Source organism: Pithys albifrons, chromosome 2, assembly GCF_047495875.1.
Source record: "Pithys albifrons albifrons isolate INPA30051 chromosome 2, PitAlb_v1, whole genome shotgun sequence".
Lineage (NCBI taxonomy): Eukaryota > Metazoa > Chordata > Aves > Passeriformes > Thamnophilidae > Pithys > Pithys albifrons.
The window spans coordinates 102,558,488-102,702,666 of NC_092459.1; the positions used below are offsets into that span (position 1 = coordinate 102,558,488).

Below are 144,179 nucleotides of genomic sequence, written 5' to 3' on the forward strand. Positions count from 1 at the left end.
CAGGGCACTGTATGTAACTGTGTCTTGTTATAGGAGTAGCCCACAGAGGGTAAACCTGCAGGGCATGATGCAAATGTGTGAGGCTGTATGGCATGAGGTGGTGAACCAGTGCACATAATAAGAAAGTAGCAGCAGGAAAATTATGAAATAAAATGTGCTGGGTATTATTGTAAAGGAAACCCAATGTATATAAGAAGCAAAGTCTTAAATGCATCAAATTTTGGTTCTAAACTATGAAAGTGCAACCTGGCTGCATTTTGAATGTTTCCCAAAGCAACGTTCAGTGAGTGCTGAACTATCTGCAAAAGAGGCAATCACACAGCTAGAAGCAGGCACCTTGAGCCTCAAGAAGGATATCATTGTAGACCCATCCCTTTCTGGCAAAAACTCAGGCACCAGGAATAACGTGGAGAGCAGGCTGTGACAGCAACCCTTCCTCTGACCGCTGGTGCATGCTGGCAGGCCTGCTTTGGCTGGGTGCTGTCTGTTGCAGCCACCACATGCCCCCTTCCAGTCTTTATGGTGAGAAACAGAGGCAAAAGCAACTTATGACACCCCTGTTGTCTTATTGGGAGTCTTATTCTGGTCCACCGGTGGCATGTCTTCCTTTCAAGAAATGGCACCATATGTCCAGGGGCCATCCAATTTCTCTCAGAGCTGCCCAGGCTGCATTTTGAGGTGCTTCCACTGTCAGGAAGGTTTTCCTGCCTGTCTTCTGGTTGTACAGAGCTGTGGTCAGCTTCATGTGGGTTTGGTAACTATTTTACCAAATTGTTAATATGTTACTATGTGCTATAGGAAAGGTGTAGAAACTGGACTTCATTGCAAAGGGAATTATTTTTTTTCTAAAGGATTGCCGTAATCAGTAGATTCTGGCCAAATATTTAGTCTACAGACTAAAACTGATTTTCTTCCAGAAGTAAGGAGAACACTGGATACTGAAAAATAAGTTTATAGGCACTGCAGTGATAATCTGATTTTAGAACTAGCAGTCATCATGTTCTTTACACTGAGAGTGATAGACAGGTAAGAAAATAGCCTGATTGTAGCTCTCTATTCCAGTTGGCAGAAAGAATTCACTTACCTTCTACAGGAATTTTCAATAAATCTATACTTAGTACCGTTCATAGTCTATCACTTGATGAAATTACTTTCCTTCGTGAATGTGCAATAAAGTCTGACAGTGAAATATGTAAGAACATTAAATTCTCAATGGCCATGTTATGAGCAAAGGTGATCTAACAAAAAATAATATTCTTTAAGGAGCAGACAGCAAGGTCCTGTCTCTGATCTCATTGACAAGGCTTAACAGAGGTAGACCTCTCTTTAAATTAGTAAAATCATTCATTTATATGGATGTATGGGAGAGAAGCTCTTTTTTCCACAGTTCTGCTTCTCCTCTCCAACACAACATTTCAAGTGGGTGATCTTACTAGTGCAAAGTGCAAGATATTTTGTTAGATCAGTTGTTCATGAGGTCCAGTTCAGTGTAGAGTCAAAGGTAGAAGTCCATTAAGGAAATAAGAGAACCAATGAATTGTGCAACATGGCCTGAAAAAACTATTACTATTTCACCCAGAAAAAAGTATTCCCCTCAATAGACTGTGATTTCCCCTACGCCATTTCCCATTTATGTTTGGAAACTTAAATTGTGCTGTTTGTCATACTAAGTCCTAATGTTTGTAGTCAAATTTCTATGGGTTCCTAGTGCTTATTGTCTACTTCCCTGACAGGGTTAAAGGTCTGGCTCTATTTTTAGAATTAAGAAAAAGACTAGCATTTGATTGAGGGTTATAGTTTAAAGTGATTGATGTGCTCCTATGTGTTTTTTTATAACTGAGTACTTTGCATATTCTCTTATTATCTCCACTTTACCTGAGAAAATTGTCCTTGCATGGCCCTTTGCTTTTCTCTCTCTCTTTTACTTGTGTGTGTTTATTGGATTGCATTTATGGAGGACCCCTTATGAAAGGTTTTTTAACCTAGTTAAAAGGTGCTACCCTTTTATCAATCAAATAAGGCTGAAATCCAGTTTGAGCCCCCCTGTGTGGTACCCTTTATTTATGGTATCATTACAGTTTTTTTCAGAAGAGCAATCCCTCTGCAAAACTTTGAGGATATTATCTAGCAAAGATTGTCACTTTGCTATGGCTGGACTCCCATCTGAGGCTTTAAATTCTAGCCTCACATAAAGATAATGCTTTTAATCAGAAAAGTGTCACAAGTTGTAGGAGCTTGTTCACAGTATCTGCCAGTAGGGAGCTGGAGTGAAATCAGGACAAAGCCTAGGTCTTTGTTTCCAAAGATGTTTGTTTCTTGAGCTCTGAAGGCTTATTAGCAGCATGGCCAGATAAATGCAAGGAGAGGAAGGAGAGCCTATACTGTTCAACCCTGTACTTAATAACTGCTGCACCTGAGCTCCCACCCTATAGAAAATACAAGGCTGGGGGTCCTCAGCAAAAGCATGGACAGGGGTGAATGCTGCAAAAATGCTGATGTGGTACAGATCTGCTCTTAGCAATGCTTGGATATCTGCATTGCAGGTTTGCCATAGAAGAGGTGGAAGTTGATGGGCCAACAAGTTGCTACGAAGTGTTTTGAGGTTCATCAGCTGTTGTGGGAATTATGGGCCAAACTGGTTTTCCTCTGCATGGAGGCCACCACTAAGATTTTGCAGAAAAGGTGTCATTTGAGGGAATTTGGAAATTGTTGATTAACCTGGCCTGCTGATTGCCTTCCAATATCATCTGACAATTATAATGTGATATTCCAGGTTCAATTTCAACATTTCCTCTTGTATAAATGATCAGACAAGAAAGACAGAATTACTCTGCATTAGTGCAGGAGCAGATTCATACATATGAGTGCAAATTCCCGACGGGTGCAGATCAGCCACTGTTGCATTGTGGTAATGTCTACAAACTCAGAGTGGATGCTGGTGATGTATGAAAAAAAAATTCTTAAAAATAAACAGCCCAATACCCAACTTAAATCTCTGAAGTAAACACAAAAGCATATTAACTTTCATAAGCTTGATGAAATTCTATTAGAATTAAATATTTCCTTACCATCTATCTATAAACAAGTGTATAGGGAAGCACCATCCTTACAGTTTAAAAGAAGAAACTTCCTGGGACAAGATAAGGATAATTTTACAAGTTATAATTTTAAATATAAAGAGTTCATTAATATTAAAATGTAGTTTTAGATTTCCATAAAAATATAAATATTGTCTTTGGATGAAATACCTCTCCTTGGAAGTTTGCATGAGGCTGAGCCTGAAAAAAAGCAATTACATGGCTCTAGGTCTATGTCTGTGTGAGAGGTAGAAATTGAACTGAAGGTGTGAAGACACAGGAAAATTCATAGCATTCCTGGATGCTCTCACTCAGACGTTTTAAGTGGCTGTAGATCTCTGCAGTTTATGCCTCGGAGAATTAAATTATCGTGAATTAAAGACTCTGCTGCACAAACTCCAGTGATTCATGTTGGGAAGATTTAACTGATTAGCAGTCTGTTCCCTCCTCTAGCTGGAGACTTCTTCCAGCAGGGTCATAACTTGGCCTGTCTTCAGCCTCTCTGCAGTGAGCACTGCAGTTATCACTCTGTCTTATTAATTGCTCACACAATCAATTGTAGTTTGGATTAACTCTCGAGGCAATGAATTGTGGCACCAGGAATTAGAACTTCCCCATTGCCCATACTTTTGCTTTGGTGATAGGAATAAGTGGAGAGGACAGGCAGGTGGAAAAGGCAGTTTCCTCTGACACGCCAGCTAAATCTTGCAGTTCCTATGTGTTAGGACCCTGAAGCCACCTTAACATTTTCCTGCAGACTGAATGTGTTCTGAATTATGTGCATCGCCTCCTGCCTGCAGTGGGTTTGCTTTGACCTTGCTGAGCATGTATGTGTAAACAGGACCGTAAAAAGGGGAAAGTTCTGTTCTACACAGGCATAGAGGAGAGGGAGGATGGCTGAGTGTTCCTGCCAGCTATGGGCACTCCTGTCCACACAGAACAGCTGTGTGGAAATTGAAAGGCACTTTTGTTGTTTGCCTCTTGATGTCTGTTTTTCTTGCTGAAGCTGTAAGCCTGAGCCTGTTGTTTCAGGCAGGGATGCTGAGTGACAAAACGACTGTGTTACTAACTTCAAGAAAAAGCATGGCAGCATCCAGTAGGTTTGGAAGGAGCTGAACCCCATAGAGATGTAAGTTCAGAAGTGTTTGAGCACCGTGTATTGAAGGAAATGAAATAAAAGGGAATGAGGGCATGAATAGACTTGAACATGATCCACAGTGGCGCCCCTGCCTGCAGCAGCAGGATAAGGGGATGCTGTGTCTGTAGTCCCTTTCTGTGCCTGCTGTGATTTCCCATACAGGGAAATCCTTCCCTGGCCGTGGAAGCAGGGCTGAGTGGCAAGAGGCGGGACAGTTCTCCTCGCCCTCTGCACCCCAGGAACAGAAACCAAGAGGCTGCAAAGCTTAAAACAACTGTTAGGGCCACAAGAATGCCCTGAGTTAATTCTTATCTGAATAATAAGTGAAATCAAACCAACTCCTCCCCTTTTAATGCCACATTTTTTCCTGTAATGGAGAATCCAATTTACTCTTGGGATATTGATTAAGTGTTTAAATACAACACTGTTCAAGAACTGCACTAGGTTTTGAGCCTCATTTTTCTATCTCCAGGTTCTAGCCATTTGATCTTTGATGCATTTGATTGCTAGGTAACAAACTGAGATTTGCTCAAATTCTTTTTCCCTAGATAGTAGGGCCTATTGAAGTAACCCCTCAGACCTGATGGGATAAATAACTTGATCCCTCGGAGTTGCTCATAAATGTACTTTCAAATTCCTCAGTCATTCTCAGGAAATTTCTTGGAATTTTGTTGAAGTTTTCAGAGGTTTTTTTGAGTGGCAGATGCAGCATTTCCATCACACATGGGTAAGTCTCATATGCAGAGAAAATCTAAGCTCCCTGCCTCTATTAATATTCTTTAATTAAGCACCTAAGGACTGCATTTGTCCAGGGCCACAGTGCTGTACTAAGAAATCACACTGAACTGATTATCTGCAAATCTGTTCTGCTGAAGATAATATTTGCTTACCGTAGAGAGTCAGGGTAAGATTTATCCTGCTGCTGCCTTAAAATGCAAATATTTTTTTCTAGGTGGCTTTGTTAAAACATGCAAGTCAGTGAGCCAGACTCTCAAGCTCAGTGCAGTGACTTGTTCATGTTTTACCATGTGAAGATGGGAGACTGGTTTTTGCAACTATTTTGTCCCACTCTTGGTCCATGGACACAAGGAAGAATTTAAATAGACTCATAAGCACCAAGGGAACAGAGGGAGACATGACACAGCAACTGGTACCATTCTCACTTATTTCCCATAATGACTTTGTTATCAGGACTAGATGCACTCGTGAAATTTCCTCTTTCTTGCAGAAAAAAAAAGATAAAACCTGACAACAATACACCCCTGAGGGCTGCACACCCAGAGCTAATCTCTGCAGCTCATACCAAGGCTATGAAGAACTGCCTGAGGAACACCAGTTTGTGAAAGCAAAATAGCCAGCATGCAATTTATTCATAGCAGTAGCAAGACCCAGAGAAACAGTGCTTGAGGGAGAGTAGAGTTCTCCATATGGGTTTGTATAAAAAAGAATGAATATTTAGTCTTTCAGGCCTCCATTGATGCTGCAATTTTGCATCATAAGGTGGTTTGCCCATAACCTGCTGATATGAGAGGAGCAGCAGGTCATATCCTGGTGGTCATAATGCCTAACATCCTAGGGAAATGATGTGATTAATGGGACTGAAGACACTTATGTGGTACAGCAGTAAATTGCACAAATAGTAGTCAGCAAAACCAGCACGGTTAATAATTTCTGTATAATAGGTATATGTCACCATGCTATATGAGCATCCAGGAAAGCTTTCTGCGGTGAATGTACTCAGGAGGAGGCGGGGGGACCTCTGGGCTTAAGCATCATAGAATGTAAATTGGAGACATGAATGTACAGGAGGAAGAATGTTTAAGAACAGGTTTGGGTATGATTTTCTAAACCATTACTTTTAACTGCTTTTTAAGTGAGAAAGGAAGACATTTATGCCTGTGTGTGTTGGCACTGCAGAGCGGTGTGTGACAGCACACTAGAGGGGTAACAGGGGTGTGCCCCAGGGAAAGGCTGGAAGATGTGTGGATTGCCTTGGGTCTAAGACAGCTGGCCATCCTCTGGGGAGGTGCTTGGCCAAAGTGACCCCAAAGATTTCAAAGCAGCATACAAATGAGAGTGAATTAAGAGACATATTGCACATTTGCTGTAGTCATATTACTTAGACTCAAGGTCATAGCAATGTAAAGGACCAAAGCACTGAGGCATTTAAAGAAAATTTTTCTGTAATGGCCTTTCTGCCAACATGAAAAGCTTGGGAAACAAATAAAAGGAATTATGTGTTCCCATTTGTGGAAAGAAATTGGGTACCATGAGGAGTAGTGAGAGCTGATTGGAAGACCAAGATAGCTGGGGAGCCCAAATACTGGCCATAACCCGTGTAGAAACATTAAATTCGGCAGCAGAGGTATGTGCATATTTTAGGTGCTTGTGGTGGGCCTAGAGGAACTCTCTGTATTGAAGATGTCATTTGAACCCCAGAGTGCTCTATTTCTAAAAGGCTAAGAGTTCTTACATGTTGATGGTCACAGGGATAGATACAGAAGGACTGAGAGACGGGGGATTGTAGGAATTTTATACGCAGTTAGGCCAAAAGGCCAAGATCTGTTTAATAGAAATCCTGGGTTTGCCTCTATGGCTTAATGCGGTGCAGCTTTGGGGGGTGCTGAAAGCTGCCCACTGCAGAGTTAGCAACAGGACGGCCTATCAGAGGAGCCTCATGAACACCTGGGGGTAACCAATAATAAAGAGCTTTTGTTCGCGTGGACGAGGCCATTAGCCAATCGTTAAGGGCTGAGCCACGAACCCTGTACATGAACCCTGTACCCAAAGATATATGTCTTGTATGGGCATTAATAAATGTCTGATACAGCTAATTCATATTGGATCGTCTGTTCAGTCCAGACCCTTCTCCCACAGGGGATGAATGGTGCAGAAAGAGCAAAGGCCAAAGACTTCCTATCCACAGGTAGGATTTAGGTAACATGCCCTAATAATCCAAGTGACTTAAGCAGAGGGGGTCAAATTTTGAAGCACATGTACATCCTTTAATCCACACCATAACCTTAGAGTTTCTAAACATGGTAAGTAAGGACAAAAAAACCCCAAGCATGTTTTCCATATCTTTAAGAAAACCCTCTGTTGATATTATTCTGTTGGATAAGGTGGCTTGGTTACTTCAGAAGAAAGTAAAAAGCATTGTTGAAATGTGAGTGATCAAACCAAATTGCATTTGCTGATCCTAACTGGAAGACAGATGTATCCAGCAATCTTTCTTCCTTGCTTCTTCTCTGCTCTAAAAAGAGATAGTTCTCAAAAGACAAAATCACAATGAGAAAACTTGAAACACGAGAGTACAAACAATAACACAAAACTCTTCAGGAAAGGTTCATTAAATTTTGAGCCCCTGAAATTCATCAGTGGGGGAAAACCAGGCCACAGCCTCCTAATTGAGAAGCAGGAGTTGTATGTGAAACCAAATACATGTTTACACATTCGTGCACATTCCCAGATAGGAAATTGTAATGTGAGGCTCTTTTATTTAACAGAAAGGTCAGAAAGTTGATAAGAGGCTAAAACCAGCGCAGAACAGCCTAGGCCTCTTTGTTTTAAGGGGATTCCTTAAATGTATGAGGAACAGAGGAAACCTTGTCATTGGTACATGGAGAGTCATAGAAAAGGAGGATAAAATTATCTTGATACTAAAAAACTGGAATGTTTATCATAACGGTGGTGTTGGAACCATGTTTAAAGATTTAGATAAAGCAGATTTTGCAGGAAGTGATAAAGTCTTTTATTAGACCTCCTATATCAGTATGATCAAAACTATTTGCTAGTCTAACAAAGATATTACCTCTCCCTGAAAGCTTTGCCTCAGGACTGTTCAATAATTGTTTGTTCTGTGCTCAGAAAGGAGAATGATGGTTTCAAGCCTCAGTGTAGTAACACTTTCTCTTCTGTAATTAATTAGGAAGGATGTTTAACAGCAACTATCGAATTTAAACATCTTAAAAATCTCAGGTCTACAGTGCTTGTATCCAGAAGCATTGAAATGGTTGCCTGAGGAGATTTATGAACTGCTTGTACTGATTTCTGCAAGTCTTGGAGCATGAAGGCTGAGGGATGCCAGGGATAGTATTATGCCACAATTTAAAAGGGTAAATTGAATGACCCAGCAAATTATAGACCAATTAATCTAGCAACTCCCTGAAGGAGACATTATGTAAAAAAAGAAGATCTGTAAGTAATGAATTAAAAATAATGGAAGAAGTGTTGCTTTAGGTTTATGAAACATCAGTTTGCTCAACTTAATGATGTTGAGGCAGTATATTTTGATTTCTGAAAAACAATTGAAAGTTGCCATCTTGATGAAAATGTTAATAGTCTGGAGATACCATGGTGACCCCTTTCTAGGTGGATCATACTAATCCTCTTGGTTGCAAAATGTAACTGGGAGTGGAAAATTATTCTTCAAAGGAGGGTTTGTCTGTTGGGTCTCCACAAGAATTATTCCAGTACTGGTTTAATATTTCAGCAATTACTGTTTAGCAATTTTATGAATGATTCAGAGTAACCATCACCTGTAGAGCTTGAAGTACTGATGAAACTGGTGGAATGATCAATAATGTTGGACGGAAGAGCAGCAGGCACACAAGACAACACGTTTAAGGAGGAAGCATGATGTGCCTCTCATCAACAGCATTGTACTTTACAATGCAATAGCACAGAGACCTGCTCAGGGCTTGCAGTGGACAGCATGTTGAACATGTGTGCCAGCTGGGCTGTTGAGGCTGAGCAGGTGAATGCATTGCTTGGGTGTACAAGGGAGAGGCCAGTAAGAGTGGATGGGGTTGAGACAGTAGCTCTGTGAAGCAGCAGTGATGTAGTTAACATTGCACTGCATCCCATCCTGATATCCTGACTGTGAAGCACCAAAGCACAGAGAAATTAGAGAGGGTTCAGAACAGAGTGAGCAGATTATATGCAGTCTGAAAACATGCCCTGAAGACAGTAAACCTGCAGTGCAAGTGAGCATCTAATAAGAAAGGCCCGATAACTTGCTGTGAAGACAGCTTTAACAGCCATTAAACTTCTTTTAAAAAGAGACGTTGAAGTTGTTTTTATTACTAGGGTGTATCTAGTTTATCCAAGGCAAAGAAGCAAGTTGTTCATTGTATATGCCTACCTAAAGGAAAAGATGTTGGTAAAAGCCAGCTCTGCAATGCAGCAGAATAGAGATGGAAAGAGATACTGTTTGCGATGGGCATAAATATATAAAGGCATGTTTTCTTTATTTTTTCTTCAAACAGTGATAGAATCACTCATGTAGGCATCTTGTGTTGAGACCACTATGCTGCTTAGACTTCTAATCATGCTTAGTTACCTTTCCAGGGGACTCAGCACAAGTGCAGCAAAGCAGTAAGTTTGCTGCAGGTGATGCTGGGTGATGTTGTCTGCCATGCAGATGTCACTCTCAGTGTTGCCTTCATGGCCTTAAAATCTTAGAAATGAGGAATGTCTCACTGATTTAAATGAGCAGAGACATCAGTTTAAAAAGATAAGTAAGCTCAGTTGTCAAAATAGTGGGAATCTGCTGTCAGGCTTGACTTAAAGAGCAGTTAAAGACAGTGAAGGATTGGGGTCTTCTGACAAAGCAATTCATTGGTACGGCTCTTTGGTATACAGGCAGAATTATATTGTTTGTTTTCTCCTGCAGAATTTTAACGATCCTATGCAGATGTAACTTTGTCATTATGGGAAAATGGTTCTTTTTTTATGAACACAAGTGCTCAACTTGGAGATCTCAAGCCACCTTTACAATCTTCTTCCCTTCAATGAAAGTCTCTGGATGGCAAAAACTGCAGAATACCCATCTAACTTTTATGAAATCAAACCCTTAGGCAAAACTCATTAAAAAAAAAAAGCAGTTGTAAAAGAATTATTTTAAGTACTTTGCATTTTGCTATATATTAAAATATATTTTGCTCTAATCTATTCCTATATTTGCAAGCAGAATCTAAAAGACATAATATCATGCAAAGAGTGCAGTGACCCGACACATTTAGCATTACCATATACTTGTAGAAGCCAAATGAAACAACAGTGTTTTCAATTCCATGTAAATAAATATGTATTTTAATAACAGTTAATGTTGGTTCATAAAGAGAAGCACACTAGGAGAGTTCTTTGAGAGAAGATTACACTCTTGATGCAAAATCCTTTCCTAGAAAGTGATTGAAAAGAAATATGGACTCACAAAATATCATTGCCAACCCAGGAAATCTCAGTTCCATTTTGTTCCTGCTCCCTTAGGAAAGTTAAAAGGCATTATTAAGGCATATCAATCAATTTTGTAGCACCTTTATTGCCTAATATTATCATTGTGTACATACTGATAATTTCTCCTTATATTGTTTACATACTACCTCTTACCCTTCTCTGCTTCCCCCTTGTAAAAGTTATTAAAAGAAAGTTCATGTATTGAATAATGCATGTGCACAAAGCCCTCAGTGGTACTTTGACATTATCCACCACTGGCAAAATCCACAAGAAATATAAAGAAAAGATAGTCCCTTTTGCTTTAGTAGCACAACCCCATAACATCAGCCATAGTCCATATTCCTCACTGGCTTCACCTTCAAATGGTACAAGTATCTTTCAGGAGAAATGTGTCACACAATGGTGCACAAAGAATAAACTATAGGTGTAAGTAAAAAGTAAAAAGCCTGCACTATATCACAAATCTGCTGTCAGAGCCAGGTTTTGGGTAGAGTTCAGTACTATTTGAATCTTGGGTTTCATCTCCACTCACTGCAGACACAGAGTCAAGGTCAAAAGTATGAGTAGTTGTTTCAGCATCTCCTTTGGTTCTTACATTTACTTATTACTTACTTAACCTGAAATAGCGTGTAGTGAGTCAATGCTACCCTACAGGAAAGTGGGGCTGCCAGAAAAGAGCTGTCTTCCCAAGCAGTCCCTCCCCATCTCTTGTTCATACCATCCCTCTCCTCATCAACTATAAAATAAACTGAAGAAATGTGGTAAAATACCAAAACCTCCAAATGCAGGGTGAGATTTTAACTGCAGAAAACTCGCAGATTACGATGAGGAAGGCCATACCAAGCAACAGAAAAAGAAAGAAAGCAAAGAAATTAAAAGCAGTCAGCAGTGAAACAATGATTGTTGCAAACTGATCTGGAGAAAAACAGGCTTGAGTCCAAACCAGATGATTAATTTAACCCTGAACAAATGAGGGAAACATGCCAGATGGGCACCTGGAGGGGTTTAATATCACTGAGAACACACTGTACTGTCTCCTGTGGACAAGCTCTTGTGCTTTAGAAGAAGGTGGAAAAAGCCCAGCCCTTCACAACTCATATTATGTATTTATAATGAGACATAAAAAAGCAAAAGAAGCTCTCACATCCCCTGTCCTAGTACTCTGTTTTGGTTAATCAGAACCAGTTTTCCAGCTTCAAGTCTGAATTTGTTCTTGAGTCATCTCATAACTATTTGATTTTGTATCAGTGTTATTTTTAAACATTTTTTATTTTCTTAGTATGTACTTTCAAATTCATTTATAGATAGTTATGATAATGGTGATGTCACTAAGAAAACTCTGAAAAATGGAATTGGGACAACCCACATCTTCTGGCAATGAGCAGTAACTGTTGACTGCCTGTGACTGCAACTACTTCTGGAATTACACTTTTTGGCTAGTACTGCTGAAACACTCAAACCATTTCACAATAGACCTCTTGCAATTTAGAAGTGAGAAAATGAAATGAGTCCATAATTAGCATTTCAGAGACCTTGGCTATCTTAGTACTTGCTATGCAGTATCTACATTAGCATCTTCAGGCAGAACCAGAGTGAATTTTGAAATTAACTTCCTTCTCACTCTACTTTTGCTTCCCACTGTGGAGAAGTCTTGGGCAACATGGCCTTTTCAGAGCAAACTAGAAACATGCACATAATGCACTCTGCCTGTCAATGTGGGTTCATCATTATGGGCCTTGACTAGAAAAAAATACAAAGCAAAGACTATTCATGTGGGTGCTGTGAACCAAACACAAGTATTGTGGAGCTCTTCAGATATTTCTCCTTACAGCTCCACTCTTCCTGGGCTATGCTACTTGATCAATTTTAGATGTGCTGCATGAAGACAGCAAGTAGTTTCAGGATCTATGTGCCATGTTTTCCATTTGTAAGACAGGACTAGTGGTTTTTCTTGAGACCATTAGAATTATTGGTGACTTGTTCTGGATGCTTACAACAGTGGTCTCAGCAACTTTTATGACCTCTTCCTCTTTGGCACCAGAAATTTCCCATTGCTGTTAGTTAGTAACCAACTGAAATAGGGAAACAGAAAAAGGTAGCTGACAAATTATTGAAAAAACACCCATAATTTTGAAGAATTGGTTTTAATTTATTATTTGCTTTTGAAGTGAAAGGTTTCATTTCAATGTTTTACATTACTTTTTAAAATTTCCAGAAAATGTGTTATTTTGCATTTAAATTTAACATAATTTTTACTTTAAAATATAGGACTTGATTACATACCAGAAAACTACATCCAGAGCACTTGATTTTCAAGTGAAATATGGCATTCTTTTACCTCATCCAGAATGTAAATTTTTTAGAGTTTTTCTGTATCATTTTTCAGGCACAAGTGTAAATAATTTGATATGACCTGAAACAAATTTCTTAAAAGTTTTCAGATCAATCATGAAATTGAGAAAAAAAAAGTTCATTATTTCCTAAGCTATACAACATCACACTGAAACCAAGAAAAATAAATGTAGAGTGAGATTACTTCTGCAAGAAAAATCCTTTGCTAACTTTAGTACTAAGCACAAGTCTCCTGTGGTTATGCTACATCACTAGAGTGCAGCTTTGAATCCTAGAACAACAGTCTTTGGTGCACTAATACATCATTAATGTGTCTGCCTTTGCCTCTGAGCTTGCAGAGCATCTCTGCAGAACATCTCTGCTTGTGACAAGAAGATGTGTGCCCTCTGGGAAGAGGAGTTTGCAGCTTCATGCAGCCTTAACTCCAGCGGGGCAGGCACCATAAACAACTGGGTCTCAAATGCAGACGTGCTGAATATATTCACACATTTAAAGCATTCCTGTTTACACTGACTCAGACTCTGTTAACAATGTTAACAAACCCTTTTAAGCACTGTTTGACAATAGTTCCAAATAAGGATTGTTTTCCTCTTTTACTCTTTTTTTTCCTCTCTCCCTGTGTTGTGAAGCAAACTAATATATCTGTAACTTTTTCCATTTTTTGATTGCAGCTTGAAATAATTAAACTCACTTTGGTAGCAGTGAGAAAGAATTTCCATCATATCCAAAAGCCATGTGACACTCAACTGGTTTCTGGTTCTACCTCTAGTAGGATTTTCTTTGAGATCCATTAGAGACTTCAAATCTTCAGCAGAAATTGCAAATAGAATAATTTAGCTGCATCCAGAGCAGCACAAATTTCTTATGTTGGAATCTCCATTGATTTGTTTCCTTATCATTAATAAAATCCACATGGCAAGTATTCTGTGCCTTCTGAGCTCACATGCAGGAGTTGATAGAATAGTCTTGATGTCAGTCCCTGTTAGATATTTGTTATGTTCCACATTATGTGTTTCCTAGTGAGCTGAATGGGGAAGGTTGCCCTGGTTCTCAAACCACAATTCCCCAACCTGCCTATAGGAATGGACACACTGACTAATTGGAGGGAGACAATTAATTAATACAAGATTTGATGCCATAGAGCATCTGTTCCAATAAAGACAGGCCAGTTACTTCAGATTCTAGAGGGAAAGCAAAAAATATATGTGTAGCAGTATTTAAATACCCCCCTGATTTTCCCCATGACCCGTGCTCCATCAAGCAGATGATGAAGGATTTTTTTTCAAAATTATCTGGGCTTGGTTTAGCCAGGGGGAACAGTGCTGGGTGGGTCTGGAGGGCTCTCACTGTAATTCTGCTTTGTGTATGCATTAGCTATTTTTGTTGTCATACCTGAGGCAGCAAAATAGCCGAGGAGCCTTGGGCTAGCCCTGAGAAGAATATAGTCTTTTAGCAACCTGACAAGCACTATGTGGAAGACTGGATGGTTCAGCCTAGATTTATACCATCATTTAGGCAATGAGTTACGTACTTCTGTTTCTTCATGGGTTTAAGACTAACCCCACACTCTGACCCTGTTGTTCGTGTGGTACTCTGTATGTTCATATGGTAAATCATATACATATATATGTCATGCAAGCTTCAGTGATGGAGCATGTGAGGTACGATTTCCTTTATCTTCAAGACTTCACTATTCTTACAAATCAGTGACGGGAAGGAAATATTAAGAAATAAAACCACATAAGTTAAGAACATATGGACAAAGCACACTTTATGTTGCAGATATTCCTTTACTTATTATTTCATGAAATTCAGACTCTCCCACGGGAGTGAGTCTTCAGAAATTCTATTTCATGTCCTGATTTTTCTGTCACACAAAACCATAAGTTCGTTCCTCATCAGACATGTATGCTCAACAAAAATGCTTCTAAGAAGAGAAGTATTTCCCAGGGAAGAGCCTCCGTCTACTGTCCTGGAGATGATAGCTACAGCTTTGATGGGAGCAATGGTCCAATGGAGAACCTCTTCTTCCTCAGAGATTGACCTCTGCCTTCTCTGGATGTTGCTGGCAACCTGACCATATGTTTCTCTTGGAGCCATGTGGTTTGTTGTGGATTTAGTGTTTGGTGTTTGGTGGAAAAACAAAGTTCCTCTGGCACCTTTCCCTTCTGGGTGTCGAAATGCACTGAAGGGTTGTGTAATTTGCTTTGCAGTGTTTCTCCCTTTTGAAACATATTATTACATTTAATCTAACAGTGTTGTGGGTGTTTGGGGCTCATGCTGAGCAGAATGCTTGCATACATTCCCTCCCTGGAATTTCACACAAATATGACAACCTTTCCAAGAATAGCTCCAGGAACATGGTGGTGTTTAAAGTTTCATTTTGTGTGGGTTTTGCTGCTGCTGTTTTAATTTTCAGACTTTTCTCAAATTTTTCAAAGAAAGCATCTCATATCATTATAATTCATAAATAAACTGTGAACATGTGAGGTCAACATATGAGACTCAAATTTTTGGTATTTTACTAAGTTATTGTGGTACAACTCACAATTCAGAAAAAAACAAAAGGAGTTTTCTTGTTAAAACACATTTCATACCAGTTTCTCAGTGTAATCACCAAATATTATCTGATATCATTAAATGGATTAAGGATAAATCTTCAGTGAGCACTACCACCACAGCCCATTTAAACCACCTGTATTCAAAATTTATAACCTTATAACCTGGGCATCAAAGTTTGTTAAATGATAGGTAGAAAATACTTATTTCCATGGTCTTCTGAAGGAAACTCAGAGGATCTTTTCCCTCCTGAGCATGTGGAGTATTTTGTAGGAATTACTGGGAACCTCAGAGAGCTGGCCCCATACAGAAGTTATAACCTCAGGTATAGCAGACCTAACTCCCAGAGTATACTGTCTTTTTATTGATATAATTAGCCTTCTGTCCCATAAATGGAAAAACCTGGAAATGTATTAAAAAACCTCTTGAAAGCATAGTGTAAGTCCCCAGTGTAGAGAGAGAAATCCTGAAGTGAATGTGCGTCTCTTACAGGGCTGGAAATAAACTAATCCATTTTTCTGAATTTCCTTCTAGGTGCAATGCTTATTTGAGAAGGAGGAGAGAGAACAACAAAATTACATATTTGCAGCAGTATGTGATAAAAGATATCTCAAGATGAATGCCTGCCTTTTTGCTGTGAGCAAAATCTTTTTTGTCAGACTCCTATAATGGTTCACTCATGTGTGTGACACTGTCTCCAACTTCTCACCTGGTATTAAATGTATCCTAACTCCTGTCAGCATGGACAGCAGAATTGAAATCTGGAGATCTTCTACATAGCACAGGAGAAGCTATAACCCCATCTATAGTCAGTGATCTGACTCAACCCTTTTCCTGTGTGCATTCAGATGCTGTTGACATGCAGAAGGCAGAGAAGTGCTGAGCACTTGCAGAGTGGTTGTAGATGGGATAAGTTCTTATCACCTGTGTGTACTGAGGTCTCTCTGGAAGCAGGTTAACACGGCTGGCCATGGGTCAGGACCAAAAACATGATCATCCCCTGAAGCCCCTTCCCACCTTTCCGTGTCAAACTTGAGTGTGCACTGCAGGGACCATCACAATTCTTTTCTCTCCTCAGACCCCCAGGAAATGCTGGGCACTTTGTTGCTTTTACATAGGTGGGACCACAAAGCTTCCCTTGCACACCCCATCCTGTCTCCAAACAGTTGTCTACCACAGGTGGGAAACAGAGGAACAATGTGGGCAAGGTCACAAGCACGAGGGTGGAAGAAGTTGGCTTCTCCCTTCCCTATTTGCCAGCTCCCTTGCATTTTAATCATGTTTTTTGAGATAAACTTTCTGCTGTTGTTCTTAAGGAAAGAGTGTTTCTCAGTATAAGCATGATGTAAGGCTCCTTTTTGACTTCAGAAAGAAAACAGGCGTTACAGTCTGTGCCTCAATAATATCTATGCTGTTAAATAACTCACTCTGCAGCTGTGTGTGGGAGCACATTGCAATGTCAGTCTCAGCATAACTCATTTTCCAGGCACAGCAGTGCTGAGAAGGAACTCCCTGGCATGGGCTGACCTTGGATGTGGGGGAGCAGCCAAGAGACAGTGCCATGCTGGAGGCTGTTTGCCTGCTGTTTGCCATCTGGGGAGTGCTGGTGGATCCAGGCAAAACTTCCCCCCAAGACATACTGTGAATGAGGCAGAGCAGAGTATTGTGGAATTGGATCCCTGCATTGGGCCTGTTAGACACAGCTAATTCCTCTCACCTCTGGTTCTATGGCTTTCTCCTAAGCCAGAAGCTGCAGAAGGAGGGATCTGCTGTACCCTGCAGTTTGTGCCCTCTGTGAGACATTTTCAGCATTTCCCAGGAATGAAGAGAGGCCTTCCCATAACCTTGCAAGCCTGAGGTGTGTGAGGCATGGACCAGAAATGTGTGTCTCTCTGGGCAAAGGGAAAAATTTTCCTTGATGTTCAGTGGCTTGAAACACTCTCACTGATATCAGTAGCACATTTTCCATAGACCAGGGCATGGGTGAGCTGTTCAAGCACCCTAAGCAGGTTGAACATGCCCTTAGGGATGCAGCTCACTCACCTTTTTGGGACTGTTAGCCTCTGCATCTTATGCTCAAGAGCCTGAGGTTGCCACGGGGCATCCCCATCACTTGTATGCCAGGTTTCCTGGCCACAAGCTCTGTTGTATTCCCATAGGCAAAATGTCTGATTCTGAGACTGTTCAAAAGTTTTCAGTTGCTGGGAAACTTCTTTCAGTTCCTGCTGCTCAGCCTTGGTTTTCATGTCCTTCTCTGAACCTGAGCCCTCAACATAAAAGCCTATTGTATTACCACAAAGCAAGACTGGAATTTATTAGTATTTTCACTGTTTTGCTAGCATGAAGTCACAGTTGTGAAAGCCCATCAGAATAAATTCTTGTGGGATGTGATGGCCTGAGCCTGTTCAAAGATGTTAGGGAAGCAGACTGGTGAGTGAGTGTTTCCAGCTGCTGCACGTGTGCCAGCACTCCCAAGGATCAACACAAAGGAGAATAAAGGGTGCCCAGCAGCGTCCTGATGACAATCACCACATGGGCATTACTATAAAAGAGGGATTGTGGTTTGATTTTTTAAGGGCCTCACTGAAAAGCTTGCGAGGTCAGAAGTTCTGTGCCATAATCAGCACATTTTCCTGAGGTGTGAAATTTGCTAATACACAGTATTTTTACTAACTGAACTGGTTCGTAAGCAAAAACCTCCCTGCAAATCTATGGAACCTTACTTTCCAAGAAGGAAAAATAAATCACGGGTCAAAATGGATCTCTGTCCTGAGCAGCTGTACAAGCCACTACATTTTACTTCACAACAATCTCTAATGTGTCAGGACCTTAAGCCTCTGCAGAAAAATTTATACCATTTGTCCAAAATGGCTCAGAGGTCAATAGAATCTTGACTGAAGTTATAGAGTATATGTTGCAGTGTGAAGACTATTGCTCCCTAAACTGAAAGCAACAAGTCAGTCCTGGTTTTTCTTTTGGTACCATATGCACATTTTCATTAAACTACACTAAACCATCACGTTCCTCTAGATAAGCCAGAGAAAACTGCAGGAGGTATAATTTTGGTCTAAGGGAAGAAGTTTGGAGAAAGAGGGTAACAGTTTTTACTCCCTCAGTCCTGGCAAGAGAAAGGATTAAACAAGCTGTGCAGAAAAACTTGATGAGGCTGTAGGTGTGAAAAAGGAGAAAGCAATACTCACTGCTCTTAGAAGAAAGCCCGAAGTCCATTACTGGCAGATGTGTGGGTCATCTAGGAAGCAGAGCAGTAGGGTTATAAATAACGTGGAAGGATTCAACAGCAGCAGCAGCAGCAGCGTAGCTAATGCTAGTCCATTCATATGCTAAATACTGAATATTGTAGAAATCCAGGGCAGTTGCTTTCTACTTGAAGAGGAAAGGGAAGCTTCTGAATTATTAATATGGATGGGTTGAGACTGGATATTCTATGGAACTGTGAGTTAATCCCATTAAAGGGAATGGCTAGGAAACCGTGATGAAACATCTCAAGTACAAAAACAGCAGGTGGTCACAAAACCCTGGTGCTGAGAGAGCTTGGGTACATTGGACAAGCTTGCCCTGTCCTCCAGCCCCACCAAAACCAGCTGGTGGGGACAGCTCATTGCCAAGTCCCCATCTGCAGAGGCTGTGCCCTTTCTCTCTGCCTGCGGGGCTTACCAGGCAGAAAGAAAATGTACTAAGTGCTAGGAATTTGAAGAGGAGAAAAAAAAATGCATGTGCACATCAATTGCCCAGCAATTGGCTTTCCTGCTTTTTCCAGTAGCTTCTCAATCCTAGGAGCTTGGCTGTGTCACCTGTGGAGTGTGAGGCTCACGCATCCAGTCAGCCTGATTTTGTGGCCAGAGGCTGCTTAGCAGTGTTTTTTTTATCTGGCAGGGCTTTTAAAACACAGCAGCTTTTTTTACTCTCCTATTGTTCCTATTAGCTGGAAAATGTCAGCCAATGTCCTGTAAGTAAGGTGACAATCAGTTTTCATAATTGCTAACATCTCTACCTCTCCATCATAATATATCTAAACCTGGGCTTTCTGAAGGGTTCCATCTTTGGTTTCCAAGGTTTACCCTAAATCGGGACATATCTTTGGGTTAGGCCAAGGTTTATCCTTCCACCTTTTCTTCTAGATCTCTCAACAAACAAACAAATAGTCCCACCCATTAGCATCTAGACCAAGCTCAGGCTTCCTGCCTTGAACCACTCATATCTCCCCTCTAAGCTGTTTGTGTTCATGAGAAGTGCAGAATATTCCCATCAGAAGTGAAATATCTAGATTCACTTAAGAAATGTAGCACAAAGGAAAAGGGCAGAAACAGAAAAACACTTGAGTAAAAAGAGGGAAAGGGAACATGTTTGCCTTTCCAGGTGGTAGAGGAAAACACAGGAGGTGATTACAGAAAACAAATGTTGTGCAACTTGGTGAATGACGAAGAACAAGAAAGAGCTTAATTATAGCAGAGCTGTAGGTACTGTAAATGCTGTCTAATCCTTATAACCAGACCAGCTGTATGCTTTCTCCTGTTCTGAACAAGTGGATGCTTCAGCTTTTAAAATGTTACACCTAGAGAATATGTAGACTTGAGGGACAAGCCCTCCCACTGTCCAAAAAGCCAGTGCTCCTGAGTAGTTGAGGTCAGCTTGGTCTCATGGTGCCTGTACATTGTGCCATTGAGTAGTTTATGGTGCTCAAGCATCATCTTATCTTTGTGTTCTGGCTCTTAGCAAGGAATAAGAACGGTACACTAGCAAAGCACAACAGGTTCATTTCCCCAGCTCCATTCTTGCTCCTTTGCTTACCATACACACTTGCATAAAAAAATTACACACTAGAACAAAGGACTATGTGAAACAGAGGGGAAGGCAGGGACAACCCTGCTCACTGTCTGCTCTCCTCCGTGCAGCCCCCACTATCTGTCTTGCTCTAATTCCCACAGAGTAGATGGGACAATATATGCTTAATTATTTCACATGGTTTTCTCTGCAAGTTACCCTGATGCAGCATGTGATCAAAAGCAATTCTGCAAAAGCACCAAGGTCTTGCTCTTGTTTTACAGCATCTAACTTGCAGCGTGGAGAGAGCACACCTTGCATATAGATTTGTAAGTTTGTCAGGCTGTGCAGCTCAGATGACCTCTAAGATATAAAGAAGAGGCTCAAGTCAGTCTGCAGATGCTGCCGTGACTGTTGATTTTCAACAATATTGCCCAGGAAGCAAAGAGGGAAGGGGTCCTGGCATACCTGTCACTGTGCAGAGATGGGTGGGAAGAGAATTTACTCTTCCACTAGTGGAGATATCAGTACCCTGTGCAGGCATGTGAGGATGGCAAGAGCGGCTCCTTGTAGACAGGCTTTCTGGTGGTAGAAAGGGCTTGGTTAGGAAAACGTTGTTTGCGTGAAAGCTGTAAGAAAAGATGGAATCAAGCATGGAGGTGATGAAGCAGTGAGAGTTGCATTTGGTAATGGTAAAAGTGGTGCTTGGAGAAGAAACTTTTTTTTTTTTTGAGTATGTGTGTAAATTTGGCTGTAATTCAACAGAGGAAGTAATTTGGTTTTGTTTCTAGGTAAGAATACATACAAATCCCTGTCAAAAGCATTGACCAGCCCAGTAAGTTGACAGGTCAGAAGACACAATATTTTGTGGTCTCTACCCTGCCCTCTGGTCATCTTCCAGATGTTCTACCACTCTCTTGCAGAGAGAAGGGGATTTGCTTGGAGAGGTAGAGAGCTGAGAAACCCAAATCCAATACACCTTCTCTTTGACTAGGCTTTCTTCCCTGTTTTGTTTGTTGTTTGTTTTTGTCTCTTTGCCTCTTTTTCTCTTTTCTGTGATTTTCAGCTCAAAAAAGACTGTCCTAATCCCAGGTAATAGGCAGGAGTGGCCTATCATTTGGGGAAGAATTTTACCATGCATTTTATTTTGAAATAGTATGTTGCTCTGGTGCTGTTAGTGATCCAGAGCTTTGGAGCCAAAAGTGCACATAAACAAATGTGTGTGAGGAGTGGCTGGCAGCAATGTGGCAGGAATGGGCAACTTTTCATGGGCAAAAGACAAGCATTCCCTCCTCAACATGCAATTTGCTGCAGTGCAGAGGGCCAGCACAAAACTTACATATTATGTCAGCCCCACTTTAAAGGTCATTTATTGTGGAAATAGTCCTTGTGCTGGCTCTCTGAACAGGGATGAATATTAGCCTCTATGCAGAGCATTGCTCTCTCTAGGAGACCCGGCTTAGAGAAATTAAATGTTGGATTTTTTTATGAGCCACCTCAGTGCAAATCTTTTCACTCCCTTCACAAGAATTATTTGTATAGTTTTATTTTAAGTAAGAGAAATTTCATTCTGTCATCCCCCTCCCTTCTCTCTCAACACTTTTTCCTCAGCGTTTGGCAACATTAAAAAGCCTCACTAGGACTTTCTCCTCGAAGAGCCATCATCTCTTTCTGGCTGAAGCACACAGGACATAGAAGATTTTACTCCAATACTATCTGGTTTCTGGGTGCAGGTTTAAGAAAATCATTCTACTTCAGAAATACGGCAAAACCTTCTGTTAAGGGCATCTTGTTTTCCTGTACACTATCTGTCCGTCCGTCCGTCCATCCATCCATCCATCCATCCATCCATTCATCCATCCATCCATCCATCTCCCTCCTTTCCTCACTCCCTCATTTGTAATTCTCCCCACTCTGCTTGCAGTAAGTGCTTCTTCAGGCTTACCCTTCAAAAGCCTTTTCATTCTTTTGGGGAGGGGGGAGAAAGCTAGGAGGGTAAGAGGGGCACTGTTGGGGACTAGCCTTTTTGTCAGCAAGTATTAATTAAAGTAGGGCAGATAATCATACTGTCTTATGTAAAACCATAACCTCTTCTCTCAAACAGTTTTCCAAGACTAAAGGGATGCTAAAATCTCATGCTTTCAAAGGAGTTCTCCCCATGAATGTCCATAAATCCTGGACATGTAATTCCCCATGTCCTTCTGAAGTTCTCTGACTACATTGTTCACTGTTGTCTACATAGAGCTGTTAACCTGAGATTTGCAGAATGTGGACATTGCATTATGCAAACAGCCTCAGCTCACCTGCAGCCTTAGGCATTGCCATCTATGTCTGATAGGCAAGAGGATGCCAGACACCACTGGCATTGTTTCTCAGCTGTTGAAAAGAGGGACACAGGGTCTTTAATAATGAAAGAAGTAACCAGAAGCCACTTGGGCTACAACTCACATGGGACCTTTTGCAGAAAGAAAACAAATGTATTTGCTGATGAATTATTCCAAGAAAGGAAAGAAACTAAAGGATTCTGGATGGTTATTTTCCAGAAATTAGGTCAGACCTAATTAGTCACATAATTAATTGCCTGATTACTTAACTAGTTAACTCTTAGTGACCTTTTTTGCCTCATGGTGACAAATGCACGCATACATGTTTTACAGGAGAGGCCCCATGCTTTACAAACTGCAACTCCAACATCCTGAGTTCTGGGACACAGCTTAACCCCCTAATACTGAGAGATATGTGGTGGTTACCTACATCAACAAGGAAAGATGCCATACTGCAATTGCAGATGTTGGGATTTGGCTGCCCTTCAAGTGCCCTTTGAGGTCTTTGAGCAATAACAAGGCTATTGTGAATGCAGGTTGCCTGTTTGCTCCCCACTTTCTCAAGACTTCACAGTCATCAGGACCCTGATGGATGAAAGCAGATCTCTTCTGCTGGCACTCATAATAATCATATGTGCTGGTTTGAAGGTGAACCAGCAGGGGGAAATGAACTCACCACGAGAGAGATTATAAGTCAGAGCTAAAATTTAATAATAATATTACAATAACAACACTGATACACAAGGGAAATTGCTTTCAACTCACAATACCCCAGCAGTATAACCCAGTGTCCTGGGGCACAAACCCAAGGGGGTTTGTTTGCCCTTGTGCTGAGACCCCTGTGGCTCCCCCAAGTCCAGAGCAAAAGGAAAAGAAAAACCTGTTGGTGCAGGCGAGGGCTGTGGTCTGGGCAAGAGCGGTGATCTCCTGCTGTCGAGGTCCTGCTGCTGCTCTGGATCCGACGAGAAGGTCCTGAGGTCTTCTTACCCACCACTTATGTACCCTCAGGGAGCACTCAGTCCCTCCCCCTGGGCGGGGACTCACACAATGGGTGATTAACTCTGGGAGCCAGGGGTTGTTGAGCTGTTGATGGCCCATTAGCAGCTCCGCCCCCCTCAGGCTGGGTGTGAAGGTGATAATGGCTCCCTGGGCAGCTGCTGCTAATGGCCCATTGTCCTTGGGGAATGAATAGAGGGGGTGGAATACACAGGTTTGATCACCACCACACAGGGTTAGCTGGTCCCTCCAGCTGAACTAGGACATTATAACAGGGCTAATATCTACAATCAGGGCAGTCAAACTGGGAGGCCTCTTTTGAGGATCTGAGAATTAAGGCACTTTTTTACACAGATGCACAAGGGACAGTGAAACCGAGACCAAAGGCACCATCAAGCTGGTGCCTTCATTAATAGGGTACTGTAGGACAGATGCTGAAGCTGAAAAATAGTAACAATTATGGTAAATGTGTGAAAAAAATATTCTAAGTGTTACCATGAGGTAAACAACACCTTTAAGTGAAAAAATAGAATACAGGCACCTTACAAGCTTTTTCAGTGACTAATGAGTGTTTCAATTGTGACTTCAGTGTAATTACACAAAAAGATGCCACCATCCATGGAAGGAAGGAAATCTCATACTAAAAGTGGTGGTTGTGGGCAGGTTGCTGAAGGAAGAACAAATAGTCCAGGAGAATGGTAATGCTGGGTAGCAGGAGAATCTGAAGTTGGCAGAAAAAAGCCCCAAACCATGGTTAATTTAACATGGTTGAAAGCACTCTGCCATGGATATACCACTTCTAGAAAGAAGTCTAGTTCAACTCAATTTTTTGCCTAGTCCAGGCAACTTACTTTGGCTGAGCAACAGTGTTTCAGCACAGGTACAGCATGGAGCAAAACCACTGTTTTGGTTCCCTTGATAAACTCGGTATTTGACACAGCCTCTTGTCATACCTTGCCATATAGACATATGCAGAGACCACCTGGCAAAGCAAATTCTGTCTTAGTGCAGACGTTGGTGCAAGAATGAAAGAAGAATTCCTTTGGGCTTTTCCTTGGCACAGGTTCTGACAGCCCTTGGAGCATGTGGGGATACTGCTCTAATTTGGCTATGTGTTTCTAGCATTTCATAGCTCCACTTTACTGTGACTGATTCTTCCCTCCTTCTTCCCCAGTTTCTCCCAGGGCACTTAGGGATGCCTTATGCCATTATGGCGTCTATTGGACAAGGCTAAAATGCAGCTGTCAGTGTGGGAAAGGAAAACTGTGAATCATCTATGTAAAAAGAAGATTTCCCACTCCTCCAACAAAGTCCAGAGAATGTGTGGAGTTAGGGAGAGGAATCTATTTTCATCATCCTGATTTATGGAAGTCATCTGGCTCAAACAGGGACTATTTCAAAGCAGAATGTCCTAAGCTTGGAAAGGGCCAGTTATCCTCACAACAGTCACTCAGACAAATAACCAAAAATGGGTGAGAGAAGCTGGAAAGCAGCACAAGAAGACATGTGCATGCCAGTACAGAAAGCTACGAGCAGGCTTCTGATCTTCCAACAGCTGATTTCTGAAGAAATATTTCTAAGGGGCGGGGATTCTGTTCCTACAGGACTGCAGGTAAAAGAAGGGCACTACTAAGCACAGACAGCACAAACCATTATTTTGGAAAGGACCAAGATGGGATGAGGTTGAGGCAATGAAGAGTCAAGAGTACAGATGTCCAAGGGCTACATGTCTGTCCATACAACATAGTCAAGAGAAGAAGAAACAGGGAACATTTAAAGCTAATCGGGCATTTGTAGCTCCCAAGCAATGCAAAGCATTGCAATGCAAAAGTGATTGGTGATGGTATAATATTGTGCCTGGATGGTCCCTAAGGGAACTGCTATCCCATTTCCCAGAGACAGGATATACATGCTTTTTAATAGATATTTTGCTTTTATTTTTAGCACAGTTCTTCAACAATGAACTAAGACACTCGGACTTGAACTTCCTTTTAAGTTTATTTTCTGCATGCGATTTCCCCATGCAGATTTTTATTAGTTCCTAGGAATTATACTTAGAATCATAGAATCATAGAATCAATTGGGTTGGAAAAGGCCTCCAAGATCATCAAGTCCAACCCTTGGTCCAACTCCAGTCCATTTACTAGATCATGGCACTCAGTGCCATGTCCAATCTCAGTTTAAAGATCTCCAGGGATGGTGAATCCACCACCTCTCTGGGCAGCCCATTCCAATGCCTGATTACTCTCTCTGGAAAGAATTTTTTTCTGATATCCAACTTAAATTTCCCCTGGCAGAGCTTAAGCCCGTGCCCCCTTGTCCTATTGCTGAGTGCCTGGGAGAAGAGATCAACTCCTACCTGGCTAGAACTTCCCTTTAGGTAGTTCTAGACAGTGCTGAGGTCACCTCTGAGCCTCCTCTTCTCCGGGCTAAACAAGCCCAGCTCCCTCAGCCTCTCCCCATAGGACCTATGCTCCAGTCCCTTCACCAGCCTTGTTGCTCTTCTCTGGACCCGCTCCAGCACCTCAATATCCTTTCTGAACTGAGGGGCCCAGAACTGAACACAGTACTCAAGGTGTGGCCTCACTAATGCAGAGTACAGGGGAAGGATCACTGCCCTGGTCCTGCTGGCCACGCTATTTTTGATACAGGCCAGGATCCCATTGGCCTTCTTGGCCACCTGGGCACACTATTGGCTCATGTTGAACTTCCCGTCAACTAGTACCCCAAGGTCCCTTTCTGCCTGACTGCTCTCCAGTCACTCTGTGCCCAGCCTGTAGCGCTGCAGGGGGTTGTTGTGGCCAAAGTGCAGGACCCGGCACTTGGCCTTGTTGAACTTCATCCCATTGGAATCAGCCCATCTCTCAAGTCTATCCAGATCCCTCTGCAGAGCCCTCCTGCCTTCCAGCAGGTCGACACTCCCTCCCAACTTGAAGTCATCAGCAAATTTGCTGATGATGGACTCAATCCCCTCATCTAAATCATCAATAAAGATGTTAAACAGGACTGGACCCAACACAGACCCCTGGGGAACACCACTGGTGACTGGCCGCCAGCTGGATGTAGCTCCATTCACCAACACTCTCTGGGCCCAACCCTCCAGCCAGCTCTTAATCCAGGAGAGGGTACACTTGTCCAGGTCATGGGCTACCAGCTTTTCCAGAAGTATATTATGGGAGACAGTGTCAAAGGCCTTGCTGAAGTCCAGATAGACCACATCCACAGCCTTCCCCTCATCCACCAGGTGGGTCACCTGATCATAAAAAGAGATCAGGTTGGTCACACTTCAGGCAAAATAGCCCCGTTAATGCAAAATTTTAGCACTGGATATTCAGATGACTCAACAGAAATGTCCATGCTGCTCAGTCTTGCACTGCAGTCTTCCACCCACTGATAAATATGGTATGTTCCCATCTGTGCACTGCTCTCATTGTGAATTTGCTAATTTTTCCTGTTCTTTTTTTTGTGGGCATACCAGTGGAGGCAGTTATCCAGGCTGGTGTAACAAGACCCGGGTAAACCGTCGAAAATCTGCATAGACAGAAAAAAAATACAATATTAGGGTTCCTCTGTAGCTTCTTAATGCTTGAAATCCATTCCTGAGTACTTTCATCCCTAATTAAAGGTCACCTACTAGTTTGAGTACAACTGTTAATGAAGAGTTTAATTATCCAGATGACAGCTATAAAATCCTACTCCTGTGCTTGAATATTTTAAAGCAACAAGGCCCAGATTTTCAAATAGGTGCTTGTAACCAAGTACTTAGACAAAAACTCTCACTGAAGAAGAGTGTATATTGCCATTCACATTTGCATACACAATGGGAGATTGCATATGCCCATATTAAAGATGCAAATCTGTAAGGAGGTTTGTATGTGCTTACTTGACCATTTGAACCAGACTCACCTTTCTTTTTTGTTCTTTTATTCAGGGATGGGGAGGGATGTTTAAATTATTCCTTGAGGGTAAATCATTTCACATTATTAACTCTTCTTAACAACAAAGCTGCATAAATTAAATGTAAGATTATCTGCTGTGTCCTCAGTGGAATGATTAGGAGGGAATCTACAGGAAGAAATGTGGTCAAATGATTTGAAGACTTGCTAAATGGGATGCAAATCTCACCTTGCATTCCTAACGAGCTCAAACATAGACCTGCCTTCTAATGAGCAAACTCTGCTTGGCATATCTGTACAAATCCCAGAGCAAAGTTATAAAGAAAATGGATCATGGTTCATTTTCTCTACTGAGTCAGGTTTTTGCTTTATTGATGCTTTTGACCAGCTGCTTCCATTACATTTACCCATGGTGGCAATTTCTGTGCTGCTGTCCTTAGTCTGCCAAGCTGAAGTGGTCCCATTTGTCATTTCCCACCACAACACCAGATGAATGTTTTTCAGGGAGGTCAGGTTTGGGTTCTCCACAAGGTACATGCCTGAAGGAATGATACTTCTATCAAACAGATAAAGAAGTTGCATATCACGTCCTCGTTGCCAGCACAGTCTCTTTGTATAACTGATGATGGCACCATAAGGACAAGGAGAGTCATAACTCTTTAAACTGGCATTTCTGAGGGCTTGGTGAAGACTAAAATGCAATGGAGGGTCATATAAGGGCAGGGAGGAAAACCAGAAGGTATAACAATATTGTCTGCTGGCAGCTGGTCTTTGCAGCAAGCTAGCAATGGGCTCCAAGACAGAATAACTTCGAGTTTCTTTCTGTGAGTTGAAGCTAGACTTTGACTCAGTTTTCCTGTTACCCGTGGCCTGTCTCTCCTACACATGTGGGCACAAGTGCGCACACAGACACTCACTTACTTGTCTGAGCAGAATATTCAACAAAATAGAATTTCAAGCCCTGGCTATAAAAATGAGGGAAAGATAATTAGAATGTGTCACTTAAGAGGAGGCATTTACATATACTGAATAGGAGAAAAATGCCTGTCTGAGCTCTATCAATGGATAATATCTTATTTCATAAGAAATATGAATTAATAGAAGAGATTTTTTAAAACAAATCAGGTCAGTCTTACTATGTTATTTGTTGAAGAGGTTTCAAACATACCTTTCTGTGCTTTGTTAACTCACCAGGAAGCTACAAGAGGGTTTTCTGTGCAGATTCTCTCATCAGCCGAGCTTCATCTGCAGGTCACAGTGACCTGACTGTGGAGGCTGTGCTGCATAAATGGAACTCTCCAGATAAGCAGTAACATTTATTGCATACTTTGTCAGCATGTCTCTGGCCATACACTTGTTCTCAAGGCACTTTCTTGTGATATTTGTTTTATTAAAATAGATTTCAAAAAGGGAAATGTAAAACAGTTTAAAGATTACAACATAAATATGTTGTTCAGTCTGAGAAAATTCACACCAGATACCAGCAGGCTTTTTGCACATTACAAGCATGCAAAAAAATTATCTTGGATTTTTTTCTTATACTGCTTTCTTCAATTAAAAAACACTGCTTAAGAAGTTGCTATAGACAGACCAATGTCCCACACAGGGAAAGACAAAGGTCACACAGTATCTCTCACAATCTGGAAGATTATTAAAATTAAAATCCAAAGAATAGTTACAGCCAAGGAGCTCTAAGGACTATAAGAAAAATGTTTTGGTCTTGACAACCTCATGGTCAATCACGCAGCTTTGGAGGTGCTGCCACAGCCTGAGTTGCCAGCAGAGCTCTTGAGCAGCATGTGTGGGCAGGATGACGTGTCCTCTTGCTAGGAAGAAGGCAAGGTGTCCAATTATGTGAGTTCTACTTGCTCTTCAATATGAACTATTGTCTCCTCTGGAGGAAGAACCATAGGCTATGATGGCTTTATCCCTTGGGCACTGGCCTGACTCTGTATACAAGACACAATCCTGCAAGTTTTCTTTTCCAGGATCTTAGTTTGTAAAGCATACTTAACTGCATCCTGATCCTGCAGACATCTGGACATGAAGTAGATCAGCTGTATCAAGCCTGTGTTCCTGACCTGTCTGTGTGAGGATTTACAAAACTGGCTTCTAGGCTATGATGCCTGTGCTTTCCTGAACTCTCAGGTCTCATCTTGGCAAATGGGCAGGACCCAGGCAAAAATGTATGATGCGATGTACTGCAAGATCTTTCCCTATTTATAAAAAAAAAAAAAAAGGGGAATTATTTGCCAAATAATACCCCTCAATTTTGGCCCAAGAGTAGACTCAAGAACCTTTTCAAAATGTAGCTAGAGCATTTGTCATTTTGGAACATCATCATTCAGTCAGTTCCATTGGGATGGGTTTTAATGGCTGAAAACCATTACACTGTATATGCCATAAGGTATTTTGAAAAAAAGTATTGCTCTGAATAGTCAGAAGATCTTCCCACAGACAAACTGTCTTTCCTGCTTTTCTCTTTCATTCTTCCTTCTGGATCTTGGAGGGAGTGTTGTGTTGAGTAATGAAATTTCACCCCCCCAAAACACACTGTTTTTGATCTTCCTTTTTATGCACTAGGGACCTGATAGCTCCTTCTCCGGCTAGGATTGAATGAGTAATCACCTCCTGTAGTTATTCACATCAGGTTCAGATGCTAAAAAGTGAAGCTTATGACAGGGAAAATTATGGATAGAAGCATCAAGATTTGCTACTGAGATTTTATGAGTTGTGGGTAGGAAATACTCAAAGCACATCCCATTTAACCATGAAGACTCTAAAGACTTATAATCTCTTGGGGCAGAACTGTGAATTGTTTGTGAGATGGGAATGAACCCCAGAGTCCTCTCTTGGTTTTTCTTTATGCCCATATATCCACAGATAGACACACAATCAGAATGAGAAAACCCTACCTATCCCTAAATCTTTGTAGCAATTTGGAATTATTTACCCTCAGCAAGTTTGATATTCAAATAATGTAAAAAGTCTCTACAGTCACTGAGTTTTTAGTAAAAAATCCCCTTTAAAATAAGGAAATCTTGATTTTTTTTTTTGTGATTTCAACATATGCAGTTTATGGTTTATTTCAGGTCTTCCAGTCTTGACCATCATCTGATAATGTGCACACGAAGGATTTTTTTTAGAAGGGAAGGGGAGATCCTAAAAGGATTTTACAAAAAATTAGGATTCCACATAAACTTTTGTTCAGGGTTTCAAAACTCATATCTAGGTCCATTGTCCTTTACACAGTTCAGGCAGTGTAATGCCCTAATACTCTTGTATGACAAACATGCCTTGTGTATCATCTTAGAGCAGCCCATTGGCCCATGTTGGCATATTCGAGGGGCCCAGACACACTAAAGTGAATTCAACCCAGCTTTATGAGAACAACTTGAGAGAACATCCTCCTTATTATGAAGGGTTTCTCCTGCCTTTGTTCTTGCTCTTTCTTACCTTGAAAACAAACCCCAAACCAAAACAACTCCTTGATGCAAACTCAGATGAAATGTTTCTCTGAGTCTGTCAATCTAAATCAACACAAATCCCACCCAAAATGACACTTCTGTGCAGATTAGAGCAGGTCCATGTGATGTGGAATAAAACACATCAGCATAGGTGGAGATGTCTTCTGCCCCTCTGTTGAGATTAACAGAAATGGAGACAACACAAGATATTTTCATTCTTAGTAAGTCTGTGCTGAAGGTGGGCTTAAGTTGGCCTACTGTTTCCTCAGACCCCAGGGAATTATCTGCCATTGTTATAACATGCTTCAAGGGAAAAGAAGTTAATTCTACATATTTGTTTTATTTTCAGCTGTATATATAACCTAATTAATTCTCAATAAGCATCTAACATCTTCCTAGGATGAAGGAAGTCTCTGCTTGCATGGTGGGAGATACTGGCTTTTGATCTCCTTTCTTTCTTAAGACAAGTCTATGAGAAGACTTTGGCACTTTGTTCTTCAAGAACTGATGAGGATCATGTGTTATCTTGATGGTTGTCCATTGAACAAAATTAGAAAAGTGGAAATAATATTTTCTTTCCTCATAAAATATACAGGCTATGGTAAAGTCATTATTCAAATTCACTGTTGAAAGTGATTATGACACTGCCTCAGACACAAATTCATGCAAGTGTTTCAGTTCAAGTGATTCAGAGGAACCAAGGAATAAATAGTGCCATCACTGTTTTTCGATGCAGGAGGGAAATGGCCATTTCTTGTGTGGAAATTAGGAGCAGATGAGGAGGTCTCTGTTCTGTAAATCTGGGCTTGCATTTCACAGCAACCAAACTTGCTTAACAGAATGAAGAAATCCCTGCGGAAAGTCTTGGTGAAGATGGCATAAAGAAAAGGGTTAGCACAGGAGTTGATGGGGTAAAACAAAACCAGAAGGATCTTGGATTTGGACACTGTGATGAGAGGAACCTTGAGTGAGGCCGATATTGCGAAAAAAGATATTGGTGCCATGCAGAGGAAGTCTGTGAAGATCAATATGGCCATGCGCTTGGCAATCTTGGTGTCACTGTTGGAAGAGATGACATCAGGGTTTCTCACAGTAGAGTAGATGCAGATGTAGCAGACACAGATAATTACAAATGCAAGTACATTCAACACTAAGAGAGATACAACATAAGCCTGAGAAAATGGTGTTTCTATATCCATGGGCAAACAGATGCTGACCTTCATGTAGCTGCTGACTCCAAATACTGGAAGAAGTGCTACTGTGAAAGCAAACATCCAGCCAAACCCCATTATAATCACCGCATGTCGCAATCGAACCTTGCGGTGCAGCTGCATGGCATAGGTGATGGTGTGCCACCTTTCCAGGGTGATCACAGTCAGTGTGTAGACTGAGAGTTCACTTGCAAACACTGTGAAAAATCCTGCAGTATTGCATCCTGCCCCTGTTTGCCAGTCTATGGCATAGTTGTAATACTGGCTTTTGGTCTGGATATCTACAGATGCAATAAATAACAGATAGATACCTATGCAGAGGTCTGCAAATGCGAGATTGCACATTAGAAAGCGGGGTACAGTGAGTTTGTATTGACTGCTTATTAAAATAATGAGGACAACAATGTTCCCAGTGATAGCTAAAATGTTGATAAACCATATCAGGACTCTCAGAATGTTGTATCCCATGATATCTTCACATGGATTGAAAGCATCAGGTTTTGGTGAGCAAGCTACATTAACTACTTCATTGCATAAACCATAGTCGAATCCATTCTCTGCTGGGTCAAATCCTATGCCGTGGCTGGAAATATAATCATCTTCAGCTGCAGATTGTCTCTGTAGCTTTTCTCCAGGCTGCTCCTGAAGGTCTTGCTTGGCCTGTGATATGCTACATATCGGATGTAATTCAGTGCTGAAATTGTAAAAAGAGTAGAGCTGGAAGCTAAGAGACACAGTACGAGGCATACAACACAAAATCATCCAGATTACATTAACTGCTCAGTTTTTTTCTGGTTAGTTAGTTATACAGACTACCCTGGAGTTTGAAATTAATAGTCTGACTGGTCTCCTATTTATAAAATATTGCAAGAACATGTAAAAGATTTGGAAACATCATAAAATGTAAGCCTAAGGTAAGCCTAATACTTGCCTAACAGTCATGATAGTTATCCACCTGGATAACATGCTACAAACCTTCCCTTATTTGAACCAGATTTCTCACATAGCCTGCCATTGATAAACTGATTTGTGCATGAGGAAAATACATGATGATGAATAGCAGTGCAAGACTGAGCTTTGAAGAATTGCTCAATTCAGCTGTGCTCATAAGGAGTCTGTTTAACCACAATAATGCTACTATCCCTTAGTATTATTCTCAGATTCCCCTTTTCCTAGAGGGTTTGACCATCCCTGTGGTGCAGTTTTGTAACTCTGTCAGGGCACAGAACAACTCCAGTTTGTGCTATTGATTTCTAAGTATCTCATATCATACTAGTGATTGGACAGTAACAAAAGGAAATAGCACACAAAAGTTCATGCAGGCTTCCAGATAATACCTAGATGCCAGGTGCCAACAAACCCACAAGAAATTGTAGACCATTTTGCTTAAAAATTGTTTTTTCAAAGAAAATGGATTGGAAACCAAGAGAAAGAAAACCAAGCCAAGCCACACTAAACCAAACAAACCCAACATTTTAATGGAAACATTAGGGGGTTTTTTTCCAGAAAGGGCTTTTTAAACAGTCTGAGAATTTCTGGTAGCACAAATAAATAAAGGAAAAGATTTTCAAGGTAAAAAAAAAGGCTTTGAAGGCAAAACTGTTTTTGATAGCTTTGTGTTTGGTTTTATTTCATAGAGTATTAGGTCTGTGCCCTTCTCCATCCCTAGACCAACAGAAGAAATAAATATTTTGGCTGAGATGATGAGGTCCATCAAGGTAAGAAATATCAAGGTGTATAAACAGGAAATGTAAGGTCAAACTTTACAACAACTTCTCCTGGGCCATCTTTGAAGTTTTCTGTCCCATAAACTTGCATCCATAATTTTGGATGCACACCTAATCTGAGTAAAGGAATAAAGCAGTTGAAGATGTGTTGCAAAACCAACACAGTTCACCTCTGCCTACATTCAGCTACAACTTGGAATGCAATTTATGTGTAAAAATCCTAGGATGGGATCTCTGCTTATCTTGCACCCTAACTTTCAGTACAGTTGAGAGAAGAACACTCCATGAAAGTTAGGTTGAAAATTTTGAACACCTGGTAGCAGCTTAAAAGGGAGAATTCTTTTTTGTAACCTACTTTTACCCTTTGTCTTTGTGCACTCACTGCCTCCTCCAAAAATTGAGTTTAAAAGGTCTGCAAAAAAGGAAAACTAATGAAGGCCCAGCACCAGAAGGTGAGGAACATTTCCTATGAGGTTCTGAACATCCTCTACCATTATCAATATTTTTTATCTTGCCTGTCAACTGAGGCAGAAAACCGATTTTCTGTGAGTTCAAATATGCACTATGAAGGTCACAATAGCAATAACAAGGCATTACATTTTGCTCCCCTGTGTTCTACTCGCATAAGGATGAGTGAGGGGTCCAGTGTATTGATCAATATATCAACAGTTCTCTAGCTGAAAGGGAATATAGGCTTCCAAGGAGCAATAACAGGAGAGAAAGTCCCTCATTTTTAGTGCAACAGTCACTCAGGGACACTGAAAGAGACTGCAATTGGTGGTTCTTTGCAAATTAACTGAGCAAAATGTTTGTATCCAATAATTTCTAAGCATTAGTTAAAAATAAACCTTTTCCCAAATTATGGAGGCACTGTCTGGACCTAAATCTATTCCCTGACAAGACTGCTATGTAAAGCCAATTAAATATTTCTGATTATTATAATTTATTAATTCTTGAATTATTTTACAGCCAGTGGTCCCAAACAGAACCAGGGAACCATGGATTTAGATGCTGAGAATAAATTTAGAGAATAAAATTGATAGAGTGCTCTGACAAAAATAAACAAAAGTTAGCCCAAACATGACTTCTTATGCTGCCATATTTTTTGAAAAAGTTGGATTTGAAGTGACAGCTTCTGCAAAGAATAATGATCAAGCGTAAGGACAGAGTCATATCAATGTCATTCTTTTAGGCAGAAGGTGATCTTTATGTCAAAGAAAGCTAAAAGCTTACTGAAGTCCATAATGGTCTATGTCAAGTTGAGGGTTTTAACATCCAGACTCTGCTCTATCCACACTTCAAGGATATTATTTTCCACACACAGAAGAACATGAGGGGAGTTTGACATACTCTACTGGACTTGTCTTGAGAATTCAGCTTACCTTCTCTTAGGCCAGCCTCACAATATTCCAGTGTGATCAATCTACAGGTCAGTATTTAGCATATAGTCATTCTTGGAATGGGAAAAACATCAACATTGTCTTATGTGTCTCAGACTGGCAGAGCTTGATTTGACATCCTCCAAAATTTAGAGAGCATTGTTGTAACAGGTTTAAGCTTCCCATTATCACAAGATCACCTGTTCCCTGGTACAGATGTATTTGGGAGGTGATTGAGCAGGATCCACTATGGTAACTTATTTTTTCTAAGGCTTTGAGTGCTGCAGAGCAGCAGGCAGTCAGAAAGGGGCCGCACATCCCTGTCTTAATTCCATCCCAGAGTTCCCATGTGACTAGCAGCTGCTGCTGTGATCCTTAGAAAGGCACTTCTGGGGGATGATGAGGTGTCCTTTTTACACTCCCTGGACTACCTGGAAGTGTTCTGAGAGCCAAACAGCCACAGAACAATGACTGTCTCCTGTGAAGGTGAGTGACAAGTTGGGACACATCATGGTTCCCACCACCACCAGTGATGTCTTCTGCACTGAACAGAGCTCTTGCCAAAGAAATATTACATGCTGTGTGATCAAGCACTTTACAAACTATTAATAACTTTTAAACAGCCTGAGCAGCCTTCAATGCTCTCACAACTTGTGCTGGCTGCCATGAAAACTGCTTTGAAATAAAAGCTGGTGTAGCTATTCTATGCGTGACTCATCTCTTCTGAAGGGTATTGTAATACCTCCAGTATTCAAACTGAACACATGTATCCATTTTCTCTCTTTAAGCTAAAGAAAGGATGTCAATTTCCCACCAATATTAGTACAAAACACATGACTGTAATGAAAACAATGACCATTTTTAATTGTGTTAAAAAGCAGCTAAGAGGAAGGATTGATCTAAGTAATTGGTGCTAATAATTTTGCATTTATGCTTAATATTTCGCAAAAAGTACATCTGATAACTATTAAAGACACAAACACATTTAAGATTCTTCTGTTGACCAGTGTGGTACAGTTCACATGCACATTCATTCAAGTAATCTTATATGATATATCATAAAGAAGAGCATCTCTAACTTATATACTCCTTCTCACCATTACATCCCACCTGATAATACAGGATACTGAAATTGTGACCAAACTTGCTCCAGAAGCAGTTCCACCACCACATGGTGCTCCAACCCAGGATGCTGGCCATCTGTATTTGGGTTATATGAGCTCGGCACAGGTTTGTGGGCATTTCTTTGCAAAATTACACTTATTCAGGCTGTGGAAAGTGCTGTTTTGTTTTCCTTGGCTACTTGCCTGCCAGAGTAAAGGCTTCCAAAAAAGGGTCTACACAAAGAGGGAAGTGAGTGCTGTGGGATTCAGTTCCCTGGGGTGAGTGTGTGACAAGGAAGTTATTTTAAAGCGCAAGTGAGGGGATTAGATACTAGGAGCTTATCACAAGGTCAGAACTATTTCCCCCTGTAGCCTTCCTTCAATAGGAACTCTATTTTGTTTTTGAAAAGTCCAGTTGCCTAACTTAAGGGGTGGATTCTATGATTTGAGTCCTGATTAGGCCCAAGCAGCCTAGAAGCCAAGTGCCTTTAAAAATATCAATCATAGTGACATCAATGTTCCTTTGCAGATTCAAGATTAAACATGCTTTCGTTGGACTCATTGGAATATACCACTTTACAACAAGAGCTGGAAGGACTGGACCCATCCCTACATGGAAGCTACCAAATACTGTGTCTACATAAGACTGTACAAGTATGTGAAAAAGTCTCCTACTGGTAAACTGTTCTAGTGAGAAGTTTAGTATCTTGGATCAAGAATGGGTAGTGGGGTATGAATTCTGTCAGATACTTCTCTTGTCTCTGCAGTCTCCACCATCACACTTGCACTCTTTAGACAGACAGTTTTACAGTCACACATAGGTGATATTTATTAGCCATCAGCACAAGAAAACTCAGTTATCTTGCACTGTGTGGTGACAATACAATGCTAAAAGTAAAATAAATGGTTAAGTGTTAAAATAGAAGCTACTAACAGTTTATGATTTTTCTGCGTGGTTTCTTTTCTTTGAAGTTTTATGCAACTTCTGAAAATGATGTCTTGATTTGTAACAATGGTTCATATTTTTTTTTCTGCCATGGCCAAGTCCAAATCTTTCAGGACATCCAGTAAAGGAAGAACTTCAAACAGTAACAGGGGTTTCTGTAGGTACCAGTTCCTCATGTTTTCCAGTGGCACAAATTCAGAAGGTTCATCAGCTACTTAAGGTGCACATTTCAAGACTGTTTGAGGAGACGAAAACACTAAGCAAGAATTATTGATACCCAAAGTCTCACTGCCACTTGCTACTGGAAAATTAAAACAGACATGGAAAATTACAACTGGAGTCTAAGAAGACATCCTACCCTCCCACCCCCTCTCTTTTGATTTGGGTAAAATGGATCTGCTCTATGTTAACCATTTCAGAATTCATGTCCAAAAACATTGTCTGTCAACTCAATAGATAAGATATCTCTGATTCTTGGTTTGACATTGTTCCAACATCAGTGAGGCTTTCTGAGAGGAGTTTTGCATCACTCAGTGGTCCTGTTACCCTCCTGAACTGACAGACAATTGTTGACTAGCTTCTCTGCAAACACAGCTTTCCCTCCAGCTACCTCCTGAAAAGTTATCAAGCTTTTTGTGTTTGATGTGTTCAGTGTGGCTCCAGGCTGATCCAGGACAGCAGGTCCCAGTGAAAGATGGACCTATGACAGGTAGGGACAGAGCTGTGGATAGGGAAAGTACTGATGCTAAGCTAGCACAGCTATCAAAATGTAGTATTTCCCTGTAACATAGAGGCAGTGCACTGTGTAGCATTCAAAAACCTGTATGTGTTGTGTATTTATTTATTTATATCCATTAACTTACCTGCACTAAAGAGACCTTTTCTATCCAGACTTTGAGGAATTTTATTTAATTCACTATCAAAAGCTGAAAAGCACCAAAAGTAAAACAAATCAGATCACTTACTTTTTTCTTTTCCAGTTTGTAAATGCACAGCAATGGCTAGGATAGGTGAAGTTTGCCTCAATCAAAGATCTAAATTTGCTTAAGTCAGGAAGCTTTTTTAAATTGTATGCAGACGTTGCTCTTAGCTTCTTAATGAGTTCTAATCCATGACTTGGCAGGAAACTGATTTTCGTGCTTGAAATGTCCCTTTAAGAAAACATATAAAAATCTTGGTAAAAAGCAAATTTACTTCTGCTCAACAATGGATATGTGTTTTAGACGGTTCTACTAATTTTCAGAGTAGTGATTGGAGGCACATCAGCTGGAAATCTACACTGAAAAGAGGATCTAGTGAAAAATTAGGTATTCTTCTAGCAAACTGAACTAATATGCATTGCAAACAACCATCAAGTGATGTTAGTCTGTGAGACAAAAAAAAAACCCAAACCCATAATGTTCTGGGTAAGAATTAGCAGGAACATAAGCCATTAGTGCCATATGATACTAGGTTTAGTAAATATGCAGTAAATGCAACAATCATCCCAGAATACTCTAATGGGATAAAAAAGGCTGATAAAATCACAGTAGAAGTTTGCTATATGAACTTCACATCATGGGAAGGCTGCTGTGGAAAACACAATAAACTGAATCAAAGAAGCTCACATGCAGGTACAGATGTGAGGACATGTTGGGGATATCAGGTTTTTGTACTCATTAGAAAGAAAAGATGATTAAAGACATACAGGGGTGACATTGTTCAGAGTGTTATGAAGAAAAAAATTGAAGCAACAAAACATTCCCAGAGGTTTTAAAAGCAAGTATAGCACAGACTGAAGCAAAGAACAGGGCAAGATTCCAGGAGGTTAGGAGAGATGTATTCATGTGGAAGACAATTATAGTGTGGAACAGGTCATCAGAGGCAGCGATGAAACCAGCAGCCACAAATGTATTAAAGAGAGCATTAGAAGGGCTTTTAAAAGGAAACACATTCTGCAACCACTAACTGTTGACTTGTGCCATGCAGGTGGGGAAAGGAAAGAAGGACCAAGGGTGCTTCATCTCCAGGCTGAGATATTTGGGAATTCATCTGATAGCTTCAAGGTGTAACAGCTGGAGCAAAACGTGTCTGCATTTCCCTCACTGGGACACAGACTGTGTCCCTTGAATCATGACAGTGTGAGAACACACTTCTTTCTCTTAAAAGAAAAGGTAAAAATGAACTGCATAATATCACATGATCTTCCCTCAGACCCTTACGCTCTTATGGCCTGAGACATGATACAGTGTTTGCTAAGTTTGTTCTGCATTTAATTCTACAAGAAAAGAAAGGATTCCTTCATCAAGCAATTGGACTGACAATATTTATACTTTTCTCGATGTCCCCTCGAAGACACAGTTTCCAATTCATCCATAGCGGTATGATGTCAGGACAACATGCACAATTTTTTTAATTATCATATTAATACAATAAAGTGGTGTGATGTGTGGGGGGATACCAGGTTTTACCAGCATGTAGTAAAGTTTAGACAGTTGCTATGTACCACAGACACATTTGCATCTCTGTTCTCTGGTCTAAGAAACAAAATTAATGCCAGGGAAGGGCTCTGTTTGAACTCCAGCCAAGCTAACAAATTCACAGGCAGCTGACATAGCAGTTTGTAAAACTGGTTTTGGGTAAAGATGATCTTTTTGTTTACATTGTGCCTACAGCTAAGGCTTTACATCCACAATCTGAAGAACTGGACCACCTTCAACAACTGGACCATGAACTGTGGCAGCAGAGGAGCAAACACTTGATTCCCATGATGGAAGGGAAGACAGGCTGGTGTGTTCAAAAATGCTGTGAATTTCTGCAGAGCAGACTGAGAGAAACCACACTTCTCACAGAAAAGGTCCTGAGGTCCTGGGCCTCTTTTGTACAGCAGCTAAAAACTGCAGATGATGAGAAATTTTAGGCTATCTATTTCTGACTTGGACACTTGGAGAGGTAATTAGGTTGCAATGAGCAACCTTGATTTTCACATGGGCTGTCACCCAGAGTGTGTACTCATGAGTCCACAACTAAACAGCAGTTTTCTGCCTAAATCTACAGACAGCATGACTCATGGCATCATTAAGATCATGTGCAATTTTATAATTCTGAATAAGAGCATGGAAAATATTTTCTTTGGCTTGTTAGTCAAAAATCATTACGAAGTCTAAACTGATACTACACTGTGTGGAAATAATAGGCAAATAGGAATTGGAATACTACTTGGACTTAAAAATAGCTGAAAGGTTACTGGGCATCTCATAATCTCAAAATAACTTAATAAATATTAAAAGTTTTTTCCACAAAATTATTTTCTTATTTTAAAAATCTTTCTTTTTATGCTCATTACTTACATAAACAGAAGTGAGTTAGGGAATGTGCTGTGCAAATTCCTACAGTGTTTGTTGATATGTCTGTGAGGGATAGTTATCCACAGAATACTGACAAACAGCAAACAGAGATATTGTGCAGGTGGTTTAGTAACTTACTCCATTGAGATATCACACACAGACCCCAGTGCAGAGGACTTTTTGGGATGTTGTTCTCTAGTTAGAGGCTTGACAAATAAAATAAACATGATGAACAAGATTACACAGTGGCAGTTAGAAATCAAACCACAAGGTACCAGCAATTTGAAGATGCGTTCTTGTGTTATTGTTGCTTGGCAGCTAGTGATCAGCCTTGACAGCAGCCAGTGCAGAAACAGCAAAATGAATCTGGCTGCTCTTCCAATCACTTCCCTTTCCCACAGGGAGTCTCTGTTGGATTAGCAAAACTACTGACCAACTGATGAGGTTTGAAAAACACATACAGAAATGGTGAGAAATAGCTGCCAGAGCAGAAAACAGCAGGGAGTATTGTGGTCGATGAGAAGAATTTTCTCCATGCTTATATCTAAACTGATCTCTGGCTGTGCTTCAGGGACTCAGCTGTTGAGCTGGGGATGTACTGGAGCTCTCCTGTAGCCCCCATATGTAGGTTTCCCACTGAAGACAAATTCCAAGGGTAGGTTGGACCACAGTCATATCTTGCCCTGCATCGAGTCAGGACAATCTGTATAGTAGAAGGAATACATATAGGTGTGGGATTTATTAGCTATTTGATTTACTTACCTACTGTTAGCACTGAAACACTTTAATTCAAAACTTGACATCTATCCAAAAGAGATATTCTAATTCAGCCAAGAGCAATAAATCTGAGAGAGGAATTGATTTGTGAAACTGTGCAGCCTGTACAAGGCCTAAGCTTGGTGCTTGCTGATTATTTGTGTTTCTTTCATAATATTTTAATATGCTGAATTGAAAAATAGAAGTTGGCACTAACTGACTGTAGAACGCTGGTTCAGGAAGGTCAAGAGTTAAAACCCCCTGATGTTCATTGTAATAAAACCTTACAGTCTGCAACATGGATTTGATTGCAGCAAAACTATTTGTTCCAGCAAAGATATGATTATGGGTCAATCATTTTCACAAGTGAAAGCACATCCCTGGTGTACACTACCCTGACGGATGAGTAAGAAGGCTCCTTCATGATCTCTTCCAGGATAAAAAGGTAATTCCCCATCCATGGAATAGTAGATGTATTGGTAATGGAACAGAAACTTTTTACACAAATAACTCAGGGTTAGAAATTGAACTATCATATGAATCGCAACTACAAGCAAATCAATTTGATAAACTTCCAGAATATGATTGAATCAGTTGTAGCTTGCAAAGAAAATGCATTTACTTTTTGCTACAGGAAACAATGATTTTCCCAAGAAGCACATACAATATTACTGATTAAAAGATGCTCCACTGGCAGTCTTTTCCAAAGAAGGAAGACACTTTTAGGAAGCGATGGAAGTGAAGCAGAATGCAGTAACTAACATCACAGCTCTTTATATCATAGGTGCACTGGCTGTCACAATGTGGAAACAAACACCTTCAGAAGAGCTCTGGACTGAAATCAAGGTTGATCAGACATTTTTCCCATTCTGTTTAGATTTCTAACCACGCTAACAGCTGTGTAAAGTCTTCCAACAGCTCCAATGACCCCTTTTTCTAGGTGACTTTTAGCCCTCTCTGGACAAGCAGGGTAGATGGGACGAGAGACATGTTCTGATGAATTGGTGACACCAAAAAAGACTGCCTCATCTCTGTTGTAGCTCTTACATGTTGTGGCTTGTGCTCAGAAACACAAGTAATTCTGCACACTCACAGGCTTTTCAAACCCCATGGCATACCATGGCTTGAGGTAATGTTGACTGAGACCCATGAGCATCCTACTGCTGAACTCTCTACTGCTGAGATCTTGATTTCCATTTCGACATCCACCAAAGACATCCTGTTGTAACTGGGTGGGATGTATTTCATACCTACCTTACAGGAGATGGGTCATCCCAATCCCTATGCCTGTAGAATAGGGATTTTTTCTTCAGAATTAAGCTTCACAGATGCAGGACCAGATGTTTAGTGGCAAGCAATTCAGATTTAAGTACTGAGAACTACTCACTTGTTCCTGATTCTTCTCAAACAAAAAACAAAAAGCATTTTTCTCTGGAAAAATAACCAAAGCAAAACTACTACTATCTTATAGACTTTAATTAACCATGTAGAGGAATCTGAATCTAAATCTCTCACTATAAATGCTTCAAAAACTTGAGGACAAAGTGAAAATAAGGATCTAGTCTGATTTTTTTTTTAGTATATTTAGAAATAAACCTCTGGTTTTGAAGTCAAAGGTTTGTGAGATGTTGAAATCCAGACTGACATTCATGTGTTCTTCTCTGATTTTTCTAGGTAGTCAATAATGAAAAACATATCCAAATATTACTTACAGAACAACAGGTCCATTGGCTCCCCAGAAGACTTCATTTGGTAATTTTTCTAGGTTGTGATTATCACTTAGATTTCTGAAAAACACAATATTTATGCTGAAAGAATTTGAGATGAAAAAAATAAATCCTGTAGCAGTTACAATCTTCTAATGATCACTTTTTAGAATAGTAAACAGAAATAGTTACAGCTCATCGAGATATGTTCCATTAAATGCATGATTCTCAATTTCCTGAATTCCATTTTTATTCAGCCATCTGCAACAGAGAAAAGAAAAAGAGTTTTGTTCGTATCCATGCTTCATGATTAAAATATATGTAATTTAAAGCAGTGAAAGGGATGTCAAACAAATAAAATTGTTAAATGTATATTGAAATGGTGAAATTTCTATGACTACTGGCTGGTAAGATCCCAACAGGTGGACGAAGGCTTTGGAAAGCGCAGACCTCGATAGGGCAGATGAGTGCTACCATCAGAGATGACAACTAGTAAGTTTCCGAAGTAGCAGAGCTGGTCAAGATTCTGGTGCTGCTCATGGCTTCACTGAGAAGGCTGAAGAGGAGCTAGCATGGCTGTTCCAGCTTAATCCCGAGAGGTGGTGAAACCAGGGCCTTTCCTGTTAGTGCTGTCAGTGCCACTTACTTTTACCCTTAGCAAGACTCTTTTGAAACTCTGGGCCATGGCTTAATTTTTGCCCGCTATTAGTGAAAAAAGCTGCCATCCATCGTGGCCTCACATGCTCAATCAGGCAGGTGGAGGAGACAAGGCTGACTTTCACTGAGCCAGGCAGATTGGCAGGAGGGAAATGACAGTGGTGTCAAACTGCCTGGGAAGTAGGTGATTCCTGGTGTTTCTGCTTCCTCGACAAATTATCCTCCCTGTCTTCTCTGCTGCCCCAGTCCCACTTCCCCAGGCTTCTTTCCCCAAGAGGAGACACAGGTAATGAACCTGGGAATTGAGGCTCCTGGGGCTTTCTGCCAAGTTTTTACTCTGGTGCATTACCTAATTAACGTTTAACATCCTTCCCTCTGTCCCTTCATGGTCCTAAAAATTTACATTTGGGTCAGTTACATTTATCATCTTTATGGAGCAATCTTTCATCTCACTTTAAATGTCACTTTGCAGCTCACACCCTCTCCAACAGGCAATGACAGGTCTGATTGATGGCAAAAAAGGTTTGATTTAATTAAACTATCAGCAAACCTGGACGTTTTTCCTAATTCACTTTGAAAGCTGAGCATGCAAGTGACCCGTTTATCTAAGGTCTGAGATGGTGAACTAAGGTCAGCATGAATATCAGTTATGGGTTTGGCCAAAAGGATTACTCTTTTGACCATAGCAGGCAGATGTACATAGCTCCGTGTCTGTAATGTCTGTCAGGCTGGATCAGGAGAACTGTCACTGCCCCCTTCACTTGCAAGCACTACTAGGCATGAGTGAGCAGGCACAGAGAAGAGACACATCCCTGCTTACAGCACTTAAAACATTTATTATATTAAATTAATCTTATCCATTTGTAGCTGCCAGACTGATATAGATGGTTTTAATCACAGTATTAGCACTTAGCTACATTCTGTTACTGAACATGATGCTAATGCAATGAGATACTAAGGTTGTAAAAAACAGTCACTGTTGCTATGCAGGGTGGACTAATACACTCCTATCACCTGTTGAATAGCACTCAAGTAGTAAAAAGGGAAAAAAATATTACCTAAATCCCAAGACCTCATTATAGTACATATAGACAAGTTTCTGTTGAGACAAATTCTCTTCTCACTTCAACCAGTGTCCTTACTGACCCTACTACCTCTTACATTAGCAACAGGTGACAATGGAGGCAAAGATCCAGAGCCTGAACATAGAGACTTTTACTTACCATTTCACAGCTCTATCAGATTTTTAAAATGTTTTAAAATTCACTTGATGCAAGAGGTCACTACTTGAGGTACCACTTACACCCTACTCCAGAGCAGGAAAGATCTATCTTAGAGTGTAAGTGGCCTGCAGACCTGGAAGAAAGGTGAATTTCTTCCATAAATTTCTCACACTTTATTACCAAATGAATCCTCAGTTCCCATCTGTGCTGATCGCATGCATAGCATAAGATGAGATGCAATCCAAATTACTGGCTTAAGTATGCTTGGAACCTGCTACAGCTAAACCTACGAAAAATTGTTTCTCCACAGAATGCGGGGCTTCAATGGGTCCTGGGTGATTGTACTCATCTTGACATGCCTGGTTTCACTGAATGATGTTGCCATAACTGTAACTTTCTATTGCATTGCTGTGACTTCAGTTTGTAAAGAAAACCAGCAAATTTGGATCTAAAATGAGCTAAGTTCATCCCAGCACAAGGAAGATCTAATCAAGGACTCTTAAAGGGCACACACAGGGCCTCTGATCCAGGGGAGAACTACAGCAAAGTCAGAACATTGCCTGACCAGGGTGGTGGTGGTCAGGCGTGCTTGCATAGCTCTTGTTGCTACTGCACACAGTGGTGGGTGCTGGCAGCCCATGGCAATGGGGCTGTTGCAGAAGACAGGGCAAAGCAGCTGTAAGTGGACATGATAGACCCCCAGGTCAATTTTGTTAGCAAACCAGCATCCTTAAGTCCTCAGAGTGGACTATCCTTCAATACCTAGGCAGTAATTCTACCATAGCATCATAGAATAGTTTGGATTGGAAGGGATCTTAAAGATCACCTGGTTCCAAACTCCCTGCTGTGGACAGGGACACCTTCCACTAGACCAGGTTGTTCAAAGCCCCATCCAACCTGGCCTTAAACACTTCTAGGCATGGGGCATCCACAACTTCTTTGGGGAACCAGTTCCAATGTCTCCTCATCCTCACAGTAAAGAATTTCTTCCTGATATATGCAACGAGACATCCTGAGGAGAGAAAGGAAGCCAATTTCATCTGCTCAAGTGGTAAAGAGAGGTCAAAGCATAGCAAAAATCTGGGATACATATCTCACCCCTCAGTGGTATTATGGAAACAAATATAGTACTTGTTGCACAGTGCTCTGAAAACACAAAGTCACACCTGAGCAGCAAATACTGTCATCACGGGAGAAAAGATGAACCAGTGTACTTGCAATATCATTACTTGAATATATATTTGGGAAAACTGTGTATGGGTCTGTGCGTGTATGTGTTTAAAACTTCAGAAATTGAAGTAGACAGAGGTTCTGCATAACTGATGATGGAAAAGGAGAGATAAAGCTAAAAGTGACTTGCTACTGGCCTTTCTTCAATTTTTGGTGGACTGTCCTAGCTCCCACCAAAATCAATGTGAGCCCAATCAGTCAATTGCTTGTCTCCTTCAGTATGTGAGGTAAACTGCACACACACGGTGGGAAATTTTTCCAGGCTGGCCACTGGGTAGGTGAAATGATGGCTGCTTGTTAGAAAGGAAACAGTATGTTTTGATATACAGACAAAAAGGATCAAAACCATCTAGTTCATTCAAAGCCAGCTAGTTCATTAAAATACATGACTGCTCAAATCAAATGAAGAGTCATTTAACCATGCAGCTTGAAACTGCATTGTGAACCTGCCTGCATCACTGCATTAACATTGCATACAAATATACCACATTTTCACAACATCTGCATATAGTTTACCCAAGTAATAAACATCTTTGAACAATGTATCTGTAATGACTGTAAATATTTAAGAGCCATGCCACCCTTTTGACCACAATTTGCATCACATGGAACTGTTGCTGTAGGTTTTTAACCTTAGCATCAGTAATTACTAAATTTGCTCCCTGCTGTACTTTTAAAATAAAGAGCGGGACTAGAACACAACAAAAACCCCAAAAGCATTTTTTTTCATGCCAGGAAAACAGAATACAGAGATTTATGGGGCAAAGGAGAAATCTAAAACATCAAATTGAATTTGGAAGCATATCATATATATTGGAAATAGTGCTCAACTCCTGGTATTGTTGATCCTGTTCTGGAAAAGAAATGAGTTAACAAGGAGAATAATGAATTTTCCATGTCTACTCACAGAATCACACTTTCAGAACTCAGGCCCATGAATGAATTTCTTTCAATTACACGTATATTGATATTGTCTTGAATATCTCTGAAAAATAAAATGCAACATAAAGTACACATTATTGTATTTCTGTGACCCTTTCAGTACAATATGCTGTTTCAAACAGTATTTTCCCTTCTGTTCAATCTGAGGGAGTACTATAGGCTGAGGGTAATGTTGTAAGTTTCCAAGACTTTTTTTTTGCAGAGCAGAAACCTTCCTGATAAAAAAGGCTGGAGCAAAACATTTCCAACACCCCCAAGATTTCCTCCCAGATAGGCGGAGGTCATTAAAATGCATAAAAGCTCAGGTCTATAACCCTGAGGTGGATGAAATAGTTCCTCCAGCAAACATGCTGCCTAGAAAATGCAATCTGAGGGGCTGTGAGGCCACCCCTTCTCACTGCCTCCCAAGCAGAAGAAGGAAAACCATTAGCCTTTTTGGCCTGATTCAGCAGGGTACCTACCAGCCCATGAATCATTCCCTTGCCGATGTCAACAGGGTTGCTTATAAGCTTTGCATGTGCTTAAGAACTTAAGATGCAGAAACCCATCAATGCAGCTGGTTGAATTGACAAGTAGGAATTTCCATCTTTCTTCAGTTGTGACTGATACAAAAAAAGGAATGTTCTAGTGCTGGCTCAAAATAGGCCGCAAAGAAGTTAAATAGTATTACTCATAATTTAGACTGGGGATATGGCTGCTTCCATGCTGTTTCTGCTGGAAAGCACAGAACAAAATTAATTATTTGCAAAGCTTGAAATTAAGCACAGTTCCAAAACTATCTCATGCTGACAGTTCAATACAGCTCCAATTCTTTATTAAGTGACACTTACAGAGAGGCTGCATTCTGCAAACTGAGGTCAGCAGAGGCAGGAATTCCACCAACAGAATTTTGGTTTTTCTGATCATGGGGTAAATTCTATGGTAACAAGCCTGCTACAGTCAACTATCTAGCAAGGGCAAAAGAATTCTAGCCCTTAATTTGGCAGGGCTGATCAGGGGGGCTTTAAACTAGGTTTGAAGAGGAAGGGGTCCAAACCAGGCTCTCCATTGATGAGTCTCAGCATGGAGAGCCACAGTTAGGAGTGAGACCAGCAACTCATCTGAAGTGCATGTACACTAATGTACACAGTATGGGTAACAAACAAGAGGAGCTGGAAGCCATTGTGCAGCAGGAAAGCTATGATGTAGTCGTTATCACAGAAAGGTGGTGGGATGACTCGCATGACTGGAGTGCTGCCAGGGATGGCTATATAGGCTCTTCAGAAGGGTCAGGCAAGGTAGGAGAGGTGGAGGGGTGGCTCTATATGTCAGAGAGTCTCTTGACTCTGTAGAACTTGAGGTCAGTAATGACAAAACTGAGTGCCTGTGGACCAAAATCAGAGGGAAGGCCAACAAGGCTGACATCCTAGTGGGATATTTTTTTCCCTGTTGGCACTGGAATTTTTCCATAGAAAAAATGTCATTCTCTGAAAAGTTTTTCTGCAAGGAAAAAAATCAAGGCATGGCAGGGATAATTCCCTGAGGTTTTTGTTTTGTTTTGTTTTGTTTTGTTTTGTTTTTTTATCCACCTGTCATGGAACACAGTTCTGAGATCAGCAAGTCTTCCCATGCAGGCCAGAAAACTATCACCAGGTGGCAACAAATTTCCACTGCCACCATCCTGGTTTGGATTTCAACTTGTGAAAGAGGAGTAAAAGGCTGTTATCTGTCCCCTGGGCCATCCAGACACATGCTCAAAGTGTAGTTAAAGGAAGAGCAGTCGGTCAAGTGCAAGTTACAATGTTTTGTAGAAGGGAGAGCTAGAGAGAACGGAGACCTTTGGAGCCACCAATGCCTGCAAGGTTACAATTCAAAATGCTACTGTGAAGCTAATAAGTGAATCATGTCTTGAAAGGCTTTGTTAGAGCAGAAATACTTTCAAAAGGAGCTTTTAAAAACTGAAAAGCAAATGTTCAAACTTACAGCAAAACTTTCTGGAAAGATTGAACCTTATGGACAGCAGGTAAAAACCGAAGGCCAGTATTTGATATTAACCTAAGGGGGAGAGAATAGAGGAAGATTATTCACTCTGCCACAGGGAAAAAACTGGTAACTACTAAAGAAGAAGGAATACTGGACTTTTAAAATGACAGCCACAAAAGAGAGAGGTTAGCTACAAATGTTGGGTTTGCCAACAGGAAACTTCACATTGTAATTTAAAAAGGTTTTTCTCCAAAGTACAAGCAGAATTCTGCCCCACTGAAGCTAAGGGAGAAACTCTACCTTGTATAATTACACAGTCCCCCCAATGATCTCAGGAAACTGTCTGCATTAAGTTCTCAGACGTATTCTGAGAAATCAACTGCACTGACACAGGATAATTATTTTCATAGTAGCTGTTTTAACACTAAAGTGTCAACTCAATTGCCACGATTTTAACCTTCTACTCTAATAGAGGATGCATTAATTCCACAGGAAATACCATCAATTCATGAAATTAGGAAAGAATTCAGATGTATTATTCCCCAGCACTTTGAATAGTGAGCAGCCAAACACATAGGAACATCTGTGCAAGTGGAAATGGACTGAGACTCATGAAATGGACTGAGCATCATGGCCTCTGCGTTGTGATTCCTGTCCATGAAACATCATTCCAGAAATTCTGACTCTGACGGACAACCCTGTGTCCACAACCAGTGAGGACACATGGTCACAGGTATTCACAGAACTATATCACGTTTAATTGAAGAAATTTTGTTAGCCAGAGCAGTAGCAAGGGCAGGACAAACATGATATTGCCATGCAGAACGAGATGACTGATGGCTGCTGATGGCTAGAAGGAGGGCTGATTGCAGGAGGAAGGAGCTGGATCAGGCTGGACTCTGACCAACTGGGAATTTTTCCCAGACATCAAAATGTCTCATGTTTACTCCACCTAGTGAAGAAAACATTTGGTTCTTGAAAGTTTAATTATGTCTTTGTGGTTTTAATATATGAGATGGTAGTCTTCCACTGAGAATATTGGTTCTTTAGGGAACATACAAATAGTATATGGAAGTTATTTTCTATCCTGATTTTCATTACTAGATGCCACTTCCCCCTCCCCCCCCCCTCCTCCCCCTTTTAAGAGAATACTTCCTGAATAGTTGAATTGTAATGAAAAGGACCGGTTGAGACTGTAAAAACATAACATCATTCATATGATGTTTTTTATGAGCCTAGATTATTTCAGGAGATTTGAAGTCTCTCAGCTTTCATAATCTGAACTGAAACTGAACACCTCCCTATGAAAACCAAATCCTACATTTGGGAACTCAGAACGACACATAGGTCCATAAAATAGTCATTCACTTGCATAAGTATGCTCCAAACTCCCTGAGATGGTATCTGGGTATCCTCAGATGCCAAAAAGCCAACTTTGATCTGTCTCATCTTGTAACAGAAAGCAATACTTTATATACAGGGAAAAATTAAAACAGTATACTGAATATTCAAGAAGCAAATTTGGGAAAGTTGCTAAAATGTCATGACTGCTTCGTCTCAGGAGTCAGAGTGGTCTGACACTGCATTAGCTTAAAAATAACAGCTGTCACATGTGACCAAGAAACCTCTATGAAAATGCCTTTGAAAAACTATCACATATAATTAAATAGAAAGCATGAGTAATGAAGCAGGTGGATTACATGAGGCCCTTATTACTTAAAATACTTCTACGCTTACACTTTGTAAAATGAGTTCACTGAAAAAAAATCAGAACCAATAGGAGAAAAATCTGTAACCGCTCCTTACAGTATTTTAAAATACACTTATTAAATTACTGGAGATATACAAGATTTTAGTTGAAAGCTGCCTTTAATTATAAATGAGTCATACACTAAAAATTAATGCAATTCTTTTTACAAGGCCCTTTTAAATACAAATTATGGCATGAATTTCCTTTAGTAGGTAAATGAAGAGGGAAACTGCTTTCAAGTAGTCTTTGGCTATTGAAGGACAGAGGAAAAGACACAAGAAGCTTTCCTGAGAAAATCTCAGTCCTCATGGTGTAGCAAAGAAAGGTGACAGTACTCTAACATATGCTATTCAAACACTGCTTCCAGTGGCAACTTACTCCCAACATAAAAAAATTCTACATTGGTTAGCAGGATTTTCACCATACATGTGTGAAAAAACACCCTCAATGCCTTGGGTTAGTTCTGATCTTTCCAGTAATTCCAAAGTGTTCACGGCTCAATTTTCACTGGTGTCAACTGAGCAGCATGAGATGAAGAGGAAAGCATCTTTGACAAATCATTACATATTGAAGGAAATCAACAGGTGGCACAAAGCACTGATTGCACAGAAGCCCAGAATGGTGATTAGGAGCAGGAGAGGATGTTCTCCTAATTAAATACAGAAAAAGAACTAAAAAAATATTTAGCTAGACTGCAGCCTAGATCTTCCCTCTCTTTTTATTCAGCCAGCAAACCTCTAGAGGCCCTTAAGCGGATAATCTTTTTAGAATGTAGATAATACAATTTACTGAGTATCTTTCCTGCAGGACAGCTTTGTCAATATATTTACCATATAATGTATACGTCCTTAGTAGCCTCACTTTAAACAAGTGTCCTCATTAATCTGTGTTATAACTGAGTCCCCCATTGCCATGCATAAATGGCTTTGTTAAGAACCTGTTTTGTTTTTTTTCAGAGGGCTGATGGCTGCTTTCCAAAGCATTAATTGCCTTTCTGAAAAGGCTTACTGGAGTCAGCATCTATGAAAACACAGCACCATGATCAGCAGAGAAAAAAAAAAGTCTTTCAGAAACTAATTCCTGGAAGATTCTGGTTGCTTACTCCAGATATAGCAACATGTCTGCTCTTTTTTATGCCAAATTGGAGGAGCTATTCTGACAAATCTGGGAACACGGTTTACCTCATCAATTTACTGTGGGTATTTGCTAAATTGAAAACTCAGGGTAGGCAGAGATAAATACATCATCATTCAGGAAGCATTATTTTTATATCCCTTAATCATACTGGTTACTTCATGCTGCCTATGAGCCTGATTTCAGCAAGACATTCCTCTGAGTCACGTAGCCCAGGCTCCTTAAATCTGCAACACTCACTTCTGGGGAAAGGTCTTAATGGTGAGGCTACCATGCAAGAGGAAGGAGTGGAGCACCGCTTCTGTTTATTGATGAGTCAACTCCATACAAAGGGTCAGTAATTCTGCAGAATTTGCTGCCTCTGCAGCAAATACAGATTTGGGTTAAGGAAACATACCAGACACATGTGTGTCAGATCCTCCATGAATTAAGACCAGGCAGCTACAAGCAGCTGCAAGACTTTGGGATTGGGCTCTGCTCCTTTTGCAGACAAAACACATGATTTGTGAACTACATTTCCCCTCCCCTCCAATAACTTAGCTGTATGCTTTCAAAATTGGCCTGAAAGGAGAGTTACATTTAAATTTTTCTGTTGTAAACTGGGATTGCTTAATATAGGACACCTCTCTAAAAAAAAGACAAAGGACACAGACTACATATGAAAACTAATTTTGGAAAAGAAACGGGTTTGAAAAGTCATCACTACATTATTAAACAGACAATGCCACAGGTCTCCTTAATAAGAGCCAGAAAAATAATTTTGTACCCATGAAAAGGTTAATAAGTTAGCATTTTGAAGCAGTCTGTCCCTCTGGTATATATCCTAGAAGATCAATTAGCAATTGTCTTCCCTCTTTCTAAAATACTGGTGAGAAAATTAGGGTTATGTGTTTTTAGAGGGTTTAGGCTATTCAGCATTGTATTTTTTCAACATTTTTCTCTCCTTAGTGTTTTTGTCGTACTAATAATGATGACAAAGGGAGTGGGGTGAGCAGGAAATGTATTTGTACTCAAGGTGACAGAGATAAAAGCATATAAATGTTCAACAGCTGGTGGTTGTAATGAACTCATGAAGCTGTTGAGAGGACTAACAATACTAGCCAGGCGTCTTGCCTGCCCATAAATAAGGCCATGTGGCTATACAACTATTTTTGAAGATGCAGAGAGAAAGCCTTGCAAGCAATGTGTTAACCACATGGGCTGTGGTACCTAGGGTCAGTCTTGTGAATTAAGATTGAATCATTTTATTTTCTGTGTTTTTAAATTAAAACTGTAAGTAAATATGTATTTTTCTGCAAGATTTTCTGAATTATGTTTTAACAGTTCCGTGACAGCCACAGCACTGGGTAAGGAATCAGACTATGTGTCTTGTACCCTGCCAGACCTCCATCATAGCTGGAAACTTCAGAAGAACCACAATGATCCAACAATGAGTACGCATGTCAGTCCCTGTGCTTTTGCATGCTGGTTGCAGGTGGGTCTCTCTATACCTCCTTACACAGTCAGACAGCATCTCCTCATCTGTTTTGTGACAAGATATTGAAACCATGTGCTATTCCTTCCTAACATCCAGCAATTAATGCTATAAAAAAAGGATATAATGTACAAAGATTTATAAGTTTTCTGTCATGGCCTTAAAATTTTTATCATTTCTGCAATGGCTATTGATAGCTTTTCTATCCACATAGATGCACAATGCTTTCCTGCATTATTTTAAACTACAGTTCCACATGTTTACAAACGCTCACTTCTGTATTGTATGGAAAATCCCAAATAACCACCACAAAAAAATCCCCAATCTCTACAAAATGAACAAAAAGAAAAATCAATTCATTAAGTCTCTCAGCATATTGCCTATATAAAAATTTAATATAAGTTTTTACTAAGTGACCCTTCTTTGTATATCATAGGAAGGCGACTATGAGGAGTGGCTTACCTCTACCAGGTGCTGTTTTACAGCCTCCATCAAGGTTTCTGCTTTCTCATTAAATCAATTACCAATTCTTTAAAATTGTAAAGATTTCTGCCTTCTCAGGGCAAGCACTAGTGAGTGAAAACAGGAGATGGAGAAAATGGCAGCCTTTCCTACAGGAATGTGCCAAGAGAGCACACAAAGCTGTGGCTGTATGTAAGAGGGAGTGATCTGAGCATGATGTAACTCAGCATCACACCTGGGCTCACTGCTATGTAGAAGGCTCCAGCAGGGACTTTGTATCCTGGTCCCTGTGGCGTGAAATGATGTAGCTGCACTGAAGCCAGCAGTGTTGCCCTGATTTAAACACCCAGCACACTTTCCTCAAACCTTGCCATTAGCACAAAACTCACATTCATCTGCTCATAAGCTCTGAGCCATGAAGCCTGTACCTTTTGTACTTTTATAGTCTTATAAGAGTGGGGGTGGGGTTGCCTCCTAAAGGGTAGGCACAGAGGGGATGCAGCATAAATCCATGAGTGGAGTAAACACCAAAAATGATTTTTCTGAACATAAATTAGAGAAAAGCTTCAGCACAAGAATGAATATGAATTAAGTGGCCATGAATAAAATTAGAGGAAATATTCTAGTCACCAAATCATTGAGTTTCTGGGAAAGCCTCTCCTGGAAAAAAGAGGAAAGCAGGGAAAAGTGAAGACCTCTTCCAGCCCTCTATACTTGTAAGAGAAAAAAAAACCTTAAAAAATACTCATGTAAAGCTAGATAAAAAGGAGAGGGAAATGTTGGGTACACCAGCAATCCTGTGTATTTTTAATCTGTTGCTTCTATAGGCCATAGTTTGGCAGCTACAGCTGTAGTTTTATACAGGTAGAATCTCTGAATATTTGAGTCAACATGTATGGGAGTCTGGAATGACAAATGTTCAGAAGAGGCAACATCCACTAAGGTTAAGAGAAAAACTTTCACTACTTCAGGTAGTTAAAGTGGCAATTTACCGTTTCCTCATGACCTATGATTTCTGTGTCCCACATTTAAACACTCACCGAAACTAGTGTCTTCACTAGTGTGTTCACATTTCTTCTTCAATTTTGTATGAGATAAATGTGCTCTTCTTCCTTCTACCATCTGTACATCCAACAACTGTACTACCATAGCAGCTTGTTCTGGGGATTTTACATGGGATAAACAAATGCTGTTGTTTTGTTCATAGGTAGGCAGAGCTACTCAAAGATAGCAATCACCACTGAATGACTCAGGCTTGAAATGAGAGGAAAAAGGCATATGATTTCTCCTCATGACAATGCAAACTTGAAGCTTTACTTCCCTACTGTCAAGAGAAAATCTGTGTTTCCGTTACACGCGTACAAAAGTTAACCAAAGGGCCTGATGAATTTGGCAAAGCAGAAATCAGTCAAAATACTGGGGAGAGTGACAATCCTACTGCAACTCTGACCACATATTCCAGTTCAATGACAGTTTAAACTATAACGGTTTGTGCAGTGCTAAATCCACCTTATCTCCTAAAATCCAAATCCTAAATCTCAAATCTTACAGTACAAATTTAAAGCAATGCCTCTTGGCAGTTTTGAGCCCAGAACATTTTTGAGTCAGGTACTAGTGATTTTCAGAGACTCTGTACACTCATTAACTTACTGGGTGCTATACTTATTAGACTACTGACCTGATTTCATACTTTCTTTAACAAATACTTAACAAGACAATTATACACTTAACTTTTATGTACTGGAATGTGGAAATCATGACCAGTCTTCTTGGATGAGTAGAGAAAACATGGCTTCTTGTATGCGTAAGGTAACTTGTGTGAGTCAGGAAAATACAATGGGGTATATGTGCTCAGGTGGACGTCCATACAAAAGTTAACTTGGTATCCTGCTGGGTGTATATGCCATGGCTTACCAAAGAGCACCATTTATGCTTCCTAAGCTATGACTATTAGAAACAATTAGTGTTAAATTGAGTTCATTGGACTTCATTGGAGTTTTAATGCAGAGAAGAGGTTATTAGTCATGTTAAAAATATGCACTAAAAGGTGTGAAAATACATTTGAGTAAGAGTTTATTTTAAGATTATATTCAATTACCATTGAATTTTGATGACAACCTCATGGAAGCAGATGTGGTGACCACAGTTATGCAAATGACATTTTCCATGAGTCTGGCTGATGAAATAAAGCTATGCCATACATCAATATGTTCTTATTTTAGGGATTTAATCATCTTACATCAAGCATTAAAGAAAACCATTGCTAAATCTCTGCCTTTGCTAAAGAAATAAGAATTTGAATGCTTAACACCATGTGTATGACGTATAACAGAGGGCAGCACCATGGCAAAATCAGATGAGAGATATTTTTTGTCCCAAACTCTCAGGAGCTTAAATCTCTTTCTACAGAAATAAAAAGGGTCCAGGTCCTCTTCTTATCACTCAGTTTCAACCTGTTGCTTAGAAAGGCTTGAGGAACTTGAGTGTGGGACTACTCTTTGGAAGCTATTATCTTCAGCTTTTCTGAGGACTTGCAGGCATGAAAATGTGGATAGACGGTGTACAACTAGTAGCAAGGAGAAGGCACTATCCTGTCTTATCACTGAAAGTGCTCAGCACAGAAACATGTGTGTCATTCACAGTAACTACAATACTTGGAAAGAGCAAAAGATCTTACAAATATCGGAGGCTTGGAAGGTGTTGGAAGGCATCCGCATCAATGTACACAAGGTTGTTGGCTTTCTCAATTCTTCTGCAGAGAGGAAATGAGACATAATAGAAAATATAACAATATATTGATCTTAAAATTGTGTTTGTCCCATGATGTAGTGGGATTATAGGCCAAGATTTTCTTTTTGACAGCAGAAGATATGCATGATTTCAAAGAACAGCCTATCACTGACTGGCAGAACCCACCACCTTTTGATATTGCCAGTGATCTGAGTCTAGTTTTAGACTGATGGGGTAAAGAAAGGGACTTAGACAAGAAGATGGAAAAGACAAAGGAAGATTTCAGATGTTCCTCTATCACTGCAAATTCTTCAGTACTTACCTGAACCAAACTGCAAACCCTTTGATATGCCTATAATGAATCTTTATAATTGTCTCCTTTGCATTTAGATTGCTCATTACTTACATTTCATGTAGTTTGGGAAGGTTGGAAAACACATTTGCTTCTATGACCTCCAAAGCATCATTCTGTGAGATCTCTCTGAAAAATAATTTAGAAGTCAAGATATTTCAAGTCATGGTGAAGCAGAGAATGAACAAGTGAAAAATTCATAAGGAACTTATTTTTTAAAACCAAGCTAAATATCAGATAAGAAAGCAGACCCCAGAAAGACCAATGAGTACTGCTGTAGCTAAAAACAACAGTCAAGAATGGATGTCTTCTGAGCCTGAAGTTTGCATCTGTAGAGGCAGCCCTGCACCTCATGCTGTCACTGTTCCCTGTGCATTAGCTATCAGAACCTATTCACTGTGGGCTACTGGATCTCTGAAATACTAACTGCTGATAGAAATTTAAGGAAACTTTTTAACTCAGAGAATAAACTAGGGCGTGAAGGTGATTAAAATAAAGACAATTAAAATGTTCCCAAGAAACGTGACACAACTTCAGCAACAGGACACTGCTGTCTTGATCCACTGCAAAGTATAGAGATTAAAATTAAGCAACCAGCAGATGTGCCCTTATTAACAGGAGCTGGAGACCACAGATGTGAAGGATTCTTCCACACCTTGATAAAAACATATTTGATCTCATCTGTACAGAGTTAATGCCCACTTACACTCACAGAACTGCAGAATATAAATGGCCAGTTTGCTGTTATCAACACACTAGAATGCATGATGATGCCAAACTGCAGATGATGCCAAACTGCTATTTTCCTAGGCTGAGGTCAGCTGTAGTAAGTTTAGTTTGCAATACAGATGTGATTCAGTGATGGTGTGATGGTCTACTGGATTTTAATGGCAAGGTAAGTGTGCACATCTTTGGAATGAAACCTTGGATAAATAGATAGCAAACTGGACAACACTTGTTCATGGATATCTTGTTCTTTGGAGATTATGATGGTTGCAAATAGATTCAAAGCCTGAGGTAAAAAAATAGATTGTAATGTCAGCTGCACAGTCAAAAAATAATCAAAAAAATGAATATGAGGAAAAAAAAAAAGAATTCCACTCCCTTCTAAGTAACAACTGACCCATACCGGAGAAATTACCTGCCAATTTAAGACAAACAAAAGCTTTGCAAAAGAAGATAAGTTTTCCATCTGACTTTTTGAACTGTAAAAAATGCTTTAATTCTTTAATACTTTTTCATTTAATAAGAAGCTTTCCCTTCTGTTTCCTCAATGTTTGTTTGAGGAAGAAATCCAGCTCTCCTCTCCTCCAGGAGCAATAAACTGACTGAAGAATAAGATAATAAAGGTACATGAGGACTGACCATAGGTGCTTGGCAGGGTTCAATAAGAACTGGATTTGTTTAGCAGTGCTGAACCACTGGCTCACATGTGAATGTTTCTCTTTATTATTTAATTTTCAGCAGCAATGAAATACTTTAACTGAGACAGGGATTTCTTCATATCACGTGAGGTACACAGCCATTGCAAGAGATATTTTCAAGACTTTTTCTTGTGTTCCTGTTGTCTTTAAAATAATGCTTAATAAGATATATGTAAAAATATCTAGAACTACAGAATAGAAGTATTGACCCCTATGATGTATATTATATGACAGTATGACAATTAGAATCATAGAATCATAGAATCCAACTCTAGTCCATTCACTAGATCCTGGCACTCAGAGCCACGTCCAATCATTGTTTAAAAATCTCCAGGGATGGTGAATCCACCACTTCTCTGGGCAGCTCATTCCAATGCCTGATTACTCTCTCTGGAAAGAATTTTTTTCTGATATCCAACTTAAATTTCCCCTGGTAGAGCTTAAGCCCATGCCCCCTTGTTCTATTGCTGAGTGCCTGGGAGAAGAGACCAGTCCCCACCTGGCTAGAACTTCCCTTCAGGTGGTTCTAGACAGTGCTGAGGTCACCTCCGAGCCTCCTCTTCTCCAGGCTAAACAACCCCAGCTCCCTCAGCCTCTCCCCTTAGGGCTTGTGCTCCAGTCCCTTCACCAGCCTTGTTGCTCTTCTCTGGACCCGCTCCAGCACCTCAATATCCTTTCTGAACTGAGGCGCCCAGAACTGAACACAGTACTCAAGGTGTGGCCTCACCAATGCAGAGTACAGGGGAAAGGATCACTTCCCTGGTCCTGCTGGCCACGCTATTTTTGATACAGGCCAGGATCCCATTGGCCTTCTTGGCCACCTGGGCACACTATTGGCTCATGTTGAGCTTCCTGTCAATTAGTACTCCAAGGTCCCTTTCTGCCAGGCTGCTCTTCAGCTACTCTGTGCCCAGCCTGTAGCACTGCAGGGGGTTGTTGTGGCCAAAGTGCAGGACCCGGCACTTGGCCTTATTGAACTTCATCCCACTGGAATCAGCCCATCTCTCAAGTCTATCCAGATCCCTCTGCAGAGCCCTCCTGCCTTCCAGCAGATCAACACTCCCTCCCAACTTGGAGTCCATCATCCAAAGATGATGGACTCAATCCCCTCATCTAAATCATCAATAAAGATGTTAAACAGGACTGGACCCAACACAGACCCCTGGGGAACACCACTAGTGACCAGCCACCAGCTGGATGCAGCTCCGTTCACCAGCACTCTCTGGGCCCAACCCTCCAGCCAGCTCTTAATCCAGGAGAGGGTACACTTGTCCAAGCCATGGGCTACCAGCTTTTCCAGGAGTATATTATGGGAGACAGTGTCAAAGGCCTTGCTGAAGTCCAGATAGACCACATCCACAGCCTTCCCCTCATCCACCAGGTGGGTCACCTGATTGTAAAAAGAGATCAGGTTGGTCAGATAGGACCTGCCTCTCCTAAACCCATGCTGGCTGGGTCTAATCCCTTGTCCACCCTGAAGGTGCTGTGTGATTGCACTCAGGATGAACTGCTCCATAACCCTGCCAGGCACAGAGGTCAGGCTGACAGACCTGTAATTGCCAAGGTCCTGCTTGCAGCCCTTTTTGTGGATTGGGGTGACATTGGCCAACCTCTAATCATCTGGGACCTCCCCCCAGAGCCAGGACTGTTGGAAGATGATGGAGAGCGATTTGGCAAGCTCTTCTGCCAGCTCCCTCATCACCCTGGGATGGATCCCGTCTGTTCCCATAGACTTGTTAGGATCCACCTGGCTCAGTAAGTCAGTAACTATATCCTCCTGGAATACAGGAGGGGTATTCAGCTCCCTCTCCTTGTCTACCAGCTCCAGAGGCCAGTTGTCTTGAGGGCCACCTGTCTTTCTGGTGAAAACTGAGGCAAAGTACGTGTTAAGTACCTCAGCCTTCTCCTCATCTTCCTTAACTATATTTCCCTCCAAGTCCAAACAGAGAATGGAGATTTTCCTTGCCCCTCCTTTTGTTATTAATGTATTTATAAAAGGACTTTTTGTTATCCCTAACTGAAATAGCCAAATTTACTTCAAATTCCACTTTTCTTTCCCTAATTTTTTTCCTGCATGACCTAGCTCTATCTGTAAATTCTTCGTAAGTAGCCAGCCCTTTTTTCCATAGTCTGTAAACTTTCTTTTTATCCCTGATTTCTTTCAGAATCTCCCTATTTAACCAAGCTGGCCGTCTTCCCCTCCAGCTGGCCTTTCGGCACACTGGTACAGCCTGTTGCTGTGCATTCAAAATTTCCTTCTTAAAACATGTCCATCCCTCCTGGACCCCCTTGCCTTTAAGGGTTGTTTCCCAGGGTATGCTCTGAATCAGTTTTTTGAATAGGCCAAAATCTGCTCTCTGGAAGTCCAGAGTAGAGGTTTTAATGGTGGCTCTCCTTACATCCCTGAGGACTGAAAATTCTATTATTTCATGGTCACTATGCCCCAGGCGGCCTCCAACCACTACATCATCTACCAGCCCCTCTCTGTTTGTAAACAGTAGGTCTAGTGGGGCCTTACCCCTGGTAGGTTCATTTACCAGTTGATGAAGGAAATTGTCCTCTATACACTCCAGGAACCTCCTTGACTGCCTCTCCTCTGCAGTATGAAGCTCCCAGCAGATATCTGGCAGGTTAAAGTCACCCACAAGAACAAGGGCTGGAGATTTTGAGACATCCGCCAGTTGCTTGTAGAATAATTCATCTCCTTCATCATCCTGGTTGGGTGGTCTGCAACAGACACCCACAAGGGTGTCAGCCTTGTTGGCCTTGCCCCTGATTCTGGCCCACAGGCACTCAACCTTGTCACTACTGACCTCAACTTCAACAGAGTCAAGAGACTCTCTAACATATTCACTTGCCTAACTACATCTGGAAGATTTAACAACATGGCAGGTGCCTCACACTTTTAAGAATTGATTTGGTTTTGCTTTTTCTCTTTTTGGGTGGTCAGCAGCATATTTGCCATTTCCCACAATCTAAAAAATCAGTTGCCTTGAAAAAAAAGAAAACCTTCAGAAATAACAGAATGTTTAATACTAACAATTCAATTTAGCCAGAAGACATTTCATGTCCCTAAGCAGTTCAGGGAAAAATGCTGCAGATTTGTTGGCCTTATACAGGAAAAAAAGGTTATTAAGAAACCATAATACAGTAGCGACCTCACTCAGCAGATAGTGCTGTTGAGGGTAATAATTTTTTATGATCCAATCTGCTATCTAACTTTGGAAAAACTTGGATGACATACCTCTTTTAATGGACTGCTAAAAAAAGGAATGTTTCTGCATCAGGAGAGTGCTTTGGCTTCCTAAGAGTGGGGTACATTATTGGCTTTGTTTTCATTCAAGAAATGGAAGATACCAATCTGAAGAAAGTAGGGCACAAGTAGGCCATGATGCTTTGGAAGGCTTGGATGCATGGTTAAGGAAAAGAATGAAGAGAGGTAGGAAGATAGGAATCTCTAAACTGTTTTAGCAAGATTAGGTTTTTAAAATACTAAATTTTTTTAAGATTAGGTTTTAAACAGAATTAAATAACACTTGCATGAGGGGGCTGTTTCAGGGATTTGGGAAATGACTTGGCTTTCATTTTAACATTCACAGGTACAAAGGCAACAGGTGGGTTTTTTTAACAGGTAATGAAAACACAACCATTTACAATGACTTTTTTTGTCTTCCACTTCAAACAAAACACTGCTGCACCTGTTGAAGTTATGAGTATCTCAAGATCAGTAAAAGGAACAAAATGGAAACTTGTCAATGGCAGAAAGCAGTAATCATTTTGGTGTTGGGCTTCATCCTTTGTGTTCAGGGGTTGCAGGCATGAGGGAACAGGTCAAGACCCTCTGTCCCCTGCAATGAACTGTGCATCCTCTGCTACACTCTCTTCAGGAAATGCTCTTGGTTACGATCTTACTCATCATTGTTCTTTGTAGATGAATTCCAGTTTACAGCACTAAAGATCTGTTTTCTTACAGAAGGCTGTTGCTATTCTTGTGTTTTGGGCTGCACATACCCCTGCCAAGGCTGTCATTCAGGTAAGAGGATAAATAAAATAAAATCATTCTTTTTAAGAGATTAGTCACACACTGCGGACAATAAGCAGCACTAATCTGGGTTTTGGTTGCATAATTTGCAGGAAGGGTTTATTCATACTTGGCAAAAAATGCACAACTGTTCATGAAAACCCAAAAGAACACCATCTTGGATACAGGTATCTATGGCATTAAAAGTACAAATCACTGCTGCTCACATCAAACAACCAACTCAGCAGATTCAGATCCTCTGCAGACGAGAGCAAATAATACCTGCAGCAGCAGCTACAAAGAGGAAAAAAGGGATTGCTGGCTAGTGTTTATGCAAGTGATTTGTCTTACAGTATAAATACACACAAATAGATGATTGCTCATAATACATATCTTATTATATGTCATCAAGAGAGAGATGGCACTGCTATTACATTGTTTGTTTGTAATGAATGATACTCTTAGCTCTACTGCCAGCTATTGCAGGAAATCCAGCTGGCAATTGGAGCATCAAAGGCTTTAAATAGATGGTATGCAAAACAAACAGGGGCAATTTCTTAAAAAAACCCCAATCTCTAAACTACCCAGTGGTTGCAAGGTGCATAGGTGTCTGCCTGAGCTTAGTTCTCACTGCAAGCACAGTCATATTGAAATCAACAGAGATCCTTGAAAGCATGAATTGTTTACTCAAACACAGCCTGAAAGAGAAAAAGTGTTCAGTAAAAAATTTTATAAAGGCCCAAAGGACAATTGTTTTTGTTTTTCTACAAAGAGAATGTAAGATTTTAAGATGTGATGTCACACAACTGAGGGATTTCCTCTAAGTCACCTCTAAAGTAGCAGACTGAAATCATTATTACTTATTCACCAGCAACTGACTGCACTGTAGCATTCCCATGTGTGACAGCCACAGCCTGTGATGATAGGGAGGAAGACGGAAAATTGTTCAATCTGCCTGCAAAGCTGCCCTAAGGCAGGGCTGAGGGTACATCTTCATGACATCTGTGATAGAGCCCCATGTGACACATAGGAAGTATTCCTCTTCAAACCAGCTGCACTCAGAGTGTGACCCATAAGAATCAAGTTATATTAGAATGGCCTTCTAAACAATTCCGTTAGCAAGGAAGTTATGGTTCACGACAGTTCATGTAGACCACAAAAGAAAAAGTCTCTTAGACTAATCAGTTTTACAGCAAAAGCAAGACTATTAAACTCACAAATGAATGATCTTCGAGCAAAATGTTCTCATATTTAAAATAATGAAAGAATTCCTTTCAGGATCAGAGCAGACCACACAGACAGGGATAGAGTAATTTTTTTTCCCTGCTAGGAAATGTGTCTATTTAAAAAAAATGTGTGCGTGTGTGTAGGTATTGTGCCTATATACAGGCACAGAAGGTTAACATAGATGAATAAGTGGTAACTTGTATCAAAAGTGACATGGCACATTGTGTGAAGGAGAGATGTCCCCCTTCTCCAGTTACATGGCCCTACTTGGTAGTGCTGGAAGTGACCCATTCCCTATAAACTCCTCAAATTTCCTTCCAGAGCAGGTATATACATGGGCTAAATAGTTGATCTGTTCACTTTGTATTTCCTGTGATACATGATAATTTTGCCTTTTGGCCTTTTAACCTCAGCCTTTCAGGAAGTTTTTTTTGTGGTATAACTATCCTGTGGATTCCTGTGAACACTTTTTCACTCTACAGGTACCTGCAACCAGCAGAGATACTGGAGGTATCAGGTACTGACTCCCAGAACAGCTGGCCTCACTGTCCTCCCTGCACTTCTACAAATCAACAGTATCACGTTCATTTAAGGGAAAAAGGAAGAAGAAAAAAAAGGCCAAAAATGATAATTTTTTCACCCTTCTTTAAAATATAAATACTCCTTAGAGCAATTTGCTAGGTCAGTTTTACTCAGTGGTTTGAGTGATGCTACAACTTATGTCAAGCTTAAGAAGCAAATAGCAGTAGTGTGGTGTCACCCAGGCAATCCTGCACGGTATTCCCAGGGTGAATCCCCACAGCACCAATCTACAAAGTGGAACTGGAAAATTAAACACCTTGCTACCTTTGTCTCCATGTCATGGATAGAGTAGATCTTATTTCTTCAGTCTGATCAGAAACAAACTGGTCTGAAATCTCCTTTGAAAACTTCTCTCTAAAGTGACAGAGAAATGCTACTAGAATGATTTAAAAAGGTTACAAAAGGAAAGATATTTTTCTTAAAAGTATGAGAGACTTTTGACCTTTTAAAAATAGATGGTTTTCACTCTCTCCTGTCACTTTCCTTGTGAACATGAAAAACTTGTCTCCCTACCGTGATTTATTGAACAGGGAGTTACAGGGTAATATCTCTTAGATGATATTGACGTTTCAAAAATGAATTCAAGCACTGACTCATGATCTCTTTAGTTTGCTGAAGACACACACATGCCTTTCTAAATAAGTGGAATACCCTTTTAACCAACTGAACATTAATAGCAACTTCCACATAGAGCAAAATAGTGTATACTTTGGTCTTTGAAGGAGATTATCGGGAGGTGCCTATGCTGTGTCTTCCTGTCTTCTCCAAAGGGCATGAAACCATATTCTCAAATAAATCAGTACAGTTATGGGAAGAAATAAAATGCAAATTTCTGGACAGCAGACAGAAGCAAAGAGGATTTTATTTCTGTCGGTGCTTTAGCACCATGTCAGCAATCCAGATGAAGGTCTATTGAGAATTTGGTTGCATCAAGTTAATTGTCCATGTAGCAGTTTTAAATTGGTCTCTCTAATGTGAAAAAGCACGTGATTAGTCTACAGAATTGAAACTGATAATGACCAGATCCAACAGACGAAGCCGCATCATTCCAAAAATTGATTTTATAATCATTACAGTTTGGGTGGATAGATATCTCCTCATAGTCCAGCACTATGGGGGTATATTATACTAGTTTTAGTATATTGCCAGCAAGGCTGAAATTGCATGAAGCTTTGTAGGGTCAAACAAGCAATTGTCTTTGGAGGAAATGTCAGCTTTTTGCAGAAAAGCTGGCTCCAGACAGGCAGCCCAGAGAGACGGGGCTTGAAACTTGGTGCCCAACAGCCACTGGGGCAGATATAGTTGCCCGTCCCACTTCAGATATCACTGAATTTTATCTTTGACTAAGAGAGCTTGTAGGGAAGACAGAAAAATTACTCTAAAATCAAAACACCCACTCTGGCAATGGTGCTTTTTTCTTAGGACAAAATGGGCTCCAGAGAATCTTGAGATTGTTGTTCAGCTGAGGAAGGGACATCCTCATACAGAGGTGCTCACACAATCTTCATACCCAAATCGTAACTCCTTCTAAGGAAATGGGCTAGCAGCATTTATTGCCACTTATGTTTTATTACTTCTCTCTTGACTTTGATAGCCAGCGAATGATGAATAGTTTATTAAGATGACCTGGGCAGATGAGGAGATTACATTTAAATAATCATTCATGAAAGCAGCTGAACGAGGAAGTGGCAAAAAATTTCTGGGGAAAATCAATAGGCAGAGTGTCTTGGACTGGGAAAACATGGCTTTCAGGACCCAAAGTCTAGTGACAGCCTTTCTAAACAGATCATCCTCAAGCAGATGTTTTCAGATAGTTCAATAGACAGTTTTGAAATGCTTTAAGGAAGCACACATTCATAAGAGGCCTCTGGAGGACAGTTCATTACTAACTCCAACGTATTACAGAAACAGGAAGATACAGAATAGCAAGTACCTCAGATAGGTGCAATTAAACATTTTAGCTAAGAGGGAAAATTCTAAAAAAATCCCTCTTACTCCTCAATTTTGGAATGAAAAATCTTCCCAGGCTTATGAGAGAATACTGAATATTCACCAGAGCAAATAAAGTAGTATATAAACACACTTCAGTGAAAATAATTCTCCGTGACTTGACATATCATGAGAAAAATATTAACATTGCCTAATGTTAAACCCAATAATGAATACAGACATCATCCTACAGCTGCTAATGCCATGCACTACATCTGTCAAACATCCTCCTGAAAGGATTTAGACTTCTCTTATTCGATGTTACATTCTCCCTGTGAGATATATTTTTCCAGTACTGATATTTTCTTTGCTTTTCTATTTGCATTCATTCTTTCCTTCCATAAAAACTGCTTACTATTTTTGTGGTTTGTGTCTAACTGAAGACTTGACTCTACAAACTATTTCTTGAGGTTTGGCACGAGGCTCAGCCAAGGTGCTACTGCATAAATATTTGCATGATTATGACTCTCAGATAAAACTTACCCAGGGAAAGGATATTCTTTTATGCTTTTAAAGTTAAATCCAAATCTCTGTTTTCTAACAGACTTCCAGAGAAAACACAGGCACCCTCAAGACCTGCTAAGTTGCAAGCTTTACAAAACAAGTGTGAAGTGAGGGTTATTCTTCTGATTATGATAGTATCATGAGCAGAAAAAAATGCCATTAACCGCATATCTGCAAGTTCTATATTGGATGAGGCAGAGCTGACATACTATACAAACATGGGAATGGCATGCAATCCCTAACCGTTTTGCCAAGTGGCTGGTGGCAGCAGAGAGAAGCCCAATAACTGAACAGCTGTACACACGGAAAATCATATGCTTCCACCTGAGTTTCTCTGACAGAAAACTGCAAGACTGTAGACAGACAAGAAAATCTGAATGGGGGAAGATGTCATAAAACTTGGGCCAACATTCAATATAATAATATATTTCTATGTTTTCATGTGTATACACACAATATTCCAATAAAAGCAATAAAAATAATAAACCCATGGCCACAGGATGGTGTTTACTCACTAAAATCAGACAAGAGCAGTCTTTCTGTGCATCTAACCCCATTTACAAGAGGCTGCTTATGTGTGCCATGAACTATGCTGTATAACCCAGGATGGAAGAAGTGCCAGACAAGCAAAAGCCTTCTGCTATAATCTGCTGTTGTGGGGCTTTAACAAGAAAGTCCTCAGACTGGACTCAGCCCTTTGATGGGGAGCCCTAAGTACTGACTCCTTGCAAGGAGTCTCCATAGGAATGGGCAAAACCTTTGAGAACCCAGAGGTAATTCTTGGCCCCTTGGTTATAACCTGTTTCTCCTATGTACAAGTACTTTGATCCATGTGGGAGCCCTTCTTCTCCACTCTATCCTAGGTCATATCTAACTGGGTCACAGAAAGAAATTTGAGCTAGAGATGATGCACAAAGCCGTATCAGAATTAGCTCTTCCTTCTTCATCAAGGGAAAAGAGAAATCCTCCCTAGCACAGCACTGAAGAAGGAGGCTGAACAAGAAATGTGGTTTGAATAAAAAGTTATGTTTTCATTAAAAGTCACTGTGTCTATTCCTTTACTGAGCTGTATTGCATATACTTATATTTTTCTGTCTGACTTCCTGTATTGATGTAAACAAAGTGGAATTTACAGTGTTTTCGGAGCACGCAAACCTGGCAAAACCTTTTTGTGTTTCCAGTAAAACCTTTTGAGAAAATACAGCTGCTTAGGGGTTACAAATATTCCTGAAGAGATCCAAACCACAAACAAACAAACAAACAAACAAACAAACAATTTGAAAAGTCATGTTGATGAAGTATGCCTAAAAACAAATAAAGAAAATTTAATCTATTGTTTCTGGTTACTATCATTGCTTTAGTTGAGATTGAAGATTTCAGACTCTGCAGCAGAAGGAATGGAAATCTATTTGTTTTAATAGAGTAGATCTGCATTTACATTAACATTCTACATTTTAGAGGGGTGTATATTTTCCTGTAATTTTAAATAAGTGCTGTCTCCAGAAAGCACAAGAGCTCGATACACAAAAGGACACAGAAGTACACAAACTCAAAGGCAATGCCATGAGAATAAATTATCTGTCAGACTTTTAGGAGTTTTCTTCATGTTAAATATTGAATTAAAACTAAAAGACAAATGCTATACTGTTTCTTCCATCACATTGAAATAAAAATATGTATTTTTGAGTAATTTTAAAAGGACAATGAAGAAATAAATAGAACACATAATATGGCATATGATCATAGTTCCCTCTGAAAGAGGTTCTGTCTTGGAGTTGCCCAAATTTGAACCAGATCTCTGGACAGGAGTGCATTTTTCCTGCATACAGAAAGGTACAACAGGAAGGAACCTGCAGTAGCAGCACACACCACGTGATTCTGCGCAAAGGTACTAGGGTTTCTTTATATTCTACCAGTTCCAAGATGGCTCTGTAGTTCAGCACTGGTTAAGAGACTCCCCATGTGAATCCCTTGAGTCCCATGTCCATGCCTTTGGCGAGGACAGATTATGCAGCAGGTAAGACAGGGGGTTTTAATTTTTGTCTTTTCCCTAAATTACTAAATGAGTGGCTAAATTACTGCAATCCTGTAGCAGGTACTTTAAAATGGCAGGACTTGTTTCTAGAGTTGCACCTAATTAACTTCAGAACCACACAAAGTCCCAAATCAGATGTTTCAGATTTAGTCGATCCTAATGAATTCAAACATAATTCTATCCTTTGGTTGTGGTATTTTTTTTGTGTTGGTTTGGTATTTATTTGTCTTGTTTTATTTGTTTTGTTTTTGGTGGTTTTAATTGGTTTTTTTAAGCTGGTTTTTGTTTTCATTTTGAGGGTTTCTTTTGTTCTGGTTTCATTTGTTTGGCTTTTGGTTTGGCTTTGCTCTTGTTTTGTTTCTTTTTCTTTTAAGTGGTACACACTTCTAATCAATTTTATAACTTGTTTTCAGTTAAATGAATGAATCTCTCCAAGCATACAGGTCCCAAGAAGTCATACAGATAATATTTATCTAAGAGACTTGTTAAAAGAGATTAATACCATATGGTGACTTCATTTATGCTCATTTTTTCTCTATGTGCTGCTAAAGTAAATTTAAGGACATTCATGCCCTGAAGACTGAAAAGGGGAGGGAAACTTCTCTGGAGTTCAGGATATGACCTGAACTCAGCACACTCCTATGTCACATTTAGACCTGTGACTCTCCTAGATACCGTTTTGCCTCATCATTCAAACTATCCAGAAGGGTAGCAACAGGATGCATACCCTCATATCCTTCTCTTTCTTACAGATATGCAGATGGAGACCTGTTAGGAGAGCTCAGATTTGTCTGTGACGTGACTATTTAGTAAAGGAGGAGGAGGAGGAAGGCCCTCACTAAACAGAGAAGAATGAACTTGATTTTCTTTTGTGTGACATTCAGTTAAAAATAAGGTAAAAAGACTCTATTAGATGTGACTGGCAAAATCTTCCATTTACCTGCAGGTGAGGCACAGCACAGCCAAAGCAATCCAACATTCCCTCAGTGCCCCACAAAGGAGCATGAACACCCACTGAGACCCCAGCTCTGTGGCAGAGCCATTTGAAAGTCTAGCCGAAAGAGGCTGCTGCTGTTGGAAACCAGCTGCAGCAGCCCTAGCTTGCAATGAATCACCGTCTCCGGAGGGCACAGGCTGAGATCACCAACTCATGCTATGCCAGCCATCAGCCTACCCATGTGAAAATAAAGCATTCATCACACACATGTGGACTGGATATGAACAAATGACCCAGAAATCAAGGGGGTTCCAAGTCTTATTACCCTCTGTCTAAGTCATTCTCCTGTCACACAAAACTTGTTGTGACATATTTTGAGTGGGCTGCAGCGTGGGGGGTTGAGAACAACCCGAAGCCTACTTTATCATTTAGTACTAAAATTATGCATAGCTCCTTCAACGGACAAATAAAAGAACAAAATGACTACAAAAGAGGAAAATGTGGTAGCAAGGGAAAAACTTCCTTGTTGCATATTGTGTCTTCATTGGAATTTCAGCATAGATCTGAGTGAATTATATTTTTTAATTTGTTTAACTATGCTAATAGTCACCATGCACTGGTGGTTTTAGCAGTATTTTCTCTTTATATGTATGACTCAAGAATTACCATAGCAACTTGTTTCCTAATTAGCCTTCAGTTACTAACAATCAATATGATTAGACAAGGTCAGTGCTGGAGTAAGCTCTATAGATTTTTAAAAAGGCTACTGAAAGTGAGTAAGGGTAGGTAGAGGAGGAGAGGGCTCCTGGATGATCTTCCCCAAAGAATGACCATTGTTCTGCTATTACTTACTCTCCTATGAACAAAAGAAGTCATGGCAAATAAGACCTTTGCCATTTACTCAACTGCAGAAAGCTTTTAGCCTGCCAACAGATTCACAAAATATGGAGAACAGAAACATCATTAGATCTGCATATAAAAAGACATCTTACTGTCACATTGCTGGGACTAATGTTGAATGCACACCACCAAAATCAAGAAAAAAAGTATCACAGGTTTTTATCACATAGCTAGCTACATCTGAAATCAATCTCCCTGTGTGGGAAGGATCCCTGAAACCTGGAATAAGGTGACACTGTCAAGTTTATAGGAAGACGTTCCCTGAGAGTTAAGCCTATGCAGAGCTTAGCTGAGACCCCATTAAAAAGATCTCCCTCTAGAGATCTGAGTGATTGCCCATCACTAACACAATTCCCCCTTCATTTTTACAGCCTATTTCAGTGGTTAACGTGTTATCTGTTACTCTGAAAGCGCAGTTCGTGGCAGCACAGTAGGATGAAAACATAATGTGCTATTCAGAGGTACTCTGGGTCCTGGGAATACAAAACAGGATTCTTGATACTGTCAGATGAAGGCTGGTGAAAAGCCACTTGTTAGCGTGTTTAAGTTTGCTACCAAGAGACACAGGCAGAATCAAGTTTATTTTTAAATAAACAGCGTGTGTTGTCAATTATGCCTGGGCACACGGCTGTCGCAGATGAACTGTGATCCATTTACTTTCCTCTTTAGAAATTCATGGCCACTTGTCTCTCTCCTCTGTTCCTCTCTGGAGGTTACTTCTCTGCTGCAAATGTGCCTTCAGCCGCATCTCATGCCCACTCATAGCACTGGGTCCCCAAATAGAGGGTCAAGCTCAGGGAACAGAGGAGTCAAGACATGGCACATGGTGAAAAGGTAATGACAAGACAGTCTGGATGGTGCCATACAATGGCACTTCAAGCCATGAGTTTTGAGGCAGTATGTCCTGACCTTCCTCTGCATAGAATGCCTGGAAGAAGAATGAACAGGTTTTAAGCTCAAAAAGACAGCTTTTATTAGAATATCAAGAAAGATAATTAACTTTAAAGCAGAAAAATCTTACAGGATATTAGAAGAGAACAGAGGAGAGTTTATATCCTCCTCTAACATGACATCCAGTGCCTTTGGAGGTTTGGAGTTCACAGAATCACAGAGTAATTTGAGCTGTAAGGGGCTTTTAAAGGTCATCTAGTCCAAATTCCCCGAGGGACATCTTTAACTAGACCAAGTTGCTCAGAGCTTCATCCAACCTGACCTCAAATGTTCCCAGGGATGGGGCATCCACCAGTTCTCTGGGCAACATCGTCCAGTGGTTCAGGACCCTAATACTAAAAAGCTTCTTCTTTATATGTAATCCAAACCAACCCTCTTTTAGTTTAAAACCATTACTCTTTGTTCTGTTGTGACAGGACCTGCTAAAACATTTGTCCCCATTTTTTTTTTTAAAAGTCCCCCTTTAAGTACTGAATGACCAAGTTCCTCAATGACTTATTTCTAGTAGCACTAGGCTCTGCCCAGACCTCTTTCAAACCCTATTTATCAGCCCTTGGTGCAGTCCTTGGGTGCCACATTCCCATCTCTGGCCTGTAAACCTCCTGCCTCTTGCAGTACATCAAAATTGTTCCCCTCCAAATGTGCCCATTAGCCCACAAAGGAAATACCCATCATGCCTTCCTCCAGGGAGATGCTGCCAGCTGTCCTAAAGAGCCTTAACTAATTGGAAAAGAGGTAATAAATAAGCAAATTCTTTTCACTGTATTGTGATCAGCCCTTCTCACAGCACAGATGGGAAAAGCCAAAATCTTAAAAATTCAACACAAGAAGACTTAAAAATGTGGAAAATAAAGATGAAAAACATATCAATATAAAATCTTATTCAAAATAAAAATAAGTTTGACAAAAGGATTAGACATGTCTAATGAACACCTTCACTTCATAATTACACTAGAAAGGGCAAACATTTCCAAATGAAAATGTAAATCTTTGTGCTCTTGAGCAGACAAGCAAGACAGAAGTAAACAATCCTTCCAAGTAACAACTTGTTTAAGTCTGTCCCCATGTGAAATCCTGCAATATTCCTGCTTTCAGAGAAGAAACTTCAGACCATGAGGCAACACAGAGAAACCACTCCCAGAGTTTGCGCTGAGCAGCCTCTTATTTATTATGTGCACTTTTTTTCCTCAGAGGAAAATGCGTCCTATGAGGTGGACAAAATATATTCTCCCTGTGGATGAACTATTCCATAATTGTCCCAGAAACATTCTCTTGAATGTCCTGCTTTAGCAAGTTGCATCAGCAGCTCTCAGATATGAGGTTCTGAACTGGGAAAGTCAAAGGCCTGGCCCTGTCCCCACCTCCTAGTTTTCTGCTAACTACACTGGAAAACGCAGAGACACCAATAGTTTTTCAGCTTTCTCCATTTCTCTTACAATCATTTGTAATTTGCATCTGTGGCATTGGCTTCTCAAGCATTCAAAATATTTTCTGGCTTAGTAGCTGTCTACCATTCTAAATTCTAGCAATTTAAATCTTTTCCAGGCTGTTTTATGTAAATATACACACATATGCATGCATTCAAGTATGTAAGTATATATATTGTGGGAAGCAGTTTAGTCACAAGAGGTACACTCCTCTTACATATTTTTAAAGGATCACACACATACATGGAAGCCTTCATCAAAACAGGGTTTCTGCTCTAGAAACCAAAACAAATATCCACAGTGTTTTGAGAGCAAATTGTTCTTAGCTTGGCCACAAAACAAACAATGGGCACAATGAATCTCTGGTTTTACACCTGGGATGAATTAGGGCCAGTAGTGCCTTTGATAGAAAAATCAAATTGCAGCTCACTAATAACGATAAAATGCTCAGTTGCCTCTCCTCTGAGCAAAGCAGTCATCAAACTAATGATTAAATCCACATCAATCATTCAGCATAATAGAAATAAAGGCTGTGCAATATAATGTTGTCAGAGAATCAACATCTCCTGCTTAGAAAATAAATGTCTTGACTTCATCTCAACATTTGTTTTCCATAAATGCTGGGGTTATATCAGCATTTGTATAATGGGAAACACTCCTTCACTGCAACATGTCAATTCCACTAACATTAATTCTAAAATAAACAGAGGAGCTGGATAAAATTAATATGGGAACGTGTTTCCAAAATCCTCCTGAAACTGAATTACCATTTCTGATCTGGTGCTGGACTTCTTTCTAAGAAACTACATTAAGTAGTGGCAACAATAAAAATTAAAGAAAATGCCATTTAGAGCAAAGTGGGCACATTTTCAAGGAGGTCACACCTTTTGCACTCACTCACTGGTATAGTTACAATACACTCAAAAAGATTAATAGAAAAAAATTCAATAAAAACCTTTTTTTTCTCATGTAAAAAAAGCCCCACTTTCTTTTCTAATGAATACTTTTTTTTGGTTTTGCTTTTTTTTTTGTTTTGTTTTGTTTTTGGTTTTTTTTTTCTAATAGCCACATTTTTAAAGGAAACTAGAAGCTGGATACACCTGGAAGGAGGTGGCACTGTAATGGTCTCTTGGGATATGCTGTTACCCCAACTCCCACAGACTCCTACCAGCACAGCACCATGATGCATCAGGAGCCTTGGGCCCTCTCCAGCCTTGCTGTCTGCCAGCTAAAGATGGAGTTGCCATAACAATGAAATGAGGGTGCAAATGTACATGTTTTCTCTAAGAATGTCTTTGTTATTTGACTTCACACAAGGATGTAGGTTCAGTGTTTTTTGTTTTTGTTTTTGGTTTTTTTTGTAGAAAGAAACTTTTTCATAATAATCTTCTTACAACTCTTTAAAAATGTTCACCAATTTTAATGCTGTTGACTTGTTTTAAATGTAATTATATATTTATAGTTCTCTGTTTTCAAGTCAATACATTTTAATTCTCAATTCTATCCAGAAATTTGTGAGCTATTATGTAACTAACACACAAAAGGGAATATTTTTAAAAAATTATTTAGGGATATTAGAATTAATATACTGATTTCATCAAGAAAAAGAGAATTACTTAAATCAGGACAATATTCTGATGCATCACATGAGAGGAACTGTCTTTTGTCATGTATGAACAATGAATTATATTTGAAAAATGTAAAATGTAAACAGAACCAGCAATTCTGAGTTCTCGTTTCATTTTGTGATACACATATGCTTAATAAATGTATCTCTCAGCCAACTTAAGAATTATTTTATGTTACTTAGCAAATACATATTTTGATATTTATGAGGTCACTTAGATGGTCAATTATTCTACCTTGAAAGTACAGTAATCTCTTAATAAAATACAACTTGAAACTTCCTTTACTTCAAAATAGAGTGAAGCTCCTGGAAGGAATAAATGGATACTGAAGAAGTGACACATTTTGGGGAAAACTTTTTGATTCCACCAGCATCCATCTTTCCCTCTGGAAACAAGCACCTGAGATGAATCTCAAAAAGCTGGTAGTAAGCAGACATACCAGTCTTGTCAGTACGCATTAAGCATATCCACAGGAGAAAAGAAGAAAGATTATAGTATTAATTCTGCACCACAGGATGACCATCAATTCTGAGGCTCCTTGATAGGTTTGCCAGTCACAGTAATCAGCTTCATGCCTCTCATGCAAGGACCTAGATTGAAGCTGCCCGGCAAAACCTAATGATTCAGAGGAAGCAAATTTCTCCCTGTGATTCTAAAACTCCAGCCTGTCTGGCCCAGCATCTTGCTCTAGTGGATGCAGAGGACAGCCAGAACACAGTGTAAAAGCAGGGCAAGCCTATTTAGAAACAGTCTTACTAATTGAGAAAAAAATCTTAATAATTCACAACATTTTCATTTGCAGAGGGTTTGTTTTTTTTTTTTTTTTACATTGGACAGAGACCTTTTTTTAAAAACTGCATTTCACCCTCAAATCTCATTTTGAATGAATGAGGCTACTGAAGAGCCTACTTTTAGATATGCATATCATAATTTATCTTGCACTTAATCTGTTTTGTTTGCATGGAGGAAGGCAGAAGAACATTGAATCAAAGTTTCTTCCTAAAGAAGAGCGGCAATTTTCATAAATATTTGCCCACATTTCATCTTTTTATACATTCAGGTAATCTGAACAGTATGTTGCTGGGGAGAGGCATTAAAGAATTTAGTATACATTCAGGCAAGTGGATTCCCTATTTTTTAGTCTTTCTGTCTAGGTAGCTGTAAACAGGGACCAGAAATGATGTGCAAGATGATTCTCCCATTAAATACTTCAGTCTGTAACACTGGCTTCACACCAATACAGTTTTCAAATAAATATTCTGCTAACAGTTCATTACCACAAAGCTAATTCTTGCTCAGAAAAGGAAGTAATAACAAAATGTATTTTCTTTTTTTTCTGTTCTAAATTTATTTTATGAAAGAAAGTAAGCACCAAGATGCTAAACCACACACACACAAAAAAAAGAATTACAGAATACTTCTTTTATTGCACTCTAATGTGTTTCAATTAAAATATGCAAATATTAGCTTGATTTTCTCGGACTTTTTGAATAGAAAGTTTAGAAAATGTTGATATGGACACTATTAATTGATTCTATATATCCTAGCTTCTTCTTCTAAGGGTTTTTACATTATTTGTAATTTTGTTCTTCTCAACCATTAGCAAAGATTGAGATCAGATTATACTTTCCACAATATATGGCAAAGCTGTAATTAAATCTCTGCTCTTTGACATCAGCAGTGAGTTGCTGACATGGATAATAAATTCTGCTTCATTTTTTTGTAACTGTGCAAGGGATGACAACAGTAACTGCAAGTGCAAGGCCTCTTCCACAAATAAGTGAATGCAGAGCAAGGCCTAAAAGAGTTAACTGATTAGGTGCCTACTCAAGGCATGTTCTGTCTGTCTTACCAAGGTAGTTCTGTTCTACTCATTGAATCAAAGTCAAATACAATAGACTCCTAGGCCATAAATTAAGCAAATTTAGATGTTTAAAATAGTTATGAAAGCCCAGAGGCAAGATTTTGTAGAGTTAAAGCCAAGATTTTACAAGTTTGACAGGTCATGTCATTGAACAAAGAAAAGGCAGAAGGCCAACAGTGATGAAGATACTTCAAGACCACCCGAGGGATGAAGTCAGGAGACCGCTACCCAGATTTCAAGCCAAAAGGAAAGCTCCACCCAAGATTTTGCTTAGTCATTAATATGTAAATTAGAAGGTGTAACCATGAACCCAAAACTGTACAAATGGTTTATTTTACACAAATAGGCCAGGCCAAGTTTTTGCTGAGTATGAACTGGCTTGCCTCCAGTGTTGTTAAAAAATACATTTGCTGCTAAAAGAATAAAAAAGTCTCTTAGCCATTCCTTTTATTCTGAGGTTTTTCGGCTTCATCAGCTTTGATAGGGAAAAGCAGAATGCCTGCTGATGATGCAGCAAAATGTTTATAGGTTATGCTAAAACCACCTAGTCTTCGTTCATTGCTTATTATGTTTAGAACCCAAGGCATAGCTTCTACTTTCATAAAATAATTTAGGCTTCCTATGTATTCATACCAAACCAAAAGTTTGCTATCCAAGGGACAATATTTGCAAAGGCTGCAGTAGGGTCATGTGAAGCAATGGTGTTCCTTGGAGAAGAAAAGGTCCCCCATCTGCTCATGGCCACACAGAGACACAGTGGCACAAGGCATGGCTCTGCCTGGCTCGTCCACTAACAAAGTGTTACACAACCCCTGGGAGATGCTTGCATATCTATTCGCCTTTCAAATCTCATTTATGGGAACCTGTTTCAAAGGGCAGAGTGCTGTGATGGGCAAATGAAGACCGATACTCTGAGTGCTGTTGGGTTATGAAACATGTATGGCATGACTAGCAGAGGATAAACTATCTCTTACATTTTGTGGCTGTATCAGAGGCCTGAAATGCAAGCAATCCCTCCACTGCAGGAAAGCCCTGGTTCAAACCCACTGATCACCATTAAACACAGGCAGTCAGCTGGGATGGGGGCACCTGGTTCTTGCAAGTCCACCCACAGGACCCAGGAAGCCTCCTGTGATTGTTCCCTGTCCAACTAGCAGCCTGCCCGCTGACTCATGCAGAATTAGACCCAGCACACAGCTGGGAAAGCTCCATGGCAAAACAGTGGTGCCATTAGAACATTTATTCTTTGGGATGACAGCCTGAATTTTTAATTTCTTTGCCTATGTTGGTTACTCACCTTAGTATTTTTGAACAGTAGTCCTCTGTTCCCTGAGAGAAAATGCATATTTAGACTAATTTAAATGCATTAACTAGCATACTTATTTTCATGTCCTGTCCTTAAGGTGAAGAATGTTACACATAACTTCCTATATGTAAATTAGAACTTTATATCCATAAAGTTGCATCTTAAGAATATAGCCTGGAGTACTTATTACCAAAGTATGACTGTTGCCTGATTCAGTACATATTCTGGGACACAGAATGCACCATGTCCCCCTTTCGCCTTAGGGATGTAAATGAATATTTTTGTAAACATGCAGTATTTAACATATATCAGCAGATCCTGAAAATCCATATTTTGCTGCTTGCAAAATGATAAATAGCAGGTTTATCTGAATGATGCAACAAAAGATAGAAAAGAACTCCTGCCTAGGACAAATTTCCAAATGTCTTGGTTACGTTGAATCCTAACAATTTTCTCAAAATAGCTTTAATGATCTTATTTAAACACAGCATTTTGCATATCAAATTAAACAGCACACAATACACTGTGCAAGAAAAATTGGAGAAGCTGCAAAATGCTGAACAGCTTTCTTGGTAGCAGAAGACACAGACTGCTCGTCCTTAGGTGACCATGTGATCCCTGCCTCCCCCTTTCCCTCTCCTCTCTTTCAGCTCGATGCTGACAAGTGTTACAGAATCACATGGTGTAGCTTTTTGAAGCTCATTTCAGGAGCATGTGGGATGGCTTAGCCATTTGCTCGCTCAGGCAGCTTTGGTGGCTGCTGCTGGAGAAGGTCTGTATAGTGGATCCATCGATCCTTCAATCCACCAGGATCTTAACATTGCTAAATAAAGTGAAGAACTCCAGTTTGCCACATTCTCCTAACGCAACTTCCACAGTCAAGTCAAAAACTCTGCTCCTTCATCAGCTGCAGTAAGGGAGATGCCCCTTGATTCAAAATACTCTCTTTTGGTCTCTGCTGTCCTCAGATAACTCAGCTGAGTTTAGATAAAACATAAAAGATAACACAGTATGATCTAATTAAGTCAAAGGAAAGTGTGACTTGCCTTTTACCCTACAGGGGCAAACAGGAGAGATTTTAGCATCATACATTGTGTTGGTTGTTGTACATGAAATAAGCTGGTGCTCATGTATCTAGGTCACAGACCACCAGCATTTGTTCTTATGAACTATCATTGGATCAACAGTCTCCGCAGACAAACAAAAAACCCCAAAAAACAAAAAGACCCGAAAAAGCTTGACTAAGTGAAGAAGTAAATACATAACTAAGGGCTAATTTTGTTTCAGAAATTTATAAGGAAGTGGTAGATAGCTGGTGTATATACTCCTGCTGTCTTGCATGGACAGAAATCCTCAGTTTCCAGGACTATCAACTCTTGCAGACTCCCTCAACCCTAAAAGTTTTAGCTTTCCAGAATTTCCAGAGCATATTAAGGATTTAGCTTATCAAGCTCTGTTATCTATAGCAGGGTTCATTCTTAAAATGTGCCTTTGCCAAAATCTGTTAAAGAAATGCCCTTCTCCTATTACTCTAAAAGAAAAAACAGGGCAAATAATGGTGGGGTTTTTTGGTTTGTGACTTCTAGTTCAAGAAGGATTTCATCCCCATGGTTCAATTTCCTTAGGCTGCACACTGAAGGGATTTGAGAGCAAATGATGAACCAAAGCATTATGCTTAACTCTTCAAAAAGGAAAAATAACTGATGATGAATTTTCAAAAAGGGGTTGTGCCTCAGGGTACAAACATGAGGCTTCTTTGGCTTGCAAAGGGTAACACAATCAGAACAAACTACCTATAAATATGATGCCCAAATCAGGCATTTTTAGATCAACATTCACAAATCTACTTTGCTACCTTGTAAGAGGCAACAACAACAGAAAAAAAGAGATATTCCTTCAGATGGTATCTCCTCCAAATGCAGCACTCTCAGTGCAGGTTAAACATGATGTAGTTGATGCAGAGCATGTCAAGTTTATTTTGCCAGGTATGTGCCTGCATTGGACTGCTTTTTAATTTGGTGACTGGAATGTTAATTAGTTCTGGGAGTGTAAACAGGTTAGTTAAGCAGGAGTTCAGATGAATTGCCACGCTCCTGTCAGCTAAGACTTAGATGTAGACTAAACATGTACCAAGAATAACTAATCTGCTTTCCAGAATGCCTATTTGCTAAACTAACATGAAGCCAGAGTTGTGCAGAAGTTGGAGAGCTTCTAGCAACAAGATCGCAAGGCTGCTCCTCAGACCTGTGAGTTCCTGAAACAGTTTTCTATACAAAAATTCAAGTTACATGACAGAAATCTCTGATAATTAGAGCCTGTCAGTATATTTCACAAATTTAAACATTTTATCTAAGAAGACAAGATCTTTGTCCTAGAATATATTTGGGGAAAGTTGTTGCACTGTATGACAATCTACAGAATGGACATTTCCTGTTTTTTTCAATAACTGAAATAATTTAGATGGCTGAGAAGACAATGGCAAGCTAGAGATAGTTCAAATGGGCTCTCAATTTGAAAAAAAGTTAAAAATGGCAAAACTACAATATTGCCAAATGAAAATAAAATTAAAAATCAGATGAAACCCAGAGGATTTGGTCCTGCTAACAAAATTAGAGCTTCACAAAAGAGGGCAGATCAAGTGCTCCATGCCATTATTCCCAAGTCATAGATTTCTCCATGATGAGTCAAGGTCCCAAGTGTCCATTCTGGAAAGTCCTTGGACAGTCCAAATGGAAAATGAGTGAGATCTTGCCTGGATACTCTGACTAGAGCCTAACTGAAAGTATTTGATATTTTCTGGCAGAATACATTTATTCAAAGTTCTCAGCAGTTTGGGAAGATACTAAAATGCATGGAGAAAGAAGGAAAAAATTATTGGATTATTTTTGATCACTGTTCAAAGGTCTTCATTCACTTTGAAAGAAAATGCAACATAGTTAGGATTCTTATGGAGAACTCATCTTTTATTTAACTTGGAATCATTGAATAGAGTCATTGAATCATTAAGTTTGAAGAAGACAGATATTTCAGGGGTATTTCACAGAGCATTGTGGGTTGGAAGGACCCTCCAAGACCATTGAGTGCAACCTTTCACCAAACACCACTATGTCAACTAAACTAAAGCCCTGAGTGCCATGTCCAGCCATTTCTTGAACATCTCTAGGGATGGTGACTCCACCACCTGTCTAGGCAGTCCATTCCAATGTTTAATCACGCTTTCTCTGAAGAATGGTATCCAACCTTAACCTCCCCTGATGCAGCTTGAGGCGATTTCTTTTCCTGTCACTAGTTGCTGGGAGAAGACATCAAACCCCACCTTACTGTAACCTCTGTTAGTGGTAGGGAACAATAAGGTTTCACCTGAGCCTCCTGTTCTCCAACCTAAACAACCCCAACTCCCTCAGCCACTGCTTGTAGGACTTACTGTCCAGACCCTTCACCAGCTCTCTCACTCTAGAACCTCAGTGTCTTTCCTGTAATGAAGGGCACAGAACTGGACACAACATTCAAGGTGTGGCCTCACCAGTGCCAAGTACAGGGGGACAATCACTTCCCTAGTCCTGATGGCCACACTTGCTGATACAGGCCAGGATGCCATTGGCCTTTTTGGCTGCCTGTGTGCACTGCTGACTCACATTCAGCTGCTGTCAACCAGCAGCCCCAGGTCCTCTTCTGCTGGGCAGCTTTCCAGTAACTCTGTCCCCCAGCTTGTCACATTCCATGAGGTTGTTGTGGCCCAAGTGCAGGACTTGGCATTTTGCCTTATGGATTCTCATACTGTTGGCCTTGGCCCATCTATCCAGCCTGTCCAGATCCCTTCGCAGAGCCTTCCTAGCCTCCAGCCTCCCATCCAGCCTGGTGTCATCTGTGAATTTACTGAGGGTGCAGTCAATCCCCTCATCCAGATCATCAATAAAGATGTTGAACAGAACTTGGCCCAACACTGATGCCTGGGGGACAGCACTGCTGACCAGCCACCCCCTGGATGTGGCACCATTCACTCCCACTCTCTGGGCCAAGCCACCCATCCAGTTCTTAGGCCAGCGAAGGGTGCAACTGTCCAAGCCATGGGCTGCCAGTTTTTCCAGGAGAATGCCATGGGAGAGACTGTTAAAGATTTTGCTGAAGTCCAGGTAAACTGTATCCACAGACTTTCTCTCATCTACTAGGCAGGTCACTTGGTCATTAAAAGAGATCATGTTGAACAAGTAGGACCTGCCTTTCCTAAACCCATCCCAACTGGGTCTGGTTGTCCTGTATGTGCCATGTGATTGCATTCAAGATAATCTGTTCCATAACCTTGCTGGGAACCAAGATCAGGCTGACAGGGCTGTAGTTCCCTCCATCCTCCTTCCATCACTTCTTGTGGATGGCTGTCACATTGGTCACCCTCCAGTCATCTGGCATCTTCCTGGTTAACCAGGACTGATGATAAATGATGGAGAGCAACTTGTCAAGCTGTATCACCAGCTCCCTCAGCACCCTCATGAGAATACCATCTGGCCCCATAGACTTGTGAGTGGTTCAGCAGGTCACTAGGCATTTCTTGCTGGATTTCAGGGCATTTATTCTTCTCCTCTTCCCTGTCTACCAGCTCAGGGGCCTGGTTGCCCTGAGCACAACGTGTCTTTCAGTTAAAGACTGAAGCAAAGAAGGCATTAAGTACCTCAGCATTTTCCTCATCCTTGGTGACAGTGTTCCCACCCTGCATCCAAAAAAGAATGGAGATTTTCTTTGGCCCTACTTTTGTTGTTAACGTATTCATAAAAACACTTTTTATTGTCTTTCACAGCAGTGCAAGGTTGAGTTCTAGCTGAGCTTTCGCCTTTGTAATTTTCTCCCTGCATGTTCTAATGGCATCCTTGTTTTCTTCCTGAGTCACTTGTCCCTTCTTCCAAAGGTCATAAACTGCTTTTTTCCCTGGGTTCCTATGAAAGCTTCCTGTTCAGCCAGGCAGGTCTTCTTCCCTGAGAGTTCATCTTTTGGCCCATAGAGGCAGTCTGCTCCTGTGCCTGTAAGATTTCTCCCTTGAAGTATGTCCAGTCTTCCAAGACCTCTATTATTAGGGACTGCTTCCCAAGGGAGTTTCTGAACCAGTGTCCTATGCAGGCCAAAGTCTGCCCTTCCAAAATCCAGGGTAGTGGTTTTTCTTTCACTCCCTTCCTCACCTCACCAAGAACTGAAAACTTTTATAATTTCATGGTTGTTACACCCAAGACAGCCTCTGATCACAGCATTCCAACTTGTAATCAATCAGCTCATCCCCTAAGGATGATTTCAAAGACCACCATTTCCCTCTAAATTCTGGGCTTTAAAACCTACCCTGTTCTCAGAAACACATTTAGAAATGATTTCTTAGTGATAAAAAAATCATGTACAGATATGTTGAACTGCACAAGATACTGGTCTTTCTTCAATATTGCATGCAGGAAATATTGTCACTTCATTTTTACTCTATTCAGTTCTAGGTGAGCACATACTTATACTACTTTGAAGTATCTCATTTGTATACATCAGGTTATCTACATTTTACCATATGGAGTTATCACATTATTAATAGCTGTTCTCCTTAAAGAAGCTACAGTTTGCTTAATCTTTCTTTCTGTGCATGATCTTGTAAAAGTAAAAGGGATTTCATATAAAGGCTGTTTTTTTATGCAAATCTATTATTTGATTGCCCACTTTTTTGCCCCTGTATTATCATGAATATTTCTGATGAATGTTTTATGAATTAAGTTTAGGATTTGTGAGCTATTTCAAATTTTATCTGTTTGCCATATCATCTGCAAATACTGCATCTTTGTTGATGTTGATTGGTCTCATTTACATATTTATCACACTTCTATTTTAAAGGATGTTTTGCTATAAACTGTCTGTCCCCATTTCTCCTCCATGTAGGCCTAGTAGATGGATGTATTTTCAAATTGAGCTAATTTCTATATATAATTTTTTTGGTTAACAATGAATCACCACTTAGAGACAGCCTATTCAAGGTCTTCAAACCTATCTGACATATGGCATCTAAGTAATTAAAGATATTAGAAGCAGTTCACAATGCACTTTGCAACTCACTTCATAGTCCAGAGAGCTCCATGATTTTTCATAAGGACTAAGTTAAAAGGAATTTAGCAGAACTGGGGAGTAGTGCTGACAATGCTGGTGACACAGAGCTAATCTTAGTCCTAACTGGTAACTCTTGCCCACAAAAAGTAAAGTTTTATTTCTTTTCTCAAGAAAAATGATCTTGTACAGTTGTGCTTGATGGGTTTATCAGCCTCTGGTTCCATAAGTGGGATGCAGCAATGGAAGCTTTTCAGTTTGTGGGACATGCCACAAAAAGACTTCTGAACCTACAGTGATATCCTGAAATGGATCTCCAACTTCAGAAAAGGCCAGATGCTGTATGAGCTTTACCATCCATCCATCCATCCATCCATCCATCCATCCATCCATCCATCCATCCATCCATCCATCCATCCATCCATCCTTCCTTCCTCCCTTCCTTCCTTCCTCCCTTCCTTCCTTCTCTAGGTTCAAAATCCCTTCCCTGTATTCTCCATACCTTCTGGTGTGTTCACCTTCTGCTACATTGCTTACTTATGCAAGTGTGTAAGGGAAAAGGGTGGAAATAATGCAGAGAACTGTCCCTATGAGTTCTGCCATGAAACACACAACACTGAAAAAGGCACAAATTTTAAGTGCCCCACTCCCACCCAGACTTCTCTTGGGTGAACAAGATCGTGATCCTCTCCTATCAGGGTGCAAGTGCTGATTGTGTTTCTAAGCAAAATGTTGTGATTTGTCCATATATGAAATAATTCAGAAAAACCATACATGCATCAGAATAGTTCAGGTTGGACAGTGACAGTTATCATTTCTAGTGCTAGCACCAGCTAACCCATGGATTTGCTTTGTTAAAGAACAGTAGGAAACATATTACTAAAGGGTTTTCCTTTTAGTATTGGTGAAGCTGCAATACATTCCACAATAGCATACTAATGAATGTATGATACATCTGTTCATCAAAGGTGCTCATAATTGTATCTTCACGCTTATCCTTTCAGGCTTATCAGTAAAATGCACAGAAATTAGGTGCTTACACTCTTTATGTGCTAAGGTTTTTAGATTTATCACCCTTTATCAGCTGACTCTGAACATGCAGAAAACAGTCCTGTTTATTCATTAGTGAATTGACTGACATGTTATTAACAGGAGTGCTTTCCTCCCTGATCAAACTCAAAATAATCAGTTTCCTATGATCTTCTGTTACGGGACTGTGTTTATAAACTGCAATGGCACTCCATGTTCAACCAACCCTTTGACTGAAGACTGCCCACTTAGTGATATGAAAATATATTTATGACAATATTATTTGGGAGCATAGTGTTATTAGACAAAGTTGGTTTTTTGGTTTTGTTTTTTTTTAATCAGAAAGATGAAACTATATGAAGCTCAGAGATAGAGGCTTGTTCACAGTAAAAGGAGCTGAAACCAGAAACTGTTGCTGGAGTAAAATAGTTGTTGACATAATACATACATTTTCTCTAGGTCAACAAGTCCTTTGAAAGCTCCTTTTGGAATGACTCTCATCTTGGTGAGGACAAATCTCCTGAAAATAGAGAAAATGGGGTGATTATTCTGTATTGAAAACACAGGACTGCCCACTAGCCTTACTAGCACAGGAGAGGCCTTTATCTCCTGCATGAGGATAGCCTCTGGGATGAAAGCTTTGCCTTCTAAATACAGCTATAAAATTCAAAGGATTTGTGGGACTCCAACTCGACCAAAATTACAGCACAGCATTGGGTGACCACTGGGGGTCCTCAGGGGCAAAAGGTCAGGAGTCACCATTTCCCTGTTTGCTTCACTAAGAAATCCAGGCCTGCAGCATCTCTGTACTGGGAGGCAACAGTGTCTTTCTCATCTCAACCACTCTTCTGAGTGATGCTCAAGCACAGGATGAAGCAAATTAGGACTTTGGAATACACAACTCAATCATATATGCTCCAGGACAACATTTTTATAATTTTTAAATGTCACAGAATATCCTTGATAAAGAAAATCATTAAAAATATCATATAAACACTTTTATTAAATTGGAGTCATCTCCTTTAATCACAATAAACAAAGAAGACTAGGAAACTTCTAATGGCACTCAACAAATCAGAAGTAAGGTTTCTACTACTCTTGTGAGAAATAAGGTGTTATATGGGTAATTGTTTTCTTTCTCACATTTAATCATTCATAGGTAGTGTGAACAAGCAATTGCAAATATTTACATTACCTGCTCATTGCAAGACATCAGATATTATTGGTTGCATTGAGTGACAATAGTTAAAAAATATTTTTTTCTTCAAAAAAACCCCAACAAACCCACCTGTGTTGCATGCATGAGCACATTACATACATACACGCATACATCACACTCTCTGAATCACTTTCTTCATCTATTTTCCCATGGAAATGGAAATTAATTTTTTTCTGAATTACTATGGAAGTCTTTTTTTCAGTGAGCACGTCTACCAGACCAATCCTAATTTTTATCACCTCATAACTGTTTCTGCATGGTTGTTTTGGATTGCCTTTCAGCTCATGTCTATGCTACCTCATTGTAAGGTCTGAAGGAGGACAGAAAGGGGAACTCAGCCGTCTCTTGCCTGCTGTGCAGTCTTGCAAATTTTAACACAATGCTCAAAACCAGAGATTACTGTTCTTACTGTTCACATAAAGTATTCATGCAATACTCATCTATGTTTTATTTTAAATTATTAGCTTAGAATTTTCATGGGAGGTAATCAAGTTTTAATCAAAGTTTTAGGGAAAAAAGTAATACTATGGCAGAGTACCAGTGTAAAATGTTCCCATTTTTTAATTGTAGGTCTTTAGAAGAGACTACTTCCTCATGAGTTAATATATACTTAGGCTGGATAAAGTCAAAGCACTCCTCACCTAGCTCTAGAGATGTCACTGTGATTACACCAGGAGTGAACTTGGCCCACATTTTTTTAAACACTGAATTTATGGTATTCTCAGCCCTGAAAGGCGATGAAGTCAATTTGGTATTTCATTATTCTTGTACTATCATTAATGTAAATCAGAAATAGCTTCAACATACTGTCACACAAGAATTACAGTATTGAGATCATTATGCAAATGTTAGAAGGATAAAAGAGATTCCAGAAAAGGCCTAACCTGGATTAGGCAATTTGTAAAACCCTACTGAAAACAGGGCTGGTGTAATGCATGCAAAGCTACGGCTGTGCTTTCAGAGAAGTTAGGTACAATGGATCCTTGCAGAACACCCACCAGGCTTAGTGCTACAAAGCTGAACCATTAGGAAACTCTGTAACTTTGATCTGCTTTGAAATCTTTCTCAAACTCTACTTTGTAGCATTGCAAGCCTAATTTTTGAGCCCTAGAAAGTAGGCTTTCTCTGAAATGCCACTTATATAATTTTTTTAGAGCAATGTGCTAGAATGAATACTCCTCTGCAGGAGCAGGTCATCAGGATGGTTGCAATGTTTTAATTAAATACTGGCCTGTGCCATGCTTCACCACAAAAGAAATTACATTCTGATACAGAAGCTAATGGAAAGGAGGGAACTTCATTCATATATGGGGTTACTTATATGAGAAAACCCCTTATTCACAGAACTGAAAATCAGACCTTGAGTTTCTTTGTTGAAAACCCTGTGTTATGGGTTTAGGCAGGTGGGCCTAAACTTAGGTTTTAAAGTTCAGCTAGGCCTAGGATTGTCAGCTGATTTAAGCTGGGCTGAGCTAGCTCACAGCTGACTTCTTCCAGCCAATAATATCGTATTCTATACCATACTACATCATTTCAAAGGGTGTAAAATCCAGTGTGTGGGAGTGGCTTAGTTAGTTCTGCCACGGCCGAGGTACAAGCTCGACGTGATCCAACTTTTGTCTTGGAGCAGGCCTTGCTCCTGCTGCCTCTGCGTGCATTTTGTTTGCATTCAGGGAAGTAGAAACGTTTTTGTTGTTACTCTTTCTGTTTCTTGCTATGTGTCTCTTAGAGTACTTACAGATCTAGTGTAATAGTGTATTAATTGGGGAGTGGGAAGTTATGCCTTGTTATATATATGTAACTTGTGTAAGTGTGTGTTATATTGTAGTTTCCTCTTAATTTTCTCTTTTCTGTATAAATACATGTAGTTAGTTTCAGCATAAACCTGCTTTGAGGGTTTTTTTTCCTCTCCCTCTTCTCTTTCCCTTAGCTGGTTGGGGGGAGGAGGATCCCTCTTCTCTCTGTCCTGGACAGTTGGTGTTTTGCCAGCTCAACCCAGGACACCCTGATATCCTGCATTAATAATGTGCCAGAATTCAGTAGCCACGTGTCTTAAGGTTAATTGTTTTTAAACATCTCTGAGTAGGTTAGCAAAGCAGCCTTAATGGTAAAAGGAACACTGAAAATTAGAATCAGCTATTTATTGAATTATCAATTGTATAATGATCAGGGAGTATATTATAACTAGCCAAGTACTGTATTGTCAATAAATCTCACCAATTAGTCTCCAAGAATCAATCTGTACTTAACTTGAGATACTGGCTTTTCAGTACCACTTCTTTCTGAGGTACACAGAGAAAATAATCGAAAAGCATTTTCTTGATTTTGTTGCTGGCACTATTTTAGGGTCAGAGAAATTATTACAGCCCACCCTCGTTCAAGCACATTTCATGTCACAACAAACAGGAAGCTTCCTTAAACGGAGAGAAAAGCTTTCTTAAACGGAAAGAAAAGCGTCCTTAAAAAAAATGTACATAAGAGAAATACACAGTATTTGTCCTAAAAATTTGTTGTTAGCTTTTAAGCACCAACAAGGAAAGCACTGAAAAGCCTAAACCTTCAGTGAATGGGATGGAATTGAAAACCCAGAGGCAGGTACCCAACATAAGGATCGAGAAAGGCTAGACTGAAGGTTAGGTGATCCAAAAATCTGTATTCAAAGTTAGCCTCCAGGAAATATCAGATCTCATCTCCCAGGGTTTTCAGCACCAGCCTCATCACACACAGGGACCCCCACTCACATCAGGCTTTGCCATGAGGGAGGAAGCCTTGTGGACTGTCAACGCAGCCCTGGCAGCCAAAGCAGAGACATGGAATGGGAGTTCTCTCTTCAAGTCCTCCCTTACCCTGATTGCTACAGACCCTTGAATTTCATGCCTCAGGAGGATGCTCAGTGGTCAAGGGACCTCTCCCATCCAGGCTCAAGCATTATGCAGCCAGGGCTAGACTACTTGTGCCACCAAAGAAGTCAAGGGGGAACTTATCATGCTCTTCAGAGGTCTTTACAGTTACAGCTGATGTCCCTGGGAAAAAATATAAAATTGATAATTATACTTTTTAAGTCCAGAGTTCAGTGATGCTAATCTTATTTGGGCTACACCAGGTCCCAGAAGTCCTAGGAAGGACCTCAGTGTTGGAATCACCAAAAACTTAACAAATGAGAGACCAGAAATCACAGGAAAGGAAACAAGATCCACATGGTCACACAGTGGTCCTGCATCATGTGAAAGCAATATACATAGCTGGAAATAGAAGAATGGCTGTATTACTATAGTTCTTCACTATGTAGAGAAGTATAAGATAGATTTAAGTGTGGCTTTTATTGCTGATATGTCTATGCCCGGATATCCAGGATAGGTTTCTAAATCCTGACTTAAATACATCTGTTGAAAATGATTCTTATGGAGTTTGTAGATAGGAACTGTCTGCTCCAGTTGTACAATCACACTTATACTTTTTATATTCCTCTGGACTGAACATGCAAAATTCCCACAGCTTTTTCTATCTTTTATTTTTAAGTGTTTTATATGCCTCTTTATGATACCATTTTATTTTGTCTCATGAGTGGGTGTGAGTAAATTCCTCTCTTATGAAGCTACTAAAAAAATGTTCCTACTAAAAGCTAGACCTGTCAGGACTGCTGATCTGTTTATTTATATAGAGACATGTAAACTTGATTATCTAGAAGAGCACAGTCTCAGTTAATATGTAACCACTAACACAGATGACTTGCACTTTGCATCACTATGAAGACCAAACGACACAAACACATCTTGTTTCTGTATGGCTGTGTCTAGTATAAGAGAAATATCATAATGGCACTTAAAGCCTATAGAGGACATGATACAAAGAATAGAAATTAGCAGGTACTGCTAAAATGTTCCTAAACAACTCTCTAACATTTCCAGTTATGAAAAGATTCATCAATCTTTTCCTAAAATAGACTCTTCTTCAGCTGAAGTAGTTGAGACAGGGAGAACATGACACATAAAGGGAAAAAAACCCTTCCAGAAAAATTAATATTCTCCCATCCAGCTCCACATGAATCCAGTAACAGAAAGGAGATTGACCTCATCATGTAAGGATGGAGAACTGGATGTAATTGTTCAAGTATCTGGTGCCCAACATATGGGTGATGAAAAAGACTTGGTAATTAGAAGATAAATCAATGGACCCATAGAGGTAATTTCTGCTAAATATCTCTGTAAAAAAAATTGCATAGGAAACTTGTGAAGTGTGCACATTCATCAAATCAATGTAAATACACACTTGTGAGGTATTTGTGAGGTTAGTCATTTATGTGCAAAATGTTGTATTTTACATATTCATCAAATGAATTCTCAGACCCTAGTCTCCCAAGTTTTTCTTGAACAGTTATTAAGATGCCTTTTAGCATAAATCTTCGACCAAAACTTGCTCCTGCTCTGCTTTCATGTGCCCTCCTCCCAGCCCTCATCTTTGCCAGGCACCTCCCCTCCTGCCACTGTCAATAACCTTGCACAACAAAGGACTGTACTGATTATCAGAAATTAGACTGCTTAAAAAAAAATTTCTGCTTCATAAAGCCTGGTTGAATTTAGGTTTTTCAAAACACTCTTTAAAACTCATTTCACAGATCTACTTAAGTCACACACAGTTAATCAGAAATGTGTGTGCATTGTAGAATTATCTTCCCTGGCTCATGTAAATTGCAAATTCATGACTTTAAAATGGACTATATCAAGCAGATACCATAAACTTTATAACTTAAGAACCAAAGGAGAATAAAATAAAAAGCCAAAAAGATTCAGTGACCATAATACTAAATCACCAAATTTGATTCTGTAGAAATTTAGGTGATAGGATTTTGAAGAACATTTTACTTTCATCTCTGAGCTAATACACTGATGCTATCACCTTCTAATCCTCTGCAGCAATGTGCACTTTGTCACAAAAAGGTTTACAGTGAAATTTAATTTAGTATCTGTAATTCTTTTTGATTGTTTTTTTTTTGTTTTTACTGCTTGCTCTGGAGATGTGCTAGAGGTTCCAGCATAAGTAACAGATGAGTTTTCGCTTTACATCAGGAAAAGACAAAATGATGCTATGACCTATTTAATGTGCTCTTGATTAAATGCCCAAATCAACAATAACCTGCACCCTGGTTTTTATTTTTCTGGTTTTCCTTGATTAGTTAATGCAGCAGTGGAGGATTATTTTGCTTTTCATGCCATAATAGGAGAGAAATAGATACTGCAGACCACATCCCAGATGGTGTAAATCAACTGACCTGTGTCATTTCAGCCCTAAACTTTTGTTCTAATTCTCATTAGATTCCTTTGAGACAAATACAATTTAATTTAAATTTATGAAGAACATTTGTAAGCCTGCAGCTCACTGAAATGGGTTCACATTGCCATATGACTTCACTATGACTAGGATCTGTTTCTAGTGAGCATCTCACTGGGAAGGGACATATGCAGATATATGTGAACATGAAAGTATTTTTTCTACTCCACTGTCCAGGTGGAAAATCTCTGTAATCTAATAAGTAGCTTGTAGCTGCTTTCAGGCACACCTACAGTTTTCAGTTACTAAAACATAAGGTTTCAAAAACCATCAAGCTAAATTCAAAAATCTTGGGTTTATTTGCTTTTTGGTTTTAAAGTCTTTAGAGTTCATTCATGTCATGCTGCAAAGCTATTTTCAACACTCACAAGGCTTTAATTTAAGAACAGAGAAAGATTTATACTAGTCACTTCAATTCCATAAGATGCTAAAGTAGTGACTTTGTAAGGCTGACAGGAACATGAGTAATGGCACCGGCAGTGACAAAAAACATCTCCCACCATCCTGTTGGCTCATATTTTCAGAGAGCTACAGAATTATCTTAAGAGGAAACTGATGCCAAGTGGAGTATTCTTCTAATAATGACTATTCATGTAACTATAGATTAATTTTAAAAAGTGGACTCTGATAGAACAGGCACACTTGAATAATGCAGGAAGAGCTTTACAATTCATTTGTTCGGCTGAGACATGATCCATGTATTTGAGAGTCTGAGAGGCCTTATGTTGCACACATGTAAATGGATTTATGAGAGAAAGACCATAATCCTGTGCTAACATGAACAATGTGGATTGAAGCAACTGATCACTGCATCCACCTAATGTGCTTAAGTCAGCTGCTCATCCCTTTCAAGTGCTTGTGACAGGACAAGTTATCTTGACTGTGCAACTTGTTTCTTCCTTTTGTGGGATAATAAAAGCTAGTAAAGGTGAGTATTACAAGGAAAACCTAGGAAATATGTATTTTGTGGAGAAGACAAAAAACCAGAGATCCCCTCCTGTCTTTCAAGCTGTACTGATTGTGACTAGAAGTAAGTTTATTTTCTTCATAGCAGCTCAGATAGTGCTGTGGTATAGACCTTTGACCAAAACTGTACTGAAAACACACTAATTTTCCAGCTTTTGTTGAACTGTGCACAGCATTGAGGCTGCTTTTTTTCCTCACTTTGCCCCCTGCAATGAAGAGTTTGGGGGGTGGGCTAAAGGCTGGGAATACGCACTGAGCAGGTGACCCAACCTAACCAGATATGCCATACTATATAATGTCATATTATATATCATCATGCTCATCCACACAAGGAAAACCCATTCTTTTAGCTGACTGAAAAACATATAATTAATCTGGGAGGGCACATGCCCTCATTTCAGTTATGCTACCTGGGAATCCTTTCAGGTCTCGGAGTGATGTAAAGAGCATCTATGAAAAAGAAAATATTTTCATTTGTGAGCTATTAAATGAAGTAATATACAGACAAAGTAAATACAATTAGAAATATAATTATGAAGTTATTAATTATGCTTGTCTGCTTTGCAGGTCTGAATCTAAAAGGCAATACATGCTGCTGCTTATGAAGAATTGCTCCTTAATCTTTACCAGTGGCCTCCCTTAGAAATCAATTTCCTTTTCTTTTTCGAATAGATTAAAGGGATAATGAATAGTACTGATGCCATTCCTATTCTAAATTTAGTGATCACTGGCCCAGTGTAATAATGACCCCAAGCCAGAGAAAGCTGAAGGGAAGCCTTTCAAGATCATCTGATGTCCTGTTGGCATTTCACTTGCAGAGTGCCCACAATACCATAACACGGATAACAAAATTCCCATTTCCTCAACAGAGATGTGATGGTGCTTACACAGACACACAGCAAATTAGCTATGGGATTTGTTTTTCTCTGAGGACATTGCTTAGGTCAGCTAATAAGTTACACACAGTGCCCTTCAGCAGCTAACAGCTGATAAGAAGAGATAAAGAAGGATAAAAAATTGTTGTGAGAAAAAAAAAAGGCAGCAAGCATCTGAAAGACTGTAAAAGTGGTAAAGCAATGTGCTTGTAAAGCTTACTCTCCCTCCCCCCTGTCTTAGTTTTCCAAAACTATGGAATGTTTAGTCTCATCACTGATACCATTTTCATTTCTGGACAAAGCAAAGGCTGTCCTCAGTAGCACTGTTATATCCCCCTGTGATGCGGCACGTAGCTTCTTTCTGAGGTCACATGTCCAGGCAGTTAAAAATAAAGCTCCAAGATGCTTTTAAATAGCTCTGCTTGAATAGGGAGGGGACGAATCTGGAGATGGGGGATTAAAAAAAAAAAACCACAACAAGATGGAGGGCAAGAAAAAAAGAGAAGATGGCAAAGGTCCCAATCAGAGAAAGAAATGCAACACCAAGATTTTTACACATTCTGAGATATTTTTGTTCCACACTTAGTGCAGTTAATTCTATGAATTTAGGTCGAGTGGCTTTATGTCAAGGCAAAGCTGTAAAGGAACAGAGTTGTGACTATTCAGACCAGCTCCCTGTGTATGTTAACTCATTTTGTAAAGTCTGTGCCAAAAATTTTTTTGAAGATTTAGGAGCAAGTAGCAGTAACTCAAAGACTTCACAAGTACAAATGACAGCTGCCCTGGGCAGAGCACCCTCTCATACAAGGATCTTGGATCCTTCAGTGAATCCAGATGGCTGCAAGCTGAAGGCAAAGTGCATACCCTGCACCTTTGCAGCAGGTACAGCAGGCAAAGCAATGCTGTCTTGGCAGGAAGGATTTCCTCCCTTTAAGCTTACCCAGAGCTCAAGCAAAGCAAAGCTGGACTCTGGATTCCTCTACATTAAGCACACACAGAGAAAAAGGGTTTGCCGCCGAGCACAAATTGCAACAAACAAGTCCTCTTTAGGCCTATGAGCAGAATCACAGTTATCATGTTCACGTCTGGGAAGAGTTTAACAGCTTGGAACGAGTTATCCACAAAAAAGGCCACCAGTAAGCTTGAAAGCACTGTTAAAATTGCTTCTATTAATGTCAAAGGCATGCTGTGAAAAGTGTTCTGTGTAAGATAAATAACACAAGTGAATGAAGTTATCCTGTCTTGGTTACAGAGAGTCAGGAAGTAGTGATTGCTTTATTTTTACAAATAGCTATACTTTTATTAGTATTGATTATTCTGTAAGACACTACACTACTTTTAGAAGAGGACATACTTGTTCCTCACAATTTACTCACATGGGTCTTTGAGAATTGTACTGCATGTGATAAATGTGCAACTTCCTTAAAATCTGATCTTGATTTCTGCAATGTTCTTTATGGCAAGGCGCCATTAAAACATCATTCACTCTGAGCACACTTTTGGTGTTACATCTATTTATATTAATATCTTTGTATATTTTCCTAACAAAAGGAGCATTGTACAAGTACTGGTTATTTTGTTCTTGCAAAAAGTGTGTTTTACTTTGTGTTCTTTCCCACGGACAACTTTCCAAGAAAAATAGGGTTCTGGAAAATGTCCACAGTCCAATGACATGGGAGGTATTTTAGGTATTGTCTTCAAAACTTTCTTCCCCTCTTTTGATTCAGTGCAAGAATAGCCATCCTGCTCATACACAGCCAGTCACTTAGACTCTCTTCCTGTCCCAAGAATGTGTCAAAAAAGATCTTACTGCACAGCAGGGAGAGAACAGTGGTTTGTTCGTCATTTGAGGTCGTAGCAGAAAGGTGACAAGTGTTCTTTGTGTGTAGTGTTTCTACCTCTAAGACCTTGGGATTTTCTATCTTGGCAGACCCACCATACACTATTTTTATTGAGTGAGAGAAATTCTCCAGGGACAGAATCTTAAGTTCTTGGTTAGATGCCTTAGTAAAGGCAAAAGAGAAAAAGAAAGGTTTTCTGCTAAACCTCTTGCTGAGCTCCTTCTGTACAGCAAAACACCAAATAACTTTGCTCACACTTTTTTGCTCGGTAAATTCAATAGAAACAGCTAGTGTTCTTTTTATCTCCTTTCTCATTCCTCTCTTCATAGTCACTATACCTGTGCTGCTTAACAGGAAACAGCTGAAATATTCCAAAATATTTATAAAATAAAGACAGTCACTGTTACATTCCCTATTTAGCACAGACAGTCTAATAAGTAACAGGGTCTTCACAAAATATTAGGATTAATTTGGTTACATCCAAAGGCTTGTTTGAAGTTGTAATGAGATATCGGATACTCTTGATACCCGAGCAGTCAGAAACCATTTAAGAAACAACATTTGGAGACTTGATTCCACTCTTCCTCTGGATCTGAATATGAGTGTTGTAAAAGTAAATATTCTCTGCTATCTAATACGTGCTGTATTTTCCAAAGAGCAGTGCGAGTGCCACACACAGCTAACTCAAGTGGCAGTCTTGGGAAAACCACATCTCCTGAAGAAGGGGTCCCAGATGCAAACAGCATGTGCTCTGTTGCTCTCAGGGCACCAGCTAGACTTGTGCTAACATAACTAGCCTGAAAAAGAGAAATGTGCTGGGCCTGTGCCATACGCTCCCTCTTCTCCCCCACAGTGCTGGATGGAGTGTTTACTTCTTTTTACGTGCTGAAAACCACATTTAAATTTTAAATGCTTAGGTTTTGAGATAACACTAAAAGCAACTAAACTTAAAACCCCCTAACTTTGGTTACTCTAGTACTATTTGAAAAAGCAAATCTTCTCTGGTCATGCCTTCCTCTAATCTGAATGTCTCTGCTGACTCTTCCAGGGGAAGCACATGGAGAATGAGAGTACCCATGAGATTAAAGTGAGCAACAGGTTCCTGTATGTTTAAAAGAGCTTATAGCACTGTAAAGCACTTTGTACATTTTATTCAGATCCTGTAAACAGTGCTGTTTACTGCCATTGTTCACCACACATTCCTGCATCTCTGGTCCTCTTCCTCGTCACAGAGGTTCCACGCCAAGAACTTTTCTCAGCATATCTCTTAGAGATTGCTGAGGGAAACAATCACAATTGCAGGTGCCTGGACTCTTTCAATTTCATCCTACACTCTCCTGAGAGCATCTCTTCTCCCTCTTAATCTTTCTCTGTTATTGAGATCTCTTCCCCATAGACATCACCAATTTGATAGGGAATGAAAAAGCAAGGAATTCTCATTACTTCTCCATGTACAAAATTAAATAAATAATTATGTTTTCCTATTATTTCCGCAAGAATTACCTTGCCACTGCAAATTCTCTGTTTATCTATCTACCATCCAGTAGCTATGGATTTATTTTCATGTATTTAAAATGATGTTCCTGACTAGATATAGTGTGGCAGCTAGTGCACCAGTACCCTTAAAATACTAACTGTAATTTAAGTCCTTTAAGACTGACAGGTCTCTTCTCAGTAACACACAGGACAAAACTTACATTGGTGTCAAGCATGGATCTTTATTGCATTTGAAAAAAAGTATTATTGTTTCAGAAAGAGGCCACCTTGACCACACTGGCAACTGAAATACCAGCTTACATTCAGAATATAAAAATGTGTTTCATGCTTTTACCTTTAGAGTGCTTCTCAAACAGGAACCCTCTATGGAGCAATTAAAAATAATAAACACGCATGGTTCTCTTAAAACAATGACAAAAGAGTGAAACAGAAATGGGAGAAACTTGACCTGATCATGACACAGCTGAAGATTATGGAAAACCTCTAAGAAAGAGCTTAATAGTTATGCCTGGAATATATATTCTTTGCAACATCTAATCACAGCGGAGGAAACCTAGGCTTCTTCCCCCTTCCTACACACCCTTCCATCATCTTCCTTCAGTGGTGATGTCACCAGCTCTCTAAATGACTGTGATAGGCATCTCCTGGCATTAAATTGGATAAAAAAGGCATGTGGATGTGGCACTTGAGAATATGATTTAGTGGTGAACACAGTGGCACTAGAATGATGTTTGGACTCAGTGATCCTTGAGAAGTCTTTTCCAACCTGTCGCAGGTTTGGCCTAGCTGTTGCCAACCCTGGACTGGCCCCCCTTCTCCCCCCAGAACCTTCCCAGCAAAGGAAAGGGAAAAAAAAAACTGAAAAGAAACGCACTCTAAAGAAACTGAACTGAATAAAAAGAATAAATTATATTTACTAACATTTACAAACCACACTGTATACACAATACATAGGATCCCACCTCCCAGGGGTGAGGGGAAGGGAGAAAAGGGGATTGATTAGCTGGGAAATAGGGAAGACACCAACCCAACCCAAAGAAACCGAATGAATCAAAAGAAACACAATTAAAAACCTCAAGGAAGGGGAACAAGAATGAAACAATCTCACCCAGGACAGGAGAACCACCAGGCACCGGAGGGACCAGGCTTCAACCACCTCCCTCCAGCTCCTCAGCCCAGGAAGGGAAGAAACAAAACCACTCCCCCACTGCTACGTGGAAGACACGTGTGGAATACTTGTAACTTCCTTAGATACAATGGTTACTGAGGAAGCCATGGGTCAAACCATTACACAACCTTAATGATTCTATAGTTCTATGAAAACCTCACTGGAAGAATTAGACCTAACAGTCATCTCAGTGAAGGAAGGTCATAAATGGTATTAGAATCAGAATCATAGAATTGATTGGGTTGGAAAAGATCTCTGAGATCATCAAGTCCAACCCTTGGTCCAACTGCGGTCCATTTACTAGATCATGGCACTCAGTGCCACATCCAATCTCAGCTTAAAAACCTCCAGGGATGGTGAATCCACCACCTCTCTGGACAGCCCATTCCAATGCCTGATTACTCTCTCTGGAAAGAATTTTTTTCTGATATCCAACTTAAATTTCCCCTGGCAGAGCTTGAGCCCATGCCCCCTTGTCCTACTGCTGAGTGCCTGGGAGAAGAGACCAACCCCCACCTGGCTACAACTTGTCTTCAGGTAGTTATAGAGAGTGATGAGGTCACCTCTAAGCCTCCGCTTCTCCAAGCTAAGCAACACCATCTCCCTCAGCCTCTCCCCATTGGACTTAAGCTCCAGTCCTTCCACCAGCCTTGTTTCTCTTCTCTGGACCTGCTCCAGCACCTCAATATCTTTCCTGAACTGAGGGGCCCAGAACTAAACACAGTACTCAAGGTGTGGCCTCACCAAGCAGAGTACAGGGAAAGGATCACTTCCCTGGTCCTGCTAGCCAGGCTGTTTTTGATACAAGACAGGATTCCATTGGCCTCCTTCCACAGGGGCCTGCATGGGGTTTGCATTCAATAGTCACAGATGATCTGACAGAGGGGGAGGAGGAAGGTGACAAATATGTATGATGACCAGGGCAGTAAGACAAGATCTGAGTAAGAAGATTTGCAAAGAAGGAGTTTAGTCTTCACAAACATGTAGTCCAACACTGTAACGTTGCTATGAACATTGTGGATGACAGACATTCAAGAAGAAATGGATAAATACATGAAAGCAAAATATGTGAAGAAGGTTTACTTCCAAGATATCCCTTTACACAAGACATCCCTTAAACAGGCAGAGCTGGAGAGAAATACATCTCTCTGCCGAGATACTCATCAGAACAGTACAGTACCTGCATCGCAGTTGGACTGGGACAGCTTAGCCAAAATGGGGAGGCATACCCAGAACAGCACAACTAAATGCTATCTGTTCTGGCACTCTGAAACAGATGATCTCTGGACTGAAGCACTGAAGTGTTCGTCAATATTTACAGCTCATGCAAGTTTTCTTACACTACAAAATAAGAGGTTGCTACTTAGATTAAAACAACTCAAAGACTAGGTCTCTTCCTTGGGCAGAAGATTAAAGATTAAGGCTCAGTCAGGAGCAATGTTTTCAGTATCTCATTCAGACTCCTATTTCATTGCACAAAATTGGCTCTATAAGACACTACCAAAACTAAGGTGATAAGAATGCTTCAACATTCTTAAATAATAAAAATATTAAAAAATATTTCAGCTCATCAAAAATTCTTTTGCTAGGTCATTTTCATAATCTTTGTAAAATCAGACAAATTGCATTGGCACTTCACAGTCTTAAGTTGCCCCTTACTCTTCTCCCAGTCCCTTCTTTGGGAGGGGGACTATAGGCAGGCTGGGGCTCCTAATACATTGGCCCATTACAGGGTAAGGATGGTTGCTTCACAAACAGGGGCAGAGACAAAGTAGAGCTGTTTGACACTTTTTTAACCTCTGTCTTCAACATGGATGACAGACCAAGGGGTTTCAGTGCCCTGAGCTGGAGAGCCATAACTGTGAGAATGGTCAACTCCCAGTCAAGCCTGAAATTCTGTGGGATATGCTGCTCCAGTTGGATCACTACAAATCTATGGGGCCTGATTGAATTAATCCCAGAATCCCCAAAGAGCTATCTGATGTCATTGCAAAACCTCTCTCAATGACTTGAGCAGTCTTGGGAATCCAGAGAGGTCCCAGCTGACTGGAAGCTGGCAAATGTTGCCCTGATTTTCAAGAAGAGCAAGAAGGAGGAACCCAGAAACTACAAGCCTGTCAGTCTCACTTCAGTGCCTGGTAAAGTTATGAAGAAGATTATTCTGGGAAATATTGAAAAGCATCTGAAAAACAGCACAATCATCAGTGACAGCCAGAACAGCTTCATGAGAGGGAAGTTCTTCTTATCAAACTTGATTTCCTTTTATGACAAGGTAACCCACCAGCTGATCAAGGGAAGCCAGTTGGTCTGCTCAGCCTGGAGAAGAGGAGACTGAGGGGAGACCTCATCACAGTTACAATTTCCTTGTGAGGGGAGGAGGAGGGGCAAGCACTGATCTCTCCTCTTGGTAAACAGTGACAAGACCCAAGGAATGGACTGAACTTGTGTCAGGGGAGGTTTAGGCTGGATACAGAATTTCTTAACCCAAAGGGTGCCTGGGTACTGGAACAGGCTTCCCAGGGAAGTAATCAGAGTACCAAGCCTGCCAGGGTTCAAGAAGCATTTGGATGACACTCTCAGGCACATGGTGTGACTCTTTGGTTCTGTGCAGAGCTAAGGGTTGGACTTAATGATCTTTGTGGGTCCCTTCTAACTTCACATATTCTGTGATTCTGTGAAATGCTTAAGGGTTTTGCATTACTTGTTTGCTACACTCTTTCTAAAACCTTCTCTCTCTTCTCTACCAGTTTCACATAGCCTTTGAACAGAGGGTGCAGTTCTGATCTCGTCCATCTCAAAGGGTATATGAGTATTGGGAAAGGTAAAGAGGAAGGCAGTAATGTTGATCAGAGATATGATATGGCTTTTCTAAGAGGAATAACCAATTTGGCTGTCACTTTTCAGCATGGAAAGCTTAAAGGGATGCTAAAGGCCTACAGAAGTCTTGGATAAGGAGGGCAAGGACTGATGCTTTATCATCTCTTCCAAAAACTTAGGTGTGAGGCCAGAGCCAGCTAGATTCAAAGAAACCAGGACCAGGCACTTCATGCAGTGCACATGGGCTGCCAGAACTCCTTCATGCAGTGTGTCTGGGTGCAAGAAGCTGAAGTGGACTGACATATAGAATGTACAAGTAATTGAGGACAGATAAATTAGGATAATTAAACAAACAACAAGAATTTCAAGTGACCCTCTAGACTGGAATTATTTGGAGGCTGGAGGAGTATCATGTTAATATATCTTAAATGCTTGCCCTATATTTAAGCTAGTCTTAGCAGTTCCTAAGAATCCCTGTTGTATGTAAGATACTTGATTCACCTTACCACAGCCACAGCTTATATTGCAGGGAAAGAGCAGGCAAAGGAGGGTGTTCTTTACTGCAGAAGAAAGTCTTTTCATCATCTGCCTTTGTTAGGCTATAAACCCTGCAGGCAGACCAGAGGGCAAGGAAACAGATTGTGCAAACTGGTATCTAGCATGCCCTTAGTTGATGCTGATGGGTCAAATTTGAGTTGCTGATCACTTGCAAAATATCCTTTCTGGGCTATACAACATCTCTGTGAAAGTCTGGGGCAAGATCACATTGTAACAAGCTACGTGGATTTGCTCTCTTACTGTATCTGAATGGCTGTGGTTTTGCTTGTGTTGATTGTAGCAAGTATCCTGTCAATAAGCTGTGGCTCTGAAGTCAAAACAAAGATATCTCCCTAATGCACTACATAATGCATTCCTAAGCTACAAAGAAATATTCTGTAACACTCACTCCATCATTCTGTGCCCATATTGACTCTGAAGTAAAGCTCAGTGTTTTTAAAAATAGACCAAGGCATGGGAGGATATTACTCTGTACTACCCTATCCCTCTTTCCTTCATGACACTATCAAAGCTTATGTTTTGCCTGATTGACTCCACCTGATAGTTCTGACATATTGCAGAGGAAATCACAGGCTTTAGACTGTGAGGATGACCAAATAAACCTCAGGATAAATTAGGAAGAGACTATGAGGTGTTTTTACTGTGGAAAGAACACATTACAGCAGCAAAAACTGAAAGATGCAATAGAGTGGATTACATAGTGCCTCCAAAAGCAGGACACACAGAGAGCTTTTAACCAGCTAAAGAATTTGAAGGCTGAAGATTTAAATAATTGTGTTAAACTAAGGGAAAGAAAGCAACAACAGCATCACCAGCAAAGTGCCCTGACACTAAATAAATACCATTAAGTCACTGAATGCTGATCCTTGCCCAGTAACTCAAATCCAGCTTGGTGTTAAAAGATATCTATCTCCTTAAGGCTCTACTTTTAATCCCCACCATATAAGGGATTAATTTGATTTATCTGAGTCTGAATAAAGGTATTTATTTTCAGAGAACCAGCTCTTAAACAAACCTATGCTTTCCAGGAAGTAGCAGAGAAAGGACTTCCTCTGCTAGTCCTTAATTCAGGAACAGAGTCAGACCCATTATCTGTAAGATGGCAAGATGAGCACATGTAAGCAAATACTTTCTTTTCTAGCATAATGGTAGTGCTTTGATTTAAGACAATAGAGAACAATACACAGTGGGCTACCATCTGAACAAACTATACATGAAAACGAGTCAGGTAAACTTTCCTGAGTTCACTTCATATATCAGAAAAAGTAATCTAAACCCCCCTGCTTGCATTGGAGGTGTGAAATAAATGCTTTTTTTTCCCGCCAGAGGGAAACAGAGAATAAAAAAAAAAAGAGACTCATAGAACAGAACTCTGCTTGAAAACAGACTGAAAATAAATCAGTGGTGAATGGATTAGCTTCAGATCAGACTGCCCAGAGCAGATCTGGAACAGCAGAGCATTCAGGGCGTGTGTTTTTTAAATTAGTTTTAATAAATAGAATCAATAGCTCAAATTATGAAGAAGAACAAAAGGACAGATCAAATCGATCAAGGCTGTAGCTTATTGTTATAAGCCAAGGGGTGTCTGCTCTTGTATGAATGTGATAAGGTGACACAAGAATCCACTTACAGCTTTTCAGTATCTCTCCCAAAACAGCTGTACATAGAGTTGGACACAGAGCCTGAAAATAGTCCTGGTTATTCAAACACAGGCTGTCTCTCCTTTTTCTTTCTCTAGAAGAAAAAATAAAATCAGATAACTAATTCTTTGGCCTGAAGATAAATTCAGAAATTTACAGGGAGGACAAAACTAAGAAGGCAAACAAGGACCAAGTATCCTACATTATATATAGGATTTAATGCTCAGGTGAAGAGATTCTTGGTCATCTGTCTTTCCACATATGAGGTTAGGAAAGGGTGCTGGAGAACATTCAGAAGTTCTCTCTACCCCAAATAGTCAGCCAAAGATTATTCACTGTAGGGGAACAAGGCAGGTGCCATCAACTTCAGTCAGGCTTTTGGCAATGGGAGGGGTGCACACAGGCACCTTGTTTTACTATTCATACTTTGTGTTTATGTTGCTGGGTTCTTTATTCCAAAAGGGACTTTGGGGAAGCTGCAGTTTCTTACTAGGAGGGGTCCTGGTCACTGAGGAGCAGAGCAGGACTGTGCCAGCAGTTGGGTCCCCACTCTGCACAGGACACCTCTGCCAGGGCACACAGGTGCACGGTGTTATGACAAGAGCCAGGCACCACATCCATCACAGCAATGTAAGGGAACAACACACAAACTGTATGCTACACCACATGCCACCTGCAAGGGTAGGATAAAGTAGAAATACTACGTGCCTCCTTACTCAAGGGTAATAGGGGGATGACCCTACTTCAGATAAGGTCATTTTGATTAATAGTGGCTTCCTCCCCCAATAATGAAACCAAGGAAAAGCCTATTGAAGCTACAAACAGCTTTTCAAGTCTCAGTTAGACCCCAGATGACCAGCCCCGAGTAGACATGTATTGTTCATCACTAGGACCCCACCAAGAACTTCCCTTTCACCACTGCAGTTTTATCATAAACACCTTGACCATCAGCTCTGAAGAACAAGTCCTACACAGGAAACTAAAGCACTTAAACACCCGCCCTTGCCCTTCCTCCCCCCCCCACCCCCACCCTAGAAATTTTGTTCCATTTAAGCCAAGTACAAACTACTGGTCCTGAATTTATATCACCAAATACTGTAAAACTGAAGAGGTTTAGGTGCACCATGTGACACTCTAGAGGTGTAAGAACAATGCTCTGTGCTAATAACCTCTGCTAACTCCCATTCATCCTCAGGCAGAAAAGCTGGCATCACTTATGTGGCCTTTGTGCTTACATACAGCACATAAATGTCTTTTTCATTGGTGTGGTTGAATTATAGATAAACAGCAAAAGATGAATAGTAATCTTGTAATAATAGAATGTATGACAGATGTACTACTGAAAGTCCTTCACATGCTCCAGTGATGAGCACGGTTCCAAGTTTATCTGGAATAGACTTCCATCTTGCTAATAAATATTCAGATATGTTATAGTCTTCAAGGACATAATATTAAACATCTGAGAGAAAATTCAGTGTAGATCCATAAGCATTTTTATTACATTTTGATCAGAAGTAGATTTCTTAATGTTTTATAGCAAGCAGTGCCTTTGCTAGAAGACACAGAACTTTCTTGGGCAAAGTACTCAGTGGTTAACTTCAAGTCCAACAAAATAAAGAAACTACCAATTATGATTCTAGTGTAGTGTAATTTATTTTCTATTCAGTGAGGAAGAATTGATTTTCCCAGCAGTGTCACTTACACTGAAATGGTTATTGCACATAAGACAACTTAAGAAAATGATGGAAAAACAAATTAGATGGGCTGCAGATCACTGGCTTATCTTGACTTCTCACCTTGAAGAGAGAGTTAGGGAAACATATGATGTAGTAAGGGATGATGTCTGGGTGCTTGAAACCTCTGCTCTCCTTCCACCTCCTTGATATTTCATATTAAAATTTCGAAACAAAATAAACATTTTCATCTGGGGTGAAACAGCACATCTTGCCTGTCTGAGGATGTCTGCTTAATTAAAAACAATGATAACTTGCTGTGACAGAAGATAATTAAAGGAATATAAATTGTAGAAGAACTTGGCTTTGTCTAATGCTTTCATCTATTCATGACTCTTGAGAAAAAGGTTGCCACAACTCCTTGGCTTCTGTTGGCTGACAGTAATGATGACCAAGTGCAAAAATAATGCAATAAAAGACTGGGCCCAATATTGCTGGGCACAATCTAATGTAAATCAATGGGAATTCTTGCACTGATTTTTCAATATGTATCAGATAGACCTTTTATTGCATGCAAAAGGAGAACAGAGGTTAACCAATCAGTGGCACAGTGATAATGTCTATATGCTGAGATGGAATTGTCCTAATCAGAGTTTGTAACAAAAATGAGTTAGCCTCACATTCTTCTCCGGAGACATTCACAATCAGCCAATGTACCGTACATTAAGTGCTGCATGTCTTATCTGGCTGATAGAATTTTCTGCAAGAGGGTTGGTTAACCATGTTTGGTTTAGCTTAAGAGCAAGCAAAAATGACAGTCAGCATCAACAACCAAACCTGAAATGTCATTGGGAAGTTTCACACATACCCTTCCAGAATCATTATGTTTTACCTCAGAGTTATTTCAAAGGTCTGCATCATTACTTTATTTTAATTGCAGCTTTCTTGCAGGATCTCCTACCTTTTTGCTCTGTTTTCTATGGTAAAAAGGCTTTTAAATTTTCAAGATGAAATGGCCTTGCAAAAAATAAGAGAATGCATTAATTTTGTAGCTGATTACTTTGTCAAGAAAATGTGCCACTGATCTATACCCTTTGAGCTGTTGGATAAGATGTAGTGCTTATTAAGTCAGCTGTTTTGATTATTTCATCTCACTAGCCACTACATTTTTTTTTAAATGTTACATCCATATCTATTCTTGCAAACAGATTGTTCAAAGACTGGGTATGATAGCAGTCATTCTTTCTCACTTTCTCAGATTAAGGAATGCTTTTGACAATGAGAAAATTAATATTTGCTCTGAGTTTGACAGTTGTAAAGGGTGTTTATTTCCCAGGGATTTGTTAAGACTGCAGTGTTGAAAAGAATATTCTATGTTGCTTTTGGCAAAAGTTGCAGTTTATATAAGTGCTATTGTTATTACTGCTCAGAATGCAGTATTAAAGGCCCATATAGTCAGTTACTGAACAGCAGATCAAAGAATCACAGAATCAATCAGCTTAGAAAAGACATCTGAGATCATCTAGTCCAACCTTTGATTAAACACCACCGTGTCAACTAGACCATGGCACTAAGTACCATGTTCAGTCTTTTCGTGAACACCTCAAGGGATGGTTACTCCACCACCTGTCTAGGCAGTCCATTCCAATGTTTAATCACCCTTCCTGTGAAGAAATTCCTCAATGGCCAACCTTAACTTCTCCTGGCACTGCTTAAAGCTATGTTGCTGGAAGAAGACATTAAACCCCATCTGTCTACAACCCACTTTCAGGTAGCTGTAGGGAGTGGTAAGGTCTCCTCTGAGCCTCCTCTTCTCCAGGCTAAAGAACCCCAGCTCCCTCAGCCTCTCCTCATATACCTTACCCTTTAGACCCTTCACCAGCTCTGTTGGCTTTCTCTGGACTCACTCTAGAACCTCAGTGTCTTTCCTGTAATGAGGGGCACAGAACTGGACACAACATTCAAGGTGTGGCCTCACCAGTGCCAAGTACAGGGGGACAATCACTTCCCTAGTCCTGATGGCCACACTTGCTGATACAGGTCAGGATGCCATTGGCCTTTTTGGCTGCCTGTGTGCACTGCTGACTCACATTCAGCTGCTGTCAACCAGCAGCCCCAGGTCCTCTTCTGCTGGGCAGCTTTCCAGTAACTCTGTCCCCCAGCTTGTCACATTCCATGAGGTTGTTGTGGCCCAAGTGCAGGACTTGGCATTTTGCCTTATGGATTCTCATACTGTTGGCCTTGGCCCATCTATCCAGCCTGTCCAGATCCCTCTGCAGAGCCTTCCTAGCCTCCAGCCTCCCATCCAGCCTGGTGTCGTCTGTGAATTTACTGAGGGTGCAGTCAATCCCCTCATCCAGATCATCAATAAAGATGTTGAACAGGACTTGGCCCAACACTGATGCCTGGGGGACAGCACTGCTGACCAGCCACCCCCTGGATGTGGCACCATTCACTCCCACTCTCTGGGCCAAGCCACCCATCCAGTTCTTAGGCCAGCGAAGGGTGCAACTGTCCAAGCCATGGGCTGTCAGCTTTTCCAGAAGAATGCCATGGAAGATGGAGTCAAAAGCTTTACTGAAGTCCAGGTAGACTGCATTCAAAGCCTTTCCCTCTTTCCCTCATTCACCTGATCGTAAAAGGAGATCAGGTTAATCAAGTAGGGCCTGTCTTTCTTAACCCATCCTGGCTGGACCTGATTCCTTGAGTATCCTGTAAGCGCTCACACTGTGAGGACTTGTGATTGCAGTCAGGATGATTGGCTCCATAACCTTTCTGGGCACCAATGTCAGATCCACATTCCAGCCCTTCTTGCGGATGGGCATCATATTGGCCACCCTCAGCTCATCTGGGACCTGGTTAAACAGGACTGACAATAAATCATAGAAGCATAGAAGCAACTGGGTTGGAAGAGACCTCTGAGATCATCAAGTCCAACGCTTGATCCAACACCACTGTAATTACTATATCATGGTAAGTGCCACATCCAGTCTCATCTTAAAAACCTACAGGGATGGAGAATCCACCACCTCTCTGGACAGGCCTTTCCAATGCCTGATTACTCTCCTTGTAAAAATTTCCATTCTAATATCCAACCTAAACCTCTAAACCTCTCCTGGCACAGCTTAAGATTGTGCCCTCTTGTCAAAATGCTGGTCGCCTGGGAGAAGAGACCAACACCCATCTGGTCACAACCCTCTTTCAGGTAGTTGTACAGAGAAATAAGGTCTCCCCCGAGCCTTCTCTTCTCCAGGCTGAGCAAACCCAGCTCCCTCAGCCTCCCCTCATAGGATCTGTTCTCCAGTTCCTTCACCAGCCTTGTCACTCTTCTCTGGATCCACTCCAGCACCGCAATATCTTTCCTGAATTGAGTGGCCTGCAATTGAAAACAATACTTAAGGTGTGGCCTCACCAGTACTGAGTACAGGAGAAGGATCATTTTCCTCATCCTGCTGGCCACGCTATTCTTGATACAATCCAGGATCCCATTGACTTTCTTGGCCACCTGGGCACACTGCTTATTCATGTTCAGCCTCCTGTCAAACCAAACCCCCAGGTCCCTCTCTGCTTGGCTGCTCTCCAGCCACTCTGTGCCCAGCCTGTAGCACTGCATGGGGTTATTGTGGCCAAAGTGCAGGACCCGGCACTTGGCCTTGTTGAACTTCATCCCATTTGAATCAGTCTATCACTCCAGCCTATCCAGGTCCCTCTGCAGAGTCCTCCTTCCTTCTAACAAGTCAACACTCCCTCCCAACTTGGTGTCATCTGCAAATTTGCTAATGATGGACTCAATCCCCTCATCTAAATCATCAAAAAAGATGTTAAACAAAACTGAGCCCAACACTGAACCCTGGGGGACATCACCTCCTTGCATCCCTGAGTTTTGAAAACTGTTATTTCATGGTCACTCTGCCCCAGACAGCCTCCGATCACTGCATCTCCCACCAGCTCCTCTCCGCTTGTAAACAGAGGTCTAGCAGGGCTCCACCCCTGGTGGGTTCATTTACCCGCTGAAGCAGGAAATTATTCCCCATACACTCTAGAAATTTCCTAGATTGCCTCTTCTCTGTTGTGTTTAGCTCCTAGCAGGCATCCAGCTGCTAAAGTCACCTACAATGACAGAGAACAGCTTAGTGATCTCTTCTGCTAGATCCCTCAGCACCCTAGGATGAATCCCATCCAGTCCCATAGACTTGTGAACCTCCAAGTGGCACAGTAAGTCACTATCTACCTCCTTCTGGATGACAGGGAGTCTATTCTGATCTCCATCCCTATCTACCAGCTCAGGGGCCTGAGGGTAACTGGTCTTACAGTGGAAGACAGAGGCAAAGAAGGCAGTAAGTACCTCAGCCTTTTCCTCATCCTATATAACATACAGTGAAACTATAGAAAGCCACAACCAACATGCTTTCTGCCTTTGTGTATGTTTTTTGATATTCCTTACTCCTTCATTCAATGGTACTCTGTCAAAACACACAGATGTTTTAGCTGATTATCCTTTTCTGGCAGAACTAACCTTTGTAGCAAGTATTGCTATTTCAGCATTGATATAGCAGAGAATGATTAGTGATTCCTTTCACACAATTTTTTTTCTGGAAGGTATTTTCTGTCACCACTTCTTCAACAAGATCAGCAAAAGGGAAGAGCATTCAGATGACCATGCAAGTCAAGCTTGGAAGCATGCTCACAGACAGGGTAGCAGAGGAAGCATGGGCAATAACTTCTAATTTCAGCAGCTGCTGTATTAGATACTGAGGTTGGAAAAAGACTTTCCAGCAGGGGAAACTCAGAGCTATGGAAACTCCCACACTGATGCTATACTTGGTGATGAAGGTGAAATTTAGACCTCCATGTAGTCTGGGTGCACCCTTTTCCTCCTTTGAACCATTTTAAGAAAAGCAAATGACATCATATTGAAGCTTAAGGCTTCTGGGACTTGTGGACTTCTAGGATTGGGAACAAATCTGAATCACTTGAGTTCAGACTAATAAAGCCCTGAGTGCTGCTGTGCAACACAGGCTGAAGCCCAAAGCTGTTGTTCATAAAAGTAGGATAGCAGCATGTGGTGATTTACAGAAATGAATAAACTTCCATATACAATGAACACTGCAAAGATATACTCTAGGTGGCAAGTCAGGCATTGCTAATAAAAATAGCAGTCCGCTATCCAACCAACTCAGAGGTTAACACGCTTTCTGTGGAATGCATAAAATCTTCATGGAGACGCAAGCAGGAACTTCTGAAGCACTCCCTGCCTCATTCCCTAATTTAGCTGATAACCACCACTATGTACATTCAGCCTGGAGGGCACTAAATAGATTACTCTATACCTAGAATCAAGGTCACCTCTAGAAACCCTGACAGAGAGGGGGAAAATAAAAATAAAGTAATTCAAAACCTTGAACAAAAAGCCAGTGTCCCTGTTTTCTAGGGCCACTGGAGTGTCTCTTCCAGACAGTGTTCACACCTCTGACAGACAAACAAAATGGCAAAGCCCTTGCTGGTGCTGGTCCAAAGACCTGAAGCTACAAGGCTGTCCCCACCAGAACACAGCATCAGTACATGCAAGGGCAAGCACTTCTCAATGAGAAATTTGTGGAGAAATGTCCAGCCTATACAGTGCTCCTATGAAGACCTGGATGGATGTGCTCCAACTTCTAGGGTAAAGTATTCAAAACCTAACCTGATTTCTGGGGTGTGGGCTCATGCGGTGTGCTCAGCCACAGTGATATAACACAGCAATTACATGCAGAGAAATGAAGGTAGTCAAAGTAATATTGCTTGCTATATGAATAATGCATATTTTTATATATATAAGAATTCCTGTAGATACAACATGCATATATTTGTGAAGGGCTTTAGCTAAGGAGAAATACACAGGTAACAATTAAACTCAGAAAGGGGTGAAAGCCTTCCAATTAGTGCTCCAGAGACAGCCCTACTGACCATAACAGCGCCAACAGTTGACCACAATTGAAATGCCCACAAAAATCTCCACCTCAGCTGTCTTTAAATTACTGACTGTAACACTGCTGTGAAATGCTGCTCGTCTAATACAGTGACAAAAACTGATATGAGAAAATCACAGAAATGAAGAAGGTGAAAAAAGGTGAGGATGCACAGGTACCAGGAAAATAAAAATGTATTTGAGGGAACCTCTGCTGAAACTATGCATCAATTGTACATTAAAAAAGAGTAGAGTTATGATTTTCTCTGCTGGGAAACAATTAGAAAAAAAAGAATGTACAAAAAGTAACTTTTTTGTTTGTTTGTTATTTGTAAAAGGGTAACACCTTGCCATAGGAGTACATTCTAGTGAAAAAGGTCCTGAAGGGGCTAAGCCACTGATTTGTTACCCTGTACTCTTGGGAAATTACTTGTCTCTTACAACCTATAGACTTGGTGTTTCTGTAATGGATAAAATTATGTTTATGTACTTAACAGGAGTGTTGTGAAATCTGTTAATATTTATAGAAAACTTCACGAGCCCTAGGAAAGTCTTACTGTTTCCATATAGTCCATTAAAACAATTAAAATCTCCCCTAACAATTTTAAATAAATTTAAAAAGTTATTTATCTATTTCATTTGTGCTTTCAACATCCATTTTATTTTTCCCCACAGTGGTTTTCTGTCTACCACAATAGCACAAAGTCCTGAATCTGCAAATTCATATAGATGGGTAGTTTCACACCTGCGATTCATCCCACTGGGAGGCAGCAGAGCTGTGTGGGCAAGCAATTAGGATGTGCACGAATCCCAGAGGACTCAAACATTGGATTTTCTTGTAGGGTATTCCCTCACAGGGGCCACTAATGCTGATTTTAAAGAATTGAAGAATGAGATCTGGGCTTCATCTGCCATGGCAACAATACGCTGTAGATAGGAAATTACAGCTCATGGGATTCAGATACAGTGAGTATTTCCCCAAACCGGTAATTTCACCTAGAGAGAGTTGTTCTGCCAGTGCATTTCTTGGTTTGCTGTCATTTTCTGACACAATCTGTACTTCTTTTATGACTCTCCGCTTGCCAAAAAAAGAAAAGCAAAAAATTTCCATTGCAGCTCTCTTGGCCAAGGAAAACCTTGGGGACAAGACAAGTTTTTTAGCATCAACCTGCTGTCTTTCCATAGCAAGGGGGTTTATAGCCACTCCTCTTATACCTGGGTTGTTCAGAATTTTATGTGTGTGTACTCTTGCTGGGAGACTGGACTCCAAGGAAAGACTGTTCAGAATTGATTGCTTTGCAAGTTTTCAAGAAGTTAAAAATGGATTTGGCTCATCTGTGCTCCTTTTTAAAAAGCTGTGGAGAGACTGGAGATGCCAGAGAAAGCACCACTGCTGGAGACAGATGTGCTTTCTTCCCTTGGTTTGTGTCTGTGGCTCTCACAGGCATGAGTGCTTCCCATTGAATAGGATGCTCTTCTACAAAGGGTCTGTCATCAAAAAGGCCTGTTGGGCTACTAAAAGCAATAGGCTGGTATATTTATATCATGATGACACAAGTGAAGAATGTAATTCTGAAGGCAAGCACTGAAATCCAAACATTTCAAAGCTAAGGGTAGGCAGGAGTGTTACGTCAGCGATCATTTCTATGCCCAAGACATAAAACAGAATATAAGAGCATTAAAAGGTTTTCAGAAGGTGTGAAAATAATACTGCTATAATTCTTAGCCTGCCTATGTGACAATCCTTTTCAGTGAAGAAAACCAACCTCAGACAACTATATATCACTTCTTCCCATCCCATGCTCCTGATTTTAGGAAAAAGGGACATGGAGACAGTCCTTCCTTCCATTGTTACTCTCTTCCAGCTGAGCCTGGGCCATTTTAACAGTTACAGCTACATATACATGCTACTGTTCTTCAATCTTATATTCTTTGTCCAGAGCCAAACTGGTGGAGGAAGAAGTTAAACACAGACACCCTGTGCACATGCACAGGTGTATGCACACATGCTGTTTTCTTTATTTCTTAGGGTGGGACCTGATTTGGGGATAAGGATGATGGAATATGGCTTTATGAATATCCCACTGCATCCCGAAGTTTTATATTTAGAAAACAAATACAGGACACCAGAAATTCTCTTGAGAAAACAAGCACCACTTCCTATTCCAGTCTTCACATGGTCAATCCAGTTCTTCATTGCATGCTACTATTTCAAATAAAAAAAAAAAGTCTGCTGAACTTCATTTGAAAGTATACTCCCTACTTGCTCCAGTCTCAACAAAATATGAATCAAACACTACAAATTCTGCAGTTTTCCCCACTGCATGTTTGTTTACATAGTGTTTTTGGAAAACTACTGAAAGATGCACAGATTTATGACAAATAAATATTTACAAATTAATTCCAATTAACTGATGGTATTTGGACAAGAATTCATATCAGAAACTAAACCTCATGTGTGGGGATATTGGGAAACTTTATGCCAGTAGGACCATTACTAGAATAATGCTACATAGGGGTTCACAAAGCAGGATTCCTAGGCAAATATGCTAAAATGCTGACTGGTAACTGCATTCTTGAGTAGATAAGAGCAGGCAGAGGTCAAAGTTTCATCCTGCAACTCACTCGGCAGGTATATATTTAGAAATGAGGCTGTCCTGTCTATAATAAGTTCTAAATATGCTACATTTAAGGATACAGCATTATTTAGCTAGTCCAGGAAAAGACAGAGATTCAGCAAGCTCAATATACATAGGAAAAACAAAGATTCTTTCAGCTGAGTTGGGTTGGAGGCTGTTTTCATTCCACTCAGACATGTATCTCTCTCTACATATAATAAGTCTGTAAATTCTCCTCTAGCTAACAAGGAATAAATGCACCTGAGCAGCTTGATAAGGTAGTGCGAGATAAGAAGCATCCATACCTTCCAGGCTGAGTTGAAATATCTAAGGATAGTTGGAGGAAAACATTATAAATGCATAAACAAATCACAAGCTTTCTTGAGTCTAGATCCTTGAAAGCAAAGAAATTGCACCTGAATAAAAGGCAGAAATTTGGCTCCTTATTATAGTGTGTGCAAGACAATTAGAAGGAATAATTTTCCGTGCTCTTATATGAAGTCCGGGCTTGACTCTGACCTATAGTTTGAAATAAACTTCATTTTAATGACTTAAATTTCATTGCTAATAAGAGCAGCCCAATCAAACTACGGGCAAAATGTGTGAAATAATTTACAGGTTTTGTCTGAAAAGGTCAAGGTTTTAAACAAAGAAAAGTGACTTGCCCCTCACTGTGTGAAACTAATAGACTGCTATGAAAAATAATACCTGTCTTTTGTGTCTTAAGTATCTTGTTTACTAAACACACACACACACAAACACACGCACTCTTGTTACCAATCAGCTGCTGCCACAATGAACAACACATGGCTGACAGAGGTCCCCACTGCTAAACAGTGAAAATTAACTGAGTTCTTTCTACTGAAGTTAATGAAGCTATGACAATTTAAATTAACTCTGAACCTACCCGAATTATCTTTTAACTTGCCTGCACAAAGACTCTGGAAAGTTAAGCAGAACTAACTAAAATGCCATCAAGACACAAGAGAGTGAGGCATGTTGAACTTTCCATGGATTTCTTTCGCTCCACAGTTGGGTGTCTAACAGGTTTGCTTATTTTTCCTCAGCAGATAATTTTGTTTGGCTTTGCAGGACCCCCTCCTGCATACAAACTGCTGGCAGCTAGAGGAGCTATCCCCTTCAGGATGTACATTCAGTTAACATCTCTCCTCTGTGCAACTCTTTTCCCTGTTTTTTGCAGCATTCCTCAACCACTCTCTTCTTTCACTCCTGTTAAACTCTCACAGAAACAGTATCTTCAATGACATGTCAGTGCAATGAGACACCTTTGGCATCTACAAAGGAAACCTTGGAGCTTCACAGCAGGATTTCTCATGCTGGCTTATGCGGTGACACATTTTGTGTGTGATACTCTTCCAGAGGAATGTGATTTGGAGCTTTTCAAGCCACCTCTTGCTGGAGATCTCCAGAAATCACCTCAGAAATGTTTCTAGGATTATCAAGTATTTGAGAAGCTTTTTTAAAATTTTATTTTTTGTTTAAGTGGCCCGGTCTAAGTTATTGAGGGAGATAATAAACTTTATTCTTCAGGACTGCAAGATATCAATCTGCTGAGGGCCTGATCCAGAAAATTATTAACTCAAATTCCCAAGCTGACATTAATAAACCTGAGTGAGAAGCTGAAAGCATATTGCATGGACAAATGCAAATACAGGGATAACAGATGAGTTGTCCTGGCTTGGTGGCTCCTAAAGTACAGCAGCTTGTACCCTGCTGGGTCAGAGCATGAGAGGCACATACATACATCCTCCTTTCTGCATCCCTCTCTGCGTAAATATCCTGAGCTCCCAATGTAGGCTCAGTGAAGCACAGAAACACGTAAGCTCTTTAATGTCATTCAAACTTGTAAAAGCACCCTACAAAACTTTTCCCTAGAGCTCTATCTATCTCTGCTCTCCCAGCTAGTGATAATCATCTTTGAGTATCAATAGGATTCCCTGTGCCAAAATGTCCCTACATGGGATGAGAGATTAAGTTAATACATTTTAATATTAGACAAGAAAGGGCAACTAAGTCTGAAATACAGCAGTTTAATTCTGTGGAGTGAAAACTGATGAGTTGTGAGAAACTGTTGTAAGGAGAGTAAATGAAGCTAGGAAATCATCCATACTGTTGAAGTATTTAGCCTGACATACCATTCAAAGCAAAGGAAATTAAGTGCTGCATGACACCAGTGAATTCATGAGTCCTCAAATCTGCTTTGTGATTCATGTTGTTGTCAGAGGAGTAAAAGATAGACCTCCATTCTACTTTGTAATGTCCCCTAGGCTTACTAACTTCTCAGTTTTGAGCACATTTTAGTTTAAAACTACTTATTTCAGATCTTACTAGGGCTTTTCTTTCCTGCTGTGCCTCTACGCTAAACCTTGGTATTTACCAGCTTGCATCTCATGAATAACATTACTTCAAACTCTCCTTGATTTTAGCTATATTCATGACTTGAATGGGGAGACACTCAAGATGAAGACACCATATTTGAGACAAGAAAACCTAACACCTACAAATTACTATTTTAATCTTCCAAATACTTTAGAAAAACATTGATAATTATCTCATTCAATAGGCACATTTTGATTCTTTGTAGGAACTGAAGTAGATCAAAGCTGAAATATCTAACAGAGTGGCTTTATTTCAGGACACGGAGCTGAACAGCCCAGGAACACATTCTGCATGGTATCAGATGTGTGTGGGTGTGACACAGGCTGGTTTGCTTGTGTGTGTGTGTGTGTGTGTGTGTCTGTGTGTGTGCACGATAGAGACTGCGGGAAAAGCCAGAATTTATACAATGGGTGAATCTCTCTGTAGCTGAAGAGCATCAACTTGGTACCCTCTCCAAGTTGCACTCAAACAAATTCAAGTCTTTGCTAACCTGCAGAGTTAGGTGATTTAAGTTATATATGTGCCATTAAATTTAAGGGAAATGCACGTTCATTTCAAAGATACGTTATATATATATCCATGCATCTTCAGACGTGAACATACATCCCTTACACATTCATCAAGCTGCAGACCATATAAGTAAAGTGACAGTCATGTGTATGTATTTATTTATAGCATCATTAATAAGCCAGCAGAGTACTACACTGCAAAGCAGCTCCTATTGTGTGCAGCATACCTCCTCATGTTCAAAAGCTCCTGAGCTTTAGGAACTGAATGTTTCTATAGAGATATGAATTTGGTCATTTATACTAGCTAAGGATCTGTCCTGCAGAGTTTATTATCCTTTTGTGTTGTTTTCTTCCTTTTCTTCTTTTACTCTTTTATGATCTATTTCTTTTTATCTTCTCAATTAAAATATCAAACACAGGGTCCAGCGTTAAGTGTTGGACCACTGCACCGATACACAGAGATTGCACAGCATCTCTATAGCTTCTGGTTCAAAGTATGAATTGACCATAAATTCAGGAAGAGAAGAATGTAAACTCTAACATGCAAAACTGGTTTGAATTAAAAAGTAATAATAACTAAAAAAATTTGGCTAGCATTCAGTATGTTCTCCATATGCTCTGCTGTGAAAATATTCTCATCCCATTCTGAAAACCTGTGAGTTAATTGATTAACTATAAGATTAACCACCATAACACAGAATTCAAAGTTTCACACATTTTCATTTCCTTAGCTTACTTCATCCTCTTCACACCTTGTCTTTCTTAGGTTAAGGTCAATTGACCAGTATAAATACATGAGCAAGAACTATAACAGTTTGTAGGTTTCAGTGTAATTTCAACTCTAAGCATGAAAGAATAAAAAATTTCCTAATTTCAGCTGTCAATAACAGTGTTGCAGGTACTGGACACATCATTTGCAGCTTCTGTCACTGGGAAGCACATCTGACTCAGTACATAACACAGAACTTGCTATTTCAAGGCAGCTGATGTTTTAGTGCTGAGACATCTACTCAGCCTTGACTTGATAGTCTAAAATAAATATCCTTGAGCAATTGTACAAAAACACCTATGCAGTGAGCAAGTAAAAACTCCTTTTTATAGTTTGCAGACACTTGTAAGAAAATACTCTATATAACATACCTTTAAACTGCTCTGACAATGGCTAAACGACCTCACAGAATCACAGAATCATGGAATCATTAAGGCTGGAAAAGAACTCTACAGTCACTGAGTCCAAAAATTAATCCAGCACCATCATGTTCACCACTAAATTGTGTCCCCAGATGTCACATCCATGTCTCTTGAACACTTATAGAGATGGTGATTCCACCACTTCCCTCGGCAGCCTATTCCAGTGCCTGACCACCCTTTCAGTGAAGAGATTTTTCCTAACAGTCAATCCAAAGTGGCCCTGGCCCATTTTCTGTTATCCTTTTACTTGATGATATTCAAATATTTCTGCTTAAAGGAGCTGGTTAAATCTTAAGAATGCTTCTGAGAATAAATTATTTTTGTTTGCATTACTATCTCAAAGCAAGACCTCTAATGACCTAATGAAATCTTAGTGAATATTGATGATGGCTTGCAAAGCCTGACACTAGATTTTAAATCTGGTATAAATCTTCAAGCAGCAAACTGCCTTCAGTTACTACTAAGCCACTCCCTCCCTTCTTCGTCGGAGGCAATTAATAGTTAATACTTTGACACAGATGAACCTACATTTCCCATCTGAACTTTTGGCCTCTAATTTCTAATGAATTGACTCCCAAGTTGCAAATCAGAGCCATCTACAATTCTCTTGAGCATTTTGGTATCTATTAAAAAAATCCCCCAAATTCTTCTATCAAGGCAAAGATTATAAAGCAAACCAGCTAATAACTACAGACTCCCCTGCAAACACTCAGAATGTGGCAGCTGCAGAGTGTTTGCAAATATGCAAAAAGCAATGTACAAACAAAGCTGTAACCATCCTCTCATGAGATTTTGGCCTGTAAGTGAAAACGTAGATGCAGCAGCAAGAAGAGTAATGAAGCCCCATGGATTCTGACCCCTGCTCAGTTTCCACATGTACACAAGAAAATCACTCACTCTAGAAGGCTGCCAGCCTTCCCCTTTGTGATAACTTGTTAAAGTGGATGCTAATCCAACCAGGATGAAAACCCTGTCTTGTGTACCCTGCTGCAGAGCTCACATTCACTGTGGAGTATAAGCTCTCAGCGTTCGGAAACCAACTGCAAAGAAACCCATCACAGCAGTGTGTGTCAGTGACCAATCCTCAAACACTAAAACATAATAATCACAATTAAAAAAATCAGCAATTGCAAAGAATTAATGGTTAGTGAGGACCATATTTTACATTTATCCTGAGTTTTCCTACCAAGTGACAGAGGTGGTTGCCACATGACAGTGTCCCAACTTCAGGAACAGCTGTAGTGAAACAGAAACACGCAGCAACAGGAGAAGTACTAGAGGTTTACCAGGCTCCTGTTCTCTGAAATATTCACCAGCATGTTATTCAGCATTTTAAAGGCGATAGGGAAGGACACTAGGATAACTTGGGAAAGCCATCCAAGCCCATATAAGGGAGAGTGAAGAGCTCTAAGTGTACTGAAGAAACTCCTCTCCTTTACATCAAAGGAAAACAGACTGCATCCAGCACTTCCACAATGATCTCTTAAATGGAAAAGTACCTTGCAGGAGTTGTACTTAGCAAGAAGTCTCTGCTTCTGCCCTGTACAGTATTCTTAGATGCTGTGACCTTCTGTGCTTAATTTACTACACTGATTTTAAAACTCTTTTCAATCATTTTGACTTTTTGAGGAAACATAAAGCAAACTTTTTCTGTTACAAAGAGTACACCTGCAACATCATCTGGAGCAGTGAAACACATTTTAGTCACCCGAATCACCCTACTGGACACTCAGTGCAAAGATGCAGAGGAAAACACTTTTCTAGAGTTCCCCTTTGATCCTGAAGGAAAAATCTAAGGCTTATCTGTCACTTATTAGCTCTTCAGCTAATGTATCTGGCTTTACTACCACTAAGGTTTGGTATACTCAAAGCAACTCTAGGTAGTTTTCAAATTTTTAAGCTGTGCTGAAGTCAGTCCAGGGCTATACTGATTGAATTGAATCAGTATTACTTCCTGAGGAACCAAAAGCTGGTTTATTTTGTGAGAGAGAAAGTGCAAAGAGAGTCAAGAGGTTGTAACCCAAATACTTACACAGCACTGCCAGAAGAAAGGTTTTGTTCATTATTTTCAGTCACACTAATGTTGTAGGCTGCCTGTTTCAGAGAATACATACTCATGCTGAAGAACCCACAAATTATCATCCTCAACAAACCCTTGAGAAGTTAACAAGGGGAGAGCAAATCCCATTTTACTAACAGGTGCTTTTCAGTGCTAGTCTACTTTGCAAAAATAATTAAAAAATGCTTTTGCTTAATCCCTACAAGGCAGACCTTAACCGTGTAATCTAAAGAAACAATCAAAACAAAATTAAACGAAATGAGCAATATATGCCTGGAGCATAGTTCAGTCAGGATTTAGATGACCTAAATCACAGATGGATTATTTTTCCCTCTAGTTGCAAGAATGACTTAAGCTTTTACTGACCTTTTGTGGTTAATTCAGACATTTCTTTCAAGTTTTTACCAGAGTCTGCTTACTCAGTGAGCATAATAACTCCTCCTTCTGTACAAAACAAAACTTCTGCCCTTGGAAAACTGTGGCATAGTAGCCATGGATATATCATCGTATGTAAAATTAGGATAGGAGTATATTTTTCCAACTAGTTACATATAATTCTTCATTCTATCCTCCTTCCAAACTTAACATTAATCAGAGGCTTTATCCAGGACTATTCCTGTTGTTTTTGCTTTAGTGTGTAACAATGTCAGACGGCTGTGGGTGTAGGCAAGGGGTGATACAATTTGCCTTAAAAAAATTAAAATAAAAACAGTTGCTTGCACAGTTACATACTTAATCATTGCATAAACTTGTTTGGTCACCTGTGCTACTGACACTAAAACCAGCTACCATACACTATTGCTCACACTACTTGGTGGAAAACCAAGAGCAGCTTTAAGAGGAATAAAACCCATTTTCAAGTAACTCGGTACAGTATCTTCATATCACTCACTCTCTCCAACTGCAGTCATGCTGCTCCTGATCAAGGAGGATTGCTCTCTGTTCATCAGAATCCTTTCTGCAATGCCTTTGTGCTTTCAAAAAGAAAATATTAACATTCCTTCTTGGCAAACAAGCACAAACCTTTGGAAAGCTCCTGCAGTACAAACACAAGTGCTCATCATCAAATTGTTTAGGGCAGACAACATTAGGGCACTACACATTCCAACAACACTAGAGTCAGCTGTAAGGAAAGCTTAGATTTTATGCTTCAAATTACTGTCACAGCATCAAGGAAGCTTGTTCAAAATTTAGTCTGCACTTTGCATTATAACATGCTATATTGTTTCATAGCAAAGATCTTAAAATGAGCACAATCAGAGAAATGGAGAGGAGCTTCAAGATGTAATTAAGTGAGTGTCAGAGGAAAGGCTGTGCTTTGCAAACAGCTGGCATTAATCTCTCAACTTACTCCCTACAAACCTAACCTTTGACTTGTTAAGCAGCAGTCTGTTTTGAGAGCCAGCAGGAAGGCTGCTGCTCACAACCATTCCCTTTCCGTACTTACAGTTCAGTGATGTTGGCAGGGATGTCCCGGGGAACATGGACCACCTTGCTTTCCTGACAAATGAAGACCCAGCCCATGCAATGACAGGCATGGAGCTGGTATCCCAAGCAGCCCACCAGGAAAACCAGCAAACAGGCAAGGACTGAAGACATCTCTGCCTTCACATCTGTGCCCGTCTCCTTCATATCAGAGGGAGGAATGCAGAGACCTCCCAAATCAACTCCCTGAACAAAAGAACCGCCTCAAAACTGGGACAAACCATGTGGCTCTTGGGGGATGACTTCTCAGCAAGTTTCACTTTGTAACCCCAGATTCTTTGTGGCCTTAGAGTAGGAATAGAGAATAGCAATGCTGATTTTTGATGACCCAAGTATTTTATATTTAAAGTGGTGTTGAAATCATGGGGCCCAGCTGTACTAACCAGAGCTCTTTTAATGCACTGGGCATCTGCATTGGGAAAAGGTCCTTCCTCCTTGGCTACACTAGTTTGCATGTACTGTTTGGTAAGATCCAGGAACAACAAAGCAGTTTTACTTTATACAGTCCAGACACTTTTGTCCCTGAAGCAGAACCACTGTATTTATGGCAGTATTTATGCTCTCCTTCATGGATCCAAGAGGCCCTGCTTTTGTATTGCTTCTAGGCAAAAGAAATGAGTTATCTTTTTATATGGCATATAATCTATTTGAGAGGTTAAAAGCTCTCCAATCCTAAAGCCAGAGCTACATAACATGTCTTCTCTTTTCAACTGTGATTATTCTTCATGTACTTGCTTGTTCATCTCCTTTCTTCTTTTGCAATTTTATAACCCAAACAGAAGAAAATATCACAAGCCCAACAGTTCCTGTGGACTGGCAAACTAATTTCATTATCTGGAAAGGAAATCCCAGAAATATGCCAAATGAGTATTTGTAACACAACAGCTTCAAGAACAACATCAGAAGGTCTGGTTGATGAATTCTGTCTTTGAGTCCTTATTTGTTTTGTTTCCTTTTTGACTAAAATACCTTGTTACAAATATTAATCCTCGAGGAACGGACTTTGTGAACTCTTTGCTGTCAGTCACGCACCAGGCTACTGTCTGGAACCAAGGCTTCTCTACAAGACACCTGAAATGAGCATTTTGAGATAAAGGTGTTTGTGTTTTTTTGTTTGAGTTTTTTTATTTGTTTGTTTTCCTTTTAAACTGTAAATAGCTGTTTTAGACACACAGAGCTTAAAAACATGTGTATTTTAAGTAAGTGAGGGAGCTGTGGGTGATTCTGCTGAATTTGACTCACATTTAATCCTTCACATTGCTCAGAAGGATTTCTTAATCTTGTTAAAATCTACAAATAGCTTATTTTCCTGGGTTTTTAATTGCTGGTTTTGTTTTCTTCTGTAATTGAAAATCATAAACAAATGTACTGAGAGAGAGGACAGCATCTTTTCTTTAAAGTGTACTGACCAAAAGATTCCATCATTCTCACCTTTAAAATAAGCCTCAAAATGTTTCTGATGGGAGCTAATTAGGATTTTTTAAAATAAAGTATTTCTTTAAGTTACTGTGAGAGTTATCCCAATATTACCAAATATCACGAAATATTTGTTATTTTTTCCCCTCAGTCATTTAAGCTTACTCAAGATGAAAAGCACAATATTCACACAAACAAAAAGGGAAGAAAAAATCATGACAATCTCTTTCTAACAATGGTACATTTATAATGAATTGAAATAGTATTCCTCTAACTGTATGTGCAAAACAGAGTCCATTTTGCTAAGCTTCATGAGAATAACAGTGACTGCCAGAGAAAAGAATTTCTAAACATTAATGGTTTTTTCCTCATATCTCTCTATCCCCTTTCTTTTGAAAGATCTTAGACCTACAAGATCTTCTGAAATGAGCAAACCTTCAGCTGAGCTCATACTCAATGGAATGAAAACTGCACAACTGCACCTTATGATCAAACAAATTCCCTTTTAATAAAATTTTGCTGTAGCCAATTGCAAGTTGGAATAATGACACACTTCAGGATTTAAACGGATGCCAGAAGACAACTTAGGCTTTTGGGGCTTTTTGGGGTTTTGTCTTTTTAACAGAAAGTCCCTAGCTTCTACAGTTGTAGTCTATAAGTAGGCTGGAAAAATCCCCCCAAAATACAAAAGGTGAAGCTTGAGGAATATATAGGGCACAAGAATATTTAGTTACAGTGGAATTGAAACCATATCTCTTCATCCTGAAATACATCAATATAAATGGTAATGTTATACTAATGAAATGGATACTAATATTTATGACATAGTTTAAAAAGTGGCAACAGTCTCTGAATGTCAAAATAATTTTCACTGATATGAAGACATTGCAATTTAATTAACTTTGTGTTTCATGTATCAAACCACAAAATTTGTTTCAGATGGTAGTAATAATACTTCTAAATGCAAAACCAGAAGATTAAAAAATATCACCAGGGCTATAAGACATTTTGCAATTATTAGTGACTTCCAAAACTATAAAAAGTATATTTTAATGTAGCTAGTAAAACAGAGATGTTCTAAAGCATCAGGTCAGGCTAGGTAGCAAATCATGAGGATAATGAAGAAAAATTGGAGGGCGGTCAGCTCTTTCCCATTTTTGTTTGGTGAGACCTTTTTATGAGTACAGTACACATTGCTCCACTTTCATTTACAATAGTTAAGAATGAGGTTACAATTATCTCCCCCATGGAGACTGCAAGTTTCTTTTGTAATACTGTGGAGATAAGACTTTGAAGGCAATGTGCAGTTATCATTACATTCAACAAAATCAGACTAGTAAGGTAAACAGAACTGACATTTCATTTGTATTAGAACAAGCACTAATTCAAGACCACACTAAAACTACCTGAGGATAAATGAAGATTCAGAAGCATCTATGAGTGGTTTTATATGTATGATCCATGATCTTAAAAGTAGACTCTGGTGTCTATTAATGTTTTGAACAGGGAATATCTCCTAATTTCTGTACATGACTGTCAAATGGCACACAGTCACATCATTACAGTCCCCTGGATGGATGGGTTAATCAGGTTATGATCCTCTCACTACCAGTTCAGTAGTCTCTCAAGAAGAAAATCCGTGTAAAAGAGGGGGGGAAAACCCCACCTGGTCTCTTTTGGGGGAGGTTGCACTCACAAGTCCTTCTTGAGCACCAGGTTGGAGCTACAACCATGCCTGAGAACCCAGGGGACCTGTTGCAGGGTATCTGTGAGAGCCACTTAAGGAGAGACATAAATATTCCCCACTTCTTTGTGCCACCACAGGGTTTCATACTTCTTTCTCATTAGCTTCTTACAGGTGGCAAACTCATACCTGCCCCAGCTACACACTCTGACACCTTCAGAGCCTCATGTGCAAGGGCCTATCTCATGGAGATGGCTGCAGGTGATGCTCTGTCTTTGAGATTCCTACTTTGAATGTATAAGTGCAGAGATGATGGTGCTTTCAGATATTTACAAGAGCCTTATCTTTGCATCCATTTGCAGAAGAACTATGCTCCAGCTGGCAAATTGGTCTTTAGAGTGTAAACTGTTTTCATGAATAAGAAAACAGAAATTTCCCCAAATTGAAGTGCAGTAGCAACAGACATGCAATTAAGTGAGTTGTGACAGATATTCAATGATGACATTACAGATTATGAAATTAGATGGCATCTGGGGCAGACTCTTAATTCAAGGTTATATAGTGACCAAGGGATTTTTTTAAGATGATAGTAATGGGGTCTGGTTGATAGGACTGACCTCTAACATCACCACTGGTCTCTAAAATTTGCTTTGGTCTAAGTCTGTGAGCACTAAATCAGAGGAACAAAGGGATTCTGCAGACCCCATCCCCTGCCCAAGCAGTAGTGCCTGTCCTGGGCCTTGTTGTCACCCAGACTAATGAGGTTACAGCAGGAAGTAAAATGAGCCACCCCATCTCTCTCTCTCCTGCCCTTAATAATATTGCTCCTAATACAACTCTTAGTCTTTCCACCACAGTGCAGACATGGTCAGCTCAGCATCTAAATCCAGCTGCTGGAGGTGTGGGAATGGCTCTTAAGGCAAGAAGCTCATTGTGCGTCAACCTAAAGGCAAGCAAGCCCCATTTGTTTGTGTTTCTCTATTTTGAAACACAACATGACAGCTAATTAAGTAAATACTGTTTCTACTGATGTTTCCTAGCCTTAGAATAGTGTTTAAGTACTGAATACCACTTTAACACTGCCTTTGCTTAACAGTAAGCATTCTCTAAACATGTGTAGGCAAATAGCTGCATGAACAGATGGCATAAAAATCACATCCAAAAGAACTTTATATTTCTTGCTCTTTTGATGATTTTCAGCACTTAGTTTCTTCTCCCTGTAGCTTTAGAGGCAGCAATAGCATCTATTGTCCTGAATACCATACTTGGAGCGAAAAAAGATGTTTTCTATCCAGAAGTGCTTGCCAAGTGAGATGGAACAGATAGACACCTAAAAGGAAATCAGAGGAAATTACTAAGAGGGACTTTGACACATTATTGATTTACCTTTTGTGAATGACCAACATGAGTTTTAAAACAGCAGATCACTTAGGCCAACAGACCATTCACCTGGTAAAAATATGTCTTAGGCTCTTTCCAGAAATAGCTTTTCTGAATACAGTATTTTTAGCTTCATCTTTTTCATCATATGAGGATTATTTTAAAATACATTTGAATGGACAGACTTTATCTGTGCCCTCAGTGTCAAGAATATAAAATTATAAAGTAGCCTAATAAAAGCAGTAGCTTTTTGCTCTCTCAGTTGTTTTAGCCATCTGTTCATATGCAACCTTAACTCCTAAAAGAGTGAAACTGAGACAGTAAATTTGCCACCAGAGGGAGTGCATTGACTCGGAAAGACAACATTCACTAGTGTAAGGAAAGGATCAGAAATTTTAAGGAATTATGCTCACACAGATTTCCTGTGACTGCCTGAGTCTTGACTTCAAAACTTGGCAGTGATTACTTGTCCCCTTATTAAATTGCACCTCTGCAGACTGTAGAGCAGAAATAACCAATAGCACTATGTCTCTTGCTTCCCTCCTCTTAGATACCTCACCCTCCTTAAAAATTATTTAGGATCTGATGTAAATGTTCCTGCCTGTCCCTTTAGCACAGGAAGGACAGCACCCAGCACAGAAAGGTCTTGGACACTTCTAATGCTTCTGCTGACACTTCTCAACAGTGAGCATGTGCTTGTCCTACGGACTGGGGAAACAGGAGAATTCTGACTTACTTTATTTCACTCTGCCCCAATACTTTCATGGCTTTAATGGCTGACAAGCTCCCGCTCAGCCCTTTATCTATATGATTTTTCTGAGGCAATCTGAGGATATAGGCACCTCATGTATTTTCAGATCACAGGAGACATATGCAAGAGACAACAGTGAAGTCATAGAATAATCTTTGCCACTCCATCTAGTACTGCTCCTTGAGTTCAGGTCTGTTCATCCCCAGTCGATAATAAAAGACACAGCCCATCTGCTAGATTTCTGTCACGTATCTGTAGAAGCACAGTTATAGAAGTACTTTTTCTTTGCACTGTCCATGAGTGGGTTTGACTAGACCAAAATAATGTACAAGAGACACCAAAGCCTGCCTAGAATCACACTTTGCATCATATATTCTTCCCTGACACTTTTACCAGCCAGCAAAAGGTATCTGAAGGTCAGAGATGTCAGGCAAGAGAAATCTTGCCTAACTGTAGTGTCAAGGAGACCTGCCTACAGACATCAATAACCATACATTGTTCACGCTGGCAGCAGTAGAACCTCATGAAATCCAAGAGGGACAAATGCAAAGCCCCAGGCCTGTTAAGGACAAACTCCTTGCAGTGATGTAGAGTGGGCACTGCCTGTTAAGGGAGTAGATCTGCTAGTAAATTGAGAGAAGTGATAATTCCCCTTTACTCTGTACTTTTTAGACCACATCGACAGCACTGGATCCATTCTGGGATGCCCAGTAGAAGAAAGACATAATTTAACTGAGGGAGTTCAGGGAAGGCCAGGGTGGTCAGGGCGGGAACACTTGCTCTGTGAGCTGAAGCTGCCAGACCAGGGTTTTCTCAGTCTAGGGAAGGGATGGCCTGTGGGGATCTAACAGTAGTTTCCAGTGCCTGTGAAGGGATGACCAGTGGACTCATAAAAGCAGTCCCTAGCATCTATGGTATGGTGATCAAGAAGTGGATAAGGCTCATTGCAGAAGTACAGGGAGGGAGAACAAAAAGTAACAGACATGAGTAGAAACAAGTCACATTCAGACTGGCTACAGGGAGATAACTTTTTGTCTTGAGGAGAGTCAAGTAGTGGCACAGGCTGCTAGAGAGGTTTTGCTGTCTCCTTCCATGGATGTTTAAAAGACCAATGTGAGGTCAAACTGGATTGTTCAGGGCCTTACTTAGTCTGATTGCTTTTGAGAATGGTTACAGTGTACTATTCAGCTATTAGTCTTTAATCAATTTAATCAGTAAATAAAGAAGAAATGTTTGTCACCATGAAAAAGATAGGCTGGCACTGCTTCCTGTCCACCATTTCAAAGTTGATAAACCTGCCACTCAGGAAGCTATGCAGTTTAGCAACAAACCTGAACTTTTTACTCACTGAAATTCAAGAGGCTATTAATTTGTTCAAGTACAATTTATTATGACATGAAATGTATTAAAGAAACTTTAATGATGCCTCCACAACCCGCCAGAATTATAATCTCATATTAAAGAAAGACAAGTGTCTGGCAGAGCATACATGAGGAATTTCAAAGATTGAAGTACAGAGATATCTGTAAAGAGAAAACTTGTTTAGTTCTTCTAGTACTTACAATTGGCACATACAAAGTGCTGCCAACCTTCTGTTTGGCCAGAGCAATTCAGTTTGTTGAATTTTACTCAGGTGGGATAAGCATTTCCAGCACTGAAATACAGTAAGTGATCTGAAATGGAAACATCTTTACAGCATACCATAGCTCCCTAAACGTTATCAAGACACTCTGCAATGTGTAAAATTGTGTCTTCTCTTTTCTTGACCTCATACAGTTTAGGAGAAACCATCTCTTCACTAGAAAAGGAAGAACACAGCCATGATTGATACATGAAAGATACTAAATATCCTTCCAGGAAATTAATTTCATTCTGACACTTAAAAAGAAAAAACAACTTAAGAATGGCAAATTAACATTTAAGATCTCTAAAGAAGATACAAGTAGCTAACTAATCCCTGTAGCAGATTGAAGAAAAAGGAGAAAAGGAAAAAAGAAGTACTGTATAATTAGTGTAGGTTATTAATACTGACAGAGGAAGGCTAAAAAAAGTGCCTCATTTACTTTGCAAGAGTTACAGTGTGTTGTATATTTCTTACCTTTATGACAGGCAGGCTAAATAAGCTGCCTGAGGTGACAATTAGGAGCCAAACAGTCACTGAGTCTTTTTTTAGCACTATACAGTGAGAATGAATATTGTACATTCATTTTAAAGCATCCCTGAAAGAGCATCTGCAGTTTTGACTACTTTTGCTGAAGCTTTTAGAGCAAAATAAAAAAAAATATTTTACTTCATTCAGTGACAGATAAGGAGCTACATTAAAACCTAAACATTGTTTCAACTCTGGCAGCCATTTTCCTCTTCCACTTTTTCGTATGCTTCCTGCTGGGACTCAGCTGCTGCTGAACAGTGCTATTTTGCACAAACAGATCCACTGAAGTTAATAGGATTATTTATGGAACAAGGTTCTGCCAAACATGACTAAAAAATTCAGGATCTGCCCCTTAGCATATAAAATAATGAAAAATGACACATGCACTTAAAAGTAAGCAAATGAGCATTGAAAAGAAAGCTGGGCATGTCTAAGTCTTTATGCAGCTGAAGCCCTGAAAGAATAAAAAGGAAGAGCTCCAAGTTTCTTCAGCAAGCTCAAATTAGTGCTATAAGACTGTCCAGTGATATATTCCTCCTTGAAATAGTTTTCCTTTGACACTTTTTCTTCCAAGAAACAGGCTATTGCATGGAAGGTGACAAAGAGGGGCCTCATGCTTGATCTGCCTGCCAATGTTCTCAGCACAGAGCGAGAAGGTCAGTCACAGTTCTCTGCAAAAGGAGAAGAATAAGGTTCTGATATTGCTCTTAAGGCAAAGAAAGGAATGGCAGGTAGACTAATGAGATTCTGCAGATGATGAAAAAGAAACTTGTCCACCTCTTTCATGTGCTTTATAGTTCTCATTACCATGTTCTCAAAGAGTCTTACATTTCTAATACCCATTTCTGTCTCCACTTCTACAGCACAGAAACACCTCTAACATAATTTTACAGACTATGTCAAGGAAACTAATGGCCTGGCGGTGGGTAGATCCACTGAGGTGCAGAGCAGGGATCCCAGGGAAGTGCAGGTTTATGAACAGGAATTACATCCCCATAGTGATGTGCCCAAACCAGGATGCTGTACTTTGGGGCCCTGGACTGCAGACACATGCATGGGACTTCTGACCTTCCCTTGGCCCACCTGCAGCCACTTTTTGTATCTGCACTGTGCTTCTCTGCACATCCAGCTGTGACCTAGCAACAGAGAAGCATTGCTGCTGCCTGCATCCCTGGAAACTGCATCCCTGACATCCATCAGTGAAAGCTTGGGAAAGGACAGAGATACACTGTGGTCCCCACCTCACACCCCATTCAATACCTCAAATTCCTCTTTTTTCTGAAACTCCATAACGCCTATATTTATACAGGACTTACTTGCTGTTCCAAAGATTCAAACGAACTTTACAAACCACAGTTGAAGTCCCAAGAGATGTACAGCTACCCAGCTTGAAATCTGGCCAGTGTACCAGAGGACTCTGACCTGCGTAGGAAAAGAAAGTGCTAATAGACTTGTGTTAGCCTGCCCACCCTAACAGATTGCATGTCTTTCACTCAGAAAGCCTCTTCTGGCTGCTGCCACCCTTGTGACAATGCTGGGATATGGCTCACTGATGGGTTAGAGAAGAAAAACTTTAGACACTGAAAAAACATTTAAATCTATTGAATGCTGTAAACTCCAAGCAGAGCAAAAAGTCATAGTCCACCAATATGTTTCATTTTTCTTACCTCTACTACAATTTTCCTTACACTTTTGACTCACATGACATGGTTTAGCATGTCATAATTTATCAACAAATGATGTATTCTGTCATGTTACAGCTGCCTGAGATGAAAAAAAAACAAATATCTTTTGGACTAAGCTTACCACAATCTAGGTATAACAACCCAAACCAAATTGCCTGTGGAAGGGTGCAAGACTATTTTACCTTCCATGGTCTCCTTTCTTTGCTGTTTTTAAGATGAATTGCAAAGGCAAAGTATAATCCGTTCAACACTGCCAAACCAAGTAATGAAGACCACACCTTGGCTAATTTCTACTTCTCCTGGTGAAGTTTAAAATTCCTAGAGACCAACAAGCTTTCAAGTGAAGTTTTTGTACTGTCTCTTAAAAAGTATCTACATGGTATTCTACAAACGCATTTTGCGTGTGCTCCAGTTGAGCAGAAATCTCATTAGGGCTCATTAATTCACACTCAGTGCTAACCAGTCCTACACATATAACTCTTGATTGGCCAGGCAGGTGGGTTAAGTGACCTTGCCTCCGCTTGCAGAGTATCATGTGGTATGCCCTTGGAGACAGAGCATTGCGTTGCCGGCCTCAGGGAGATCACTGTTGCTTGTCTAAATACAAAGCTGGAGAATAGTGGTTTACACCCTCCCAAATAACAGCAGCTCCAGGAAATGGAAGAAGGTTCCTTGGCCAAATATGGATGTCCTCTTCAGAATGCAGGAAGGCTGAAAATTTCCTTATAGATTCTGGATCCCAGAATGATCTCTTAAATCTGGGCTTACAGTGCTGTTCTCAGGAGACAGTTGTGCTCCTAGATTGTTGCTCTGCACAAGCAAAGCATTTTCTGTCTTTTGGGACCAGTTTACTCTGTTCATCCATTCCATACATGACAGTGTAACCCTAAGCGTCAGTGAAAATTTATTCCCAAACTATATTGACATTCACCAAACTTTCAAGGTTTTCTATGTTTTTGCTTCCACAGCCCCCATAAACATTTCAACATCTATGCAAAATCCACAAAGCAAGCCTGATTGCAACCATGAATCCATTGGGAAAATGTCAACATGCTATTTACACCAGCTAAAAATCAGTGTATAATAAAAGAATTTAAAAACTACCAACAGGATACATGGAATATGAAGGACATAAGTGAGAAGGAGACAGTTCATATTTTCCTTGGCTTCAGTGCAGCAACGCCAGAGTAACTCTGCTGAAGATTTGAACTGCAGCAGTCCGGATAAACAGCTTGCCTCTGGATCTGAGCAGCAACAGTGAGACATCAAAAAGGCAATAAATCTCAGAGAATGGTCATAGGGATGTGCTGCTGGGCTCCAATATAATCAGCTTTTATGGAGAGCTTTCCATAGCTTGCTCTTAAGGCCTAATTGCAAGACATTATCAGGCCAAACAGTGTATGAAGTAGCAGATAATAATGATTGCCTGCAGGAACCTCAGGCAGTGCAGCACACAAGATGAGGAGCTATTCTTACCTCGCTTATTACCCAGGAACTGATTCAAGGAGTAGTTACAGTTGAGCCATTAAGACATTGGTCACCCTAGTAGATCTCAATTCAAATTCATTATAGGAGTGATTTTACCAAATGTTAGCAGTGACACTGAACTGTGGGAAAAGGATTGAATTTTGAATGAGGAATAAAATTACTTAAGTGGACTCTCTTGACAGAAAAAAAATTAAGAAATTAACATCTTTAGTCTCTGCATGTTGTTATGCAACCTTGTTGTACTGGTATAACAGTATGCTCACCTATGCCTAAAGAAAAGAGGATGAGTAACAGCCAAGGCACATGAGCCACTATAAAGGTCTATAAAGTTTGGGGGGGAAACAGAAACACAGATCAAATATACCCTTCAGATGGGATATTTGGACAAATCGAAAGCCAGTATCAGCTGACAAAGCACCAGAAAGTCATCCAGCTTCTGGGCAGAAAGCATGCCAGCTGCAGCAGGAAAATGTTCCCAAGGCTGATCGTGGCCATTATGCACACTTTCACATCCTACCACAAACTCTGGATTTTGTCACTGGCAGTCCACAGATGTTGTAGGGACCATTCTCCAATGTGTGTAGGAGAAGGTGACATTTCTGCCATGTATCAAAGTAACAGCACCAAAGTTAAGCATCTGTAAATAGCTTCTCTTTCATCCCTTTTCTTCGTTGTCCTCAACTGATCTGTCAGAGCATAATGTGACATATTTCTGACAGCAAGCTGAGGCAGAAGAATAAATAAATACTATTTGATCCTGCTTAGTCTTCAGATCCCATGGTGAGATTAGAGTTACAGATTCATTAAAATAAAAATCAATCATTTCTCAGATACAAATCCACCCCACTCTCTGAACCCACCCCACTCTGCAAAAAGCTTGAAACAATAGATCCCACAGTCCCAACTGTACTGGACTTCGCAGCTCAGCCTCATTCTGAAGCCGTATGCCACCTTCAAAGGGAAGTGACTATGGCACAGCATGGGGCAGGGGCAGGCTGGATGCAAAGTAAAGTCCAGCATTCAACTTTTTTCCCTTTATTTTTCAGTGCATCTTCCCAGGAAGAAGATGGAGAGAAGCTTGTAGAGGATGATTAGCTCCAGAGCATCCTTAAAACAGGAAGAGGGGCACATGATGACTCTGAGCCACATCCATGGATCCTCCAGTGGTAAGGATATCCCTTAGGAAGCTGCTGACATAGACTGCTCTGTGTTGAGAGAAATCACAGAGCCAATAAGGGCAGATAATACAATTACACTGGTTAACTTCAGCTCCAAATGAGCAGTAACGTGTCGCAAAAACCAAATGGCAGTCACCTAGGAGGTATAAGATAATTCAAATCAAGTAATTGAGTTACCAATGGCAATATGTAAGCATATTAACTACTTAAAATTATGTACAATCTCAAGAATCGGTATAATTCCAATCCTTAAAAAAGAGTTTTAGGGCAATCTGGGGAATCACAAGCCTGCAATCATGACAACACTGGGCAAATTAGCAGAAACTGTAATAAAGGTTGCAGCTACAGAGTGTGGAAAAATGCCAGAGTTGTGAGAAACTGCTAAGGGAAATCCTGTCTTACAGATCCTTGCAGAAAAAGGGGATCTAATTGATAAAACCTATTTGTATTTACAAAAGGTTTTTAACAAAGTTCTTCATAAAAGTCAAATGGCTTAGGGTGAAAGTGACAGTTCTGACCTGAGGTGGGGGAGGGGAAATATATCACTAGGACACAGAGGTGAAACTGAAGATACTGAAAAGAAATGCTGCTTTAGAACAATTTGGTACAAGTCTACAAAATAAGGAGTGGCATGAAAGAGATGGATTACACTCAACTTTTTCACTATCTCTTTCATTTCTAAAAGGACAGGTCATAATCAAATGAAGCCAGGAGAGCTGCTTTTTAACACAACAGATAGCAGATCTGTGTAATTCCTTCTTAAAGTATATTGTGGGTGCAAGAGTGGACACTGATTCAAGATAAAAATTACTGGTAACTGCAAGAGAAATGATTTGGAGTTGCTAAAAGAACAAGCCACAAGAGACTTAGGAAATCCCCAGAGATGTATGAAGTTGGAGGCTGAGAGAATATTAGGGGAAGGTACTAATATAAGTTTGACTGCTTTAGGTATCCTTTTATGACTACTTCTGGAGACAGAATAGCAAAGTCTTGGTGTGAACATTGTCACCAACTTTAGACATGTCAGACCCTACAATGGCCAGTCACCAGCTTCAGGCATGTGAGACCCTACAATGGCCAGTCCTGACTTTAAGAGAATTAGCTTTTTTATAGTAGCTGAAGACTTTCTATACTATGCTAATTGAAATACTTAATTTATGTTAATCTCCAGTTTTCTCTTCAACATCCTCACTGTCTTGTATAGAAGTTATAGTGCTGAAATATCCTGGCACTGATAATTCTAGAAATGGGAGACACTTTCTAGCAATGAGCTCTTGAGTCATACATCCTTACTGCCTCCAGATTCATGTAAGGACTGTGGCTCATTACTAAGAGTTGAAATCATTGCCTTCCAAGTCCACGTCTCTCTAATTTTATTAATTTGAATTGTTTCATGCATACCAAATCACAACTCATGCTTAAACTTGAATACTTGCTTGAGGATATTTCTTGGTTGGTGACTTCCACTGCCAGGGTACAGCTTGGCCTGTTCTGAAGAAATGCATCAAAGTATTTTCTTTTTACTTCTCCTTTGTTCAGCTAATTAAGTTCAGAGCCCCTAGAACCAAGACACATCTGGTCTCTTGGTGAATGGAATAAACAAGGTGGAAAAAATGTTTCTCTGATCATTTGCTTCAAGTTTATTTGCAGAAGGAAGCAAGACCACCTGAACTAAGATGTAGAACAACTGCCGCCCTGCCTTAAGCAGTTATTACTAGCAAATTGTCACAAGTATAGGAATCATGAGAGCAAAATTCACCTATGAAACACATAATTCTATGTGTTCCTTCCACTAGGTTCTATCATAGAAACACAGTGCCATAGGATACACCATGCTCTTTTGGTGGTTTCTATTTTCAGAGTGGTGGAGAAATTAATTTTCAAATTGTCTTTGCTTAATAAAATTTCACTGTTCAGTGAAATATGGAGATAAAATACAAAAAACCCACCCAAACCCATGCTTTTTTTGTTCTAAAAGCTATATGTGGTCATGAAAACGAGAGAGATGTTCTTAGGAATTATAGAGCTCTCTGAAAGAAAAGGGATTAGCAAGTAAAATGTTGAGAGGCAAATGCCTTGAGTTGGTGCTTGACTTTATGCTTTTTACCCTTTGATAATGATTCACTAAATTTTAGTGGCTTCCCAAAATAATGCATGGATAGCAGTCTGTATTGAAAGAGTATATGAACTACCACATTTCCCTATAGAGACCTGCAAATGCCTGTGAGTCCTGCTATGTACCCAATGATCATGCCTTTTGCTGAACTTAAATAGGGACCAAGTACCATGCTAGACTATGGACTTTCTGTTTTTACCTTGCATTTATTTAAGCCTAATTTGTTCATTGAGTCTATGTGATATTTTGTCAATAAATTATGATGGCATTTTCCATATGTGGCACTCCTTGACCTTGTGTATCTAACAACTGTATTAGCAGAACACTATCTGTCCACAGCCTCTGGGAAGTTGTAGAAACAAGTTTGCATATAAAATATTTCCTTTCTAAGGATGTTTCAACTTCTAGAAGACTCCTTTGACCTGGACACATGAAGCTCTTACTAATGAGGTGATTTTGTTCCCTGAAACCAAGGGGGTCAATATTTCTTCATCTATCCTATTTATGCTGATGTTTTTCTCTTTAAAAAACCAAAACAAAAAATATATATACCATCGTTTAATTTCTAATAAAATCTGAATTTTACATTTTTTTTCCTCTTTTTTCCCCCAGTCTCCTTTAAGACCTTCTCACTACCATGGATACCAAAGTGCTGGCAGGCTGCAGTTCTCATCTCCCAGAGGCTGCAGGATCTGTCTCAGGAGGTACCACACTGATGCATGCATAGCTACTGGTTTTGTCACCTTTCCGTCAGCTGCTTATGGAAAGTGTGGAGCTAAGCAGCACATAAAAGATCAGAGCTCCATGCTGCCAGCTCCATTTTCAAGCATTTTACTCCCTAGTTTTGCACACTCAACATTTTGTTCCTGTGTGGTGCTCCTTCAGAGCTGCCTTAGAAATCTGTCAGCTTATGCAGTGGTTCTAAACATGAATTGAAATACACTTTCCGCATATTGGAGGCAGGGCTTGATGGAGAATCATGTATGAAGGGAACATGATAGAAAAAGACTGCATTTGATAGAGAGGCAGAAAGAAAAGGAAGGATGGTGACAAAGAGTTAATATTCAGACTCAAAAAATTACATCATCAGGTTAGCAGTTTCTAATGAATTCAGTGATTCCATTTAGCAGTGAAAATGCTGTTTGCTGCTTGGCATTTCAGTGCTTACATAATTTATAGTCTATTATTTGATAATGTATTGAAGCAGGTTGTTGTCTTTGGCACCATCAAAGGTGTCTGCTAATTCACTGCTTGACCTTCTCTGCATGCATGTAAAATGGAAAAGAAGTGGTGCAGGGCACACTGTGGCAGTTCCAAAAATGGCTTAGTGTTCAGACAGTTTGCTTTGAATGAACCTTCCCACCAAACTATAGTTTTATTTATCTGTGTTCAGAAAAAGTAGCAAAGAGGGGGTAAAGTGGTATTTTAAAAGACTGCTGCATTTCTGTTCTGTTTGGCTTCTCCAGACACATCATTTTGCAACCTAAGAAGTGAAAATGTCTTGGCCTTAGGGTGTAACTGGACATACTATGCTTCTACCTAACCCATGTCTATGTAGCCAAAGGTGTCCTGTCCTGAGTGTTCAAAGGTGTTCATCACTGAAAACAAGAGGAGACATGTTAATAGCCAGCACACATGTGCTAAGAAGGATTCTGCTTGTATATAAGAACATTTTCAGAAGCATTTTAGCTTCTGAATGCTAAACACAAACAAGTTGCACCCAGTTTTCTGAGAAGTTTAAAATGGTAGATAAAATGGATCTACGGATCATCCAGAAGTCATCAAAGTACTGAGAAAAACAGACAGAAATATCAATCCTGGAGAATGCTTTGCTTCATGCATTTCCTGTAATGGGGAGGACAGAATGTATTGCTAAGGAAATGACAAATGGAAGAAAGCTCCATTGGCAGGGGCTTCCCAGAAGTGGCTTAGCTGCTCAGCATATCCTGCAGGGAGCAGGTGGGGGACAATTTGCATGTCACAGTTTTCTTCAAACAAGAAGGAACAATTTTTAAGCACCAGCAGATTCCCATTACTTCACTTTGGACTGCAAAACTAGGGACTCTATGTGTAGATATGGAAAAAAAATTAATTAATACCTACCTTACTCTGCTGGTGCCAGCTCACAGAAGGGAGCATATGAAAGTTTACATGAGGTGACAGAACTGTCACCTATCCCTCAGTGGCTTCACCTTACAGCCCACACTGCACCTGTTCAAACACCCAAAATCAAAAGCACATTCCAATGTTTTCTTTTTTATTTCAATTCTGTGTCTAATCTCGTAGAAAAAATAAGTAGAACAATATACTGGGAGCGGCAAGGAAAATTTAAATAACTTGTTAGTGCCAAAGTTATCGAAAGGATTATTTAATCAGAGATGCCTGGTAGGGGCATGAGATGGAGAAGGCTGCATTGTGGCAGGGTTTTCTTGATGCTCTTTTCCCCAAGCGTGACTTTTTTCCCCCCCAGTGAGTCACTTTTATGTTTTAGAGAAGTAGTTGTGAGCCACAAATACATGTTAACTGGAATTGATCAAGGACAAAATGAATAATTTACTTTCTGAAGAAGAGATCATCTATATTACTGCAGACTTTTTAGCAAAGATTTTTTTTCCCTGATGTTACAGCCATCCTGTTTCAGCTGCATTTGCATGTGGCAAGAGTGCTGCTTTGTTTCTAAGCTGGCACATCCCAGCACAAATGCCCACCATTTTTTTTGTTTTAGCACTTCTGATCTTAAAGAGCATGAATTATTCACAAAGAATTCCATACATCTTCAAAACATTTCTGTTAAATAAAACTGCATATTTAATTCTCCCCGCCCCTGATTATCCACAATGAGGAATAATGATTTGGATTGTTGAAGATGATGAATCCCAAACAGCTCTCTACATATGGCTACACAGACTGCCCCTCTTTTTGCCAGACCAGTTCCCAGACCTGACAGTTTGTGTTACTTTGGCACAATTTTTCATTTTATATATTGTCATGGTACATCTATTTCTGTGATAGCAGTATCAGAAGTTTTTTAATAGACAAAACAAAAAAGAAAAACAACCCAGAGTAATAGGTTGAGTAAGATATGAGAATTCTTCAAGCAATCAAATAACAGATGCAAATAACTGAACAGAGACAGCTTAACTGAACAAAAAATACATACAAGTATAGTCAAAAAGTCAACAATTCTGCCATTTTGGTTGATTCTCTTCTAAATGTTTCATTTTAAGGTATACCTAAACTCTACAACCACAATTAAAAAATGTGCATGCAGTGTAACTACTTTCCCTACTTAGATTAAAAAAAAAAAGTATTTGGTTTCTATTACCAGTTCTTGCACCATCATATTGTGTTTCTGTTTCACCCATTTCCTCCTGTTTGGCTAAAGTTTCTGAGTCAAATGCAGAATAATAGGTCTGTCACAGACTTTCTGCATAACCTCCACATGCATACGGACCTTAACTTCCATGTCTTAAAATGGAGACAAAAGTACTGTTAATTTACAGGTTTACCACACAATACATTTTTTGACTGTGTGGCACTCATTTATGGAAGCCCTGAGATCAATGAATATTACATAACATAAATGACATAAAAATCAAAGTTTTGTATTAACTGCATCCTTGACATTTGTGGCTTAGAAGTTCAATACTTAAATTTTTCAAAGGTTTTTGGCCTTGTGGATCTCTTAAGCTTTGCTATATTCTCTGGTATATCAAAAGTGCATTTTAAAAATAGTTTTATACTTTCAGCATTCACCTTTGAAGCTGAGGAGAGCTGTACTGATGTGAAAAAATAAACAAGCAGGCATCATTTCTTTCACAACCTGTGGGTACAGAAAATTTCTCTGTGGGGCAAACTCAGTCCCCTGTCTTTTATCAAACTCCAACTCCACATGAAAAACATGCTCCCTTCTCAGTATGGGTTAGTTTTTATCAATCTGGGCACATTTTACACAAAGCTGGAGGGATCAGTATTGAGACTTCACTACTCTAGTACCCAAAGAATACTAATGTCTAATCCAAACCCCTTACAAATAATCAGGTGTAACAATCACCTTGCAGAGAAGATCTAGTAAGTAGTGGGTTTACATGTCTTGAACTAGGTCACTGAAGTTCTGCAGCACCTCTGGGGACTGAAGCCAGGCATCCTACATCCCAGTCCAACATCCTGACTCTCTCTCACCAAAGAGATTTTAAAATCTTATTCCTGTTAAAAAGGTGGAGTTTTTCCAGTAGGTGGAAAAAAGAGGATTTTTTTCACAGAACAGAAAAATGTTACACATACAACTCTAGAAGACAGCCTGGCTGGCATAGCCTCAGACAGTTGTCTGGATGCATAGCAAACTGCCTTTCCTAGAAAGAGTAAGGATGCTGTTTGCAAAAGTATTAAACACTCATGGAAAATAGCACTCAGACTACTGGCTCTGCCCTAAAATGCAAAAAGGAGGAGGAATCTGTGGGAAGAACCATGACATCCAACTATATATTGTAGGAGGAGTCTGTGCTACACTTGCAACATCTCTGAAGTAAGCTGCTAAATACAGAGCAACTTAGATTTACCAGCATGAAACCCTCTGGTTTTATGAGCCAACCTGTGGTGTGTGAAATGTAGTGAAGGCAGTCTAGTGAGATACACAGCAAGGCAGAGAAAGTGATTAGCACAGAGTGACTCAGATCATTGGCCATACTGAATTTCTAACAACGACTCTGGCACAAACATAAATTAGAGGAAAGTAAAGTCTGTACACAGAACTAGTGACAGCTGCTGAAAGATAAAAAACTGGAAGTTCGAGAGGAAGGGGATATTATCCATCACATTGTGAAGAAAAAAGGAAAAGTAGGATAACACCATTGTCAAGAACAATAACTGAAATATCAGAGATCCTATAGAAACATTGCATAAGCATTGTGATCCCAAACAAATTAAGCCAAAGGAGATCTACCATGAACTTATATGAAAACAAGTAGCAAAAAATTTAAATTTAGAAGTGAAAATTTTCTCATTTACCTGTATTTTTGGAGATGACTCCCTATCAGACTAGCATCCTAGCTACATGAGATTTGCTGAGAGAGCAATGCTTTCTCTCCAGAGAAGCACCTCCGAATACTAGAAATCCACTTGGGCCACTCAAGTGCATAGGAAAACCAGCAAAATCACAGTTTGGAGAAAAAAAACAACAAACAACCAAACATAAAATCCCAAACGAAACCCAAACCAGACACAAACCAATGAAGTTAACAACCAAAAAATAAAACTCAAACCAAAACCAAACTATTAAAAAAACCCACTCCAATCCCCAAAAACAACAACAAAAACCAAACAAACAAAAAAAAAAAGAAAAAACCCCACAACACGCCCACAAAGAAATGGGTTTAAGCTAAAGACAGCCGTGAAAGAGTGAGAAAGCAAGAGGTGCATGAAGAATGTGAAATAGAGCTATATGTAGTTCCCAGTGCTACAGATATTTCAGGAAGAAAGGAGTGAGCAGTGCATACATAGCCCAAGGATGAAGAGGGGTTTAGTTCAGAGACTGAGGCCTGCAGTACAATTCCAGTAAAAGTAAGGACTCTTAAAATGTGTGCACAGTCAAAGTCAGTCACCTGTCACTTGGCTGCCATATTTGCAGCTGTACTATTAAATGAATGTTTTGATTCCAGCTGGGTTGTGGTGCCAGATACAATATCATTAAAACAACAGTGATAAGCAGCAATCTCAGACTGGGCAAGTGTGACCAACTATAGGTGATAGAAAGTAAGTCTTCTGAGGCCAGTTGGCAGCAGCATGCTGTGGCTAAAAGCTGCACAAAATGAAATCTGATCGTGTTTAGAGTTTACAGTAGCTTGCAGAAGCATAGTATAAAGCAAGCAGCTTGCTACAGAGGTGTCAATGACTGGGGACACCATACAGGCCTCGGGTCTGATCCTAACAGGTTCTAGAAACTCTGGACTTTGGGAGCAGTGGAGGCTTCAGAAATGTAGTCTCCCTAAATATTTAAGTGAATGTCACTAGTGGCAAGAAAACGTTGAAGAGCTCAAACTTGGATATGGAACTACTCCAAAAGGATATGAGCAATTCAGAGGACCAACAAGACACCACCAAAGGACAAGGCAGTGTTCCTGTCTACTTGATATGCAGAAGTACCTGCTGCCATCACAGGATGAAGAGATACTGGAATGCAAAGGTGTGCCAAAAAAGTCTGTGTCCATAGTGCAATCTAGGAACTAGTAGTGTTCACATCAGCAACCGGGAAAAGGCAGAGAAAAGCTGGCCTCAAATTGACAAAATTCCTATGGGGGAAACCCCCCACAGATGCAGCACAGTAAGGAGAGTCTTACAACAGTTTGCTGCAGAAGTTTCCTGAAGAAACCAGGAGAGGCAACAGAGCCATTTCCAGGCTGACTTACTACAGTTGTGGCCCCTATACAAACAGATTTCTTCACAAAACAACCCGTTTAATTTTACGCATCTGCAAATAATGTGACACCTAAATAGTGTGGGAGTGCACACTGCTGATGCAGCACATCCATCTTGTATGAAGGCAGCATCATTTTGCACTGTATCTTACACCAATAATAAATCCCTTTTATTTTAGAAGAGGATGTAATCTAAGTAGGATTCCAGAGATTTAAAAGTTTTATTGTTATATTTATTTGCAATACATAATAAAGTTTCTTCTAGCATTCATTGGCTTTTTGAATGCCTGACTTATACCCTATAATTATGGATTTAATTTAATTTATTTATTTGTTTATTTATTTCTTTATATATTTAGTTTCAGATTTATCTCTCAGTTGATTAAAAAACACAGCAACTGCATACATGAGAAATAATTAGACTGCAGACCTTTCACAGAATGATTAATTAAGGAGACAACTCATTAGATTTCCAAAGTAGCGTGGAGGCATAGGAGCACCGAGAAAGTACTCCACTGATTTACCTAGTTTAAAGAAACTGCAAAACTTAAAAGTAATGACAAAAGCAGCATGTGTATCCACAATCTAGTAAGTACAAGCAAAAATAATGCTACCTGTTTGCACCAGCATCTTTGTGATTTCTGAAGCAGGATTCAGCCCATTCAGGTGTCACTATTGAGATTGCTCATAAACTCTCATGTGTCTTTCAAGATAACCAGATAAGCACCTTCAATCAGAATATTCATGAGTTTACTATGAGAGTATGTGTTTGAATTAAAATCCATTTTACTTTGGCTTTACATCACATGTTATGTTTGCACACTACAGATTGGTTTTAACTAGTGTACTAAACCACAGACTCCTGTTTTAAACCATTACATCATCACAATGAAGCAGTGCTGCCTGGGTATCACACTATATCTTTTGTGGGGCATGAGAGATTTCAGAGAACAATGTGAAGCTGAGAGTCTTGCAGAAATCTGCTTCACTTTGCATTGACTGAACTCCTCCTCATGGTGTAACCTGCTGTTCTCATTACCACACAGTAACTTGTTCCCAGCAGTTGCAACATAAACATCTTTAAAATTCAGTTCCCAAGAGCTCTGCTTTGTAGCTGAACAGAGCAACCCTCAATAACTAAGCATTAGCACGATGCAGAATTCAGATATATATGACACATCAATATGGAACAAATATATATGACAAAGAAATAAATTCTGTTGCCTGGGATTGTGTTCTGCATGGAAACCTATGGACTTCTCCCAGATCATGAGAACTAAGGATGCCATTGGCAAATCAATTTACTCCTATCATGTTCCTTGGAGCTCAGTATGTCTCATTAACCATCAGAGCAAAGCACATAGTGACTAATCCATGCTACTCATTAAAACAAAACAAAAAATCAAACCCTGTGACTTTCCTTAACCACTATGCTTCTTTTCTCCCATGAATACATTTAATTACCTACCTTAAAATTTCTCTTATTACAGAAACAGGTCAGATGAAGTGAAGAGTTGTGCTGGTTTAAAGGCAAACCAGCAGGGGAAATGAACTCACCACGAGACAGATTATAAGTCAGAGCTAAAATTTAATAATAATATTACAATAAATACACTGACACAAAAGGGAAATTGCTTTCAACTCACAAAACCCCAGCAGTATAACCCAGTGTCCTGGGGCACAAACCCAAGGGGGTTTATTTGCCCTTGTGCTGAGACTCCTGTGGTTCCCCCAAGTCCAGAGCAAAAGGAAAAGAAAAACCTGTTGGTGCAGGTGAGGGCTGTGGTCTGGGTGAGAGCAGTGATCTCCTCCTGTCAAGGTCCTGCTGCTCCTCTGGATCCAACAAGAAGTTCCCGAGGTCTTCTTACCCACCACTTATGCACCCTCAGGGAGCACCCAGTCCCTCCCCCTGGGCGGGGACTCACACAATGGGTGATTAACTCTGGGAGCCAGGGGGTATTGTTGAACTGTTGATGGCCCATTAGCAGCTCCGCCCCCTCAGGCTGGGTGTGAAGATGATAATGGCTCCCTGGGCAGCTGCTGCTAATGGTCCATTGTCCTTGGGGAATGAATAGAGAGGGTAGAATACACAGCTTTGATCACCCCACACTCAGTGTTAACTGGTCCCTCCTGCTGAATTAGGACAAGAGTTTACAATCATCTTCTCTTTGTGCCAATGCAGTTCACACTCATTAAAGAAAAAACAAACAAAGAAACAAAACCCTAAAGGTTTTGATCATCAAACACACCTGCTGTGTGTGTGGGCCACATTGGTATTGCATTTCCTAGCCCTCAAACATGGCATAACAGAGTCTGGACATAACTAGTTTTCCTAAATCAAGCCTGACTGCCCTTGAGTGTGCTTGCAAATATTTGTCAGGTACTTCAGAAGTGAATATGTTGGAAGAGGATCTGTCTTGATCTGTGAGCCATTTGCTTTGACTGTTTGCTACTTCCTGCTGTTGTAGTGGTATGGCAGAAGGGTCACCAGGAAAAAGAAAACATAACCAGTGCGAATTTAGACAAATAATATGGCTGCCTGTATAAACAAACATTTGGAGAGCCCTTGTGTTTTATAACACTTGTAAATCTTCCAACTGGACAAGACTTGCAGGAAATGACCTAATAACACAAATACTTCAACTCATGCTGATTACTTAGGCAAAAACCACTGGAAAATCAGATGGCAGGGAAAAAACCCCCAAAACCCCACACATTTTTGTTTTCTGGTTAATGTGAAAATAGAGAAATTACTGATTGATTTCTTTATATTGATAGAACCTTCTACTAATCACAACCTTTTTCAGGCAAGGGAAACCAGATACCTTCCTGTGGCAACAAAATAAGTGTCAGTCTGTTTCTTTGATCAATTTATTTAAAATCAGCAAAATGTTTTCTGTAACCTCAGGCTGTAAGCAGAGTCTCATGGTGGAACACACTGGTAACAGCTGTTCCTTAGGCTCTGTCACAGAAATCATATTCCTGAGGACTGAGCCAGAGCTATGACAGGCTCCAGACTCTGCTAAACAAACCTCACTGGCTGAAGATTTCACAAAAGTGTCCCTCCTACCAAAATGACCAACCAGAAACAAGGATGGCTCAGTGGGACATGTCCATGCCAAAGTAGCGCTGGTTTTTTAACTTATTGATGAGTTTAAATTCCCAACAATAACAAAGAACAAGAGGTGCAAGAAATGCAAGTTTAAGATATCTAAGTCACATTGCCAAAGTGCAGAGCTGCTCATAATCAGCTGATGCCAGGAGCCTCTTACACAGATACAGCTGGATTTGCTGGAGGATGTTTTTCAAAAGCTCACTCACCATATACTCGGAAGCTATCCTC

At 40.1% G+C, this 144,179-nt stretch overlaps 1 protein-coding gene and 1 long non-coding RNA gene across 2 annotated transcripts; one reads left to right on the plus strand and one right to left on the minus strand.

The window, feature by feature from the left end:
- The first annotated feature begins 15,924 nt into the window (after positions 1–15,924).
- Positions 15,925–43,313, plus strand: LOC139684444 (uncharacterized). The gene is made up of 4 exons (XR_011699915.1): positions 15,925–15,999; positions 36,778–36,902; positions 39,163–39,347; positions 39,849–43,313. It is a non-coding gene; the product is annotated as an uncharacterized lncRNA (long non-coding RNA).
- FSHR (follicle stimulating hormone receptor) lies at positions 30,815–120,702 on the minus strand. The gene is made up of 10 exons (XM_071580401.1): positions 120,536–120,702; positions 85,231–85,302; positions 56,953–57,027; positions 56,494–56,568; positions 48,997–49,068; positions 47,000–47,077; positions 43,175–43,243; positions 42,989–43,063; positions 38,160–38,345; positions 30,815–32,733 (listed from the first exon to the last, which is right to left on the minus strand). The coding sequence occupies exons 1-10, from the start codon at positions 120,685–120,687 to the stop codon at positions 31,503–31,505; spliced, it is 2,085 nt and encodes a 694-aa protein (XP_071436502.1). The 5' UTR covers positions 120,688–120,702; the 3' UTR covers positions 30,815–31,502.
- Positions 120,703–144,179: the final 23,477 nt, after the last annotated feature.

Excerpts from the sequence above, each read along its gene's own strand:
- FSHR (XM_071580401.1), bottom strand. The coding sequence starts at position 120,687 with ATGTCTTCAGTCCTTGCCTGTTTGCTGGTTTTCCTGGTGGGCTGCTTG. Across the intron at positions 57,028-85,230 it reads CTTGTTGACCTAGAGAAAAT|AGAGATCTCACAGAATGATG; the intron begins GTATGTATTATG and ends ATTATTTTTCAG. Across the intron at positions 49,069-56,493 it reads CTTCCAAGCCTCCGATATTT|GTTAATATCAAATACTGGCC; the intron begins GTAAGATCTTTT and ends TCTCCCCCTTAG.